The sequence below is a fragment of the Lemur catta genome, chromosome 24 (assembly GCF_020740605.2).
Source record: "Lemur catta isolate mLemCat1 chromosome 24, mLemCat1.pri, whole genome shotgun sequence".
Lineage (NCBI taxonomy): Eukaryota > Metazoa > Chordata > Mammalia > Primates > Lemuridae > Lemur > Lemur catta.
The window spans coordinates 12,370,228-12,514,406 of NC_059151.1; the positions used below are offsets into that span (position 1 = coordinate 12,370,228).

Genomic DNA, 144,179 nt, shown 5'->3' on the forward strand with positions numbered 1-144,179 from the left:
GTATACATATACCACATTTTATTAATCCACTCATGAATTAATGCGTCCATATCTTTGTGATTGTAAATTGTGCTGCAATAAACATTCGGGTGCAAGTGTCTTTTTGATAAATTGCCTTTTTTTCCTTTGGGTAAATACCCAGTAGTGGGATTGCTGGATTGAACGGTACGTCTACTTTTAGTTCTTTGAGGAATCTCCACACTATTTTCCATAGAGGTTATAGTAGCTTGTGTCCCACCAGCAGTGTATAAGTGTTCCTTTCTAGGACCAGAACCAGGGCTCAAATCTTGCAAACACAGAGGACGCAGAAGTGAGGAGACTCAGGTCTGGCCTAACTTGGCCATTAGCTCCCAGTGTAACTCTAAAAAAGGCATTTTAAAGTTTCTGGGTGTCTTTTTCCATTTATATAAAATGAATTTGACAAAATGAATGTTTTTAAGTTCCTTTCCAGTTCTGAAATTGTCTTGTGTATCATTTCACAAAGTACTAAACCCAGAGCAAACAAGTTTATTATGTGAAAGAGTTTGTGATGGTTCAGTAATTCAGTACATTAAAAAAAAAAAATTAGTTCAAAGCCTCACTTTCCGGAGCTTTAGCTTTTCAGCTTTCAGGGAAGAGCAAATAACGATTCAAATGGGTATAGTCCCATAATGGCTTTGCTCCATCCAGCTGTGGCTAGAATCTACCGAAACAATTAAAATCGTCAGTTTCAATCTTCCTTTGGCAAAACAAAGGAGTTCTGTTCTGCTGATAGAAATTGTATTCTTCTGTATAAAAGCCATGAGCCAAATAAAGAAATTTGTGAATATTATTGTCAGATTCAAAAAGGGAAGATTCATGATTTTTTAATAAGGGTACACGTTGGAACTTCTAATCTGTTACTCCCATATAGCACTGCTGGGCGATTTCCAGTGATCTATTGTCAGGAAGAATTTACAAGGCAGGATTTAGCTGTGTGTGGTGGTTCTTACCCATAATCCCAGTGCTTTTGGAGGCTAAGGTGGGAGGATGGCTTGAGGCCAGTAGTTCAAGACCAGCCTGGGCAACACAGAGAAACCCCATCTCAAAAATGTATAAATAAATAAATTATCCAAGCGTAGTGGTGCACACCTGTAGTTCCAGCCACTCAGGAGGCTGAGGCAGGAGGATCACTTGAGTCCAGGAGTCCAGGGCTGCAGAGAGCTAAGCTAATGCCACTGCACTCTTTCCTAGCCAACAAAGCAAGATTCTTTCTCAAAAAAAAAAAAAAAAAAGATGGTATTTAGTTAATTACTGATTTTAAGGACTAGCAACCTAGGAACCCACAATGCTTAGAAAAAATGAGAAACATTTTAGGTGTTTTAAAGAAGAAAAAAATAGTTATAAAAGAGTGGAATTATTGAGTAATTAAGAATGAGGTTATAAACCTCACTGTTCCTTAAGGATACATTTTCTAAGGAAATAATTAGAAACCTAGTAAAAGTCATGTCATGATGATGCTGAGAGTAGGTTTATATGCACACGTAAGAGGAATATATTGGATGCAGCCTAATTTCTTTTTTTTTTATTTCAGCATATTATGGGGGTACAAACGTTTAGGTTATATATATTGCCCATGTCCCCCACGCCCCCCCCAGTCAGAGCTTCAAGCGTGTCCACTCCCCAGATGGTGCACATCACACTCATTATAGTTTCTAATAATGTTAAATAAAATAAGGAATAAAACGTCTCATAAAAGCAGTTAAATGAATTATTCAGTCTCTAAAATTAAATAATATGCAGCCATTAAGCTGAATTATAATTATTATACAACAACATGGAAAACTGGTTGTAATATATGAACTGATAAACTCTAGGTACAGAATATGTACTACAAATATTACTCAACACTTAATGTTGAGTAATACATTAGAAAGAAACTATACAATAGTCAATGGTTATAGTAAAATAGATTATGGGTGAGTTTCCCTTTACTTCCCTAAGTTTCCATAATGTTACTTTATATCTTAGTGAAATATACTATGAAGTACATATTTCATACTTGGAACAAAAGTTCAAGGCACAAACTTTTCAGCAATACTGCCTATGTTCAAAACTGGTACCACCTCTTACTACCTGGGTGAAGTAGCGTAAGTCATTAGTTTCTCCTCAGTTTCCTCATTTATGAAATGGGAGTAATTTTAGCAACTACCTTAGAGGTTATGAAGATTTAATGAATTAATGCATATAAAAATCACTTAGATCAGAGGATATGAGATACAGTTAGCATTATATGTGTTTGGTAATTATTGTTTAAAATAATCTTATTTCATCTATAATATCCTTCCTGTTGATAGAAGCACTATAACTATTTTTTTTCATTAAATAAAGAGAATATAAAAGTTCTTTCCATATCACTTGGTGATACATTACATCAATTCCTCATGATTCAGGAAAGATGATTGGTAGGCTTACATATTTTATACATAATTCCACAAAACTATTCTACTGTATGTAAGTGGCCTTTTTCATGATTATGAATTCATTTGATTACTGGAAACCTTTGATTATTATCCAGTGGTTTGACACATTTAATTTTGACAATTTTGGCCCATGTTTCTCTGAAATTATTTATCTTCCAACTTCTTATGATGGGTTCCCAGCTCATTTATTTAAGGCTATACATTTTCTCTATGTAGTGCTTGGGTTGCACCTATAAATTTTGATATGAGGCATTTCCAGTTTATACCAAGAAGCAGATCTGAGTGGAGCAAAGGGTGGGCTGTAGTGGATGCGGTGGTGTGCTCCCTAGATTCCCCTTCTAGAAGACACGATTTATTCCCCAGCTGCTGAGAGTCCTCCTGGCAGAAAGTCAGGTCCCATTCGGGTACTGCCTTGGCTGCAGACAGCTGCCTCCCTCATGGTTACGTTTCCTTCCTTGGGCACTGTCTGTGCAGTGCTTCATTGTCGTGGGCTAGAAATTCCTGACCTTCTCTCCTCAACTTGGGGCAATGCTTAAGGGTCAGCTTCAAAACTCCCCATAGGTTTCTGTTCAGATTTCATCACAGCTAGACTTCTCCTTCTGCTCAATCTCTTTCCTTTTCCTTTTACAGATACTGATCCTAAGAGTACTCTCTAAAAATTGCATCTTTGTGTCGGTCTTCTTCTCAGGGATTAAACTATGAGAGAAGGCTTTCTGGAGGAATTAATATTCCACCTGAGAACTAAAGTCGGGTATACAGTAAGTGCCCACAGTTGGCATTGGTGGAAGGCAGAGGGTGTGTGCATGTGCTAGAGTGGGGCATGGTGGGGAAGTAAAGCAGTATAAGAGATCTAGAAAAGCAAACTTTGGCTAGATCACAAAAGGTCTCATCTCTACTTTGAGAAGTTTTGGGCTTTAGATCCTATTAGTAAAACTACAGCTGTAGATGCTGGGGGTTGCACTTTGATCCGAAGAGCTAGCTAGAACACTTCGCCACATAGAATTCAGGAATCAAAGGGGAGACAAGTTTCATTCAAAGAGTAAAGCCACTATCATTTCCTGAAGTGTGACAGCACTTACCCAACAACAAATGTTTGCAGATAGAAATGATCACTAAGTGATTATGGCGTTTCCAACTACCCAGTTCCTCATTAGGAGTCCATTTCGCTGTTGACTTACCCAGCAGGATTCTGGAAAATGTTTTCACTCTACTGGGACCATGCAACCTCCCACTCTTACGGCTTTCAGGCAAATGGCACCCAAAGGGAAGTTCTGCACATTGTCGGTTTTCAGATATGCAACCCGATCACGGCTGCGGTTTATTAAAGGCATAAATCTGCACTTGTGCTGAATATGTACAAAGGAAATTTGATGTGTACATCTTTATAACATAAAGCAGTTACTCTAGTTTCCAAGGGAAACCTACTTACTGTCTCATTAAATGATCAATGCCACAGTAATAGTTTCCAATAGGTGATATCAGTGACAGCTCTGAGTTTTCTGTTTTAAATGCAGTAAGTGATACAATGTAATGAAATCCAAGCTTATAATGATTTCTTCAATTGCCAATAATTCATCAGATATGGAAACATGCTAGTTTCATTATTACAAAATCCGCAGTTAAAAATTAAGCTTTTTGGTTAGAAAAGAAGTCTCTGTAAGTATTAAAAGAATCAAAGTGTAGGTGGGAAAAGGAGAATGAATGGGAGGAAGAGGGGAAAGTGAAGGAATTTAACTACCTGTACTTGATTTAAGAGAAAAGTGATGTTTTTCTAAAGACTTGAGCAAGCATTTCCAAGCTCTGCCACCAACAGAAACGTCAGCAGAGTCACCTTGATAATGCATTCCGCTGAACGTAGCAAATCCTGTTGGGTCATACAATACCTCAAAAGCAGTATTGCAACTCCTGAGTGAAACAGTTCACTTTACCAGTTCAATGTATGCAGGAGTGAAAAACAAACAAACAAACAAACAAACAAAAACCTTATATAGAGAGTTTCATGAAAAGAATTGGTAGGCAAAGTAATATTTTGTGGTCTATACTGGGCTCAGAGTAGCTGCTACAACAATGAAAAACACCACAGCACAATTTCATAGCTCAACACAAGGGACGTTATTTCTCACTGATGTAGTAATCCAATAAGGACCGGTCCTATGTTCCCACCTACCAGTAAGGGAGGATAGGGACACAATCTATGTCTGTGAAGCCACTTCCCAAGGTCATCTCTATACTTTGGCAATTTTGGTGAGCAGTTAACTCTCTCTTCCAAACAAGCCTTTGCTCTCTTTGGAAAATTGCAAAAGACCTCCTCTTTGATTTACTTTTCTGATAATGTCTGCATTAGGAAAGCCACATCTGAATCTGTAGCAAATCTTCTGCATCTAGAAATAAAAACCATTGTATTTAGTTCAATTTTACACACAAAAATATTATTGAGGATCCAATACTGTTGAGGTGCTATGCTGGATTCCATGAATAATGATAGTGAGGCATTGTTAGGGTCCTTAGGGAAGTCACACAGATATATCTTAGTGAAACCCAATTTCAACACAATGTAGTACGTGCTTGTCTCTTTTAAGAGTGCTAGAATTTTGTTCTTCCTCTATTTTAATAAGGCATCATCCATCCATTAGAAGATTAATTGCCACAAACTCAAATGCAATTGTATTGACATTTAAATTAATTTGTGTCATGTGTCGAAAAATGAAACAAACTTTATAAAATTTTAGTAAATCTCTAAAATGTAACTATATAGAAAAATTGACAACAACATTGTTTGATCTTAAAGGAAATTCTTTTCGACTCTTTCTGAGGTGGAAGAACAGCATCAGGCAGTCAGATTAGCCAATGTCATTTTTATTCCATAACATAACACACCCATTCTTTTATTAACCAACTAATCATTGATACTTTGTTGTAATGAATTTCATTGTACATCATTATTGATACTTTGTTGTAGTTCAAGAAATTTTGCTGGGCACCTAGGAGTTTGACATGTCAAATAGAATCACAACTGCAGACACGTAATAAGCAGTTCATCTCGATTATCTCATTACTGTCTGTTTTTCCATGGCCTCCGCAGCCCAGATGAACTGCTACCAACTCTACTCTCAGACTTTTTGAAAAAGGATCACATGCATTTTAGATCTTCATCTGCAACTAGACATTTTAATGGAAAGAAACTAGACTCAAAGGGCCTAGGACTGCCATGTGTGACCTGAAATATGCATTCAACCATTCAGTGACTCAGTTGCCTCATGTGTGACTTCAGAATTTCAGATTAATGAAGTTTCAAGGTCTTATGTATCCTGTTTGGTGAGCCTATCATTCTAATGCATTTCTGTATAATTCTGTTGTCTGTGCAGGGAATTCCAAAGTAAAGAAAGTCCAGTGGATACAGGATACTTCAACGATAGTCCTTTTGCTATTTAGATGTAAACTTGAGTACATGAGAATAATACACTATTTGGCAATTAGTTTTGTTTGTGTAACTTCTGTTTATTCTTCTTTGCTGTATCTTGCTTCTTATTCCCATAAATGCAAATTATCAGTGACCCGAAATTTATTCCGTGAGCTACATGGTTAAAAATTTGCACAGTTATCATGTTTGGCAAACTTCTCCTGAGAAAGATAATGCATGAAAAATAAATAGGCTTGGTTTTAGGAATGCTTCCAATTTTGGATCCTTGGCAGGGTTGGACTTCTACTGGAAAATAAAATTAGCTAAAGCTGCAGCTCAAAATCTTTTGAAAGATAAAGCTATGGGGCTTACTCTAATGTATTCAAGGTGTCTGTGTACTTGGAGTACAGTTAGTAATAAGCTCCTTGGAAAATATGATGAAGACTTTGGCAGATTATCAAAGTTCTACAAAACTCAACTTCGTGCACATCCAAGACTACCATTTCCAAAATAAATGAGAGGATTTCAGGTTTACCATTTCATTTGGAATGTTAAGTCCGGGAGCGTGGGAGGCATTTTTCATAATCACAGGGAAGGGGACAATAAGCTCGCCTCCCACACTCCGTGTGTATCCGCATGCTGCTTCGTCTCAGCATCTGAAATTCAAAGTAGCTTCCTCCAAAGCAAGAGGCCACCCAGAAAGCTGAAATGAAAGGAAGATGTGGAGGAATCTGTGGTGAAATCTTGTCACAGTCCCTGAAAGCCCCTTTTCCTGTATTTTTAAAAATGTTGGGTAGTTCTACCCGCCAAACTCAACCTTCAGGAGTTCTGGAGAAGCACTGTGTTCTCCTCAGTGACTGGGATTTGAAAGCGACTGGAAAGATTTCTTTGCTATTCTAAAATACAGAAAAACCAATGACAATATTTCAGATCATGGAAATCTCCTTTATCATCCTGCTATACCTAAAGTTCATCGAAAACAGTTTAATTTTCCCAGCTGAATAAATAAACTCCCTTTCTGTTCAGGCATTGCATAACTTCCAGCAGTTGTTTTGAACGAAGAAGGTGAAGTGAAGGTTATTTTAGAATTGCTCGTGACACTTTTTCAAACCACACATTCTCTGCGCTCAGCAGGCCCTGCTCTCTCCCCAAGATTCTAGCACATTCCTGCCTGGGGGTTTGCGGGCACAGCGTGTGTAGAACCTGCCACTGTGATCAATGGCTACTTCTAAGAGTGGGTTGAATCTCCTGGATATTGGGGTGGCTCCACTGTCTTGGAGCAATATATTGCACGCACCAGGGCCCCTGGATCTTAGGGGATTCATGAAGTTGCTAATGCAGGCCTGCAGGCAACGTTCATTACTTTTTAAAGCAACCTTATGGAACCTGTATTTCTGCTGACAGTGAAGGTGCCAAAACCTGGCTAAAACCTGGTCTCTTATCTTCAGGCTAAAATTATACCAACTCTTCGTGAGATGCTAACTACTGCAAGCCATTTGGAAGCTCTGATGAGCAGTTGCATACTCCTTAATGAATAGAAATGGAAAAATAAACTTCTATTTAGTTAAGTCTGGTTATTTTTGGTAGATGAAACATTTCAAAACATGAGACAGAAGAAAAATAATGAAAAGTTCACTTGGCAGCTAAACGTTTGGAAACCACTGATCTAAAATGAGGTAGAACTTAGTGCAGGGGAAATATTTGTTGATTTCCCTTTAATCAATAACTTCTTGATTAAATGTAACACATGTACGTATATAAGTGCACAGATATGTACATTGTTCTAAAATAGATAGAACTGAAGAAAGAACAACAAATTTATTAAGGATAGAGTTCTATGTATATTAGCAGCTGTAATCATTTATTAATTTTAATTATAAACTTTTAAAATTATTCATCTTTTATTTATCTTCAGTAAGTCTGAATCCCACACCCTTGTACTTCCTGGGATGGGTGCTGTGGGTGGTGAGATTGTGGGAGGTTCAACTTCAGAATGCATTTTCACAAAATTCATTTCACCAGCAAGTTCTGGATCTTATATAAGATATGAATGCTTGTCCTTAAAAATATATCTGCAAATACAATGCTCATTAATATAGTTCTTGCTACTTTTTTGTATGATGGATTATAAATTAAATTCTCAGCACTGGGTCTCTCTCTTTCCATTATAGAATTAGCAAAAATTTCCACCAACGAACAATTATGAGGAAAGTTGCGAAGGCAAGAAAACCACAGAGCAGAGGGAGGAGGACTGGGAAGGTACTGGCTGTTACCTTTTGGGGAGCAGAAAGTTATTTGCCCTTTTCTGTCTTCCTCCTCATTCCAATTAGAACTGGAGGAGAAGACAAAAGATGAGGAACTTTCATAAATGACAGTAAGGGACACAAGCACAAGAAGGTGACATATCGTCAAGATGAATGAGGATCTGCGTCTGTTGGTTTGATCCAAGGTATCCGTCAGAAACCGATCAAAGATGCTGACTTGCTGACCTTCCCTCATGGAAGAGGGGTGGCTTCTGATTCTGAAACTCCAGTGTATTCTGGAAGAATTCTGCCCTTTGAAACGATTGCCAACAGGCTCTTGAGATTCCAGGTCTTCCTTTTAAGTAGCTTGAACAGAGAGCAAAAATACATTATCCACATCAACCTCAGTTGACACTCTCGGGGGGACACTGAACCGCATGGTTTTCACTGTTTAGTTAGTGGCCATGTGGCCCCTTAAGCAAATTTTACCGAAAGGAGGTTGGGCAGAGAAAGAGAGAAAAGCAAAGAAGAATGCCAAGCGTTTGCACTGTGAAATAACATTGTATGGATTGGTCTTTTTGGGATTGCTTCCTTCTCTCTGCCTGTCTCCATTGTAAAGCAGGAGCAATAACTGGAAACTGGAGAGCAGTCGGCACGTGTATAATACCATCACTCTCGACGGGCGCGGTGGCTCGCGCCTTTAATCCCAGCACTATGGGAGGCTGAGGTGGGCGGATTGTTTGAGCTCAGGAGTTCGAGACCAGCCTGAGCAAGAGTGAGAGACCCCATCTCTACTAAAAATAGAAAGAAATTATCTGGACAGCTAAAAATATATATAGAAAAAATTAGCCGGGCATGGTGGCGCATGCCTGTAGTCCCAGCTACTCGGGAGGCTGAGGCAGGAGGATCGCTTGAGCCCAGGAGTTTGAGGTTGCTGTGAGCTAGGCTGACGCCACGGCACTCACTCTAGCCTTGGCGACAGAGTGAGACTCTGTCTCAAAAAAAAAAAGAAAGAAAATTAAAAAAAATACCATCACTCTCATCAGTGTATATTCTACCCCGACAGCAAAGGAGAGGGGACATCTCGGGGCAGTGGCTTGAGGACCCACATGATATAGATCCTCTACTCCATGGTCCGTTTACTCAGAGGGCAGGTGACAATGTCAGGAGGAGGGTTTCCAGGCTCGTGCATGCTCTGACAGTCTAACTCACAGCCAGTGGCCCAAGAAGCAGCTGTAGACAAAAATCAGAGCTCAGTGCCCCTCTGCCAGCAATTCCAAGGTTCTGTTCACCGTGCTTTGAACTTAGTGATTTTGTTTTTCCTTTATTTCCTTCCTCCTCATCACGAGATGATTAGCACAGGACAGCCACTCAGCCGTTGTGAGCAGGTTGGAAACATGATACATCTGCAATAGTCGCGTCGGGGCGAGGGGAGGCCATGCAAATGCCCCACTTGAACCTCCTGGGTGCAGGGGGGAGAGGGGACAGGGAATCCCACTGCTGCCATCTGAACCCACCGCTGCGTTTGCACAGAGCCCTGTTCTGGTGTAAAGTCGCCCATTCCTGTGAGGGGTGGGACTCTCTGATGGGTGACTTAGGCTCGCAGGCTTGAGGCCGGGCTGGAGCTTTAGGGCTGGGCTGCAGTGAGCCTCTTCCTACCACCCTTCCCTCCTCGCCCCTCTCCTCCCCCGGGGCAGACGTGCCTGGCACTCTGAGGGCTTCTCCTCCCTCCCCGGCTGCTTCCTTGTCGCCCCTCTGAGGGTGTCTCTGGTCCATCCCTTGCAGGCCTGGCACTGTCTTGGCATCTGCTCCTCGGGGGACCTGCGCTAACACAAGAAGATAGATTTCTCCCACGGCTTAGAGCTCGGAATCTGAATGCAAATAACCCCTTATGGGGAAACCAAGGGATAGGAGGCCAATATCCATGTGATATTCCAGACTGCGCTTGGCCATCCTCTCTTTTGCTCAACGTCTCTTCCTCTACCCACCTCTCAAGCAGAGGTTGGCCAACATTTTCTGAAAAGGGCAAGATAGCAAGTGTTTTCCATTTTAAGGGCAATATTGTCTTTGCCACAACTAATCAACTCTGCTCTTGCGGTGCAAAAGCACCCACAGGCAATGCATAAGTAAATGGACGTGGCTGTGTTCCGATTAAACTGTATCTGACAAACAGGTGGCAGGTGTATTTGGCCCACAGGCCACAGTTTGCAAACCCCTGGTCTTTAAAGTGCATGTTGGAGATTTCTTTTCGAGGACATTCATTTATTTAGGCTCCGGGAAACTGAGTAGATCGGTTAAGCTGAAAAGAACAGGAGGCTTTGTGTTCTGCTCTGGCATCTCCTGCTTCAGACCTGCCTCTCCTCCCTGGGGTCTCGTGAGCGCCCCCCAGGCCCACTCCCTACCTCTCTTCCATCTCACTCACGAATGGCCAAGCACCCCGCTTTCCAGTCTGAAAAACGAAGCTTCATTTTTCTTGTTGCTGGAAATCTTAAAAACTGAAATAGCACAAGAGGATGCCTGCATCTTACAAAAGCTTCTAGCAACCACAATAGGGGTCACCATGGCAACTCACATTTTTTTTTTTTTTTTGGATTACAGCATTTTGGAGTGGGAACTGATGAGAGAAAAAAAATGTTGCATGCAGCCAACTGAGGTTTTGACTTTAGCTAGAAAAATACTCTGAAGTTTTCCCAGGGGTGTAGGGGGCTGAGAAAAAGGAAGCAGAGCTGAGAAGGGTCCTGTGGCCCAAAACACACCCAGGGGCAGGAGGTGAGTTGATCAAGGACCAAGTAGTCTGTAGCTGCAGGTGAAATGGGAAGGTTCTGCTTCGTGATTCTAGTTAACTGGTGGTGAAGATGGGTGTTTTGTAGTCAGCATTTTATATGCCATACTGTTGCTTTCTTTCTGTCCTTACTTGTCTGTCACGCTTGGATTGCCCCATTCTCCAAGAGAGGATTTAGAAAAGGGTGCTGGGCCTGTTTGGACTGCCTTTGGCACTTGTTGTTCCACTCACAGAGTGGAAGAGAATGGTTCCAATTCTTGGCCAACGCCACACGATGATGGCAATAGCAACCTTGGCCCTACCTCTTGCAAGCTCTGTGACTCAGAATGGATTTCCAAGGCTTCCCTTTGTCGGCACTTGTCTCTGATCCCTTTGTCCTCCCCTTGCTCTTTGTTCTCTTCCTTCCGGGACCAAGGCAGAGGCAAGTCTGCACAGTAAGTAACAGGTGACGAAATAAAGGTGTAAATTAAGCAGAGCCCCTTAAAAACAGTGACAATGCGCAACGCCGTCAAAGAAGCACCATAGTTGTGAGGGTTAATCACCAAGTTAATGACAACACAGCATATATTAACATAAATCATTAATGGTGCTAATAACAGTCATGAAGTGGCACACTAAAAATGATCCCAATAATTACTAAAATATTTAATAGCATCATCTCATTTGACCGTAACAATAGCCTAGGTAGTTGCCATTATAGAGGAGCAGATTTAGGCTCAGAGTTTAATTCTGATTAAATGATTCTATCAAGGTCTTAAAGCAGATAATTTGTAAAGTTAAAGTTGCTGGCTGGTCTTCTGGGCTCTAAAAACCTGGACACAGGGATTAGGCACGAGGGTTCCGGAACCAGATGATCTAGGTTGGATTTTCGATCCTGCCTCTTGTGTGGTGTAAGTGACTAAACCTCTGTGGGTCTACCCCACAGTCGTTGGGAGGATTAAATGAGCAGGATTTGGAAAATGTTTAGAACCATACTTGACATCAATACGACATCAGTGTTTGTAAAAGAAAGAAATATATTGCATTGCTTCTAAGTAGTTGAATAAATTAGCTGACCCTAGGAAATCTACCCGGTCTCTCTAAGCTTCATTTTCTGTTTATCTGCAAAATGGAGAAAATAATAGTATCCACCTCCTACATGCTTATGAGGCTGAACTGGAGTGAACGTAAAGACTTTAATGTTGGACCTGGGATTTATTAAGGGCTCAATTTCCATTAGCTATTGTGGTTGTTTTTGTTGCAACTATGTTATGTTATGTGGAACAAAAATCTGTGCAAATCAGATCAACATTGAAACATAAACACCTGTGAATGGCTAACATAGGTAATATACACGATGTTTTAAAGTTCTTAGGAGAATACACGTTATTTAAATATAAATCTGGCTGGCTGAAAGATAATTTCAACAATATTTTGAGGACATTTCTTCTTATAGAGATATATTTTGTCCAGGCACTAGGCAACTTAATAGGAAGTTCACTGAAAAGACACCGGACTCAAAGGAGACCAATATATAAAATATTAAAGCCTTCCTTGTGTGTTGGAATTTCGATGCACCAATAGGACCGCAGGCTTTCAAAGCTGCTAAGTTAAGTCTGAATTCTTGCAACACAAAGCACCTCTGCATGTGAGGGGAATTTGTGAGCATCCTGGATGGCTTTCTAAAAAAGACCCGGAGGAAATTTCTGCAACTTGCAAGCAAAGTAGCGAGTGTTGTCTTCAAGCTGCCACTACGATCACATCAACCCACAGCCATTCTAACCTGGGAAGAAGAGTGTCGTGGTCTGAAGGAGGGGTGAGTGAGATGGAAGAGAGGAGGGGAGTGGGCCTGGGGGGCGCTCACGAGACCCCAGGGAGGAGAGGCAGGTCTGAAGCAGGAGATGCCAGAGCAGAACCCAAAGCCTCCTGTTCTTTTCAGCTTAACCGATCTACTCAGTTTCCCGGAGCCTAAATAAATGAATGTCCTCGAAAAGAAATCTCCAACATGCCCTTTAAAGACCAGGGGTTTGCAAACTGTGGCCTGTGGGCCAAATATACCTGCCACCTGTTTGTCAGGTACAGTTTTATCAGAACACAGCCACAAAACTTTGTTGTTCACATGGGTTGGTGTCGAATTCTCTCAAAGAACCCTGGTTTGCTGGACTGAAGAAAACAGGGGGGGCTTCTTTGCTTGCCCTGAGTTCCCACCCGTCTCAGCCCCCAGTTTCTCACTCAAGAGGATGGTACACAGAAGAGAAGAAAATGTCATTCTTGGTACTCTGAGGCTTTTTATTTCTTTGTGAGCAAACCTGGGGCATTTATATTTCCCCAAAAGTCATATATTTTGTGAAAATTTTTACATTTATTAGTATGCATTATATAATTTTTTCTTTTCTAATTAAAAAATATACCTTATATACTTATTACAGACCTTTTCTCATTTCTTGTTTTGTTTGTCTTCTCCCCCTTTTTTCTTCCCTACTTTTTGCTGCCTCCATAAAGAATTTTAATTCCTTTGTTGTGCTGGTTCCCTTGGAATCTTCAAAACACCCTCCCTAGCATGCTACCATTGCCTCCTAACCTGTGCTGTGCTGCTCGTGGGGGTTTTCTGTGTCGTCGAGGTCACACTCTTCAAGGAGAGTCCTGATTCTCATGGTAAGTCGGTTTTCGACCTCTGCCCTTTTCTGAGACCAGCTCTGTCCTGCCCTGCAGCTGGACTCATAGGCTGTCTTTTTTTTTTTTTTAAGACAGAGTCTTGCTTTGTTGCCCAGGCTAGAGTGAGTGCCATGGCATCAGCCTCACTCACAGCAACCTCAAATTCCTGGGCTTAAGCGATCCTCCTGCCTCAGCCTCCCAAGTAGCTGGGACTACAGGCATATGCCATCATGCCCAGCTAATTTTTTTTCTCTCTATATATATTTTAGTTGGCCAGATAATTTCTTTCTATTTTTTAGTAGAGATAGGGTCTCGCTTTTGCTCAGGCTGGTCTCGAACTCCTGACCTCTAGCGATCCACCCACCTCGGCCTCCCAGAGTGCTAGGATTATAGGCATGAGCCACCCCGCCCAGCCCCATAGGCTGTCTTTAACTAGCTTATTGTTTATTCTTCCTCGCAGGAAATAGATCTACACCTGGTGTTTGTAAACAAATATAGCATAGGATGGCCTTTGATCACATCTGCCGTCTACTTGAATGTCTGTCCTATTCGTTCAGTCTTCTCCTAGGCATGGCAAGAGAGCAAATTATTGCATATAGTTTCTATTTCAGTTTCTGGAGTTTGACAGGCTTTTACCTAATACAACCCAATTGAGGTTCACACATGACACCCCGCCTTCTCGAGCTCTGCCACCTCAACTTTCTTCTGTTACAATTTGCAATAGATGAAAAAGAATAATACTCAGAATATGCTGGTCCGAGGACTATTTTTATGCATGCACTTAAGAACTGTTCCTACTTTCTGACTGGTTGTTTTCTGGGCATGACCATCTCTGTGTGGCTATAGAAAGACAGGTGTGGTACCCTGGGGCAAGTGGGCAAGGAATGTCACCTCATTTGCCTCAAAAAGTTGGATCTATCCAGCAGCAAAACTCACCTGAAATGTTTTAGTTGGTTCATATCCTCTCTCTGAGTGGGACAAGCAGGGAGAAAGAAAAATGATATTTTCCTTTCCATTATCTTGCTTTTGTCTGCAATAACAGGTTTGTTCTCTTTGTGGAGGCAAAATATGTGTGGGACAGTGATTGTGTCTTGCAGTCCCGTTTTATCATTTTAATTCTAGATTTAGGCAATTGTATGAATCTTCCCCTTTTTCTATGTGGGCAGTAACTATGCTTGTCTTGCCATTTTACTTCTGACACAGTATTGGTGCTAGGATTATTCTAGATGCTCAATAAATAATTTATTTAATAAATGTATAAATACCACAATTGTTACATTAGTGATGCATTAGGAAAACCTGAATCAAGAACGATTTTCTGACAAAATTTTTTATTAGGTTTCCCTGTTACGGTTGGTTTCATTAAATCTTTTTTTTTTTTTTTTTTTTTTGAGACAGAGTCTCACTTTGTTGCCTGGGCTAGAGTGAGTGCCGTGGCGTCAGCCTCGCTCACAGCAACCTCAAACTCCTGGGCTCAAGCGATCCTCCTGCCTCAGCCTCCCGAGTAGCTGGGAGTACAGGCATGCGCCACCATGCCCGGCTAATTTTTTCTATATATATATTTTAGTTGGCCAGATAATTTCTTTCTATTTTTAGTAGAGACAAGCTCTCACTCAGCCTGGTCTCGAACTCCTGACCTCGAGTGATCCACCTACCTCAGCCTCCCAGAGGGCTAGGATTACAGGCGTGAGCCACCACGCCCAGCCGGTTTCATTAAATCTTAGTGCCAATTTTATTTCCCTCTCACCTAGTGATATCTCAATAACAAAGGCTAATGACTTGATTTGGAAACTTTGATATGTGAAAAATTGTATTAAGATCAATCATTCATTCCACAAACATACATCGAGAGCCTATTTATGGCTGGCCCTGTGCCATGGTAGAATTCTTTCCAGCCCTTTGGGGGGTAGAGGTTTGGGGTGGCTATACATTAAAAACTAATGACAAGGTATTGTGAGATATCAGAGAGTTATGTAAGGTGTGAAATGAGATACAGAGAGAGTGACACTTGAGTCCTGTTACGAGCCTTCAGAGAAAATCATTAAGGCTACGAGTTATAGAGGATGGAGCTACAAGGGGAGGAGTGTTTCCAAGGAAGGGAGTAATAGCCAGAATTTGGAGTAGTCAGGGCATCGCATGGAGTTAATTGTGGCTGGAAGATAACTGGAAGGGCTTTGACAATGCAGTTACATATGGTTTGCTGAGAATAAATGTCCCCGAGCATGCGGATGGTGCTGGATCCAGAAGCGTGGTTGACCAGAAGCCAGAGTGACAATGACTGGGGATGGTTTGTGCATGTGGGTGCTGAGAAGAATGTGTGGACGAAGGTTGTGTAACTGGATAAAACCTCTTTCGAGAAAATGGGATTAAAACTGCATTGCATAGTTTAGAAGAGAAAGTGCCGAGAGCATTGTTGTGTTCTTATAGGAAGAGGTGTGTGTGTGTGTGTGCGTGTGTGTGTGTGTGTGTGTGTGATCATAAACATACATGAGTTAGAGCTGAGCTGTGTCGCTGCTTCGATCACTCAGCATTTGCTTCCTACCCCTTGGAGTCGTGGCTTAAAGCAGTGGCTCAAATCCAAGAGAGGAAAAGTACAGATGAAATCAAAGTAGAAGCTAAGAATGTTCAGAGAATGGAACAAAATGAACTGCCAGTGAGGTTGTGGGGAAAACATTGTCACAGATTTTCAAGGACTCTGAGCTGGTGTCAGAGGCGGGATGAACTGAGGGAGTGGATGGACTTAAACAGTAATTAACTATGGAGTTGGAAACCTGCTATGCAGCAAAGGATTTAGAGGAAGAGTCGGTTTGGGCCAGGTGGATCTGAGAGGACTGTGATGTTAATGACTCTCTGAAAATCGTAAAGACCCTCACTCTTATTAAAAATGCCCGACTAATCTCCAGAAACTTTTGTATATACCTTATCATGACTGTGCCAAACCTCTGACATTTTATTCATAATCAAATTCTACCCCACCAATGTTGGATTTATTTCTTTGCACGTCTACTGTGCACTTTGGCATAACCTAGGTTTTCTAAAGTTTTATTTCTTTATGCTTTCGTGTAGAAGTGACAAGCATTTGCATGACCTCTACAACAATTTAAATGGTGATAACATTTATATATATAAATACATATATCTCCATCCTCAGATTTTTTTTATATAGGTAGATACACACACATATATCTTCATCCTCAAGGTAATTTAAAAATAACTTCTGTATAAATTGAGAAGCTATAATATACCCAAGAAGGTTCTTGAGATTTTATTTATATAGGTGTTCAGGTGTCCTGTGGGTGGAAATTTGCGACATCTTGCTATGTTACCATGTCTTGCAAATTACTGCCTAACCCAAAGCAGGTATTTATAGGGCTGAGATGACTCTCTCGAGGATGATAAGAACAGATCATTATTTCATTTAGTAGTGTTAAAAGGAAAAACTTAGACAAATGAAATTTAATAGAGTTTAATTCAACAAAGAGTGGTTTGTGAATGAGGCAGTCCCTCAAACCAGAAGAGGTTTAGGGTGAGTCCGGTGCTGCTGCCTGGTCAGAGAAAATTTATGGGCAGAAGAAAGAAAGTGGTGTGCAGAAAATGGAAGTAAGGTGTAGAAACGTCCGAATTGATTACAGCCTGCTGATGTCTTGTTTGAACACAGTTTAAAGGGTTGGGGGCCTTTGAGTGGCCGAAACTCAGTGACTGGTGCAAGAGTAGGTTCCAGTCCATCCACACATCCAGTGAGGTTACAGTTCACTGCGGAGAAACCTTTAGGCCGAGCTTAAACTACGTAAAGAGGCAGCCGTAGGATAAGCTTAATTTAACAGTAGGTATCTGCCACTGGGCGTGGTGGAAAGGATCAAGGGATGATTAGGAGTGTGACACTGTGATGATACACAGATTGTGTCCCTGATGTCATTTACACCCACAGCAACACAACCACCACGAGAAGGCCACTGCTGAAAAGTGTCCTACACATTTGCGGGGGTGGGGGGTGGGGGGTGGGGGGGGTGAGCCATTATGCTTTTTTCTAACAAGCGTTTAAGTTTGTTTTAAAATTTAAGCACAATTAAAAAGGAAACAAATAAAAATAACAATGAGGTAAATGCCCTATTCCTTTTTGTTCCCAGGCATATTAATTTAATTAATTATCTACTGATTTAATTCGGAGTATTCTGATAATTTTGGCAAAGTGGGACTCCACACTGTTTAATAACAGAACTCATACAAGCTCATCTGCAGAGACAAACTTTAGCAGCACAAATTCAAAGAGGCACCCGTTGTGTGAGTCTTTATATAAGAGAGAGAGGGTAACATATTTTGCAATGTTTTTAATTAGGATTTTGCAGAGGGCACGTCTGTTTTGTTCCAAATGGAGTTTTACGTATCTGGTGTTTATAAAAGTTGCAGATATAACATTAAGGTATCACTCAGAGAAGAAATTTCTGCATGGAAATGAGACGGGTTCAGGAGTATTACTTCCTGGTGATATTTTTCAATGGAGGAATTAACTTTAGAGATTCCAGGGGAATGGCTAATTAAAGGAATTCTGTCAATTTTACCATTTTTTTATGGTAATTGTCTCAGTCCAGATACTAATAATATTTAAATGGAACCATTTTAATAACACCTCCCCCACATGCAAACACACACACACACATACGTTAGACTAGAGCCCCTTAATAGCATGGATTTTTATCTCATTTTTGCTTCTTTGGAACTTACTTTTGGGTGCTAAATGTTTGTTGAATGAATATGTAATAGGACAAAAAAATTATTGAATTTTGAAATTTCCTTCTCTGTTAATAGAAGATAAAGGTTTTGGCTTTTCTTTTCTTTTCTCTTCTTTTCTTTTCTTTTTTCTTTCTCTTCTTTCAGCTTCTTTGGACTTTTTTGCCTTTGTTAGTCTGAGTGGTTCTTTGAGATTTCATAATAAGGAATTAGGATAAGAAGAAGGAAAAAGGGAAGAGAAGCCATGAGATAGGGCCCAATGAGGAATTTTTCAGACAACCTGTGGAGGAGATTTGAGAAAGGTAGGTATAGTGCATGAATAAAATGGATGAGACAAAAAAGGGAGATTTCAGAACGCGTAGCTGTGGTCAGGAAATCCCTTCATGTGATGAAATATTGAATTAAAAAAGCAGGGATATGCAAAATATAATTTGGTATGACTTTTTGATTGCCTATCTGTGTAACAAAATTGTGCAACTGTCATTTGTTTATTTTTGTTCAGTATGACATGATTCCTGGCAAAAAGAGTCACGGATTAAACAGAAATACAGATGATTGAATACAAATACATAAATGCAATGGAACAGAAATGATTGAATACAGAATATGTAACTGAGTGAATGAATAAACAAAGGTGTGAGTAAGAGTGTGGCCAACATTGTCATCCAAATGGAGGGTATTTCATGTATTCATGGAATTTACTGCAGTTATCCATAGGTAATCAGAAAATTCTTTAGTATTTGATTCAGAAGAGGCATTTTTGATTTTAAAAATTTCAAGATCAGGTGATAATTATTTCAAAATAGTAAAGGTGCTTCAATAGAACTGTATCCTGATAAGCTTACTAGAATAAATTTATATGTGATTACATGTCAAAGCACTAAATAAATGGATTGATTTGATGAGATTACTTCCTGTTTTCCAATTAAATTGTATTTGCAAACATCATGATTTCAATTTTAATATAGTTTTGGTGTGGAGCTCTGTGTGTGTGTGTGTGTGTGCGCTTTTTTGTTTTGGATGATGTTCAGCTAATCTGTTTAGATGCCTTTAATTCACTTCCTAGTTAGATAGTAAAACTGTTGGTAACCTAGTGAAGAATGATTGGGTTTTTGTTTGCTCTAGCAGATGCATCCAATTACCTAGTAACTATTTAAATATATGTAGATCAGGGACTTCAGGACATAGTCTTGATTTTCATATCACCCATGGGTTTTTTTTTTTCTGTCATAAGTGTATTTCTGTTCACTGTGATGTGAGCAATTTTATTAGAAAAGACCCTCTAGGAAGCATTAATAGTATAAGAGAGAGAGAATAATGATGTCGTTTGGATCATAAGCATTTCCTGTTTATGGATTTTCAGCATGATAAGGGATTGGTATGAACTGAAAATAATCTCACCTTATCTTCATATTCTTGATAATTTTCTCACTATTGATACCACACAGAAATACCTGCTGGGTCTATATCCAAGCTATTAGATTTAAAAACTTAGTTGTATTTTTTTAGAAGAAAAATGGAGAGTGGAAATATCAAATAGGACAACTGATTTATAATATAAGACAGTTTTTTTCCTTTATAAAGAAGGAATTAATTGGAGAGTTTGAGGAATTAACTGGATAGTTTTTGAGGAATGAATTGGATAGTCTGTCAAATATTTGAGTTTATCACTAGGATGGGTTTTGAACTATTCAGTATTTTAAAGTATTGCTCTGTTTCCTTCCCTACAGCCCTTTTCTGTTGTGGGTATTGGAGTCACTAAATCCCGGGATTGGGGTCGCTAGAATCCCTAGAACTCTGCTGTACTATATAGTAGCTATTGAACATGGCAGCTCGTTCCAACTGAAATGGGCTGCCAGTATAAAATGTGTGCCCGATTTCAAAACAAGTTTCACAAGAAAAGTATCTCTTTCATAGTTTTAAAAAATATTTTGATATTTATATACATGTTTAAATAGTAGCATTTTTAATATATTTGGTTTAAATAAATTTCATATCTTTCTAGTTTTTGATGTTGCTACTACATAATTTAAAATTATACATGTGGCTCATATTTATTTTTATTGAATAAGAGTGCTTTAGACTATAGAAAAATTGTCATTGGATTCTGGAGTCTAGTGACATAACTTTCTTAGATATCAGTGGACCTTCGAGGCTTAATAACTTTACTAGCCCCCAAAAATCTGATAACATGTGTTTCCAAATATATACCTATTAAATTCTTTCCCTCCTCTCAAGAAGCTAAGGTGCCGATAAGAGAATTTGCTTTTAAATCTATGGTGACTGAATGATTTGTTGGTGACATGACGGAGATTTTTGATAATCCAGCAGTTAAGATTACATTCCAGGCAAAGATAGAAGGCTATCTGATCATTTAAGCATAAGAAAAGTCAAAATTTCACCCTCTCTAATGGAAATGGCTTTGAACTACAAGTCAGAGACCTGGGGTAGAGCCCTTTCTTGGCCACTTACAAACTGTCTACATGTTTCCTACTAATCAATTATCTTTCTGGGAGCCAACGATGTGTTACCATATCTATAATAAGGAGGGAAATTAATAATAGCAACCCAACCTATCCACAGTTATTGTGGCAAATGGAATCATAATTTCATAGTTGTAACTCATAATTGTCAGTGTTTAATAATTTATTTTGTAAAGCCTTATGTATATAAAGTGATCTGATTTTATTACCTTTCAATCAATATGCAGACAGTAAGATTGCATAGATGTTAGTTTTATTATGTTTTTCAAAAGGCAAGATACATATGCAGTATTTATATAGCAGAGGTATTGCCAAGACCAAGCAAACTGAGGTTTACTTTTGCCCTCTGCTCCTAAATACTAGCTAGAGATAACATTAACCATCCCTGTTTTCAGTTCTTCCGGGACTCATCACTACAATTCTAAATAATAAATGTGTACCTTATTCTGTAACAGCTTTAGACAATGACTAATAACCCCCTGCTACAAATGAAAAAGAATTTAGCTCATTAACATTACTCCACCTTTTCCCTCCTCTTGCCTCCCAAGCCATATAACCTATATTACTATTTAATGCTTGTATTGCTTATCTTTTTAATTTTAAATAATATAATTAAACCTATCTTTCTCTTTTTCATTAACTCAGGCAGTATCTTATGGCTTCTCTTTCTGTAAAATAAAGGCATTCGAGTCCCTACGGTGTTTTGCACCTCTCCTCCTTCCCTCTATCTCGTAACTTCTTTGGACTACACCATTATTTTATATCCTCAAAGTTTATAATATTTTGCATTCAACTTTAAATTTTGTCCACAGGTTTTTCCAAAACTGAGAAACTGTAAACACTTCTTACATTATTATGATTAAGGTATTCACTGCAGATCCTAGTAGCAAGATTCGCTTTTTCATAGGGGTCCTTGGACAGCTCTCATAAGGCTTCTTGCTTGTGGACTGGACAGGTCACCCCATGGTGTGGCCAGCATCACGTTATTCTCTGCCAATGCACACTGTGTGACTGAGATGACAATGACGGTGCAAGATGCACTTAAGTTATCATAGCTGGCTCTTGCGGGAGAATTTGTGCCTGTATGAAACTTGGGAATGTCTTGCAGAGAAGAGGGGAAAGCTACCTTTCAATGCCAGGGAAGTACAGATTGTAATTGGTTGGGTTTTTACTGCTGTCCATCATTTTAGGATTCAAAAAAATTGGGCAGGTTACCTCAAGTGACAGATTTAGTGCTCTGTCAACTTTGACTGTGGATGAATCAATCTTTTTAATCTACGCCTCTTTTTTTTTTTTTTTGAGACAGAGTCTCACTTTGTTGCCCGGGCTAGAGTGAGTGCCGTGGCGTCAGCCTAGCTCACAGCAACCTCAAACTCCTGGGCTCCAGCGATCCTCCTGCCTCAGCCTCCCAAGAAGCTGGGACTACAGGCATGCGCCACCATGCCCGGCTAATTTTTTCTATACATATTTTTAGTTGTCCAGACAATTTTCATCTCTATTTTTAGTAGAGATGGGGTCTTGCTCAGGCTGGTCTCGAACTCCTGACCTCGAGTGATCCACCCGCCTCAGCCTCCTAGAGTGCTAGGATTACAAGCGTGAGCCACAGCGCCCGGCCAATCTACGCCTCTTAAGATAAGGCCAGGGCCGGGCGCAGTGGCTCACGCTTGTAATCCTAGCACTGTGGGAGGCCGAGGCGGGAGGATCGCCCAAGGTCAGGAGTTCAAGACCAGCCTGAGCAAGAGTGAGACCCTGTCTCTACTAAAAATATAAAGAAATGATTTGGACAGCTAAAAATATGTATAGAAAAAAAAAATTAGCCGGGCATGGTGGCACATGCCTGTAGTCCCAGTTACTCGGGAGGCTGAGGCAGGAGGATCGCTTGAACCCAGGAGTTTGAGGTTGCTGTGAGCTAGGCTGATGCCACGGCACTCACTCTAGCCCAGGCAACAAAGCAAGACTCTGTCTCAAAAAATAAAAAAATAAAAAAATAAGATAGGGGCAGAGCGGGTGAGTTACAGAAAATCTCAGGCCTTTGAAACAAATAAGGAGAAAGACTAGGCTGACTGAAGTCTGAGAATCCAGTGTAAGCAATAATTGATTATTAAATAATATTAGGTAGCAAATGAAGAGATTTTTCCTTTTTTTCTTTTTATTTATTTATATGTATATTTTTTGTTTTAAAATATTATGGGAGCTAAATGATGGGCACACATAGAAATCTTTAAACTGATGTTTGTACCTTAAGGGTGTGAACCTTTTACTTCCTTAGTAAAATATTAATACCTTGTTAACTAAATGGAGTCTTCCCTGATCTTTGGCTAAAAACTATCTCTTAAAATAGACCTAGAGAAGGAAATATTAGTGTAATCCTGTGTCATTAAATCACGCCACTTAAGGATGCTATTTTAAGTGTCAATATTGCGTGTTTTCTTTTGGAAGTGTTCTTGATGCTATGTTTTTTCTTCCTTTATACATTAAAAGAGGAAAATAAAAAAAAGATCTGTTGCATTTTTCTTCTGTTTCTTGGTTCCATAAGGTACTACCAAGCTGAAATAACATTCAGAGTTTTTTCAATGCCTATAGGAAAAGAGCCCAAACTTTTCCAAGACGTGACTTCCATTTATACTCCAATCTTATGTACCTAATTACGAGTCCGTATTAGCTCTCTGCCACATTTAATTTTCTTTTTGTTTTGAAGTTATTATTTTTCATGCTTGGTTTATATGCTAGCCATGTACTAAATGATTCGCATGCATTAGTTTACTTGATCTTCTCAAAACTTTAATACTGCCATTTTAGAGTTGAGAGGACAACTGAACCTAGACATGAGCTCATGTCTAACTGACTCAGAGGTCATCACTTGTCCCACTGCTATGCAGTGTACTGTATGTAGACTGAAGGATAAGCAATGCCATGTGACTTTTAGTTTGCCATTTAATCACTTCATTTCACTTGCTCGTATTAGCAGAAAGTCAAAAAAATCCTCCTCTTTAAGCTATATGAATTATCTTCTATACTAGACAATAAGCTTTTGGAAGGAATGATCAATTATGACGTCTTTTTGTAACTCCTGTGCATAAAACAATGCCTTGGACTGGTAGGAGGTGATAAAACTTTATTGATGATGATGAGGATGATGTGATGATGGAAAGTAATAACCATTAGCATTTGGTATTAATAGATTATTTCAATTTCTGTTTCCTTCCCACGCACATTTTTTAAAACCTCGACCTTTGAGATCCTCCCACACTTCTCTATCCAGATAGGTTGACTTCAATTCCATTCTTCAAACTCTGAGCCTCCGTGGAGTGGGAAGCTGAGCTCTCAGAACTTGAGCGTCACTGTTCTTCTTTTCAAATACAAATTGCTGTCAATCTTAAGGAGGAGGCCACATCAGAAAAACAGGACAGAGCTGAGACTGAGCACATATTTCCAAGATGCCAAAGTGAAGTTCAATACCTTTCTGATCCATAATTCTTAGAAAATAGAGGTATTAATTGAAACCTGCCTCTTGTAGCATGCACACCACAAACAGTGGCCCTGGACTCAGCAGACAGGTGGGCTTCACTGCAAAGCCAGAGAAAATCTCATTGGTGCCTCCTCCCAATCCATGAGATCACCTAAGCTGTTGGAGGTAATTACAAGACGTTGCAATGGGAGCAGCAATGCAGTGGCTCACAGTTTTTGTTTTAAGTGCTCTCATTTGCTTTCATTTTAGTTCCAAGCAAAATGCTGTAAATTCTGCACAGGGCTTACATGTATAATTTAAATGCACAGAGCATTGTCAGCAGAAGTTTTCTGCTAATACATTGCCAGCACACCAAAGAAGTTCTGTCTTTTATTATGCACACACACACATACACACGTATTTGTGAGCAAGGGAGTGTGAGGATATCCACAAACACCTGGTACTTGAGAAGACCAATCAAGACCTGACCCCTAAATTTGGATACATTAGGTGAGGATTTATACTTAAAAACATTGCAAACCTTATCTTGTATTCAGTGTGCTTATATTGAAGTGGCTCAGACTGAGATTTGGCCAACAACGCGAACATATCCTAGAAATCAAATGCATAATTTAAGAAATGGTTTTCTCAAAGTACTCATCCTGATTGTTTTCCTTCTCGGTATCAAAATGTGCCCTTAAACACCAGTGATATTCAAAATATCTAATCAAGGGGGTGGCATTGACTTATCAGGACAGGTGCTGTCGCTTTTGCCTGCTGGATCCTGGAGAACGTGACGATCTCAGGGGAGGGACCAGGAGGGCATCTGGGGAGGGAGTGGGCTCAGGACAGCAGTTACGGGTCAATCACTGTTGATACATTTCTATGTAGAATGATTTCAAGATTTCAATGGTTTATCAGACAAATGTCAATCTTGCAAAAAGCTCATTAATATTAACAGATGGTACTAGAATCATGATGCTTAGAAATTTAGATGGCTCTAATCTAGTGATAGAATAAAAGGGATTAGAAATCTTCCCAGCTATTGGAAAGAAGTCTCAGGCTTGCTAATTAACCTTGAATAGAAGCATGAATATTTCTAGCCCTTCTAGTCACTGGGAAGACCAAAGAGAGAAAATGTTAATATTTTATGTGTCCCCAATACTTTATAATCTCATTTAGTTATCTCAAGAACCCTGTCAGAAAGTGAATTCGTTTGCCGGGGCTGCCATTCCATAGTACCACAGACTGAGCGGCTCAGACGGCAGAAATTTATTTTCTTGAAATCCAAGATCAAGGTGGCAGCAGGGTTGGTTTTATTCTGAGGCCTCTCTGCTTGGATTGTAGATGGCCACTTCCTATCTGTGCGTGTGTGTGTGTGTGTGTGTGTGTGTGTGTGTGTGTGTGTGTGTTCTACTCTCCTCTTCTTCCGACACAAAGATACAAGTTATATTGGATTAAGACTCACTCTAATGACCTCACTTACCCTTAATTATCTCTTTAAATATCCTATTTCCAAATACAGTCATATTCTGAGGTACTGGGAGTTAGGACTTCAACGTATGAATTTTAGGAAGATACAATTTAGCCCAGAACAGAAAGTTAGTAATATGCTCTCTTGCCTTTTAAGTTTCTAAACATGTTTTTAAAGTGAATTTTATCGATATATATTTTATATGCAAAGATACACCCACTTTATGTGTATAGCTTGAGTTTTGGTAAATATATACATCCCGATAACCAACACCGTAATTGAACTACAGAACATTGTATCATACCAAATAGTTCCCCTGTGCTGCTTTCCTGGAAATTCCCCTCCATCCTGGGCTCCAGGCAGCATGATCTGATTTCCAGTATTTCATATGATGGGGTCATGAAGTACACACGCCATTGTATCTGCTTTCTTTTCTGCAGCATAATGCATAATGTTTTTGAGATGTGTCCATTTTATTGGCTGTTCCAGGAGTTCCATTCTATTGCACTACTCTGCAATAAAATATAGAATACATTCTATAGATTCTAGAATATAGAATATATTCTATTGTATAACTAAACCACAGTTTGTTTATCTATTGTTTACAGCTTTGGCTATTTTGACTAGAGCTACGATGAACATTTGGTTAAAGGTCTTTTGTATAGCCAGGACATACATTTTCATTTCTCTTAGGTAAACACATAAAAGCAGAAATGCTGCACCATATGAGAAATATACGTTTAACTTTTAAAGAAACTGCTAAATTGTTTTCCAAATGGTTGTATGAGTTTACATGCCCATTAGCAATGTATGAGAATTCTGGTTCTTCCATGTTCCCACCAACACTGGCATTACTGGCCTTTATAATTTTAGTCACGCCTGTGGATATGTCATGGTATCTCACTGTGGTTTTACATTTGCATTTTCCTGATGACTAAATGATATTGACTGTCTTTGTATGTGCTTATTGGCAAGTCTTCTTTTGTAAGTTATCAGTTCAAATATTTTCCCTGTTTTTTAGTGGATTGATTTCACATTTTTAAGTTTTGTGAGTTCCTTACATATTCTAAATCTGTGCTATTTGTCAGACATATATGAAGTAGATAATTTCTTCTGCTTTTTTTAGCTTCCATTTTCAGTTTATTAATGCTCATTTGAAGAACAGCAATTTTTAGTTCTGATAAAATTCAATTTATCATTTTGTCTTTAGTTTTGGTCTTTTTGTGTCTAATCTAGGTAACATTTTTTGATTCTAAAGAAGGTAAATGTTATAGAATAGGGTTCAGTGTTTAGGTTTATGACACATTTTGACTTATTTTTGTGCGTGGTGTGAGGTAAGTGCTGAGTTTCATTTTTTCTGTATGTAGGTGTCCTGTTGTACCAGAGCCAATTGTTGAAAAGAATGTTTATTCCCCTTGAATTATTGTGGCACCTTTGTCAAAAATCAATTGATCATAAATGTATGTGTGTATGGGAGGAAAAGTATATACTTACTTATTTCTGGAATTTCTATTTTGTTCCATTGATTGAATTCTATTCTTAAGTCAATACTACACTGTCATGATTATTGTAGCTTTATATTGTCTTTAAATCTAGTAGTGAGAGTTTTCAGACTTTATGCTTTAAAAAATGTTTTAGCTATTCTAAGTACATTGCATTTCTATATAAACTTTAGAACCATCATCAATTTCTATAAAAAGGAAAACTTGGATTTGGATTGGAATTGTGATGAATTATAGATCAACTTAAGTACAAGTGACATCTTAATAATATTGAGTCTTATTAAAAATCCTTGATCTAGAGTATTTTAATTACTCTCAGAAGTTTCACAGTTTTAAGTGTACAATAATTGCACATATTTTGTAAAATTTATCCCTAAATATTTTTTATTTGTTGATATTAGGCAGTATTTTTTTATTTTCAATTTCTATTTTTTTTGTTACTAGCAAAAAGATGCCAGTTGATTTTGTGTATCAATCTTGTATCCTAGAACTATAATACACTTATTAATTCCAGTAGTTTTTTAAATAGATGTAACAGGATTTATGCATGATCCTTTCATCTTCCTTTCCAATCTATATATTTTTTCTTGCATTATTGCATTGGCTAGAACCCTTCCCCTGCCCCCAGAGCAATGTTGAATAGAAGAGGTAAGAATGAATGTGCTTACTTTGATTCTAAATTTAGGAGAAAGTATTTAGATTTTTATCATTTATGTAAGAGTTTCCTGTAGGTTTTTCATAAATGTTCCTTATCAGGCTGAGGAAGTTCCCTTTTAACCTTAGTTTGATGAGAGATTTTATCATAAATAAATATTGAATTTCATCAAATGATTTTTCTACATTTGTGTAGGTAACCATATGGTTTTTCTCCTTTATTCTGTTAATATTTTGAATTGCAATGATTGATTTTCAAATATCAAGACAACCTTGGATTCCTGGAATAAATCTCACATATTATTTTTTTAATTTGCTGGATTTGATTTGCTAATATTTCGTCAATAGTTTTGGTGTTTATGTTCATGAGGGCTGTTAGCCTATAGGTTTTCCTTTTTGTAATGCCTTAGCTGTTTTGTTTTTTTTTTAAATCAAGGTAGTAACAATCTCATGGAATTAGTTGTGAAGTATTCATCCTTTTTATCATTTCTGATTGGGTCTATTGTTATTGACTAATTTTTCTCATGGTTATGGTTCATAATTTACTTATGCAGGGGTATGTACATAATTTTATATAATTGGATGATGTATATTTAGAATTTTTTATTGTTGAGTTGTTGTTATGCTGTAATTTGATATATTTATAAAAGATTGTTAGACTTTGTTCTGGAAGCCTATTAAATATTTTGTGGATTAACTTAATTCATTCCAGGCTACTGTTAAGCTGTGTTAACACTTACCTGGAGTCATCTTTACACTAGAAGTGTTTTTGCACTACGACTAAGGTATGACCATTCTGGGGTCATTAAACAAAGTGAGCAATGAGGATTCTGGGATATGGTCAACCAGAGAATGCTTCTCTGCTCTCTATGAGATCTAGACATTTCAGCATACAGCTACCCAGTTGCTTTTTCCCAGTTGTTCTTTGCCTGATCTCACGGAGTTTCATCCTAAGTGTGTTCACAGCATCCTGTCCAATCATCAACAGACACGAAGCTACCTGTGCAGATTGTTTTGAGGTCTTTTGCTGTGTGGCTCCCTTCTCTCTGGTTCTGTGCTCCATAGATTACAGCCACTTTAGTCCTCTGGCTCCAATCCGTGTCTCCTCGACTCAGTGTAACTATCAGCTCTAGTTAGGGATCCTCTGCCATGCAGCTGGTCTGGAATGTGCCAAAGTCAGGGCAGTCACAGGGCTCACCATTTCTGTTCTTCTCTGCTCATCGGTCCCAGTCCAGCTCTTCCTGTTATCCACTGTCTGAAATAGTTGTTCATTTTTAAATTGTTTATAGTGAGATTAGCCTGGTCCTTGCTTTTACTTATGACCAGGAGCATATTGCTTTCATCCCTTTTTATACATAAGCAAGCTGAGGCTTAGAAATACTAAGCAATATAGTGATGAAGGACAAGGATTTGGACATAGCTTGAAATTCAAATATTTTCTGTTTACTAGTTTGTAGAACCTTTGACAAGTTACTTAACTTTCTATCTTGATCTCCACATTTTTAGAATGGAGATGTTGCTGCTGCTGCCAATGTATTTAGGAATTTTAGGAATTGTCTCTTCTTATTATTTTTGTGATAACTTTTTTGTTAGACAGTGTCTCACTCTGTCACCCTAGCTAGAGTGCCGTGGGGTCATCAGAGCTTATTGCAACCTCAAACTCCTGGGCTCAAGTGATCCTCCTGCCTCAGCCTCCCAAGCAGCTGGGACCTACTCCCAGCACACGCCACCACAGCTGGCTAATTTTTTCTAGTTTTTTTCAGAAACAAGGTCTAACTCTTGCTCAGGCTGGTCTTGAACTCCTAACCTCAAGTGACCCTCCGTCCTTGGCCTCCCAATGTGCTGGAATTGCAGGCGTGAGCCACTGAGCCCGTCCTCATTGTGACAATTAACTGAAATGAAGACTGAAGTTTTCTGCACAGTGCCTGGCACAGAGTGAGTGTTGGATACAGTATTCGCTAACTAACGCTATTGCCCATGATCACTTTGGTAGATTTTCTTTTCTTTTTTTAAAGAAAACGTGATTTTAAATATTCAATCTTCTTATTTATTTCTAAATGTCAGAATTCTTAATCAGACTTGAAAACACTTTTGAGCAAGTCTTTGGAAACTTTCAAATTATTCTTGGTGACCTTGACTTTGGTAAAATTTCTGACTTCAAGTTCAGAAATGTGATATTGATGGCAAGATGAATGTTTGTCCGTTATCTATCAAAATAGTTTTCTCTTTAAAAAAATATCCAGAACAGAAAACAGGTATATTCAGGCCCAAAGGACAAATCCTCTGGAAATAGGGACAACATATACTCATTTAGTGGAACACGAAGAGTCTTGTTTGTGCTTATGGGGAAATTTTAAGGACAATGTCTGTGGATAACCCATCACAAATTCTCATTTCAGCGTAGGTTTAATTAACCACAATGATGGATATCTTAAATACTAGGCAGCAATTAGCAGTTTCAGAGTCTTGAAATTAGAGTCACTCAAAATACAAGCGTTAAAGGACATACCCAGTTTTCTTTTCAGAACCCCATAAAATCTTAAATGACCACAAGTAGAGCTCAACAGAGAAAAAAATCAGGCAAAGTCAGACACGTTCACTGTTGAAGGTTTGACTACGTCCTAGGTTGATCTTCACAAATTTAAATACGGCAGGTAGACAAGAAACACAGATTTGCCAACCATATGCAGTTGAATATTTCAGCTCAGCAAGGAGGATTCAGAAGTCTTTCTCTGCAGGCTGATCACAGCCTGTGTCAGCAACAACATCCACATATTCTCAGGTGACAACACTGCCAGTTAATTAGCTCCTGTTTATGTTTTGACTATTGATAGACTGAAATTATATTCGTATTGCCGTGGAGAGCAAACACATAGAAAGTCTTGACTTTGATCTAAACACACGCTTTCCTTTGTTGCAGTGACATTTGAACTGTGTAACAGAATAAAAAGCTTATCATAAGCCAGGCATAAAAAGTAGATCATTCAAATCAGATAATTAAAAAACATCTGATGAATGATAATTTTGACTTGAAAACAAAATATCCCATCTCAACGGAAGTTTAAGTGGGTTCATAAAAATGCAGACACTACCTTTGAGACTGATGCTACAACATGCCAGGATCGCTCTGTCAATTTCAGTCCTCTTATCCCTTGGACCTTCTTAAAGATTTAATGATACAGTTGTTAGATGAATGCGTATTCTTTGTGTACAATTCTTGAGCTAGAACAAATTTGATTCTTTTACGACCATAAAAAAGCTTTTCCTCTTTTGGATTCTTACACGGTCTCTTCTGACAATGCTCATGAAAGGCAGAGAAAATGGTTTTCCTGGGATTCAGAATAACATGTCACTTGTAGTCATTTAAATTGCAGAAGAGTCTGTTTCTTTGCAATATGTTCTGTGCATCGTGGCTCTGCTGTGGAGCTCGGGGAAGCATTCTAGGGATGTGGGGATAGGGTCCCCCTGGAGGCAAGTGCTTCCTGCTTGGCATGTGCCAATCACTGTCACCGGTTTGAAGACTTCCAGCCTGGAATTGATCATGAGGACAGCAGCCCTAACGGGAAGGCTTATGTAGTAGACATTCCTACCTCTTCTCTCTGCTCTTCCTTTTCCTTTATTTTTTCCTCTTCCCCATCTTTCTTGAAGAGACACCAGTCAGAAATTTAGATATGCTTATGCTTTCTTGATGTCCTTGATTATAAATAGTCCAAACATCAGGAAGCTAAAATCAAGATGATTATATAACCCCTAAAGCTGGAAGTTGTCAAACACATTACAACGAAAGAAATTTTAAAAGGCAGTTTTAAATATACCATTCCCTCTCCACCGTACTGCCCTTGGATGACTATGATAATTTAGCACTGAAATCAGCTCGGAAAATAATAAAAGTTAAAGAGCTGCCACTGGCGACTGGTTAGTTCCAAAGCTTTCCACAGCCAACTTGACATTCGATCCCACATGTCAAGGATGTGGTCAAGGTTGCTCCGTTAGCTTTCAACAGCAGAATTTGCTCCTGATGGAGTGGCAGCTATAATCATATGGTATTGTTAGGAAAGTGATACTCTGAAGAATAATATCATAATTATGTATTTATGAAGTGTTAGTTGTCTACAAACCAGAGATTTGGCAATGATTGCTGGAAAAGAAATTAAAAAAATCCACAGACATAGTATCAACCAAATGGACTAATGAAAAATCTTGATCCTATTATCTTAATGAATGCAGTACAAAGTGTCATAAATGCCCTTCCAACCTTGTCACATACTGTGAATGACAAACGGAAAGACCAAATAAATGGTGAATTGCCGTCCCTCTAACAGGCTCTGATATGTGAATACTTTTGTCTTTTTCTCACTTATGACAGATGCCTTTTATTAGTGAGATCTCATATTCTAATAATCAATCCGAAAAATAGTCACAATTATGGGAAGACAATACCATTGCCATTTTCATGGTCATGTCATGATATCTTTAGTGCTGAGAACAGTAATTATTTATTAAAAGTAACACAGGAACACAGGAATAAAATACCTATATATATATATATACACAAAGTGGCATGGTCTGATTTCTACCTAACACTTAATAATATACTTGCAAATTTTCCCTGCATTTACATAGTGGAAAACAATAAATACAGACATTAGTTATATAAGAACACCGAGAAAGTAGGAAAATCTTCATGGATAAAAATTGTCAGCCCTGGAAACTTTACACTCCAGGGAAGGGCGTGCCTTCAGAGAGCCCACCTGCCTGGGCTGTCGGGTTCCCTGCTTCCAAATGCCCCTCCTAAAAATCGCTTTCCTAGGGATGTTTCTAGAAAATGAAGTAATGTGCATTTTAAGTCTCAAAAGACAAGGGAGGCCCAGGATTCTTTTTGATTCTGTCAAAGTATTGCATGTCAGCTGGACATCACGTTATTGGGACAGGGACCGGCGCAGACTGGCAGCGAGACTGGGAGTCAGGAAGGATCCGCAGGACTTTGTCCCCTTCCAGCCTTGGAACAGAGAAGCTGAAGATGAAGCCTGTGAACAACAACAACAAAGTTCAGATTCCAAGAAGGTGAAGAGGAAACAGAGACGCTAGAGGATTCCATTTCTTGATAAGAAATGTAAGTGACTAGTTGAATTTTTTCCACCCAGTAGAGCCATTTCAATGTCTGACAAGCGCTTCAAACTCAACACTTCCGCAAAGAGAACCCTTTATTGCGTCCCAACCTGCTTCCCCTCGCTCCCTAGTCCCAGTCTCTGCCATCCCCCCCATGACGTGTCGGGGCACCCAGGCTGGAAGTGTGGGTGTCATCCACAGTTCTGTCCTTCCTCATCCCCACCACCCACATCCAATCAATCACCACTTCTTGAGACTTTGATCTTGCAGACATTTGTCTGCTACACTCAGCCTCTTCATCTCCATCTTTACTGCCGCTGAAGACCTAAGTTAAGCCCTGGGGACTCTGTGGTCTATTGCAATAGACCCTGACTTCTCTGCTTCCTGCCTTGCAATTTTTGAATTAGTCTTCCATGTGAAACCCACGTGATGTACATCAAGCACCAATCTCATCAAACTCCTCTTCTGATCAAAGTCCTTAACTGTAGCCCATCACTAATAGGATACAGTTCAAGATCTGTTGCTGGAGGTGACAATGTGAATAATTAAGAAATTTATGGGCAACTTTCAAACTTTGTGGCCATGGATTCATCAGGTAGAAGAATGGTAGGCAACTTTCCATTTCTTCTCCACGGGAAGGACAGCCAGGCTTTTGGTTTAGTATTTTGGGTTTCTCTTGTTTGCAGTACAGAGACAACTTCCTGTCTTGGTCCAGAAAAGGATTCTGTGCTACAAGTGGGCAAGGGGCACTAGCTTGGCCTGGCAGGGGTTAGATGGCAGCATGCTCTTGATGGCAGTGCCAGTGGTTTGCCAGAGCCTGGGAAGAGGATGATGTGGGTGTGTGGCGGGTGACGTGGTACTAGTGGTGGAAACCTGTACCCTGCTCTTTCATGGCAGAGTTGGTAGAGGCAGGTCCTTTGATGGACAGCCATACTATTGCCTTACATGGGGGGAAGTTGGACACTGCGCCCAAGGCCTGGGGACAGCAGCCCCAGAGTCCATGTCAAGTCTTAGGTACGGAGAGGACTGCAGGGTGAGGGATCTCTGACTTCTTTCCAGAGCATCCGTGGCTGACAGATGGCCCAGCACATGGCAGAGCATGTTGTACCAGAAGGAGCACCATGACTATTGGGGTGACTGCAGACCAGGCCTCTCCCTCAAATATTGGACCACTTTGTTGGGTGTGTTTTATATCCAAGGTCAGGGGATAGTTCCTCAAAATGATAAATGACTTCCTAATGACAGTAATGAAAGAGGAAAGTTAGTGACTCCCTCTAAGCCTTGACAAGCCCTTTATGGTTTATTTAAACAAGGCCTCCCGTGACCTAGTCCCCTCAGTCTCGCTTCCCAGCCCTCCTGCCATTGAACTAGACTCTCAAGAGTGCTTCCCCAGCTGAATATAGTGAAGGACCAGGTTGGTTTCTAGAAATATCTAATCAGCTGCAAACTGATATGTTTTTTTAAAAACATAGTGACATTAGGGGAATGTTGCGGCAATATCAGATTGCTATAACAAGTTTTAAAGTTTTTTATGATTTTTTTCATATACCATGCGGTTTCACAATCTTTTGCCTTTGCATGAGCTGTTCGTTGTGCCTAGAAAATCTTTCCTCTCTTCACTTGGGCCACTTTTTTCCTTGTTCTGCAGGTCTCAGCTCAAATACCGCCTGTAAGAAATGTGCCATGAATCTTCAGCGTCCCCTGTCTGTCTTTACACACCACTGTCTTATTTATCACGCCCCTCTTTTGGCCGGGCCCCATCCCCAGCAAGGAGGAAGGTCTCAGTCCCTTTTTGTTCAACTGAACCACACTCCTCGGTAGGAGAGTTTCCAAGTGAAGTCAAAAGTTTGCAGCATGGTTCGACTAGGTAAGCATCCAAATTTGTGTGAATAGGATAATGCTCACGATTAATATTGTCTTAATCTTTTTCTCAAAGAGAAGCAACCTATTAGGAACAAACTGGAAATTCACCACACTGATATCTTCTCAAGAAATGGATCTTGCTTCATTAATGCTTTTTTCCCATTAGTTGACAGTCTCTGTATGTCTGTACCAATATTAGTCTTTTCTTTTTCTTCCTTTCTTTCTTTCTTTCTTTCTTTCTTTCTTTCTTTCTTTCTTTCTTTCTTTCTTTCTTTCTTTCTTTCTTTCTTTCTTTCTTTCTTTCTTTCTTTCTTTCTTTCTTTCTTTCTTTTTCTTTCTTCCTTTCTTCCTTTCTCTTTCTTTCTTTCTTTCTTTCTTTCTTTCTTTCTTTCTTTCTTTCTCTCTCTCTCTCTCTCTTTCTCTCTCTCTCTCTCTCTTTCTTTCTCTTTCTTTCTTTCTTTCTTTCTTTCTTTCTTTCTTTCTTTCTTTCTTTCTTTCTTTCTTTCTTTCTTTCTTTCTTTCTTTCTTTCTTTCTTTTTCACCATATAATCTCTCTAAGATTCAGTGTATTGGCTTCAATTATGATACAGGATCTAATAGTAAATACATCCCTCATAACCTAAAATTTTGTAAAGTTGTGATTCTTATAATGAATAAATGATTATTGTACGATAAAATTTCATACTAGGTTTCTTTGACAATACTGACAACCCTTTTTAAACAAAGAATCATGATGGCCTTAGGAGAAAAGATCATTTTGTTCTGGCTTTATAGATGTGAAAGCCAGTGCAAAGCATTATTGAGAAATTCACTCAGGGCCACAGAGCAGGATCAGAAAATGCAGTTGGCCCTCTGTCTCCGTGGGTTAAGCATCTGCAGATTCAGCCAACTGTGAATTGAAAATATTCCAGAAAAAAAAACAACAATAAAAAAATAACAATACAACAATGAAAAGTAATGCAAATAAAAATACAGCATAACAACTATTTGTATGGAATTTACATTGAATTAGGCAACTTAAGGAATCTAGAGAATATTTAAAGTACGTGGGAGGATGCGTGTAGGTTATATGCAAACCCTACACCATTTGGTGTAAGGGCCCTGGGCATCCACAGACTTTGGTATCTGCGAGGGTTCTGGAACCACCCCCGCCACCCCCTGCAGATACCAAAGGACAACTATAAACCTCCTTTACTCATGAGGTTTTCCTTTTAGCCCCTGTTGTCTCATTTTAAAACAAAAGAAAAATAATTGAAAAACATGCTAAGCTCCTCTGGAAGTTCACAAGATGCTCTTGGGTTACCGGAGTGCCATTTAGAAAAGTACAGACATACACGGAATTGCACCTGGGAGGAAAATAGAAATGTCTGACATTCCACATTGCTGAGGGTCTGCAGGATGTGATTTCAGACAAGCTACTAGACCTTCCAGTGCTTCAGTTCCTCGCTGGTCTGAAGCTCCCTTCACTTGTCAGCCTCCCAGGTGTCTTGCAACAGAAGGGAGATGAGATCTCTTGGTGAGGGGGCCGGCAGGTAGCGGCAGTTGCCACAGTCCAGAGTTGGTCATAGAACAGTCGAATTGCTATCTGTTCCATTCCAAAATTGGTTTTTTCCCATTTAACTTTATGTCTTGGACATGTTTGCATGCTATTAAAACGTATTCTGAGAATTACTCTTACTAGTTGTATAATGTCATTGGACAGAGCATCATTTATTTTATAATTTCCATATCATTGGACATTTCAGCTGTTCCTAAATGTTTGTTACCATTCTTGTACATGATTTCATGTTCCCACCAGATAAAGCTTTGTGGAGAGCAAGGATCCTAACTTGTAAGTATTTTGAAATTCCTACCTGCCCGGCCAATTTACATTAAATAGAATACTCTGCACAAAATAGATGATAAACATATGAAGCAGAAAACATTAAATATATCTAGAATCTCATTTTGAGATGGAAATTTTTAACATAGGTGATTATTTCTATATTACTGTTTGCTGTTGCATGCAGACTCAAAGACTTCTTCCCCCAAACTTCTAGGTCTGATAAATAGATTCCTATTTATCCTGAATCTCTAAGTTGATGTCTAACTTCTAGTTGACAATCTATAAAGTAATTACTGACTGGCTTTTAAATTCAAAGTACAGTGATACAAACATGTTAAAGGAAAAAAGTAAGACAAGTAGTAGAATTGACAGATGTCAAACTTGTTTTTTCCCATTACTTTCTGATTTTTACTCTTCAGAACGTTGTTATGTAATTCCAGAATTACACAGAAGAGCAACAAAAGTTATTTTACCTCTGAAAATCAAAAGACATGCAATCAGAGGCTAGGAATATTTTTTAAAGTACAGAAATGGAAAGGAATGGGAGTTGGAGGATACTTTCTTCTATTAAGCTGGTTTGGGTCAGCAATATGATTTGTCTCCTACCCACCTTTTCCTTCCTTCCTTCCTTCCTTCCTCTCTCCCTCCCTCCCTTCCTTCCTTCCTTTTTTCTCCAACTGAACAGAAGACTGTCCTTCTCTAAGTTGGACAATTATTTACTAATATTTGAGCATTTTGGTAATCTAGAAAATGACCATTTTCTAGCCACTGGGTTGCAAAGCAAACTTAGCTAGTGTGGAAGGAAGCTTTCCATGTACCAGCTAGGGCTGGACTGCACCTCTATGCTCATCTTCCCAGGCTTTGCACCTGGAAATGTCCATTGCAAAGGGATGGACAGACTACCAGATTCCTCTTGTTTAATCCACCCCCGATTGCCGGCTAGAAAGGGATGAAATTCTCTCCCTGATGTGTAGGTCAGGATGGTGCTCTTGTATCTCTGTCTTCTGCTACTGGCCAAAGAAGCACAGCAGACATCTTTTATCTAACAAGCAATTGCTGAGTGTCTGTGCCAGCCCTGTATCAGCAGCTGGGCAGTGAACATAGCCCATGGACATGGCAATGATATTCTCACCCTGGACACTTTACCCAGGTGACCACCATAGTGCTCAGGCCAATTCTGGGCATGTACGTCATTTATTAATTTGTTTTGCTTTTTTATTGTCAGTTGCCAAAGGGTAGATTCTTCTGCAGGTTCTATAATGCATCAAACACCAATTGTGAGAGCACTTAATCAATGCTTCTTATAAAAATTAAATTAAAGTCAGAAGAACATTTCCTCACTGAGTTCTTTCCAGTGTTGAGCTGGGAGGGTTCATTCTGGAGCAGTCCTGACTTTGGCATGAGCCATTTGACGATAATAAGAAATGAACCCGAATTGCACCGACTCCTGGTCAAGACATGGAACATACTTTTGAGCAGTTTCCATTTTTTATTGATTAGCAATTATTGTAAGTGAGATGGATCATTTGTATCTGGTCTCACTGAGACACCTGGAGGGTTCTGTCACCGGCTGATTGTGCAGCAAGGACATGCCTGTGTGATCACTGAGTGTAAGGAAGCCTGGCTGAGACTGCATCTTAGGTCCCCTTGTTGGAGGTGCTTTGTCTGGAAGTCCACGGTTCCCAGATCCAGAAAGAAAGTGCATCCTGGTATGGTCCTTACAGAGGGAGGGCAATTGGACCTCCCACCCAGCTTCTCTGCAACCCTTTCCTTGAGCTAGCCTTTGGCTGCCATACACATCCTTAACGCAGCTTCTATATTGTATCCTTTTCCTACAATAAATTGCAACATTTGCAAGCATTGTCCCTTGCACCCCGTGAGTCTTTGTTAGTGTGTGTATACTGACCCAGGTAAAGGCAGATTGCATTTACAAGGAGCTATTATCAACAGGCAGAAGGAGTGATTTGTGTCATTCCTTAGATAGGCGAGGCAATCGGACAAATCTACAACCACCACGAGATTCATTTTTTTCTGGCAACTCTTTTCAGAGTTTGTTTTTAGACAAATAGACAATGCTGGTTTCTCTGACACACAAGCCATTAACTTTGTAGCTTATAAAAGCCTTGAAAAATAATCTAAGCTGCAGCGATCTAACAAAACAGATATTAATGAGAATCTCAGTGAATGAAATAAGGAAACTTACATATTCATTGCCTAGGTGTGGGGAGGATTCATCGAGCTGTCAGTTCTTGGTTTTTCCGTGTGCAGAGTGCTCACCTAAGAACAGAAGATATGTTTTTATCTACAAGCTCAGAGAGTGACTAAGGATGAAAATCAAGTTTCCTGGCTTGTTTTTTTTTTTTTTTTTTCAAAAGTTCACTTCTCCTGCAAGAATGTCATTAGAGCCACAATTTGCCTCTTGGTATTGCCTGGAAATTATTCACCAAGATTTATGGGCTTTTTTTCAGGCATCGCCTGTTTTCACTCTAAAGGAGCAATGCTAACTCACTCCCTGGGTGCAGGGGTGCGTCGGGAGATGATAATGACAGAGAAACCCCAGGGAATGAGTTATCGATTTGTGCTTGTTGCATGAGCTGGCTTTACTAAGCAAACCCATATCATACATTTAAAGTGCCATTTTATCAGGAAGACATTGTAGGGTCCTTCTGTTTAAATAATTCAATGAGAGTTGTGTGAAAATGAATTTAGAGGCCCAGCACGAACACTTTGGTGACATCCAGAGCAGCACAGGTAATATGACTCAAAATTGCAGTGTTATTCCAGCACCTAATAGAAAGATAAATATTAACCTAGACGATGGCAAGCTGATTGGCCCCAGGCATTTTTTACAAGCCACTGGATTCGTGACCAGCACATTTCATGTTACTTGTGTCCTGCAGGTAGAATCAAGTATGCACATCAGTTACACTGTATAAAAGCAATAGAGGTCAAAATCTCCAGCTTCTAGAATAAATGTCATTGTTCTGCTCCAGCTTTTATCTGGCAGTGGTTAGGAACCCTATCCTCTGGGGACTCTGGATGTCACCTGTTACTTGCACAGTCACGGAATACATAGTGCCAATAATACATAGTGCCAGAGATCTACGGGGGCAGTGAACTCAGAACTGCCCATCAGGAGCTCTTAGATCCTGTGCTCTGAGAAATGCCAGGGACAGTGTGACAGCGCCCACAGCCCCTGCCCCACGGCACCGTTTGTGCAATATTGTTTATCATGCAAAAGGCACAGCACCAGCCTGGACCCCATGGCTATGAAGCACAGGAATGAGAAGTAAACAAAATAAACATTTATTGAACCCCTGCTATCTGCCTGAAGGCATGTAAAGCAAATCGTGTGAAAATCTTTACAATTCTTAATATCCCTTTTCAAGGTCTATCTCATTGAAAATAGAAAATGTGAGAAATCCTTAATAATAATGTGATTTTAATAACAGTTATCATAATCATATCTATGGCAAAAGCAAACAAATCACACACCTGGGGGGAAAAATAAAAACAACTGGAAGGAGATCTACCAAATGCCAGTAGTGGTTGTATTAAATTATTTTCCACTCTCTATGGTTTTCTATTTTTCATTACACTCGTGGGGTCAAATATTAAAATGGTTGTTTAAGCCATGAAGAAATAGTACATGGCGGCGATACACGTTGACTTGCCAAATTAACAATATGTTAAGAGGAGGGAAAGACCATTCGCAGCTGGACAGTGTAGGGTGGGAACACGGAGAATGGCCCAGTGTTGAAGGGTGGAGGAGACGGAAGATGAATCTGGGTACGGTTTTACACATGTGGGAATGTTTTGCTCATTTTTACCCTTTTGTTCATTTTTTTGTTAATGAACTTTTACATGTAAAAATAAATAAGCAAGAAAGGTGACTATGCATTTAATGAGTAATTACCATAATATACTAATTAGTATTAGTACGCTAACCATATATGAATAATGTGTGATTCCCATAGGACGGGGAGTGAGAGTTACAAGGGAAGGAAGGGCTGTCTCCTCCAAAAGAGCTCGAGCTCATGGAGGAAGACGGGAAGGTACGAATGAAGTCTGGGGAACATGCACTGTTAGGAGCTGGAGAAGGCTGGCACACCAGGGAAGGCCTTGCAGACATGCTAAGGGGATTGAACTTAACCTTTATTGGAGTTTTCCAAGCAAAGGAATATTGTAATGAACTCAGATCTGCTATGACCTTCTCTAAATGGTTCAAAATCAACTAATGCTTTGAAACTAAGCTCTACGATGGAATGTTTTCTTTCTGCTTTGGAATCCTGTATTCTCTAACTAACTTTATTAATTTAATCCTGTATTCTCTAACTTTGAGAATCCTGTATTCTCAAAGTTTTCTTTGTAATACTTATAGCCTTACATATTAAAAGTGAGATAATGTCTATTAGCTTTCTGATATGTGACATAAGTGGGAATTACATTTAAAATGAATCAGATTACGCATATATTTTTCAGTCAATCATGGTGATGTTTAATTTGACAAGATTTCTTACTAAAGCTGAGCTTTGTATGTCCTTATAAAGAACTCCTTGATCTGACACATTTCTTTCTGAAATCATCTTCTTATACCCAAGTGGGCGTTTTCTTTTACATTAAACCTCCAAAATGTGTCTGAGCTACACTTTCAGCAGAAGACTTTGCTTGAGGGAGAACATATTTAAAGGACGCAGAGAGTGTGGATGGGGCGAACGTCCACCGCACTAGGTACCTAACAAGAGGAGAAGGATTTGGGATGAGGAACTGTCTTCTCAGGAGAAATGACCAGAACTCTAACCATGGTTCATCAAGTCTCTAGAAACTCAGGAAATTTGGCATCCACTCCCATTTTCCCTGAAGGTGTGTTGCTGCAGAGATCTGTTTCCTTGGAAATATTATGTATTGGCTTCAATGATACAATTTATTTTGAAATAAAAGCCCAGAGTTCCTCTACTGAAGTAATGACAACTTCAAAGAATTTTTATGGCCACATTTCATTGTGTTACCCACTTAGGCACATCAACTAATGCTATTCTTAGGTCTTGAAACAAATAAGATATTAATATAACAATTATTAATTTTGAGTAATGGACAGTCTGACATCTGTTCTATCAAACTCCTTTCTGTATTTTTAAAATTTCTAAAAAGTTTTAATGGGTGATAGTAGAAACATTGGGCTAAACTTGTGAACTTATATTAAACTTAATCATTTCAGGTTTTGTTCTAGTTATATTTTAGGAAAGATGTCAGTATTCGGCAAATATAAGTGAAAATAGGTTGAATAATATAACTTCTCTGGAGTGAGGTAAGTGTAGTTTTGTAAAGAAAACATATTTGAATGAGTTTGGAAAGGTGGTGGGAAGAGATTTGTCGGCCAGTGTTTTAGGAGCCATCACTTCCCGTTAATAACAGACTTTAATAAAAATTGTGGTAGTGAAGGAGCATTTGGAGATCATTATGTTTTACAGTATAAATTCTGGGTATTGAAATCTCTGAATCACCAATTTCAGTCTTGCCCTGTCACCAAATATTTTCCACGGTAACCATCTGGGTTGACCTTTGAAAAGTTATTTTGTTAAAAACAATATGACTCCTAAATTAAAGTTGGTAGAAATAAAAGTACCAGAGAATACATCTTATTATTTCCATGATAACAGATGGGATCTCCTTCTGAGACCTGTGGCCTGACAAGTTACGAAGAAAAGGAAGCTTGGAAGGTCACGGGTTTACTTGACCATCCCTCTGTGGTCCGTTCCACTCACCACTGCCGTCACCGTGAGAGTGGGAGACGGCCTATGTAGGATTTTCTCTGGGCCTTACAGAAGGGTCAGCTATTAAATTTGCAACCAAAAAACACAAGAGTCTCTGTTTTTTTTCCCCTCCCAGAGGCCGTGATTCTGGTGTCAGTTGTCATCACCCTGGTGGCCCTGGGTGGTGGAACTGCAGGTGGCCCTGAGGCCAGCACCCCCCTCACTAGGGGAGCCAGGAGCTCCCAGGCAGTGGCTACTCCCAGGTGCTGGCTGCCACCCGACCCGCAGCTTGGGGAGCCTAGGAGACCGCAGAGCGCTTGGTTAAAGTCCTAAAAAAAAATTAATCTCAAGGAAGTAGTGAACAGAATGGTGGCTACTAGAGATTGGTCAGGGTGGTGGGAAGGGGTAATGAAGAGATGTTGGCGAAGGGGTAATTCTGTTTAATAGAAGGAAGAAGCTCTGATGTTCAGTGGTGCAATGGGGCAACTATAGTTGACGATAGTTTACTGTATTTCAGAATAGCCAGAAGTTTTCAAATGCTCCCAACATAAAGCAAAGGTGAATGTTTCAGGTGAATCTTGTCCCAGTTACCCTGATTTGATCACTGTATGTTGTGTGCTTGCTTCAAGATGTAACATGTAATCCGTGAATATGTGCAATTATTATGTATCAATAAAAAAAAGTCCTAAGGGAGTGAGGGAGGATGCGTGGAGTTACTGGGATGCCTGCTTGCAGGTCACGGGCAGGGGCTGAAAACCTTTCTTGATAAATGGTACAAGCCATGCTCAGGGTCTCTCATGAGCCTGTTTGAGACTGGTTCACATTTACCTGCTTGGCTAATTTCCGGCCTTTTGCTCTGACCTAATAGAACAGGCTTGGTTGCTGAGTCAAGGCCGGTGGGTAGCAGGAGGAAGCTGGGAGTGGCTTTTGACTGTTCTGTGAATAAATTTTGCTCCTTCACCATTTCGGAGGGTCACCCCTGAGAGAGAGCATGGGGTGGGGACAGAGGAAATGCATGCAGCAAGGAGTGGAAGAGGCACGAGGATGAAGGATGTCTCTCCTAAGAGAAGATGGCTTACATGATGGGTCTGGGCTTAGGGTACCCTGACTCTTCAGCTCTTCCGTTTGCCTGTTGTAGTTTGTTTTAGTTTGAATTTCCTCCATGAACTTGGGGCCACATTAAACTTCTAATATCTTGCTCTTGATTTGGGACACTATTTATAGCTTTCTGTTTTACAAAATTGTTTTTAGCTACCAGAAATACCTAAAATGTAGTTTATCATTCTGCAGCTCTCACTTTATATAACACGTATATTCTTGGACTATTTTGCATAAATAAAACTTGGAGGATTGAACATTGTGAATGTATTACTGTAACTTGGTATTTAAATTAGAGCCGCATAGATTATTTTGTAAAACTGATACTTTTAATTGATCTGTTTTGTGATATCAATCTTTTAAATATCTAGTCTACTCCAAACAAGAAAATATCTGTGTTTTTTTATTTTGAAAAGCTATTTAGCATCTCATTTTTCATTGTTCTTGATACAAATACAATGCTACAAATCATATGTATATTTTGAAAGACTTTAACATTTCAAATCAAATAAATATGCCCTAAGAAATTGGATAAAGAAATACAAATTTTACCAACAGGATATTGTTGGGAGGCTCAATTAAAGTTATATGAAATGATATGAAACATGATTTATATTTTGACTCATAAATATATCCTGGTTCCAGTTGACCATACACAGCCATTACTCAAAATGAAACAAATTAACTGCAGTAATAATAATAGTAATAAACTCATTAACAAACTGAGTGCTTTTTCCGCCACTCTTGCGAACAAGAAATGTCTTCAGCCACCACCGATTCATCAGAACACATCTACATATCTGTAGAAAAACTACCTCTAAAGGCCAGATAGTACAATAATCTTATCGGAAATGGTATTTCTGAGGCTCATAAGAAAATTTTGCATTTGTTGAGAGTCGCTAATTGACTGTTTCTAAAGAAGTTATGCTTTTTGGTTATGTTTCACATGAACAAATCCAAGGCTATAGTTAGATTTTGCAATAACCACTTTTATCCAACTGTCCGGAAACTTACCAGACTCGTGAGAAATTGTCTTAACAGTGAGGAGCTTCACACTCTCCTTGTCGGACTGAGGTCTGTTTGAAACAGAAAACATTAAGTTAGCACCACAGTCATCGGCATTCTATGCTTGTGAAAGAAAGTAAATGTGCCACAAACAGCATGAAGAAGATACACATGCATGTATTTTATATGCATATATTTTATAGTTTTGTGTGTTTCTATGGTAAGAGCTTTGTCTCTTCATATACAAATACACATACATTTTTTAGCACTTTTCATTTTTTTCTGGAATCAAGCCCCAAAATCCCTGTCACTCTGTTACAGTGGCGATCACCAGATAAATTAAACATTAATATATGTTATGTGAAACACTTGTCACAGGGTCCACGTTGCACATGTCTCCAATTAGATTTGTGAAGGGGAGGATACAGAAATATTTCCAAACCTTCTGGGCTGACGCTGAGTTCTGGAGACAGTCCTTTGCATGAAGTCCCGAGATACTGCAGTACAGTGACTCAACTGTCTACTTTAACCAAGAGTTCCCACCTGTCCCAGATAGTCACAAACCCTAACTCTTTCCCTGAGAGATCTCAAAAGCCTCCACTTCTAGTTCAGATGGGTAGGTAATCCAAGGATATTATTTCTAAAGTTTACAACCCGATGAGACACAAAAACCCTGATATAAAAGCAGGCTACACATTCAGGTCAACAAACAAAACTTAAGCACAGGATTTATTTTTGGCATGGAAGCAATTCATCGTGTCTCTTTGTCGCACCTGGTGTGTGACAGTTGCCTGGCTTGCTGACAACTTCTTTGTTTTAATCAAGTCAAAGTAACATAACCACAACAACATACTGTTAGGTCAATGCCACTCAGAACCAGCTCAAGGTATACACATAATTTTTCCCTGTGATAAACATACCAAAAATTTCACTGGGAAAACTATTTTAAAACTCTAGGTATGTTTTCCATAGTATTTTCCCTCCTGGTTATACTCATTCTTCTACTTTTCCATTTAATGTTTGTATTTCCCATTTTACCATTTTAGTTTAGCTTAGACAATCTCTTTCAGTTGTTGGGATTTCTCTGTTAAATAGTGACAGCTTTGAAAAATAGTTAGCCAAAGCCAATATATAGTACTCTCCACACGAATTTCTTTAGGAATAAAGAAAAATGGTATAAGTAGAGGATCAATAATTTTCCCCATGGAATCAGTAGGGTCAGAGTTTCCAGAAAAAAAAAATGCTGTGGGCTTACGTACTGATCATTTCCGTTTTCCGGCGTGCCTAGAAGAGAGAGTTGTTATTATTAGAGTTGTAAGGAGCTTGGCTGCCAAAAACCTGAGACCCCTACTGTTTTCTGTGCAGAGATGTTTCTAAAGCCAATTTTAAATTGTTTCATTCCCCCCAGAGACCATTTTCTCAGCTGGGGTTAATACTCATCCTGACATTCATGGGACAGTCCTGATTGGATCAACTCCACCAAACTGGGTTCTAGACTAATTTTGATTTTACAGTTTCATGTCACTGTGTGAAACTACTATTATTGCCCACCCCACGGACATCAGAGAAAGTCAGTTCGTTTCAAGATCTCTGAAAAAAAAAATCCTCTTCCAAGTATTGAATTCCATTTTTTATACCAAAGAACTGAGTTTCCTACTTTTCCTTTATACATTGCTTTTGCTTGGGAGAGAAAGTCACTATTTGTGGTGAGGTACAAGGTAGACACTGTTTCTAGTGGCACCTTAAACTCACTGATTCAGCCTCCCACAGAAGCCCTGCACAATGTCACTCGGGCCACTCGCTGTAACTGATCTTCCAGACTCTTGGCCACGTGGCTTCGCAAATGTCTGGTAGGAAACACCTTTGGATTTAGAGCGAGAGCTCAGTCGCTCATTCTGCACAAGGACGTGGCCTCTCCGGAGGGGATGTTGGTGGTTAAACCTTGCACCAGTCGTGGCCGATTAGGCCAACTGTTTAATGCCATCGTTTAAGGTCCCCCTTGTTTTGCTCCCGATTTTGCTGTGGTTTGATTCCATTGCTGTTGCTCAGCTCCTGTTGTTTGGATTTTCTTCCGTATCTCATCGAGCTCTCGTCATTGAACACGGCTTTTGAACATAATTCTCCTGGCTTTGACCATCCTTGTTTTATGAAGACCTGGACTTCCACTGCTATTGTGCCAGCTTTTATTTCTGTCGCCTGGACTAAGATGTCCCACCATAACTCTTGATTCCTAGGATTTAATCCATGGCACCATATGCCGCTCACCAACGAGACTGAACCTCCTCTTCTCTCATTTTTGATTCCTATAAGTGCCATATATAGTATCAGCCATGATACTCATAGCCCTGTTTCAAAATGAATTGGTATTTTTTGTGTGCTTGTTTTAATACCTTTTCCTTCATGACGGGGACATTAACAGATGCATGCATGCCAGCAGACTGCTTTCTGGATACATACAATTCTTATTTGGTTGCAGTTAAGCCTGCTGCTAACCTTGCCCAGGTAAGCCGAATTTCACACTAAAATCTTTGACTTGAGTTGTCTTCCAGAGAGCACAGTGAGTTTACTGATTTTCTGAACTTAATGAAGTCTCACCCACATACTTGAGGAATGATTAACTGTGGTTGTTTAATGGTGCTAATTTAACGATACCAATGTTGTAAATTCTATTAACAGATTCTGCAAATTCAAGCTAACAGTAACCAAATAGATTTGGTTAATTGTACAATTGCCAAACTTGGTTTTAAAGTACTATATACCTTCAGAAGAACTCTCCAGAGTGGTAGGAATTTTATACATCCGAGAGTCCTCTTTAATGGAAAATGTCAACTTTTCAATTAATGTTCTTTCAAATCTTTCCTATGCAACGCAATGTTTCAGCACAGGATATTTTTACAAATGGATTTCGTGCACTAATTTTTACCTGTCCTATATATCAACACCCACAAGCTTCAAGTTGAATGGCTAATTTCCCATAAAAGACAGGATTGGTAGTTTAGACACTTGGTGAAATTAAACTGATTTATAAAAATGCTATTTCCCCTCTGAAAACTGGTAAGGAAAGATATTTCAGACATTATGAAGAAGTTGATTCACTCGCTCCCAAAGGAAAAGACATTGATCTGTTTTCTTCTTATTTTCCACCAAGAGCTAAAATAAACACTGCTGTCTTGGTCTGCTAACTTTTCCTCGTACAGCCGCCATCATGCGTCAAACTGTCCGTGCCATACACGGCAAGTGGCTGGCCTTGGGGACAACATTCATTAGTGTCCTAGGGGCACGCCGTCCATGGGGAAACAGAATGACGCAGCTTATACACCTTATAAAAATAATTGCTTTTTACCTTTTAACAGTTTATGAAACTTAGGTAGAGTTTTGTTAGTGAAATATTTAGAATCACAGTGGGGAAAGGGAAGATTCTACTTTACTCAACATTAAAAAATTTAACTCGTCAAGTGTATGATAAAGGTCTGCTATATATCGGGTACAATGCAACGTGAACAATGTACAGTTTGTGACTTAGAGGCACTGCCTGACTGTCAGGGGAGGCAGACACACAAAGAAGTAACCATACTATAATATGATCAATGGTGTCATCAAATTTTGTAGAATTAAAATTAAAGGAACAATGTGTTGTGTTTGAAGAAGCGGGCTATTATAAAAATATGCAGTCAATTGGTGTTTGAGCTGGATCTTAATGGATAAGTTGGAGATTAGGTATGTTATAAAGGCCAAGAGGTGGGCTGGACGTTGCAGGAGAAGGAATGGTGTGGACGAGGGTGTGGAGATACGACACTACACAACACCACCAGGGCCGGGGGCTGGAGTGCAAGGAGAGATTGGAGTTAAGATAACATAGGAGCAGCTGGGCCGTGGAAGCTGAAGGGGGATTCAGGTGCAGCGTTGGGTAAAAAGATATTCAAAGCTCCTGGAATAGAAAAAAGACTGAAAGAAATATGAATACAGTAGAGAAACTAGTTAATAATAATTTATCAATATCGGTTCATTCATTGTGACAAATATACCAACCTAACATAACGTATCAAGAGTAAGGGAAAACTAGATGTGGGGTGTATGTGAACTCCCTGTACCATCTTTTTTTCTGCAACTCTTCTGTAAATCTAAATCTAGTTTAAAATAGAAAACTTATTTCAAAAAAGAATAAAAATAGACCACCATCATGGGAGACACCTTCCTCGGAAGGAAGCTGTGCCTCCCGGGAGGGAAGTGGGTCACAGAACATCTCTTGAGATTATGGGCCCTGAACCGAATTCTCAGCACGCCCCCCGTTTATTCTCTGTTACATGGAAACGAAATAAATCTTCACTTATGATGGATGAGCCATGCCATTTTACGCCCTTTACACTATCATATTTCCCCAACCACCCACAACACTTGTGCTATTTTATTAAAAATAATGTTCCCATGTTTGACAATATCTACTAATAGTAGTTAAGCCCTACTCTTTGCGTTCACCTGAATTCGGTGCATTACTCTGTCCCTCTGTTTCTGTGATCAGGAAATACAGCGTTTTATTTTTTTCTGTAATCTGCTCTCCGTTTAAGAGTTTAAAGTCAAGTTGAAACTGAGCATATGTTCATTTTCCTTTCAGGAAAACAAAACAAAACATTGTTACCTACCTGGGTCTTTCTTCCAGCACATTCGGTACAAAGCCACCAGAGCAAATACTGAAAGTGTTATTACAATCAAAGCAATAACCACCGGCAAAATAATACCTGAAAAGTATTGGAGACATTGTCAATTAGAGTGGCTATTGAATTTCACACAGATCGTTTACTAAGTCAGCAAAGCATGCACACTTGCTTTCTTCTTTAAACATCATTCTGTTAAAAACGTTGTATTTCAGGCAGAGATTTATCTGACTCCTGGGTTTTGCTCTAGCTGTCATTTCTGACGTATCCACTTGATGTCAGTCTTGTAACCTTTCTGAAACAAAATTCCACACCTAAGAGAGAGAGTTCCTCCATCTTCCTGGAGACCAGAAGAGTGAGAAGATTGGAGACTGGAGGGCAGAAGGCGTCCTCTAGATTGTAATTAAACCCACACTCACACTTTATGTTCCTTAGTCCTTTATAATGAAGTTACTGGAAAAAAAAATATATAGCCCATTTGGGACTGCTAGTCTTAATGCTGGCTTTCTAAAAAACTCACAAATATCTCTCTGTGATGATATCTTAAATCCAGGAAAGGCATAAAAGAACGTGGATCTTGCAGTGGATATGATTCTTAAAAATGAACATGGTTTAGGCGAGGGTGTGTGTGTGTGTGTGTGTGTGTTTTGGGGAGTGATGTTGCTACACTAACTTAGCGTGTTTTATTAAGAGGAGGTTTTTTGCTGGTTTTTCTAGCATCTGCCTTCTGTTCTGACAGTCATTTCCCAGGTTAAAACTGCAGGGATGAAAGCAAGCAAGCTGCCCTAAGAACACAGCCAGAGGAAGTTAAAGTTACCATCTAGTTACATAGTCTCATCTGCTTGCATAGATACTCCTTATTTATTTACAAGGTTGGGGGGATGAGAATAGTTCTCCAGTTTACTTGTAGGGTCGTTTATACTTCCACTGTCAGGGTTAAATGCTTGTTTTAAGAAAGTTCTGCTGATTTCATAATAGATCTTGAGTGAGGTCATTATTCTCTCCCAAAACGAATATGCCATGATTCAGCAGGTCAATAATTTCTATGCTGACTTATTTAACAGAATGGCTTTTTACCTAAACCAAAGGTAGTCCTTTATGATTCCAGCTCCATATATATTCATCTTATTCTTAATTGCTAAGGAAATTATTGAATATTCTGTGTTCGGTCTTAGCATACATATGTTATATGACACATATATGTTTTAGCTAAATGGAACATTTCTTAAAGACTTGTTTTTTTAATGTTAAGCTAAAGTTGTATCAAGGCAAAAAATTCATTTTTTAGTATAATTTACTTTATTGATTATTTTTCATTCAAAAATATTTAGTTGACAAATAAAGATGGAATCTAGTCAAGGTATACAACATGATAATTTGGGAAAAATTCATTTTTATGGGGATCGGTGCCTGTGAGCTCTGGCTTATCTGAAACCAGTCCTGTCTAGTCACGCTTGGCCCTTGGTGGTAGTTGCTAAGCACTAAGATAAGAAAAAAAATCACCAAGGTATCCTTTTTTCCTGTGGTCATTAAGACCAGACTTACTTGTAGAAAATTCCCAAAGCAGGCAGCAGTTGAATAGGATTATAATGGGATTGCACATTCAGGGAAATGGAGAAAAGGCTGTCCAGAATCTAATCCTTCCCTTTACTGATCACATTCAAACATTTTGCGTGTCTGCGGCCATGTATGAAGGTACGTCTGTTACTTACTGGAATAAGAGGGGCTGGTGGATGCAGAGCTTGCATTTTTTCCGTCCTCAGTGCCTATTATTTTAAGAAAGAAAACAACAAGTCACCTTAATGTATGCCAATTTCATAATCTTCGTTCTACTCTTATCTAAGGAAGCACCTCTGATTTCTAGGTATGATACTGCACGTACAAAAAAATGCTATCTCATTCTGAGAGAGCTTTGTTTTGTGAACCAAAAGTGGCAGAGCTCTCTTGGTGAGGAAAGGGCAAGGAGAGCAAGTTCCCACTGAGGCCCACAGAAATCGTACCTTGAGACTGCAAGATGTTTTCTGTAACTACAGTGGATACTGAGAGTAATATGCTGGTTCCAGAAGGCGATGTATCTGGTTGTGGAGTGTTACCTGTAGAGAATTCATAAATCCAGAGTCAGATCGTGGTATTAACTATTCATATGATTAATAGATTTCTTTGCAGATTCAAGCAGTTTGCATTTCTGAAGATCTGTGAAAACTATTTATTGTTGAAAAATAGGATACATGCAATTGTAACACTAAACCATAAATTCATCTATTCCTCCTGGAAAAAAATGATTAAATTTGATTTCATCAAGTTTGATCTATGGAATTTAATCAAAACCTAAGTATTAGTATTGCATCCTCAGGAACTGGCCAAGAAAAGTTGAGTAAGTCTTTTAGCCTGTGCTACAACCTGTATAACCTACTGCATGATATTCTTGTGGGATGCAGTCTAACCAAAAGCGTTATTTAAATTTCAGATATTATAGCTTTTGATGATAGTGATTTTTTCCATCACACATTGTTAAAATAAGCAGGACTGAAGGCAACTTCAGATTTTATAATATTTCTCAGTGGTTAAAGAGAAAAGATTGCAACTGAGGCTTTGGTTAGAGGATTGGGGAAAAAAAATCAAAGAACACTCCTTCATTTTCATCCCCAAAGCCCAGCAGCTGTTTATACCGTGTGCCTTATCTGGAATAATTACTACTCGGTTACATTTCTACTACTGTCCATGCTTTTGTCTTCCAAGGAAAACGTTAATTAGAAATGAACGGTTAGTCTTGTTTAGTTCACATTTTTCATCTTCAATCAGAAGGACAGAAACAAAAATTATAAATAAAAATTTATTATCCCAAACCCACACATCTCAATAAGCTTAAAGAAAACAGAAATAATGAAACATTTTATAAATTTACGGCATTTATTCTTGTGAATTTGAGATAAAATATAATTTGCATCTCAAAAATATTTGGAAAATTAATTCCCTTTCTCTTATGGTCTGAAGTGCTCTATTTTGATCACACCTATTTCCTTCTCGCTCCCCTGAACTGCAAGTTCCTGGAGTGTAAAGTCCTCACTTCCCACCGCAGCTGACGTGGGGTGCTGGCCGCAGGGGCGTGGGGTCCACCGTAGGTGGCTCGGTGGCTGAACCAGGAGGTACCTCGCGACGATGCCCCCTTAGCAGTCCCCACGTACAATCGCACCAGGGAAATTGGCATTTCTGTGACTGCCTGGGCTCTTTCCTGCCTCGCCACCCACGTGCCAGCACACAGTGCACGCTCATGCGGCTTTGACATCTGTGGGTGAAGAATAATGTTTAGCGTCTGTGCCGTGCTTGCCACGCAAGAGAGCTGTGGGAGGAAGCTCGATATATGCCCATAAGAACAAAGAAAAATGTCAGGCTAGTGCACTGAGCAGGCAGAAAAAAGAATCTTAAATGAAAGAGTGGGAACTAGCTGAAAGCTTGGTATTTTAGCTGCTTTTTCCAGCATCAAGTGATGGAGTAAGGATGGGTGCTCTTCCAGTGGTCTTGGTGGAGCACAAGATGGCTAATTGAATAACCTACGGTATTAATCCTGGGATTTCCCAAGAGCTAGTGTTCAAGACTCCATGTCCTACTTTATTACCTTCTTAGAGACGGGCTAAGTGGCAGCCTCAGGACTGAGTATAATGTGTCTGGCTCAGATGAAACTCCAAGCTTCCCTACTTAAAACACCTTGAGTGTTCAGGGCCAGTGGTTATTGCTAATGATCCATAGGTAGGCAAGAGACTCAACCCTTCTTGATGGAAGGATTTAGCAGCTCCTTGTAACAGACACTTTCAAATTTTGGTTTTGTTTTTCTTTAAACTGGAACCCTCAGTTGAATCATTTCTGAATACAGCATACACACACACACACACACACACACACACACACACACACACAATTTACCCCTATTATGTGTATTGCCTTCTGATGTTTCTTTTCTATTCTCTTTCATTTCATTTTGTAAAATACTGGTCTAAATCCACAGTTTGGGAAACTCTGTCCTTTAGCAACATCATATTGTTGAAATTATTGTGCTTGTCTGAAGTCACAAATTGTGAGCCTGACGCTGTTCTTTCTGTGACTAAGACGGAGAGATCCATCATGTGCTCAAGAGTTGATCTCCACGGGTTTTGTTAGACTGTGTGATCCTAAATTACTACCAAATAGCCTTGGCAGAGGAGGGGCAAGGGCAGCATTGGAGTAGTTAAGAGCAGGATTCTGAAGACAGAGAACCTGGGTTCCAGTCCCACCCCAGCTCTCACTCCTCATGGAATCTTGGGAAAGTCACTTAACATCTTCGTGCCTGAGTTTCCACGTATGTAAGTGGAGAGTACAAGAGTTCAACATCATAGTGTTGCTGTGGAAATTAAATGAGTAAAAATAGATTACACTGCTTAAAAGAGTACTTGCTATAATATGTATACATTATATTATATAATATATACAATTATATATTATAATAATATCCTATTATCATAGTGTGATTATACCCCTACAGCGTTCCAACCAAAATAAGTTTGTCTAATTTTCTCAAAAATTCTAAGTGTAAAGATTCACATGAAATTGACTCTTGAGACACCTCTGTATTTTCAGGTACTTCTTTGCTCTAGGCAGGACCTAGAGAAACCAGAGTGGAATATGGTGCTGTTCGATGACACAGCTTTGCTCTTGGCCCCTGACTTTGGTGATTGCGATGACTATTAAATTGCAGATATGTTGTTTCACGATTTAAGTCCAGTTTGCAAAATTCAGGTCAGAACTTAGAGCAAGCTGTTTGAGGCAGAGACCCTCAGAGCCAAGCCTGTTGTAATCATGTGTGTTCAGATTTTCCTCACTGCTGTCTGACATGGTACATATTTGGCCCCTGCTGTAAACCAATTGCTTAATACATCCTTGGCACTTTTAAAGGCAGAGATGTTATTGGCATCCCGGGGCAGCTGCGGTTGCCATGCTAATTCATGTCACCGAGCTCCAGCTACAGACAGCGCGAGTGACCAAGCGTACCCGCCTGCTCTCTGAACTGCATCACTGTGTCACGCTGAAGCCACGCCTGTCTGGGCTGCTCTCAGCCCATGGGTGGCCCTGGCGGGAATTGTCCAGCTGTTCTCCCAGGGCCCTCTCCATTTTCTCTCCCGGGCATTTTCCCTAATAAAATCTTTGTACCTTTAATTGCATCTTGAACTCAGCTTCTCTGAAGATCCAGACTAATGCAGCCTCCACTGGCATCTATTTAAAAGATCATTTCCTACGGGGGGGGGGGGGCAGAAATGAATGCTCAGGAATTTTAAACTGGAATCAGAAGACTCAGGCACTGGGGCTTAATGGAAGCACGTTTTGCCTTTTAAAAACTTTTATTTTTCCCTTCTTTGGGGAACCCAACTCTTCCTGTGGGGACCGTCCTTCCCCACTTCGTGTGGTCATAGAACACGCCCCTTCTTACTCCAATCTCAGGCTCACGATGTGAGCAAAGTTCTCTCGTAAGAATCTGAGTGCAGTGATCTGAGTTATTCCCAGAGTGAATTTCTGAAGGTGCTATTGATGAATGAACTAAGTCTCTCTCTCTCTCTATGTGTATGTGTGTCTGTGTGTGTGTGTGTGCACACGCACGTGCCCATCTTTATTTGACTTAAATTAATCAGAGCCAAATTCTGATGTTTGCAGCAAAATAAATCTTGAACATTTTATTATTTATTGTTTTTTTCTTTTGGTTAATGCGGTATGGTACTTTGGGGTGCCAGTCCTTTTCCACAAGGATTTGGAGACAAATTTGGTCAAGAATGTGGCCATGTATTCAGACAGAATAAAACTTGAGCCCTACATCTGTAGACTACTTATATGTTTTTATATATATTTTTTACTTATACGTATGGGTGTATGCATATACATGTATGTGTATATATGTGTATATGTCATATATATTTCTTAACCTCTATAAGTTTTGGTTTATTCCCACAACTAAAATAAGAATTAAAAAAGTACATGCCTCAAAAAAATCATTGTAAAATTCAAAGTCATACATGCAACATACTCTTGCAAGCTCTGAAATGTAGTTAGCTATTTATTAATTCATTTAATGATTCCATTAATATTTTTCTGAGCTAGATTTTGTGCTAGATGTTTGAAGTTGAGTTATTAGTAAGTGTACTTTTTGTTCTGGGAAAAAAAAATACTTTACCAAACCAAGGAATGACTACCAGCGTCACAGTCTCCTACTGCTTGAAGCAGTGTGATCGTTGGGTGTTAATAGAATGGCATGTCAATTTCATTGCGAGTGCCACCCTAATGTATTGGCTGCGCCTGTGTGGATTGCTGGGTTCAGAAGCATCATGAAGCCGTATCTGAGAAAAACGTGACATGGCCAATCTGCAGAGGTTGCTATGGGACAGTGTGGCTGAGGCGCAGCATCACGGCATCATGCATTTGCCATCCCTGACTTGTCCAAATGTTTTTATTTTGCATGTGACAAAACCGAGCCTCAGAGAGGCTTATAAGGCTCTTTCAAGATCTTGCAGCAATTTAGTGATTGAGCCATAAACTAACACCTGAATCTCCCAATGGCTATTCCAGTGTTTCTTCCATTCTCTCCGTTTCTTCTCTAAGCTGTGAAAAAGCATAACGATTGTTCCTTTCAAGTCATTTGCAAAAGCATTGGCTACCTGCAAAGTACAATTTAAAATATGTACAAAGCTCTCCCAGGCCACACAATGCTCCAAAACACCCTCTACTGATCTTGCAAGGCCTGTCTCCCTTCCCATTCCACCCTGACGAAATTCTCGCCATTCGATGTGTCGTTTGGACTACACAATGTTGTTGGTGGCATTCTCTCTAAGGAAATCTCTTCGATAGTTCTCTCTCCAGACTTTCCAGAACACTATTGATTTTAATTTTTTCCATCAACATATGTCCGATGTATATCCAAGTTGTTTTTAGAAAATATAGTTATGAGTCCCAGAAAGATTTCATGTTAACCAAGTGTTATCATGTAAAGCCACACAACACACAGGCAAAGCTGAGTTCATAAGAGCAGACAACTAAAATTTGAAAATTAGAAAGAAGGAATTGAGAGGAAAACATACGAGACACATAGATATTAATGGGAAATAAGTGTGGGAGGCACTAGAGGATAAAACATTCTAGTGTGAGAAAGAAAACAAAACTGTGTGTTTTATTTTTATTTCCCTTGTGTTACCTATACTTCTTTTTGGTATGTAGGCGTATGTTAATACCGTGTACATGCCTGAGGAGCTAAACTCTGTTAAATTGAACAATTATTGTTTTACATGTTCTATAAATACTTGGACTTGTTCTCTAATTGCAATTTGATGGATTCTTTTCCCATATTTAAAACGAAAACTTCAGCCTTTGATACAATCATTCATTTCTCCTTAACATGTTTCCTTCATGTGGCTTCCAAGAAAGCACAGCCCATTGACTTTTCTATGGCTCATTCTTCTTGGTCTCCTTGGTTGGTTTCTCCTCTTCTCTCTAAATGACTACCTTGGAGTGTCCCAAGGCTTAGTCCTTGGTCCTCATCTCTAACTACATTCATTTAATTGGTGCTTTCATTCAATTTCAAGGTTTACCTACACCAATGTCAGTGACTATACTTCCATCCCAGAGCTCTCTCCTAAATTCCAGATCCATAAATCCAGATGCCTACTTAGCAAATAATAAACATTTTAAACTCCACATGTCAACACTTGAACTTCCTCTTCACCTGAGTCTTGTCATCCTAGCTGGGGGCAACCATGCCTTCCAACCACTCAGGCCAAAAACCTATTTTAGACTCATCTCTTTCTATTCTATCCCACATGCAATCATCAGCCATATATATTGGTTCCACCTCCAAAAAAGATCCAGAATTTGGAGATTTCATGCCACGGACTCTTTGATCACCCTGATCCGAGCCACCATCATCTCTCTCATGGATAATTTGCAAAAGGTACCCTTGCTCTGGCCCAAGGTGCTGGGGTGTGGCTGTGGTGGTGACCCTGGGGACAAGGGCATAGCACTGGCACAGCTTGGGGGAAGCAGGGGTACTGCTGAGTCTTGGGCCCCAGAGAGCAGATCAGAGCTGCAATTTGGGACCTAGAATTAACATGGCTCAGCAGATGAAGTACCACACAGCGATGATTCTGGACCCTGGGATGGTCCAGAGGTCACAAGCATAGTCCAGGCTCTGTGAGGCTGGGTACAGCAGCAGCAGTGACCCAAGAATGGCAAAATGCCGCTGTGTCTTAGCCCCTGTGGGGAGGGGAACAGCACAGCGATGACTCCAGCCCCCGGAGAGGTGGGTGTCTCAGCAGTTCAGGCTGCAGGGGACTAGTCACTAGTCCAGTTCTAGGTAGGTGGGGCACTGTGTCTGTTTGGCCAGGGGGGCAGGGTGGCACAGCTCAAGCAAGGTGCTGATTCTTTGGGCTGCATAGTACTCAGAAAACATGGCTACGTGGGTCAGTGGAGCCTCTGGATCCCTGGGGACAGGGCGCTGCATCAGCTGTGACACTGGGGAAGAGGTGCGACTGCTCTGGTGTGCCAGAGGCTCAGAGCCCCTGGGGACTGGCTGCTGCCTTACCCATAGGGCCAGGGTGGGGAATTGACTGCTCCCATGTGTCCAAGGTCTGTGATCTCCAGGGGTCAGAGGTGCTGCCTCATCTGAGCCATTAGGGGGTGGGTGTGACTGCTCTGGTGTGTAAGAGGCCTGAGGTCCCGGGGCAGGGGCATCACTTCCACTCAGCCTCAGGGGAGGGTGCACTAACCACTGAAATGGGGGTGACAGAGCAGCTTTCCAGAAGCTTAGCCCTGTGAGGCAGGGGCTAGCAAAGCTTGGCTGGGGGATGATGTGCTACTAGGTGGGCATCTTGCAGTGGTAGCAAAACCTTGGAAAGAGAGGGCTGCTATGGCTACTTGCTCCTGGAGTAGGATGCACTTTAGCATTGACTCTGGTTCCAAGATTGTGCAGCACAGTAGCAGCAGAATCCACTGGTGGTGGCGGTTGGGGCAAAATGGAGCACAGGTTCAGCTCCTTCTCTGGAGGACTCTGGGGAGCTCCCTCAGCTGGCCTCGAGCCTGTGAGGACGGCAGGAGTCTCTGGTGGCCAAGATTGCACGTGTCTGCAGCAGTGACAGGGGCTGCCGCAGTCCCCTTGCTGACATTTCCCTGCAGGGAGAAGGCCCTTCTGGGTCTGAGCTGATCCCAACTGGGGGAGGGAGTGGCAGAGGCCGGGTGCTTGCCACCCTTCCCTGTGCAGCATCCCAGGGCCTGTGCTCTGCAGGATTCTGCTGCTTCTTGCCTGTGCTCCAGAGCTCTCCTTTAGTTATTTTGGTCCAAATGTAAATTGTTTACTCATTGTTTTGAGATTTTGTGTGTGGGGAGGAAAGAACACTAGGAGCTTCCGGTTGGCCATCTCGCTGACGTCACTCAACAGGACTCTATTTTTAGAATGTTAAAATATCATATCTGTGTATAATTGCTCATAATTCACGTTTTATATAGAGTTGCCTTACTTATGTCTAATCCCCAAAACAGGTCCTAGATAAAATAATCATCAATTTCTTGACCTTTAATAATAATAGTTTTTCAAGTATTAATAGTTGTAACTTTTCAAGGAAATTAAAGCTAGATGCATAATATGAAAGCAAATATCACATGTAAGAACTATGTATGATTTATTCAAAGGTTAAATACATATTTGCTCATATTTATAGAAAGGAAACAGTACTAGTAATTCTGTGGGCTGTAATTCTAGGTCAAGTTGTACCTTAAACAGAAATACTAATTGTTTTTCAATAATATGCCTATCCTTGATCCTATGAATAAATATTTCACAAATTTGGTACTTTAACATCTTTGATGACAATATATATGGCTGAAAAAGTCTTTAATCTGAAAAATCAAATTATTAGGGTTGTCAAAAGAAGTATAAAAAATACCCTGTGAATAACTTTGTTAATTCATCTTTTGGGAGATAGAGAATCCGGGTTCACTCTTTAGCCACAATACACATCTGAAGTCTGAATGTAAAACAATGAAACTGACTTTTCTTGCAGTTTATGGGACCAGTCTCATCTTTCTAGTCCATCATTCAAATAAATTGTCTATAATCTGTTTTAGGAAACCTAGTTTATATAATTCAAAAAATTAAAATAGCCTAAAGGAGCTTTCTATTACCTTAAAATCAATTATAGTTATACCTGGCGTTTTGTAAGCACAGTTCCTTTAAACAAAATGAAAGCTACTTTGGTCCCTCCTTAAAAGGAACTGACAATTTGGCAGCTTCCCATTCTCCTCCACCTTTGACTTCTCCTCGACAGTCAACCCACAAAGCAGAGAGGAAGGATGCCTCCCAGAACGGCGTCAGCCCTCTCTGTCTGGCCGCACCGTTTTTATGTTTTGTTTTGCTTTGTTTTTCCTAGTGCATGCCCATACTTTGAACGTAGAAATAATAAAAAAATATGGTGATGAGTTGTAATAAAGGGAATTAATATAAAAATAACTTCTTTATCAAAGAGATATATTATGTAGAAGATACTTAAAAGTTAAAGGCATAATAATTTGTTTCAACACCCTCAAACACAGGTGTAGACTAAGGTAGACTAAGATGATTATTTAGGACATTTGCTGTGAAAACGTTATTAGAGACACTCATAATTTTTATTTTTTTTCAATTTTTTTTAAAGTGTCATGATCCTCTAGGTTTATTTCACATTTTATGTATATAAAAGATGACCAGGATTGAAAATCTATGAGATTTGTCATTTGTGTATGTACCAGGTAAGATATAGGAAGATAAAAATCCCCCACATAATTATGATTTCAGGACAACAGAGAGACAACATTACCATTTTCCCCTGCCCAATGATCTTCTTCAATTCCTGTTGCTCCATCATCCAAAATTCATTCAATTTAAAACTAAGCAATGGTGAAACATGAGCACTTCTTAGAATGATAATGCTTTAGGTTGTTAACTGTGCTTTATAACATCATCTTTGTGGATGCCAGGGCCAGACTTTGTTAGAAACGACAGAGAAGTCACTCTGTACCTCTGGGAGAGGGCACGCCGACAACAAAAACAAACCAAGAACAGTGAGTTCCGGCCAGGGGACAATTTCACAGCTTTTGTACATTCCCTAGAGCTGGCTCCACTCACCTCGGTCACAGGGCATTCAGGCTTATCCTTGTATGTTCTCCTGGTCTGTGTGTTTTTTTTTAAATCCAAGGTCTCCTAAACATTTCAGTTGCCATGTAATATTTTCGCTTGTACTATTTCATTCTGCCCTCAAACTGACTGGTCTACTTTGTTTGGTTCTTGGTATTTTACCCATAAAGATAGAGGAAAAAAAATTAACTTACCTGTTATTTTTGTTGTTTTGATTGTACTCTGATTCTCAGCTTTAGAGGAAAGAAAAGAAAAAAAATTATAAAAATTAAATGTTGAATATCAAATCTACTCTCATGATTGTTTCAGGTGGGAAATGGATATGGATCTTAGCTCATTTCTGATTCATTTTTTCTCAAATCATAAAATCATGACACTTCATGATTGGAAGAACCTTTGGAGTAGGGGTCAGTCAATTTTTTCCTAAAGGGCTAAGTAGTTTAGGCTTTGTGGACTGTAAGTCTCTGTTGCAACTACTCCACTTTGCCTTTTAGCGTGAATGCAGCCATACATGATACCTAGAGAATGGGAATGGCTGTGTCTCAATAAAGCTTTATTTGGAAAACCAGTAACGGGGCTAGATTTGGCCTGCAGTTCCTAGTTGGCTGAGTTCTGCTTGAGAGTGTCTGGTACCAGCTCACATCTTGAATACCCCAAGATGACCCAGAGAACAATCAATCCTTTATTAGGTGCTTCATAAATGAGGCTGTCATGTGTTGAAATCCTACTAGGACATGATGCATCTCATGAACTGGGGAAGGTACAGGAAGGTTCTAGCAGATGCTTTTGAAACTTAGGGAATTCCTTTATGGTAAATACAGTCTAGGAGAGCTTTCTACAGGCAAAGTAACTCGAGAGAATTTTATAATCAAAGATCACTTGAGTATACGCAGTATGAACAGGATTTGTCACATGAAAAACATAGCAAATAATTTTGAAACAAACAGAAGCCCAATAATGGCATTTAAAAAAAATCCATTTGTTTCCTTTGAATAGTCACTTTACTGTCTATATCAGCATCTTAAATTTAACATGCCCCAAACAGAACTCTTGGCTGGTATCCTTAGACCTGCCTCTTCGCTACCCTTCTTGGATCAATGCATGACATCGTTGTCTTCCAGTTGCACAAGGCAAAAAGCTAATGGCCTTTCTTGAGTCAACTTGTCCTGCTCAGCGCTCTGATTCCAGCGGCTGCCAACAGGATGTCGCAGAGTAGGTTCCATGGAAACATATAGAATGAACCAATGAGAATAGAAAATAATAACGATAACAAATAAGACTAATTCTACTAACCTGAATTCAATTTTTATGGAAAAATGGATACTCTTTAAAAAATTTGTTAGTTGGGTAATGATAGCTACCATTTTTAAAGCAATTCTTATGATCAGTCTCACATACTATTGGTGGATGTCTATAAGGGAGATATTATTACTCTCATTTTGCAAATCTGCAAACATTAGCTCAGAGAAATAAAATTGCTTTCTTAAGAGTGGAACCAGAATGGTGATTAAGTTCTGTTGGTTCTATATTCCATCTTCTTTCACTAAAATGGATGGCTTTTCCTTCTACTAAATTGCTCCAAATGGAAAGTTCATGTAAGTAATTCTTACTTTTGATAACTAGTTAAAATATTTTTGAACAAGGCATAAAGCTGCATTTGGAAGATGCAGTTGAAATATTTATTAGGTGTTGGAGGATTAGGGCACAAGGGAAATCAAGCCCTTTGTTCCTCTAACTATTAGGTCATAAACTTTCTTGTTGATAGACTTGATTGAGTGAAAAATTGTAAACTTGTATCATATGAAATCTTAGGACTATCCTTTAGTTGCATTTTTTTCCAGCCTTCAAAAATGTGTAATAATTTTAGAGGAACATAATGTATAAAAGAAATATAATTATGCAGTAAGACATAGATGGACCTTAAAAAAACATAACATACATCAATTTAAAATCCTTATATTAAGCGTCCTAAGAAGTCTAGACTTTTATATATATGAATGAATAAATTGTTATTCTGAGGACAAAATTCTGCAAATCTCAAATATTTAATCAAGACTGGAATATATATATAATATTTATACACTTATATGTATTTTATATACAGACTTATATATTATATATATACTTATATATATTTTTATATCTATATATGCTTATATATGTTTTTTCTATATATATATAAAAATTTCCCCCCTGAAATCAGAATCATATTTTGGAGAGAATAAAGTATTTTCATAGGAATATAACTTTCATATTTAGTCTCAGTTCTGTGGATATAAAAGTTTGATAGAGATGAATGCTTTGGAATATGGTTAAAGTTGTGAGAATTAATGGTAAGTGAAGACATTTGCAATTATTCCTGGTTTTTATTTATAGCTTTCAGGAAACACATGTGTTTTGAGCAAAGGCCAAGCTCTGTTTACAGGAAAATGAGGAAAGTCAAATAGCAAATGAGTGTAGTGTGCTTCTGTGAACCATTCTCAAATTTAGATGTTCAGTAAAGACCAAAACCTTAGTCAGGGAGGTTGACAATCTGTTGAGTTTGATTCTGTAATATGAAACTGAAGTCTTATGAAATGCAAATGAACTTTGAAATGCTTATCACATTAATACAGAGCTAAACTTTACCTGAACATTTAGCTTTTAAATCAGAAAGCTCAAAGAGCAATACAATAAATAACTTTGGTAAATAGTCTTATCTTACAAAGAATATTGTGTTTCCAACTAATAACTGTATTTACACATAATGGTATAACTAACAGGCACAGGGGAAAGAACATATATAGCTATTCCCTTATAAAATTCTGCTGATTTGCTGTAGAATAATTTGTGGCCAATTCACGTTTTCCTTATCATTTTTCCATATGGCATTGCCTGAGTGATTGGACATGAGATTATTTCTGGCTTGTCTAACCCATGACTTGTGACTGAGACTTTACTATCCTGACAATTCCTCATGTATCTGCCTACATGCAATGATATAAATTAGTAAATTAGCATTAATATACAAGAAAAGTTAAGATAAAGTGTCCAAATAAGTATAATAGACAAATAGTGCAATTGAGGCTGGGGGGGAATTAGCTGAGAGATTCTATAAGTTAGTACTGGATAGTGGCATTAAATAAGATTGAAACATTCATTGAGAAAGTTATTTCTTTTTCAGTTTTCTTGCAGTTGACTTAGTTATTTCAATGAGAAACTTTTAAATTTTCAATTTGATGCACATATGTGGTTAATATGTAGCATGTGCTAATCTTTATTTACTTTTTAAATGAGAATGAGCATATCTTAAATTCAGACCGTTGGGCAAACAACAAATCTAGCTAGAATTTTGTTTTGTTTACAATATAGCAATTTTTGTAGCTACTGTTGTTTATTTAGTCCAAGCAAAATTGGTTTTTCATTTATGGTCATTTCCTTTTCAAACAAATTTAAGAATATAAAGTGCATCGATTTAAAGAAAAATACTAAATAAATGATAGTACAGATAGTATACATCTCTGGCAACACTCATGCAATTGTCAGAAATAGTGAGGAAAAATCTGTAGAGGTCCTTGATGGATGTGGAGAATTTAAATCAGCAATTGGAAGAAGGAAGTGGGAAAAGAAGACATAAGGATTATACAAATGAGGGGGCCAGGATAAAAAAAAACACACAATCAAGAATAAATCTGGAATGGTCTACAATAGTAAGAGGACCTCCCTGGTTAGAATCACAGGGTTATTTATATTCACTGAGTCAATATCTTTTCTTATATTTAGGGAACAACTGATGCACCCAATTGCAAGCTAGTTTTCTAATTCCTTCAGATGCTTTATGTAAAATTGTCACAAGAACAGCATGGAATAGTGAAGCATTTATGGGGTTTAGGGCAGGAAAAGCAGGGTTTAAATTTCATCTTTTTAATTTAACCTTGGCAAGCCATTTGGTCTCTCTGAGCCTGTTTCCTTATTTGTCAAACTGTTATCATAAATACCAACTTTGCCTGGCTTTTGCAAGGATCACTGTTAGTAAAATAAGAGCTGCAATTTATTGTTTATTTTCCGGACACCATTTTAAGCTTTATGTGTTTTCTTCCTTTTCATCTCCACAACAATCCTGTGTCATCTTATTATTTAACAGATGAAGAAACTGAGGCACAGGGAAGTTAACTTGCTGATCAAAACACACACAAGAAATAAATGGTGTGCTATTTTTTTGAACCTAAGCAATCTGCCTTCAGAATGGCTATTCATAAGCGATAAGCTAATTTCCTCCCAGCAGGACTGGAGCGACCAGTTTTTACTTTATGAAGGGTGTGGTGCCTTGGAGAACAAAAGCTCAAGTATAAGCCACTCTCATGCTCAGCCAGCAGCACATGTAAAATGTCTACTTGGTTATTGTAAAATTATCTACGCTTTTTCTATAAAAATAAACTCCACATTCAACTCGGATAAATTATGCAAAAAGGAAATATATTTGATCATCTATTTTTCATCTATAAACCTTAACTCCTACTTAATAACCTCCTGGTTGCTTGTAAATGTTATTTATTTCCACTTAACAAAAGCCAGATTTTCTCTCCAGATTTCAAAGGCTGACTATTGTATATTCTCCTTCGGTAGCAGCAGCTCGGGCTTGGCAAATCCATCAGGGACGTTTCTACCCAAGTACTTGCTTAGTAGAGTTGTGTATTGGAGTTACGCCCATCTTAATTCACCAACTATCTGTAATCTCCTTCCACATTCTTTCCTAAACCAAGTCAGAATTCACTAAAGGAAGAGCAATCGCCCCTCCCTCCCCGCTAATCTCTTCCAGCGTGCAAGGTGGCGACTTTCCAACACCTTATAGGCACCAGAACGACTAGATCACCAACAAGAAATGCTTTGCTTTCTGCCCTCTATCTCTTCCTTTTTCCTTTCTCTTCCTTCCTCAGAAACCAACAAGATATGCATAGGAAATGAAACAAGAAGAGTCAAAGAGGATGCTGCAGTTTCAAGCCATTAGCAAAAAATAGAAATCAGGAAGAGATTTGTAGTTTCACAAGGGAGTCCGACACCCTGTCTCTCCACAGTGTAGCTATTGGAGAGCAGGGGCTCCAATGTTTCCTTTGAATCACCCCCCAGTGCCCAGCAAGGCAGCCCTGCATGTAGACCATGATAAATGCACGGATGATGAAATCCAGGTGTCGCAGGGGCTACTACGGGGACCTGGTCTACCGTGAGTTAAATGGTGACATCTCCTCCCATCCCCTAAAAGATACGTGGACCTGGAACCTGGGATTTCATTTGGTAAAAGAGTCTTTGCACGTGTAACTAAGCTAAGGATCTTGAGATGAGATCATTCCAGATTACAGTAGGCTCTAAATGCAGTGGGGAGTGTCTTTATGAAAAGAGGAGAAATCCGGGCGCGGTGGCTCACGCCTGTCATCCTAGCACTCTGAAAGGCTGAGGTGGGAGGAATTTGAGGCCAGCCTGAGCAAGAGTGAGACCCCCATCTCTGCTAAAAATAAAAAAAATTAGGTGGGCTTGGTGGCATGCACCTGTAGTCCCAGCTACTCAGGACGCTGAGGCAAGAGGATGGCTTGAGCCCAGGAGTTTGAGGTTGTAGTGAGCTATGATGATGCCGCTATACTCTTGGGGGTTGGGGTGACAAGAGTGAGACTCTTTCTCAAAAAAAAGAAAAAAGGAAAGAAGAGGAGAAGACACAGATGGAATAGGAGACACAGAGGAGAGGACCATATGAAAATATGAAGCCACAGAGAGAAAAAGGTAGCGTGAAGATGGGGGCAGAGATTAAAGTGCTGCATCTACAAGTGAAGAAATGCCAGGAATTACCAGCAGTCACTGGAAGCTAGGAGAAGGCGTGGGGTGGGTTCTCCCAGAGCCTCCAGAATCAACCCCGCCCACACCTTGGTCTCAGCCAACTGGCCACCAGAGCTGCGAGACAAGCAATTTCTGTTGTTGAAGCCACTCAGTTGGCGCTACTTGAATACAGCAGCCCTGGAAAACTAGTAGGTCATTAAATATGAAATGTCTGATTTCAAATCAAAAATTTAGTTTATTATATCTCAAACAAGAAACAACGCAATTAAGCAAAGTGTGTGCCTAAACTATCCACACAGTTTTCTGTTCCTTTTTTTATTGCCTTCTTTGGGATTAATTATTTTTTGAGATGCTGTTTCATCTCCATTATTGATTTTACAACAGTATACTTAGGACTTTCTGCTGTTGCTGTTACATATTTTACTTCTACATACATTTTTAAACACTCAATACACTTTTGTCAATTTTTTAAACAATCAGTTATCTTCTGAAGAGGCTAAAAATGAGATCAAAGTCTTCTACATGTCCTCACGTGTTTACGATTTCTAATGCTCGTCATACCTTTATTTAGATTCAGATTTCCATCTGCGTCATGTTTTTCTCTTCCTGAATGTCTCTACTGGTAATGAATTTTCTTAGCTTCTACATGTCTGAAAAATATTTATAGAATTCAAGGGTGACGAGTTCTCCCCTTTCCGCACTAAAGGTGTTGCCTCCTTGTTTCCTGACATGTTTTGTTCCCGATGAGATTCTCCTGCCATTTCTGCCTTTGTTCTTCTCGACTTAGTGAGTCATTTCTTTTTCAACAGCTTCTTTCAAGATTTTCCCTTTATTTCTGGTTTTCCGTAATTGGATTATGATGTATTTTCTTCCTGTTTCTTCACCTTGGTGCTCGTTGAGTTTCCTGATTCTATGTGATAATTTTATCACATTTGCAAAACTTTTCTTCAAATAATTTTCTATCCATCCTCACTTCTTCTACAACTTCAATTACATGTTTGTGAGGCCCTTGGATATTGTCCCACAGCTTACTGATGTTTCATTCTTATTTTTTCAGACTTTCTTCTCTTCGTTTCATTTTTTTCTAGTTTCTATTGCTATGTCTTCATGTTCAAAAACAAAAAAAAACCAAAATTTTAATTGTGTTGATTTACTCTATGTTTGCTTTCTAATTCATTAATTTCTACTTGTATTTTATTTTTTATTTTTTCTACATTCTTTGGGGTTTATCATTCTTTTATTTTTCTGACTTCTTAAGATGGTTGCTCAAATAATTAAGTTTGAATGGTTCTTTTTCTTCCCTAACGTATAGATTTTAGAGCTCTAAATTTGATTGTAAGAGTGGCTTTAACTATATAGTAAGTTTTGATGTGTCATAGTTTCATTATCATTCAATTCAAACTATTTGCTTATTGTCATTGTGATCACTTCTTTGACTCATAGATTTTAAAAGTTTATAAGCATATGATAATCTTTTAGTAGTTATTTTTTGTTTTTTGATGTCTAGATTAATTCCTCTGTGATCAGGAGACATACGCTGCATGATTTAAGCCATTTAAAATGTGTAGAGAGACTGGCTCATCACATAGGCTATGATCTATGAAAGAATCCTTATTTACTTGAAAATAATTTGCTTTCTTCAGCTGAGGTGCAGTGTTCCACATATGTTTATTAAATTAAGTTTGTTAATTGTGCTGATTTACTCTGTATCATTTCTGACCTTTTGTCGGCTACTGAGAGAGGTGTATTAAAATGTGCACTAGAATTGTGGATTTGTCTTTTTCATTAAATTTTTTCTTTATACATTTTCAGGCTACATTATCACATATGTAAACATTTTAACTTGTTTTATTTTAAACTAAGTTAAATATTTTAGTACTAAGAAATGACCTTATTTATCCCCATTTTATTTTTTGCCTTAAATTCTAATTTTTCTGATATTGATGTATGTTTACCATTTCTATTTGATTAAAGTTTTCAGGGTACATCTTCTTTTCGTCCTTTTAAATTCAACTATTGCGTGTCTTTTGTAAGCAGCATATAGTTGGATTGTTGCTCTGTGTGTGTGCGTTTGTGTTTCAGTCTAACAATTATTTTTTTTTATTTGAAACATCTAGACCATTGATATTTAATTCATTATAGTTACTTATATATATGATTGTGTTTTATTGACCATTTTATTGCGTCTCTGCCTTTCAGCTAAGATCAAATGTAGTATTTACCATCTTCTTCCTTGTTTTCTATTTGTCTGCTGTATGTTACTGTTTAAATAACTATTTTTAGCTTCATTTTGAATTGATTAAATAGTTTTTACATTATTTTACTATTTCTATTCATTCTGGATATTTCCTTCTGATCTATTTCCAGCATAATGATTCTCTTTCACCTGTCTCTAAGCTATTGTTAAGCGTACCCATTGAGTTCTTAAATTTTACTTATTAAGTTTTAACTCTAAAATGTTCATTGTGTTCTCTTTTCTGTCATTTTCTCTCCTTTAGTGAAATCATCAATCTCTTCTTTTATTTCCTTTGAATACATGATGAATAGCTAATAAATTTTAAAATTTATATATATATATAGTATATTTGTTTCAATTATCGTCCTTTGGTTTTTAATCAAATGGTCTTGTTTCCCATACTATCTGGTTAATTTTTATTTAGTGCAAACTCGGTACTTAAAAATATAGTAGAAATAATTTGAGGGCTAGAATGATGTTATCTTGTAACTAAGAGTTATGTTTTTTCTGGATGCCCTGGGCCCACTAGGGGTCCTAGCTCGTCCTAACTCAGGAATCTGGGAATTGAAATGATTTATATTTGACCTTCAGTGTCTGAGGGCACTGCAGTTTATTTCTGGTTCACCTTTACTTAGCCATTTGAGATTCCCACCATTAAAGAGAGGTTTCTAAGAGCCACTTCTCCTTCATAAGTCCTGAACTCCATTTTTTCAGTCTTTCTAACCTTGAGAGGAGGTCAGTCAAAATCTCCCTTCAATTTCCAGCTTCTTATCAGCCTATTTGGGAATCAGCAGATGACTCTAGAGAAAAAAGCTGCCTCTAATGCCAGGCCAAGCTCTATCTGTGAATTTCTTTCTTCTCCCAGGAACTTGATTCCATAATCTATATTATCTTATTAAATCTTAGTGTTTTCAACATTTATATATATATGTATTTATAGTTTTTCCCAACTTTTAATAATGTTCTGAATAGGAGGTATAACACTACTGGAAGTAGACTCAGAATTGATTTTTTAAAATTCACTATCTGGCTACTGTTTTAAAAATTGTGGTTGAAAAGAGAAAACACAAAATTTACCATCTTAACGATTTTTAAGTGCCCAGCACAGTAGTGTTAACTATATGCACATTATTGAACATTTTCATCTTGCAGAACTGAAGCTTTATATTCATTGAACAATTCCCTGTTTCTCCTTCCATCCAGACTGTGCCAACCATCATTCTGTTTCCTGTTTCTAAGAGTTTGACTCTTTTAGATAGCTCAGAGAAGTAGAGTCTTGCAGTATTTGTGCTTTTTAGTACCTGGCTTATTTCACTTAGCATAATGTCCAAAAGGTTCATCCATGCTGTAGCACATGACAGGATTTTTTTAAAGAATGAATATTTCACTGTGTGTTTATACTACATTTTAAAAATCCATTTATCTGTTTATGGAAATTTAGGTGCTTCCTCCTCTTGGCTATTGTGGATAATACTGAAATGAACATGAGTATACCAATATCTTTTCAAGATCCTGTTTTCAATTCTTTTATATATATACCCATAAGTGGGGCTGCTGGATCATAAGATAATTTTATTTTTAGTTTTTTGTGGAATCTCCATAGTGTTTTCCATGGGGGCTGCAACATTTATATTCCCACCAACGAAACACATGGGTTCCAATTTCTTCATGTCCTACCCAACACTTTTTATTTATTTACTTATTTTTGATAGTAGCCATCCTAATGGGTGTGAGGTGGTATATTATTGTGGGTTTGATTTGCATTTCCCTGATGATTTGTGACGTTAAGCACCTTTTCTTATGTTTGCTGTCCATTTGTATACCTTCGTCAGAACAATGTCTATACGAGCCCTTTGCCCAAGTTTTAACCAGGTTGTTTTTCTGCTGTTGAGTTATAGGCATTCTTTATATATTCTAGACATTAACCAAGGGGCAGATATATGGTTTGCAAATATTTCCTTCATTCTGTAGGTTGCCTTTTCCATCTTTTGATTGTTTCCTTTGCTACATAGAAGTTTTTAAGTTGTGTATTTTCACTTGTCCATTTTTGCTTTTATTGCCCGTTGTTTTGGTATCATTCCCAAGAAATTAGTGCCAAATACAATGTCATGAAGCTTTTCTCCTACCTTTTCTTCAAGGAGTTTTACAGTTTCAAGTCTTACATTTAGGTCTTTAGTCCATTTTGATTTAATTTTTGTGTATGGTATACTGTAAGGGCCTCATTTTATTCTTTTGGATGTGGATATCCAGTTTTCTCAACACATTTTTTTTCTGTTTTTTTTTCTATTTTATTTTATTTTTATTTATTTATTTATTTATTTATTTATTGATACATAATAATTGTACATATTCATGAAGTACATGTTATATTTCAGTACAAGTATATAACATACAATGATCACACCTTTTTTTAAATTCTTTATTTCAGAGTATTACAGGTGTACAAACACTTTGGTTATGTAAACTGGCATCTACTACCTAGTCTTCCCTTCATTCCTCTCACTCCAACCATAGATGCCTCTTTATTATTCAAACAACTTGAGTCCATCCAAGTATCAGTGCCTGCGCACTTTTTAATTCCTCTTCTCTGAGTTCTCTTCCCCAGATAGCTGTATGTTCCCTCCTTTACTTTGTTTAGTTCTCTTCCCAAAGTCACTTGTTCAGAGAGGGCTTCCTTGAGCTCCCTATGAAAATCGGTGCCATCACTTGCTTTTTCTTTACCCTGTTTTATTATTGTTTAGAATATGTCTGACTATTTGATATTGAATGATCAATATTGAACTTATTTATTGTCTTTTTTTATCCACTAGAAGGTAAATTCCATCACGGCACTGTCTATCTAATATACAACTATTTCTCACAAGCTAGAATACTGCCAGGTACACAGGTGACCCTCTAAAAGATTTTTAGTGAATAAATTAATTTGTAAATTAATCCAGAGGGCCCATATTTTTTAACAATGAAATCAGAGCACTGAATTAATGAGTATTTCTATCTTAAAAATTCTAAGAATTTCAGTAATTTATATCCTATAAAACAGTAGAAACACACATAATTCTAAGAGAATGGGAAAAATTAGAAATGTTTTGAGGATGTGCATCTTTTCTGATCTGCATTTGACCTTTCTGGGGAGTAAAGCAATAAACCTAACACTCCACTCTAAATCAAACCTGTACTTTTTCTAGTCTTGAGATGAAATGTCCATAATGCCTTTGTCTGACATTCCCTATCCAGGGAACCATTGCCCTTATGTTTAAAAGGGAGATGAATCTCCAGCTGTTCAACTTTCCCCTAACAGTAGCTGGTTTTGTTTTCTATCTACCTCTTTGTCCTGACTTGTTTATTCCGAATGTGTGTGTGTGTGTCAAGGGTAGAGAGGGAGTGATGCTGTAGTAAACAGGAATCAAGAGAAGGCCTGGTTTCCTCACTTGGCAAATGGAAATGGGGGCAAACTCATCACATCAAGTGGAATCCATGCTGGGCAGTGAGCATTGTGAAGACAGAGACATACCTGGGGAATAACAGCTGCCTAAGGAATGTGTTTTAAAACTAATATCTAAAAGACTTAGTATAGAGCTGGTTAATCAAATGGCAAATGCAAAAGGCAGCAGCAAATACCCTTATTTTATTATCTTGCTTTCCAGGGCATTTCATTTTTTTTAAGAAGTGGCTTTGATGTATTTTTTAACTACTTGGAAGAAAGCCATTTCAAACTGTGTTTGGAAGCTAAATAAATACAACACTCCCTAGAACTGAGATGCAAAGGGCATTTTACTTCATGCATTAAAGTGAAATTAGGAGTCTTAAGTGACTCATGGTGCTGACCACATGCTTCTATGTAAGTACTAATTTTAATAAATCACGGTCCCTGAATGACATTTTCCTCCTCATCAGCCACTGAATGGGTATTTAGTGCAAAGTACAGATTATTTGAGTTTAATCTTCCAAAAGCTGCTATATACTTTGCAGGTATATATATATAGTTTTATTCTTGTTTATATTATGGGCCATCATATGAGGTAGATAAGTTGTGGTTTGCTAAATGTACCTTATAGATATATATTGCTTCTGAAATAGGTTCTCCTTATCAGAAGCCAAGACACTACTACAAGAAAATGTTCTGCATTTTCCAGTCTAGATGGAGCTATCTATTATCCATTGCCAAAAGTACTGTCAGAACCTCTGGCTACAATGCTGAAGAGAAATGATGAGAATGGAAATCTTTGCTGTGTTCCAGACCTTAAGGGGAAAACATTACCTTTTACTATTAGGTGTGATGTTAGCTGTAGGTTTTCTGTAGATGCCCTTAATCAGGTTGAGGAAGTTCCATTTTATTGCTAGCTCTTTGAGAGTTTTTCATGAGTGGATATAAGATTTTGTCAAATGCTGTTTATGAACGTACTGATTCTACTATTATGGTGTATTATCTTATTTGATTTTTATATGTTAAACCAACCTTGCATTTGGAGAATAAACTCATTTGTTCATATTTTACTCCTTTTTCTGTGTTACTGCATTTGTTTGCTAATATGTTATTAAGGATATTTGCAGCTATGTTCATGAGGGATATTGATCTGTAGTTTTCCTTACTTACTTTTTCTTTTCATTCCTTTCTAGCTTCGGTATCTGAGTAATACCCTCAGAGAATTACTGTGCAGTGTTCCCTCCTCCTCTACTTTCTGAAAGAATTTGGGAAGAATTGGTATTGTTTCTTTTGAAAACATTTTGTAGAATTCACAATTGAAGCCATCTTGGCTTGGAATTTTCTTCATAGAATATTCAAATTTTTATTTCAATTTTTCTAATTGTTATAGATCTTTTCAGACTTCTATATTTTCATGAGTCAATTTTTGCAATGTATTTCTTTCTAAGAATTTTCCCGTTTCATCAAAGATGTCTAATTTGTTGGCTGAGCTGTCCTTTTTGTGCCAGGTAATAACATAGATTACTGCCCAACCTTGAATTAATCTTCCTTGGCACACACCCATTTGTGCGGTAGTGGGACAGAATCTAACTGTAAAAAACAAGGTTGCCAAAGGGTTGTCCTATTTGGTACAGACGAGGAGAGAAAATAAGTGGGGCATGATTCGTTGGAAATTGTGAGCTGAAAAACCTTCTGAGGTTAGTCCTGGCCAACACACTAGTTTAACACATCAGCACCAATTCTCATTACTTACTCATGTGTTGGAAACTTTGTGACGTTGAGACAGCATTTGGAAGTGGAGGATTTGTCACTGTTGCATTTGTGGTGGTGGACTCATTCTTCAAGGCACCATTGGCTGTGGTCCCTAATTCTGTAAGGAGGACAAGCAGCCATCAGGGTACAACAAATCACTGGACAGTCTTATTAATATTCATATTAACATCCAATTACAACTTGAAGATTAATTGCTGAAAGTCTTCTGACCCAGATTTAGAAATATAGCATTTCAATATTTGCCTTTTGGTGATACAGTTAATTACTGTAAAGAAAGTGGAGGGACATTAGACTTTCCTATGTACCTGCTATAGGTAATCTCATTTGATCATTATAATAATCTTACGAATTAAGTCATCATTATGACCATAGTTTTATGTGGACTCAGAGAAATAATTTCCCCTCAATCATATAAATTGTAATAGGAGAGAGCTATGACCTGAATTCAAGCCTTTCTGATGCAAAAGTTAATCACTCAGTTAAACTCTGGGAAGAGGATGGCAAGGAAGTGGTAGTAGTTAAAGATGGCACCACGGTTCTCGTGCAGCCTGGGAGAGAATTTTCAAGCAGGTGGAATAGCCAGGGGAGAAGGGATAACAAGAAATAAACAGAATATACTTTGAATTATGCTTAGTTCATTTTTTTGAAGAAAGAAAAATGAACAGCAAAGAAAACGTAATCTGAGCTTTTCAAAAATAAGATTGCTATGTGATGACTTGAAATAATCTATATTTGCATAAATGTTATAAAAGCAGAATGAAAAGCTCTTCAGTCTTTTTGAAGTCCAGGATGGGGAGCATTGGGCTAGCAAAGGAATGGCAGTCATGCCATTTGGTTCATGCTTGGTGTTAGCTGGAGATGGGGGGAAAGCAGTTTAGTAGATTCCTATCATAGAGTAGGATGGAGCAAGAATTGCTGGTACCTTCCAGAAGTGCCAGTCAGCTTCCATTCTATGGTAACAAGCATCTACTCTGTAATGCAAATTCTTAGTGCAGTTGAGGAGTTCATGCTGGAGAAACTGAGAGTTTGCAACAGACTTCATAGACAGCAGATAACTATGTCTTCCTTCAGGTAAAAAGGCTTAAGGAATTGGGACACAAACAGAAGTGAAATAAATTTAAATGTAGACTACAGTGTTAACCTTGCATATGAGAAAGAATGAGTGGAAATAGCTACAAACTTTAGAGACATCTTGAAGTATTAAATCAAGAGGGAAACACTTGAGGAAAGTAAAGACATGTCTTATTGTAGCAGGAAAGCAGAAATTGATGTTCATGACACCATGGAAGTGGGAAAGTTCACCCAAGGTGCAGAAACTGCACATTTGAGAATGTAGGAACCCATCCAGAGAACAGACCTTGACTCCAACCTTCCCCTTAAATGAGGAAATAATATAGTGTAGCTGCTTTGGAAACCAGCTCCTCATAATGTTAAACGCAGCTCTGATATGATTTAGCAATTTCACGTCAAGTTATATATTTAAGAGAAATGACAAACATGGACACACAAAAACTTGTACACAAATGTTCATAGCAGCATTATTTATAATTATCAAAAAGTAGAAACAACCCAAATGTTCATCAATTAATAAATACATTAACGAAATATAGTATATTCCCACAGTGAAATATTGTTCGGATCGTAAAAAAGAATGCACTACAGATACAGGCAACAGCGTGGATGAACTTGAGAATATTATGCTAAGTGAAAGAAGCCAGATACAAAAGCTCACATATTGTATGATTCCATTTATAAGAAATGTCCAGAATAGGCAAATGTATGAAGACAGAAAGTAGGTTCGTGGTTACCAGAGACAGGGAAAGGGGAAGTGGAGAGTGATTGGTAATGGATTCAGGGTTTCCTTTCGGGGAGATGAAAATATTCTGGAATTAGATATGCGTGTTGGTGGCACAATCTTGTGAATATACTAAAAACCACTGAATTGTATACTTTAAAAGAGTGACAAGTATAGGGTGTGGATTATACATATTTAAAAGATGGTGGCAAAATGAATCATTACTCACCTTCACTTTTAACTCTTATGAATGAAGAAACTGTTGTCACCAGAGACACATTTAATATCTCACTGCTGTTTGCTCCTAGTTTGATAAGATAGATGACATTAGTATTAATTACAATCTCATCTCACTTGTCAAGGAATAAATAAAGGTAAGTCAAATCTGGAGATGGGCTGGAATCCCTCTGCAGAGGTACTGGGTAAGCCTTTGTTTTTCTTTAATTTTTCCATTTTCTAGCTTCTCTTCTCCAAAGAGGAATATAAGTATTGAATGCTTCAGTGGCCTGATTTTAAAAAAACAAAGAAAAAAACAACACATGTTTTTGTATAACAGGCCCCAAAAGCAAATTTACACTGCAGATTGATACCTGATATCTTTTTTTTTTCTTTTTTAAGACAGAGTCTCGCTCTGTTGCCCGGGCTAGAGTGCCGTGGTGTCAGGCTAGCTCACAGCAACCTCAAACTCCTGGGCTCAAGCAATCCTCCTGCCTCAGCCTCCCAAGTAGCTGGGACTACAGGCATGTGCCACCATGCCCGGCTAATTTTTTCTATATGTATTTTTAGCTGTCTATATAATCTCTTTCTATTTTTAGTAGAGACGGGGTCTCGCTCTTTCTCAGGCTGGTCTTGAACTCCTGAGCTCAAACAATCCGCCTGCCTTGGCCTCCCGGAGTGCTAGGATTACAGGCGTGAGCCACCGTGCCCAGCCGATATCTGATATCTTTAAACATGCAAAAAAATTATTGCAAAAACTCGAAACTCTAATGATTTCAAATCATTTTATTTTTCCCTTTGGGAAAAATGACTTCGTCATTAGGACCTAGGAGTATCATGCCTCTTTTTTTTTTTTTTTTCAGAATTACATTTTATTTTGTTGATTTACTTATGGCATTGAAACTTTCAAACAAAAAAAAGGTCACAAAGAAACTTGCAAACTCCTATAATTAATTTGTTCATTCACGAAACATTCTTTGAGTTCTCAGGCCCCATCCCAGACTCTTGAGGGCAATATCCAACTCTTAATCATCTTTTTAATGAGTAATATCAAGAATAATTCCTGGCATACTGTGGGCATTTAATAAGTGTTTCAAATAAGGGGGCACTCACACAAGACATAAGGATAAACAAAGGGAAAAATATCTGCCTTAAGTAGTCAGCATGACTCCAGTTTGATAGCTACTGACTATAAAAGCATTCCCGTCTTTCTTAAAACATTTTGGAATGCCCTTTTGTGATTAGGACACAGGTCCCATATTTACTAGGTGACATATATAAAATCTTGGCTCTTATATGCATGCATAGTGTACTTGGGGAGAAACTATTGGCACTGCACAATTAATCTAATGCTTTAAAACTCTAGTCCAGAGGAGAGTTTTAAAGGGTAAGTTGTCTGAAGCTGTATGCCAGAAGATTCTAAGAAACTATAAGAAGAAGGTACGACCTGTGGAGGATGGCTGGGGACAAACTTCCATGTGAGTGGTGAAGGTTTTGTCTACTACTTAATTCTCTGTTCTCACTACTTCTTAGGGAGGACAGATTATGATAGCAGTGGGAAGTGGCCGTATGATAGCAGTGGGAAGTGGCCGTCACAGGCAGATTCTGGAAATTATATCATAATGTAGAGCGTTGCTAAGCACTTATCACTTTCTAATAATCTGCCAGACTCTTATGTGGCTTTATTTTAAAAGAAGAAACCAACAAAGGAAACCTTATTCCCAAAAGTGAGATTTGAGATTTGTGCATTGCCCACTCCCACGATGCCAACATCTTAAAAGTACAGATGTGACAATATATAAATGAAACATCCCCTCTAGCCAGACAAGGTGTCTTTGCTTCCACTCCATCACCACCCTTGGGATTCTTGGTACCCATAATAGGCTGAATGGAATTTTTAAAATTACCTTATCACTATCTTTCACTGGTATATGTCTCACATACTACTTGAAAATTCAAAACATAGAAATCAATTAGGACACATATAAGGATAATAATGACTATAGAGAAAGTATCAAGCATGTGCAATTTTTTTGGAGGGGGATGAGTTCTTACTCTGTCACTCAGGCTGGTGTACAATCTTTGGGTTTTCAAAGCACTTGACCATTTCTTTATTTCAAAATATTAATTAAGCAGGTACAAATGTTTTTGATATATGGCTTGAGCCTTGACCGTTTTCTTTTATGCCCATTCTGATTGCATGTTTGATGAAGGGAAGAGATACAATAAAGGTGAGCTTAGGACTCAGTATTCAGTCAGAATTTTTCATCCAGTCTTCGCAAAACTGAAGAAGTAAATGGTTGTACATTTTTGGTGTTCCGAAACTTTTATGTGAACCATGATCTTGTGATTGTTAATGATCAGTATATATAATCATTGTAATAATATCTATAAGATAAATGGGACATGTTATTTTTATTTTTTGTTTATTTTATTTTATTTTTTCCAGCTTTAGTGAGGTACAATTGACAATTAAAAATTATATATATTTAATACATTGACTGCCACACTAGAAAAAAAATTTTTCCCTGGTGCCATGGTGTTTTATTAAAACAAAATGATGCTTTCTAATTTGTTATTTTTTATTGTTTTCTGTGCATGAGCTATATGCAATGCAATCCACACTTTTTAATTGTCAATATTAATTGTAAAAATGAGAACATCAACAAGATTTTCACAAACCAATGGCAGGGTTTTGCTTCACGTGACCTCAGGCTCAAAACTAGCCTGAGTTAAATACAACTCACATGGCAGTCAATGTGTTAACGTGTACAAGGTGGTGTTTTGATACATACATACTTTGTGAAATTATCACCACAGTAAAGCTAATTAACATATTCATCACCTCACACAGTTAGTAATTTTATGTTGAGACCAAGGACACTATTTTAGATTATTAATACATGAATATTCACATTCAAATATGAATAAGCTTTCTACATAAAACTTATAGTGAAATTTTCCTTATGTGCTAGATATGTTAAAATTCTTAAGTATAAATGCATATTTATTATTGCAAGAGTAAAAGTTTCAGTAACTAATGATAACTGATTTCTGTTAATTTTATGTGCAAAAGCAATGATTATATACTTTTAAGTAATTATAGAAATAGACTGAAGTTAATATATTAAGAGAATGCTGTGTCTATTTATCTTTAAGGATATTATATCATTTTGAGCCAACAAATATTTATAAAAGATTAAATCATTAGAATATCATAATTCTACTCTTTGTAAAGTTGTTTAGTAAACTAGCATTCATACAATTTTCCAAAATAAGCTTTTAGAACTGTGTTAAATTCTATTTAGACCATAAGTGTTCCACAAAAACATCTAATTTGTAAACATTTCATATTTTATTAGGATAAACTGAAAGCAAAATGTCAACCTTACTACTTCAAAATTCTATGAAAAGAAGAAACCAAAAATTTATACGCAAAGATGTCCCAGGTATATCATTTCCAATTCAAACTTAACAAGGAAGAGAAAGACAATGGATAAAAAGAGAAAGGCTATGGCGAAAAATGAGGTACTCAAACCCATTTTTTCTGACTAATCACACCAGAAAATTTCCAAGAATGCTTTTTAAAAAGTCTGTATGTTATGGTTTTACCTAGTCAGTTTCTACCTAGAGGATCTGCAACCTAGACATCACCATATCTAGAACCCCAAGTGAGACAGATGGCCAAAAACATCTGGTTCCTCTGTTGATCTCAGGTGACATTAAATTGTGTATTTAGTACTAGAAATGTTTAGTATCAGAGCTGAGAAGTTTTTATTCCTGCATTATAATTCAACTCATTAAAAATTGACTACTAAATGCTTTTAAAATTGAGCTGAATAATAGTCACATTTAAAAAATAAAATTTTAGGTTCACTTTTGTATACTAGAAATTCACTTTCTATTTGATAATGACCAAATGTAGATTTTTAACTCTGACCATTTGGCCTTTGCACAAAATGTGCAGCGCATTTGGTGTGTACCTAGGAAAAGATCAAGTCCCATCTCTCTAATTGGGTAAACCTCTGAGCATGAGCCCTGCTCCTGGCAAAGCTTTATCAATTACTTCTGCCACTTCAGTGGCTATCTCGCTGCAAGAAGAATTCTCATCTCAGCTGCACATTTTCCACTTTTCTGATGATAGAATTTCTGCCATTGGCAAGAGGAAGAAAATTTATGTGATTTAGCTGGACACAAGCACTATTAAACCAACTGGTTTTGACCTATAAACAAAGAAAATCCGATTGGGAAGCCTTAAAATGAAGACAAAGAAGCTTCCCCATGTCATTTTTTTTTTTCAGTAAATACTTTCTTTGTGGCTAAGAGAAACATATTAGCCATGAGGAAGAGGGAATAAGGAACTCCTTCCCTACAGACAAATATTTTTTGTTTTTGTTTTTGATATTATCGTGTAATTTAAAATGGTTATTCTGGAATATGGAACGATGTCAAAAACTCCCCCAAATTTAAACCCCTTGGGTCTGAATTTAGGAAGTCAAATACACTGATACATTGCTTAGAACATGAGAACTCGAGACAAACTTTCCACTGTCTTCATTGCTGTGTATTCATTGTATTGCCTTTAGGAGAACAGGCAATATCCAGTATACATAGTTCAACCCACCTACACCCTTAATACACAAATGGTGATGAGGTCAGCCAGAAGAAAAAGGCTTATTGCCTCTGCTTGGCCTACCCACCATGCCGTACTGTCTGTTTCTCATACTGTATGCAAGCAAGCGTAAGATCCTGCCTCCCCACTGCACCTGCCATCCACTGCTCTTTCCCGGCAGGTCGCATTGGAGACCCCAGAATGGACTTCCTTCCTTCCCTCACTTCCCCTCCCACTGACAGATTCCTGGTTACTAGATTTTTAACCCTGAAAACTTATCTAAATACATAATAGATGATAGGTATTATAATAGGTGTTATTATTGACTTGGAGGGCTTTGTAATGGCATTGTAGCTTTGTAATAAATTGTCTATACAGTTTCACAGGCATGTTTAACATGTAGAGATGAAAGGGCATGAAGTCTGGATTCCCTTCAAAATACTTTGACAACTAAATAAAAAGAGAGAGAGAAGAGAAAAAGAAAGAAGGCAGGAAGGAGAAAGAAAAAGAAAAATGAAGCAAATGTGGTAAAATGTAGATAAATGTTGATTTGGGGAAATGGATATATGGAGATTAATGACAGTATTCTCCGCTTTTGGGTACATTTGAACGTTTTTATAATAAAAATTAATGAAAAGGAAAACTTCTCTGGCCTATTACGGTTTTTACAACTGAACGTGAATAATTTAAAACTCATCTGGACAACTTTTGAAAAATACAGACCAGAGTTTAATTTCTGTTAAGTGAGTAATATAAATCAGTGAAAATGTCCATAAAAAGAATATATGTGTATGTGTGTGTGTATATGCATGTATAAGCTCAAGCTTTCTATTTACTGGTTTCAGAGAAGGGTTCTTTGATGTCCTACTACAAGAGCCACTGGTAATTAAAGTTGCTAGAAATGGTTTGGTTTCATCTTAGAATCAAACATTGCAGAAATGCTGGAAAATGATCAGATACCCTTTATCTCTGAGAATCATTGCCCCATTAAACCCCACTAAACTAGCCCTCACTGGTTCTCTGCATGTGTTTGACTTTGGTCTTAGAATGAAAATTAAGGGGATAAAAGAGAGGTAAGAAAAGACATCAGTAGGAAGTTCAGTCATCCATTCATCAGGGTGTGTGATTTTCTGGTCTTTCCATAACCTTAGCTTTCTAACCAGAGTTTCTGCTCATAGGCGATCAACCAACAATTCTGTTTGTCTCTTCCATGCATTACTGTACCTGAATAACATGCCTCATTTTGTGTGTGTCGCAGAATGGGCAATGCAGTATGGATTGCCCTGATAACCTCTTAGATTTTTCATAGAAAGATTCTAATGGCTTTTTAAATGTTTGTGGATAGTAATCCTCTTTAACATCCATCCAGAAAACATGACACAGTTGTTGTCACTCAATCCAGTAACAATAATGGTGACATTGCGACTGAAACCTACCAATTAAATCTATTGTCAGCACAATGCAACCAACAAAATCAGTCTGTTATTAATACCGTTTCACCTTGTCGGCTGTGCTGCTTACGTGGAGAACTGGAATATTTGGAAAGACAGTTTTATGACTTGGAACATGGTAATTTTTTTCTTCTCTAAAAATAAACTTTGTTTATGGAACTGTCACAATAGCATCATTCTCAAACAGGAAATGATCCAGAAGAATACCGTTAGAGAAGCCCGCTGAGATCTCAGGGTTTTCCATGCAACCCAAAATAACACATGAATTTCAAAATAGTGAAATGGTATGGACCTTTATAACAACCACATATAAGATCCCAAATTATTTTCCTGTTACTAAATTATATAAACACTACTAATTTTGTTTGTTAAAATTAACAATATTCTACTAAGAGTTAATCTTACCTTTAGGAGATGTTGATGTGATAACAGTATTTGGTAATGGTGCTGTGCTTGGTGTTGGTGTAAATGTTATTGTTGTAGAATTCGTTGATGGTAACTTAGGAGTAGCAGGTATAACATCTGGAAAAAAGTAAATTATGTTAAAACAATTGCATTAACATTTGCATTTATTTTGCCAGTCAATAGACTGGTATATATAAACAAAGCTCTATCTATCTATTTATCTATCTATCTATCATCTATCTATCTAACCAGCTATCTTTCTAGCTATAGTTCTGCTAATGCAGTCGGTAGAGTGTAGATTTGGAGCTCATTTTCCATTGTAGTGAGTCCATCCTGAGCTCTGGATTCTTTCACTAATTCTACCTGCTTCTCCTCAATGCCGTGAATTTTCAAGATGGCTGGCAGGAGCATTTTATGTTCCAAAACTATACAATTTCTGAGAAAACAAATGAGAAATTGATATGTAAATTTGAAATTTAATAATATTTTTAAGCCAACTAAACTAACCTTGTCAGATGAAATAATTAAATGGGCATTCTCTGGGCAGTGATGTTTTACTAAATATTTTTATAGCACACTGAAGTTATAAAGTAGTAAAATGTCAATATCAGTATATATCTTCTTAATATAAAGCACTCTGTATATGTATACTATATATAAAGTATAAAATATAAAAATATTACACATATATAGATAAATTCCAAAGAAAGATAATAACCTTTAAGAAATTCAACAATTGCAATATGTTTAAATTTTTGTCAATGGAGCTACCACAAATCCACATTGTCAAGTTGTTTATTTTCTCTAAACTGTAACAGTATTTGGGCAACCAAAGGCACACAAATGAAGATAATATATTGTGATCCATATTATATATTTCTTTTTAATAAGAATTCTTAAAACTTCCACTTAAATATATTAGGGAATAGGTCTTCTATAATAGTCAAAGTTGGCAAAATCATCACTTCATTGTTATTTTTCAAAGTGAAGTATGTAGAACTTAACTCTTGGTGTTCTATGAAAAGATTTACTTCACATAAAATTATTGTAATTTATTAGCATTTATATAATCTTTTTAATCCTGTATTTTATTGGTCTCATCTCTGGATATTCACTGTTATGTTAAGGATCAAAATACAGAAAGCATCTACAAAAGATCTGGAAAAAGGATTCATATCTATGGTAGGCATTGTTTTTTCTGTTGTTACTTGGTCAGCATAGAGTATATATAGTATAGTATAGAATAGTTAAGAGGATGGACTTTGAACAATGAAGGCTTATGTTCGAATCCCAGTCAACTTGGGTATGTCCTTATAGTATATATATGTCATTAGTATGACTTCTCAAATTTACATTACACTCAAAATTCTCCTCTTGAATCTGAGAAAAACCAATAATCTGGCATGTCCTTGAAATGCAGTATCTCACACATCATGAAATAGACTGTATTTGCTGTTTAATTTTATAGCCTTGAGGTGTTTGGGAAGTGTTAGCTCTTAGCATTGACTTTGCTAATAGTACACAAAAATTGACTGATGTGTTCAGCATGCAGAGATGTGTTCAGCACACAATGAGATGACAGAAGTGCATTTTCACAGGCTTTATGGAAGTCAAGTCAAAAGCTTTTTTCACCTCTGGAGCTAAACTTCACACCCTTGGTTTTACCTCTTCCAACACCCCAACAATTCAGCAGGGAGCAGGCACGTAGCCTGTGGAAGGTTATCTTTTTTCTACTAGTCATTTTGTTTTAGCTATCTTTCTTTTGGTTCTAGATTCCATAATGTAACACTAATTTCTAAGTTTATCATGAAGTTGAAGAAATTATTCAAAGTATACCACTTAGGCTTGAAAATTCACCTGTAAATAGGTTGAATGATCCTCATCTGTTGACTTCCTAAATAATAACAGTGACTACTTCTGAGCATAATCAACATCTCCAGAGATGTTTTTCTGCCTCCATTCTTCTTGCCTGCCTTCCTTCCTTCCTTCCTTCCCTCCTTTCTTCCTTCCTTCCTCAATATTTGCTGAGGAACTATGGATATGAAAATCATGATTAGATACAGTAAAAGACTCTATGATGTACCACATGGTACCACCCTTGAGTAACTTTCTATCTGGCAGGGAACATGCAGAATAAATATGCACAACAAATAAAAAGGATATTCTGTATGGGTTGTATGCACCCATGTTTTTCAAACTGCAGGTTGTGATACAATGAAAGGGCAATTAAATCTCTTTAGTAGATTGTAGTCAGAGCTTTTTCCAAATAAAAAAGAAAAAGAGACAATATAAGAGTGGTATTGCAAATAACAGGGTAAGTGTTGTTTTATGAAGCTTTGGTATGGGGGTGTGTATAAGTCTAGATGAAATGTGTGCCAATGCAAAATATATTTCTTATTGTGATTCCACTCAAAAATTTGAAAGCTGCTGGGCAAACAATAAACGGAACAAGAGTTTATATGATAAAAGACAACCACCCTTCTGGCCTGAGCAAGGAATATTTCAGGAGAGATTTGACATAGGAACTAGAGAGTAAGCAGAGTGGAAAGGGCATGAGAAAAAGCTCTGGACTGGGGAAATGAGAAGTATTTCAGAGGAATGCAGACAGCTCTATTTAGATGGATTGCAGTGAGCTACGAAAGGACATAGTGGACAATGTCTGGAAAAATGCTGGAGGCCATACTGTAGAGGCCATGAACACCAAGCCCTGGACTTTGCATTTTATTTAATCCACTAGAGAGCCATTGAAAGTGCCCAAATAGGAATTCCACTGAAGGAAAAACCACGGGAAATGGGTGGGGCAGAGAATGAGAAGACACCAGTTGGATGGAGCTGCAAAAACCCCTGTTTTTATATTAATGTCCTCTGCCCACTTGAAGTCATCGTGTGATATCAATGAGTTCACATCTATAAAAGACTTGATACAAACTACAAGTCAGCAAATTTCTAAAGACTGAGATGTGCTGTAAGGCTTTTCATCCTTGCTATCCTTAAGCATATTTGACCAGTGATTTCTCCTGAGTAAAACTTCAATCCATTAGTACTCAATAATACCTCCATTATTAGTTCTTTGGATGGTTTAATAAACAGCGTGTTCTCTTTTGGCAAGGGCTGACAGTTCCTAAGAGTGTTGAGTGTACCATGGGCCAGGTTCAATGTAATCCCTTTCTGTGGGTTATCTAATTTAATCCCGACAAAGACAGTAAGAGGCCCATACTCTTATGATCACCAATTTATGGATGGAAACACTGAAGCTCACAAAGGATAAACAGCTCACCCACATTACACACCGTAAGCGATATAATTGGAATTTTAACTCAGACAGCCTTGACTCCGGAGAATATATTCATTCTTTCTTTCTTTTTTATGTTTTTATTCTTATTTCAGCATATTGTGGGGGTACAAAAGTTTAGGTTACGTATATTGCCCTTGCCTCCCCCCGCCCAAGTCAGAGCTTCAAGTGTGTCCATCCCCTAGACAGTGTGCGTCGCACTCTTTATGTATGTATACACCCATCCCCTCCCCCCCACCCCCCGACATCTGCCCGACACCTGATCAATGTTATTCCTAAATGTGCTCTTAGGTGACGATCAGTGAAACCAATTTGATGGTGAGTACATGTGGTGCTTATTTTTCCATTCTTGGGATACTTCACCTAGTAGAATGGGTTCCAGCTCTATCCAGGAAAATACAAGAGGTGCTATACCACCATCGTTTCTTAGAGCTGAGTAGCACTCCATGACACATCTGGCCACGAGAAGGTGGGGCTATGCAAAGCTACACACCCTGCTGCACCTGCCCTGCGCCTGTGACAGGAAGTGACCACACACACAGAAATGTTTTGCCCTTATGTACCTATAATGAGGAAATAGACAAAATATCTCACTTTTTCCCTTAAAAAATAACAAACATTTAATGTGTCACATATACATGTATGTGTATGTACACATACACACATAAATGTTTTCATATTAGACCCAGAGCTTCAAAGGAAATTTCTCATCGACTAAAACTATTTAGATTTGAAAAATAAAAATAGAGTTTTATTCAGATTGAAAAATTCTGCAACTGCGAACTTTCTCTTATGATGTGGTGGAAAAGAATTATTCCCTCTGACTTCCATGGTGGAAGGTTTTCTTGATCATGATGCAAGTAACCAGCAGATACGCTTTTACTGCAGTAGCTGTAGATTCCTTCCAGGTTTGATTTGATTTCCTAATAAACTATTGAGAGAAATGCCTTATTCTGAAGTATTTTCTCTTCACAGGATATGATGAAATACTGTTTTTTTTTCTCTGTATGTCCAAAGTGATTAAAGATAAATTGAACAAGGCAACCTGAGGCTCATGACTTTGTTTGTGCCAAATCCAATAGTGCTGCTCTTGGGATGTTGTAAGAGAAACAGATGGCATTTTGTCCCGATTCTACCCCATCCCTGGACACCCAGACTCAGAGAGCTCAAGGGTATTGTGATTTACTAGTTTCCTGTACCATGAAAGGTTGAAGCATTATCTGGATATTAACAAAATAACTACTCTAATTATAAAAGTTCTATGATAGATTTGTGCCAAAGTATTTCCATAGATCCTGAAATAGTTCTGTGTTCTCTGAAGTTCAAAATAGAAAATTCCCAACTGTTCCCATATGATACCGTACAGGAGCTTTCGTGTGCACTTGCTTTTCTTGTCTGAGAATTCAGCTCATGGCTGGAAACCAACTAGATTTTCTCCTGTTTTCAAATGATCAAGTCATCTACTCTTTGTAATTACAACGCATGTTTAAAAAGAATCACACATGCTTCATAATTACATTTCTAGGTAACTCACAAAATAGTCAATAAAAGTTAGCATTTTATCCTTCCTCATAATGAGCAGAGCTCTCTCCAATTCTCTCTCCTCTTCTGAGCAGTAGGTCATCTCTCCTCTGCATCTTCTGAGCAGTAGGTCATCAACGTCTAAAATCCAGTAGAAATCCACAGCTAAAGAAGATAGATCTTGCTTCTCCTATCTCAACACAAACACTGAATGACAGTAACTTAGAATTCTAGGATGACTGGAGACCTGCAAAGAACTTTTTTCATGTCCTAATGTAAACACAATCGTTGCATTTTCGAGCTTATATTATAGCATGTATGAGTTTAAGGTAGTTTCTAAAGATCATAGCACCAATTAGCAAAAAAATTCCCTTGATTTCCATTTTACTACTCTTTCCTATATGATATATAAGAATCTGATTTGTTTCTAATTCTACTATTTGGGAGTATTAAATGCACCTGCTCTCTGAACTATCTCTGAGAAAATATTGACTTTGCCAGTTTTATCCATGAGCAAAATTTCATAAGAAAGGTTTAAACTCTTTAAGAAAACAAAAGAGTGATTTCTTCAGAAATATGTAATTACCATAATAGAAACTTCTAATTACCAAATGGTCTTATAAACCCTCAATGTATAATTATTAGGTAATATCTTCATAATCTAGATCAATTAATCTATGGAATTGGTGAGACAATGTTATTTCTCAATAGCTTACAATTTATTATCTCTACAAAATTCGTATTGTCATCACATGTTACCTTCCACCCACTCTCATTCCCTCAAGCCTTTAAAACATTTTTAAAAATTTTATCTTAAAGCAATTGCCAATTTTTCAGCTATGATTTTGCAGATGCTTATTTCCTTATGGATGTCAGTGTACAATAAATCTAGATCTACTTCTTAAGCTTGCGTATAATGGCAATGCATAAATTGGCTTCTTACAAGTGGTGGGAGGATCCTTTTTCATACTAATTTGTCCGTAACTGCTAGCATTATAATTTTTATTGTTTGACTGATAAATATGATACACGTACTTTGTTAGTAAATGACCACTAGTGCAGTCTAATTCAAAAATTTCAATTTTCTCTCACATGTTAAACAGATATTTTAAAATGTTTATATTTAAATACATATTTACATATAAATATAATAAAATATATAGAATGAATAAATGCAAATAAAACAGGGTACTATTTTCCAAATTCCCATCAAAACAATCTTCATTTTATGGCACCAACTTTTTTCTTTTCAATTTCATAACAACACATATTTGCAGAAATGTTGATCCTTCTCTTTTGACATAAGAGAGGTCACTTTGGTTCACTGCCAATCAAATCAAATGCAGCTATTTTTTTTTTCACTTAAAAGAAAGACATTATTATGAAACAATGCAGCCCTCATGATTTCTTCTATTTGCATTGATCCAAAAATTTTATAATATTCCATAGGAAATGTATAAGTAACTCACTAAATAAGTTATTTGCCTTGATAAATACTTATTAAGCATCTATTTCAACAGGTGCTAAGAAAAATTTTAAAATGTGTGTTTTTCCTAGAGGAACTTAGAGTTTTTTTAAAAATACTCAAGCTACGTGTATATATTCACATATATATATGTGAAATGACTACAAGATTATGCTTGTAGTTGTGTTGTATAAAAATGATGTTTTATAGTTAGTGCTATGCATGTCTGATTCTACACAACCTTAAGTGAAACAAAAGTAAGGTCATTTCTATCCATGTGTCTGGGATAATCAGAAAAAATTTCTTGGAAGAGATTGCAAGAGGAATCAGATAATCAAACCCACAAGGGAAAAAAATTCATATGCAAACAGAAAAGGGAAATCAATAGTTCCAAATAAAACAGAGGCCATATAATATAGGCCTGAAAAGCAAAATGGATGATTGTCCACATTTATAAGCATAATATTCTGGGGGAGGAAAACAGGAATGAAAATATCGGAGCTAGTGGCAACTCCTGCAAAAGATTGCAAATGTAAAGTGCATTCTCAATTCAAGCTAAAAAGTGTTGTAGCAAGCATAGAAATTTTGGTAATAAATTTCCTATGTGGAATGACTTTGGGGGATGAGGACCAAGAAAATCTCATCTCTCACAGAGAGAAAAGTATTCAGCGGGGCGGGAGAAGGCCGCACCTGAAGGAGGAATCTCCTCAGGTTGTCGCCGTCTGTGAGGCGGGGTGGCAGTGCCAAGCCCGGCAGGCTCCGCGCGTGGACAGGTGTCCCGGCCACCTGGCCCCTCTGCGGAGAACAGGGAGGCAGCATTCCAGGGGCGAGTTTGTCAAACAGAAAACAACAATATCTGCAAAATGGACCCAAGAATCTACATTCTGGCTGACAAATGGAGGGGGTCATGTTTGAAATTCGGGGGCCATATGGTTATTTTGCTTTCACAGACTGATGATTCTTTCAAGATCATATTCCATAATAAGGAGATATCTTCAGATTGTGGACTTTATTAAAAGGAGACATTTTATATATTGTAGCCAATTTGGGGAATTTCAACTCTTTGAGGCAAAAAATAAAACAGTCAAAGGTTATATTTTCTATTTATGAAGGTGGGAGTGGAAGGGAAAAGGAAGAATCTGGCCATATTCCTAGGCTCTCAGACAACTGCCCCAAGATCCCTTCCCTCCTACAGTTCCCTGACTCCAGAGAAGAACTGTGGTTGTGCAGCTCAAAAGATGCCAGAATCTTCCAAGGAAACAAGATGCTGGGCTCAGCATGCCCTTGTAGGCACCAACAAACTTTGCAAGCAAGTCTCTTGGGTCCATCTCATGACTTGAGAAAGGGGATCAGCTTGGGTGCCTTCTGAGTCCTGGGGGGAGCAGCACTGTGTTGTCCCTTCTCTGAGCCCCCCCATGGGGGAGGCCATAGTAGGGGACAGTGCGCTTCCTATTCTCTCTCCAAATGACACCTTCATTTTCCTCTGAACTTGGAATGTAGCCACTTTAAATCTTGAGTCTGAAACTACAGGCCCTCCTGCGCATTTCTTCAGAAACATGGATCATCCGTCCCACCGGACACTTTTCACTAGCAGATCACATTAATCTAGAACAGTGACTTACACACGGGGAAAAACATGAAGGAAAGTAGAAGAAAAATTCAGACCTGGCAGCTCTGACTCACCTCTCTGGACCTCGGTTTCTTCATCTATGCAAAGGGCCTGCTGGACGATGTCTCTTCAACTATGAAACTAGTGTCTCTAAGATTAAGTTCCAATGTAAATATCCATTATGGTGAATCGTAAAGGATCAGTTGCATTTATGCATACCAAGAGGAGGCTTGTACTTCAGCAGTGACACGTCATTGCTTTATGGAGTTATTATCTTGTTACCTGGGAAAAATATGTGCCCAGAAAAGAACTGTCCATTTTAAGGGTCAAAGCTAACCATATTCATTTGCAATCTGATAGTATTACTTAGACCATATATATTTCCTTTTAGTGTGTTGGTCTACCCAGAACCAGAGAAAATGTTAAAGTTTGAAACAGATATTTTCGAATACTTAGTTTTGGAATTTCCTTTTCAATATAGAAGAGAAAGTATAATAAATTGAAGTTTTGTGTAGATAAATTAATTCCTACATGAATGAACAGAGCCCATATTCAGTACGCTGTCAATTCTCTCTCACAGTGTAGTGTGTGTACCTTCCTATCTATATTTAATTAGTGACAACTAACTATCTATAAATAGCCTCCAGTATTGCATTTGAAGTTAAAAAGTGGTATTTGACTGACTGTGAGATGTCTTACTTCTCATATAATATACTCCTATTTTTGTTTTCTCTAAATGTAAAGAAATGCTATCTTACTGGTTTAAAATAGTCTTTAATTTATATCAGTTGAAAGACCAGTTTTAGGTATAAAGAGGCATAATTTTTGAAAAGCACTTCTTAGAATGTATTCCCATTGCTGAGCAACACATTACTGTACAAGAGTTCCCTTTTCTTCACATCCTTGCCAGCATTTAGCTTTTTTCTTTTTGATAATAGCCATTTTGTCAGGTGTCAGGTGGTATCTCGTTGTGCTGTTAATTTGTATTTTTTAATGTTAGTGAAGTTGAGGATTTTTTCATATGTCTGTTGGACGTTTGTATGTCTTCTTTTGAGAAATGTCTACTCGGGTCCCTTGCCCATTTTTTTTTAACTGGATTATTTATTTTCTTGCCACAGAGTTGTTTGAGTTTCTTGAATATTTTGAATATTAACTTCTTGTCATATCTATGACTTGCAAATATTTTCTCCCAATCACTAGGTTGTTTCCTTTGATGTTCAGAAGCTTTTTATCTTTATATAATCACATTTGTGTGTTTTTGCTTTCATTGCCTGAATTTTTGGGGTCAAATCTAAAAAATGGTTTCCTAAACCACTGATGCATAGTTTTGCCCTTATGTTTTCTTCTAGTAGTTTTATAGTTTCAGGTCTGATGTTTAAGCCTTTTATTCATTTTGGGTTGAGTTTTTTATATGGTGTAAGATAAGGGTCTAATTTCACTCTTTCATATGTGGTTATCCAGTATCATCTACTGAAGATACTGTCTTTTTCCCAATGCGTATACTTGGCACCTTTGTTGAAAATCAATTGCTTGTACGTATGTGGGTTCATTTCTGGGCTCTTTATTCTGTTCCGTTGGTTGATGAGTCTATTTTTTATGCCAATACCATGCTGTTTTAATTACTATAGTTTTGCCATGGAGCTAGCTACACCACATGTTGGAGTTTAACAGTGCTCTGCATGAGCTCAAAGTCCCTCCCTAAACCCTGCCCAGAGAGGGAGATGACCTCTGTGTCAAATTTCAACATAGAGCAGGAGCTAAATCTGCCACACCTGGAAATTGAAATAGTGCTCAGCCCAGCCTTAAAGCCCACTCCCAGGCCCCACACAGGCAGGGAGATAAACCTCAGCTGTGAGTTTCTACTGAGCCAGGCAGCTGGTGCTATCCATCCCAATCAGCAACTCTACCTCACCTTGGGGCTCCTCTTGCAACACTGTTCAACTCTTAAACTTAATGGTGGTTCCACCTGGCTGAAGAATACACCGTGCAGCCCAGCTCCATCTGCGGGATTGCAGTGCCTACCTAGCAGCTCAGCCTGAGTGCAGAGCCCAGCCAGCTGCCACACCGAAAATCAGAGCAAAGCAACAGCCCACCCATCTGGAGAACCCAGAAGCAAACTCCATCTGATGGGTTATTACTGGCAGGCACATCTAAAATCACAGGCTAGACTAAATAGGAAAGGTCTATTCCTGCCAAAAAACCCTGTGAAAGCCAAAAATGGTGCTGTTTTCTGAAAAGCACAGACATCAATGCAAGGACACAAGGATCACAAAGACTTAGGAAATCATGACACCTCTAAAAGAAACTAACAAAACTCCAACGATGGGCCCTAAAGAAAGGGGATCTATGAAATGACCAAAAAAAAAAAAAAAAAAAAGAATTCAGAATAATTCTCTTAAAAAGTTCAGTGAACTGTAAGAATATACAAATTAAAAATGTTAAATAAAATATGAACAATACATGTGTGGCTTAAACAAAATATATGAACAAAATGAGAAGTATGACAAAGAAATAGAAGTAATTTTAAAAACCAAATCGAAATTCTAACAATGAAGAATACAATGATTGAACTGAAAAATGCAATACAAAGCTTTAGCAGCAAGCTCAATCAAGCTGAAGAAAAAAATCAGTGAGCTTGCAGACAGAACATTGAAATTATTCAATCAGAGGAGCAAAAAGGAAAAAGAATGAAAAATAATATTAAAAATCCCACAGGAATTATAGGACTCTATCAAGAGATCTGACATATGCATAACAAAAATTCAAGAGTGAGAAGAAAAAGAAAAAGAGCTGGAAAACCTATTTAAAGAAATAATGGCTGAAGACTTTCCTTATCTGAGGAAAAATGCCAATATCCAGATACAGGAAGTGCAGAGATCTCCAATCAAATTCAATCCAAATAGGAGTGCACCAAGACATACAACAATCAATTACTTAAAATCAAAGACAAAAAACTCTGGGAGCAGCACAGTTGAGATGCAGGTTTTACCTGTTGCAGTTCTGTGGCCCCTGCATTGATTGTTACCATGTTGTACACACTGGACTGCTGGGATCTGCAGTTTTTACCAGGGATCTTTGAATCCATATTCACACTAAATATTGTTTGTATACTGATAAAGTGAGTCACACATATTTGCTACTATTTTGAAATATCTATAGCTTCCGTTGTGATTAATAAGATATAAAATTTAAGAAACTGATAAATATTTAGTAGCATTTTATTTCCGCTTCCTCAATTGGTGGGTACAATCATTATCTTACTAAGAGGGGTAGTTGCACAATTTTTTCCATGTAAATGAGGTATTTATCTGCTAAAAGTTGGCGGACTACTCCCTGTGGATCTTCAATTAGTATATAAATACCAGTCAAGTTTAGTTAATTTTGCTCAAAGCTTCATATAGGACTGAACTAGAATTTGAAATTTTTTCTTACTCATTCCCTGCAAATAGTCAGGGACTGTCTTCAAACACCTGTGACTCATACTTTATAATTCAAAACAAACAAGCAAATACCTACAGAGCAGGGGAATTACAGCCCTTTGGTTTCAGTATATACCAGTTCTAAGTGCTGGGACAAAAGCATGTATTTTTTTCTCTGAAACTGTTCCCCAACAGTTTCTCCACGTTGGAAATGGAAAAACTGCTCTCAGCCACATGCTTAGCAGGAGCCCATCACGTATTTGTCCAAGAACAAAGAAGGATTCATGACTGTCTACTTTGTGATTTTAGAGACTAGCGTTTATGCGGTAGATTTTGAACCATTTCATTAGCATGCCATCAAAGGAGGGGAGGTTAATTAAATTTAACATATTTAAAAATAACTCTGCATGTTGTGGGACAGATGTAGCCTTTGGAAAAAGAAAGAGCCTACACCAAACAGAACAACAGATTTTTGTATTTAGTACTAAGCAACAGACACATTTCCAGAATGTGCTCTCAAAGCCTGGGTGGGAAGTGTCTGCTCTGCTGGTGGGGGGAGAAATCAGGAAATCCATACTTAAAGAGGAGAGCAAGAAGTAAGCAGTATATTTTTGGTTTCCAATCAACTCAAACGTGCCTTATTATTTAAAAGTAATACCCTGTTGTATGATATTGTTCAATTTTAACAAGGAAAATGAAGCACTCCAAAATCCCTTCCCAAATGCCAAGACAAAAACTAAGATGGAAAAGGCACTCATTGAGAACACATGGTCAGGTGTACTCTTGCAAGAGGTAATTTTGGAAATTTTAAAGGATGTCCAGAACTGAGTGTGAGAGCAAGGGCTGGAGAGAACTGAATTGCTCTGCTGGAGAAAATGAAAAAATTTCTTATTTTTTTACCCTGAGGGTGTGAAGGAAGAGAAGAGAGAAAAGGTTGAGAAAGATGGAGCATCTAAAGGACTTTTAAGAACAGGGAAACCAAAACTCCTCCTTTGCATCACTTTGATGTAAACCTTCCTTCCTTCACTAAAATCTGCAAATACCTATGAAGACAATCAGTTATGTGGATTTTTCTGGGCATGCATGAAGGAAAGGGGGACTACATTTTTGTTGTTGCTAATGCAGAGTTCTTAAAAGTGTCATCAGACACCACAAAAAGAACAACATTTGATGGATGCAGGAAGTTGGAAAGAAAGGTGAACGTGAGAACTTAATCTTCCCTCTGCCACATGGGATATGCAGAAATCTGGGCATTGGGCTTTTACCCAGAGCATAGAATAAGTCTTCAATTTGAACAGGTTTTTATATTAAAGGGTGGCAATACCTGCATAATATTTGAGTTACATAAAAGGTTTCTTATTTCATTAAGTGCTTTTTACTAGACCCAGAATCAAATCTGCTGAGTCACAATACTGAGTTTGCCAAGCAAAGGATAACTGTAAATTTATTCTACAGTAAATTATTCCAAGCCATATTGGCTACAAATTGGTTGCTGTACAAATATAGCAGGATAGATAATCAGAACAAATAAGATTCTGCAGCTATGGAATCAGCATTTCAAAGCAGCAGCAATAATTACTTAAATCTGAGATATCACCAGTGTTGAGTAATAAAGTCTTTTCTAAATGTGGAAGCTACCATCAGATCCAAGCTAAGATTTGTAAACTGATTTATTTCTGGTTTTGAGCACAAATTCATGCCAGAACAATTTACTTTCTTGATGGAGAGAGATAAAAATAAGAGAAAACAAATAGATGTAATCTCACATTATTATCCATATATAATGAATTTCTTTTATCCAGGTCTAAGAAATATGGTGCTCTGCACTTTAGATCCATTAAGTAAAATATATTAAGAATAATTAATTTTCAAACAATTTTAATAGATAATATTAACATTTATCTGTGTATATTCAGCTATTAGCGCAGTACTTGACATTAGGCCCTTAATAAATGTTTTTTAAATGCTAACTCTAAGTAAGTTTTTCCTGAATAGCCAGAAACTTCAAAATATTGCAATTATTCTATTATTTTAAATAGAATTTCCACTTGCTAAAAATAGAAGAGTAAAAAATTGTGTTGACTTTATATTAAACATATGATTTACCATTGAAACTTCATGTTGAAAGAAAATTTCTGGCTTTAAATTTGTTTGCAAATCATTATTTCTTACACACAATTACTATTTGTAAACACACCTTTGCACTTTTGTGACCTTAATTGAGTTGAATGCTGGATAAATTTAGGTTATGGTTTTTGTTTTTCCTAATAGAGGGGCTTGTTAAAATATGGGAAGAATTCAAGGGGCATCTTTTGTGTTCTTAGCATTTTCGTCTCTCTAGTGAGGCTCTGTAACATTTGAAAACATTATTCTTTATTTCCTCCCGGGTGATAAAAGTTGAAGTAAAATGTTTTTGATACGTTCAGAAGAGTCATTTACCAGCTACCAAAGTGTCCTCAAAGCTCTTGTCCATTTTAGCATCTTCCTAGCAAGAAAAAAAAAAAGAACTGGCAAAGAGAAATGCCAAACGTGGCATTTCACTTTCGCTATTGTGTCTTTTGATAAATAATTAATTCTAATGCAATCAAATGTATGTCTTTTCTTTTATGGTTAGTGTTTTTGTATATTTTCCTAGAATAAAGTTATAAAGATATTCTCTTGTATTTTCTGCTTAAAGTTTTAAAGATTTACATCCTACATTTAAGTCAACAATTCACATGGAATTGGCTTTGGTATGTAGTGTTACACAGGAATCTAATTTAATTTTTTTACATATATGTATATACAGATACACACAACACATTTTGTTAATTCATTCATGAATTGATGAGCACTGGATTGATGCCAGATCTTTGCAATTGTGAACTGTGTTGCAATAAACATTTGATCGCTGGTGTCTTTTTGATAAAATGATTTCTTTTCCTTCGGATAAATACCCAGTAGTGGGATTGCTGGATCCAATGGTAGGTCTACTTTTAGTTCTTTGAGGAATCTCCATACTATTTTCCACAGAGGTTGTACTAGTTTGCAGTCCCACCAACAGTGCGTAAGTGTTCCTTTCTCTCTGCATCCATGTCAGCATCTATTGTTTTGGAACTTTTTGATAAGAGCCATTCTCACTGGTGATATGTCATTGTGGTTTTGATTTGCACTTCCCTGATGAATAGAGACACTGAGCATTTTTTGAGATGTTTATTCACCATTAGTCTGTCTTCTTTTGAAAAGCTTCTGTTCATGTCTTTTCCTTACTTTTTAATGGGGTTGTTTGATTTTTTCTTGCTGATTTGCTTGAGTTCTTTGTAGATTCTGGTTATTAGCCCTTTATCAGATGTATAGCTTGTGAATATTTTCTCCCATTCTGTAGGTTGTCTATTTGCTCTGTTGATTGTTTCCTTGGCTGTGCAGAAGCTTTTTAATTTAATTCAGTGTTTTTATCAACAATAAACATTGAATTTTTAGAAGAGCTTTTCCTGCCTTCATTGAGATAATCGTATATTTTTCTCCTTATTCTATCTGTGTAGTGAATTATGTTTATTGATTTTTTAGTGTTAAACCAATTTCACTTTGGAAATATAAATCCGAATCGGATACAATGAAGTACCTTTTTTAAAATATTTTGCTGGATTTTTAAAAATCTTTTCTTCATAATGAGATTGTCCTACAGTATTCCTTTCTTTTTTTAATATTCTTATCAAGTTTTGGTTTCAACAATATGCTAACCTTATAACAACATAAGTTGGAAAGTAAAATCTCTATTTTTAGTTTCTGAAAGAGCTTATGTGAAACTAGATTTATTTATTATTTGAATGATTTGTGTAATTTTCTGGTAACACCAACTGGGCTGGGAATTTTCTTTGTGGGAAGATTATCAATTGCTTAGTCTATTTCTTTAATGGTTAAAAGCCTACCAAAGTTTTATATTTCTGTTTGAGTCAGTTTTGATAAGCTATGTTTTCTAGAAATTCATTCTTTTATATACATTTTCATAAGTATTGGCATAATGGTTTTCATGATACCCACTTACTGAACTTAAATTTTAGCAGAATCTCTAGTGATATTTCTTTTTTCATTCTTATTTATGTTTCTTCTTTACTTTCTTTTGATTAGTATTGGCAGAGACTTAGCAATATTATTACATACTGATATTCTTTGTATTACATATTTCTTTTCCATTTAATCCACTTTTGCTCTTACTTTGATTATTTTCTTTAGTTTACTTTATTTGGATTTATTTTGGTCCTCTTTTATTTCTTCCTTTCTAATGTGGACATTTAAGACTACAAATTTCCTTCTAATCACTGGTTTAATTGCATCATACACATTTTTTACAAAATGTTTTATTTATCTTTGTATTCCATATATTTTCTAATTTCATAATTATTTTATGTATAACCTATAGGTTATTTATAAATTAATGTCTTATTTTCTTTTTCAAAAATAAATTTTATTGTGTACATTTAAGGTAGACAACATGATGTTATATGAGATATATATAGATATAGATATATATAAATGGTTACTGTAATGGTGAATGTCTTAATTTCTAAACATACAGAGATTTTATTGTTCTAATTATAATATTCATTATAGTATAATTACATTATAGCATACATAATTACATTAAAATCAGAGAAAATATACATTCATATCTTTAGTTGTATTCAAAGGAAGGGTTGGTGTAAGATATTTAGCAGAGTATACTCTAAATACCAAAGGACACCAAAGGTTTAACCAGGCATCTAGATGTGCTAAATTACAAAAAGATGGGACAAATAACCATATGCAGATTTTCAAGCAAAATATCTAAAACCTATTTCTGTGGACCCTGAAACCCTTTACCAACTCCTTAACATAAAATGATTCACAATATGTGTGTTGGGGATTGGTGGAAGAGAGAGAGATTATTTGAGAAGAGGTTGTCTTTGCAGAATACTGTCTTTTGAGTCCCATTCCCACTTACTCCATCCCCAAGGAGAAAGGCTCATCTTCCCTCTCAATTCAAACCTTCTTTAACATGTGATCCACACAGTTGAAAGGCACAGTGGCCTAGGGTCTAGCTCACACCTGGGAAATCCAGAGAGTGGAAGACTGCTGCCTGGCTGCTCTGTGATAGGACCAAGAGAGTTGTCACTACGCTGAGAATAGGCTTGCCCTGCCAGAGATTGTTAGAGAAAGAGACATGTCTGTTTCCTGTGGACCAAGTGAAGGAGAGAGAGGATGAGAGAGAGTGGGCATAGGATTATCCTGAGTTCTAGTCCTTAGGGCTGCCTGGAGACGGGACATCAAGAAGCTCTGGTTCACAAAGGATGACTGGTGCTTTGGGAGGAGTAACAGTGCACTCGGGAATAGGGATCCATCCTCATGAGCCAAGGAACTGCAGGGGAGAGAGACTCAAAAAACACCTTTGAGGAACCCATGAAAATATACCATGTGGCAGTTGGTTCTACCCATCTGCCAGGTTGTGGGCACAGCTTCTGGTCCCAGGTCAACTAATATCTTTCATTCAACCTCTTTCCCCTCCCTTTCTCTGCTCGTAGCATGGAGGGTCAGAAAAAAAGGAGCTCAAGAGAAAACAGGGAAGCAGAAAAATACGAGAACCTATAGAGAAGCCACTTCGTAGAATCCTATCCTACACTGGCATGACCTATGCGAGAGAAGTTTTCATTATTATTTTGGCTTGTACGTTCAAATTTTGAATTGATAGACTCTGCGAATTTAGTTGTCCACAGAACTGTCCATTTCTTAAGGGTGAGCAAAAAAATCATGGGCTTCCAATAATTTCATCAAGGATGAAAAGTTTATATTCCTCACATCAATATGCAAGAGATAGTGGGAAACAAAAACAAAATAGAATTTTAATCACATTTTATGATTTGTGGTTTCTATTTTCTTTAAGTCATTTTCTAAGTTTTATGCTTTCTTAAGACTAGGAAATGAGACTAGTAATCATTGCTAAGTTAATTATTTATAGTCATATTTTAATAAAAGCATTCTTCTTTATGCAAAATGGAAAAATTTGGTGACTTGGGTAGGTCTTTAAAATTCTGAGATTGAGCTGTCAAGCTTAGTCAACTGTGGAAAATGGCCCCAGAACCCTGTTTTGGTTTTTTTTTTTTTCCTCAATTTCCATTGAGCCACCACAAAAGAGGCGACAGCTTTGCAAATTGCATGCATGATGCTTAGATGAAACCCTACAGCTGCTGTGAAACAGAGGAAAGGATGAACCCAGATGCCCCCAGGCTGGGCAGAGGTAAAGAAGAGCATTAGGTATGGTATAAATGCATATGTTTGAAGGAAAAAGAGCATTTCTCAATTTAAAGGGACACTTATCACTCAGGTCTAACTGCATGATACTATGAGGGGACACAAGGCCCAAAGTTGCCAGAAAAACTGCAAACATTTTCTTTCACTGTTGTTACTGTTTTGTGAATTCGTTTATTTTTAAATATTTGCCTATGCCCTAAAACACACACCCGGTGTGTTACATGTTTGGTGTGGCCACACCACACTCACAGCTGGAGGCCATATGTCAACGGTTGCTCGTTTGTAAATTCTGGGAGAGAGGCTATTAAATTCATCCTGTCCCTTATCCCAATTTATTCATATCGCCAGGGTATGAACCAGTTGACAAACTTCGGTCTGTCATTCCCCAGTACTGGAAGTTTTCCTGCACATCTAGCCCAGATTCAGAACGTCACACCTTCTCCATTTCTTTCCACGCTCACAAATGCTAGTCACTGAATCCCCCAGGCCTCCTCCAACTCCTCTGACTCTTAACAGGTGGCCAGGAACCAGAAACGTTTGTGTTTGCATGATCAAACACATCCTGACTCCACTTGAAACTTGGGAGGGACCACTGTAGCTGTTTCCCTAATCAAACTATTATTAAAGGTGGCTGATTTTCTTGAGTAGCTTACAGGGTGAGGGGCCAGGATCTTTCAGTGCTAATGAAAGCAGGAAGGAGATTAATAGCAGAATTGGAAGCAGTCAATGTGCTCTTGTAATGAGTATGGGCTGAAGGGTATCTCTGTGAGGAGATGATCAAACAAAGCTAGAATTCAAGCCTATGTGCCTAGGGAGATTTCAGTATTTCAACTAACATTTGTCTTAGCCAAATCTTTCCTTGGCCAAATGTACCCTAAATTAGTAAAAGCAAACAATTTTTTAAAAAAATTTAGATGAACTGAACTCACACCAAAATTTTCCCTGAAAGTACTAGACTCCAACACTTTCCTCGAAAGGTAAATACCTCTGCTTCTCTTGTGGGAAAAAGAACTGGCAAGATCTTTAGAGGCAAGAAGAGAGAACTCCACCGGACATTGGCCTCGTAAGAGTGGCCAGTGAACCTCGGGATGGGGAAGCTCTTCCTCCATCCTTAGAGGGTCCAGCGAGTCTCCAATCTCCTGCCCCAGCCCTCCATGACAGGTTCTCTCCTCCCAGCCTCTGTCACCCTCTCAATTTCTTTTAACCACATTTTTACTCTAGATCTTTTTGGATGTCAATGAATTTTTCTCCCTTCTCTCTCGCCAAGTCTTTTTCTCTAACCCCACCCCCAACAAATATCGCCAATTTCCATACAAATGAGACCACGTGGAAAAATGGAAAACATGTATTTTTGTTGATGTGGACCATTAACATGAGAGATGTCTCTCAAGGCAGAGAACTGTCCTTTTGCATGAAAAGCAGACAGTTTCTAATATCTCTATCTGAAAATCTCTGAAGGAAATAAACATTAGGGTCTAGAATGTAGCATCTTGCTCCAGAATGAGCACACCTAGTGACAGTAGGATGAAAGTGAGGCAAGATAACTTCAGGCAAAATATAGTAATTATTACACTGAGATCACAGAATTCAGATCTGGAAGAAAACTTCCGTGTCATTTAGTCAAACCACACTCATTTTATGGATGGGGAAATTGAAGCGTTGAGAGGGTAAAAACTTTGCTGGCCTTAGGCACACAGCAAGCGGGTGGCCCCTGTTAACTAAGACCACCACCTGCTCCTGGCTCAGACGTCAGAGCACCCTCCTCCCCTGCAGTGCTGGCTTGTGACCCCAGACAGGGCTCGCTGAGAAAACTATAAGAGAGGTGCTATGTTGCCAAATATATTCTTCTTTTTTTAAACTCAAGTGTTTTTTCTTTTATGTACTAGTCTGAAAAATAATGTATGTATTGTTGGAATTTTTTATCTTTATTTGACAAGGAACAAATTAATCTCATGTCAATTGCACAAAGAGCATTTTGATTATTTAACAATCTATGAAATTTTCAAAACTTGGGAAGGACTGAATTATCTGACGCCTTCACTTCTGCACAGGATTAGAATGAAGTTGATAACTCAACATAGTGAACTAAGACTGCAGAGTTACAGAAGCAACTTTGTGCTCAATGTGTCTTTACAATTGAATTTCCATAATTTTACATTCTATCGTGTTAGGGGTGGGACTAATGTGATTTAAATGGTTCTGAATTACCTGATGAATTATAGGACATTAAGTTTTCCTTGTGAGCAAGATATAGGAATGATGCCACACTTGCATTCAGATAATCACATCATTCTGGTATGGTCAACAGTGGTTATAATTCAAAGGTAAGCATTTTCTGTTATTTATACAACAATGAGATGACAGGTCAAGTTCATAAAGCAAATCAAGTAAGTTCAGCCAACCAAGATAGTCTCCCAAAATGACACAGCTTCCTCACTACACATGCCAAGGAAAAACAGTATTACCCTCAAGTAACTGAAAAGAAATTTAGAAGTGCCTTAGGTATTTTCAACTCTGCTGACTTTTGATGAAATGCAGTTCTCTACATTTAGAGAACTAGTTACGAAATATCACCTGTGTGTCCAAAGAGAGGTCCTGGGGAAAAACCCAAGATCAATTAGACGTTGTCTTTGCTTCCAAGAGTTGTATATGCAGTTAGGTGGTCACAGCCCCTAATAACAGGTGCTTAAATGATTCTTTCTTCTACTTTGTAAACCTATAGGGTTTTCAACTAAATTGGTATAAAACTTGTACTTAAGAAAGGAGGCTGTCAGAAAACGAAAAGAAGAAAAATAATCAAAAGCTCAATAATTCACATGATTTAATTATTGTAATTCCAATAATGCATTATAATTATTGTTAATAAATCTTTAGTTAATTCTGTGCATTTAAAAAGGGGAGTGTCACTTTTAACAACTGCGTTTGTAGGGAGAAGGATAATGGGGAAGTCTGGTTGAGCACGCGAGTTCTCGCGGTGGCTTTGCAGGGATGGCGGCAGGACTGTCCTCTGCACCCCAGGGACAGAGCCCGAGAGCTCAGCACTTACGTTCTCACACTTGCCAAACACCCCAGGAGGGCGATTTTACAGTTCATACCACAAGAAAGCATTTCTTTTCCCACTTGAGTTAAAAATAAATTCAATGTGCGATACAAATGGTTTTCCGTGTTTTGTGTGTGTGATTTTTATAACTGAGCCATTATTTCCACACATGGCTACTTGGATGTGAGCCACCGTCCAAAATCTGTGACGGTTTCATGGCTAAAAGGGAGATGGTAGAACAGCAGTGGAAGGCCCAGCCAGTGAGGGGGGGATTCTGAAACTTAACGCCTTCCTATTTACTAGTATCTGTTGATTCTGTGAGTTAATGTTAATTTACACAATAATAGCTAATATTTTAATAGTCATTTATGACTTAGTATCTAAAATAGGATTTCTCATTGTTATATAGCATCTATACTATGTCAACATACATCTTTCTTTTCCTTTTTTAAATACAGAAACAGAGGCTAAGAAAGATTTAGTGTCTTGGCCAATTTGAGCAGATTAAATAACTAGACCCAAACTTATTGTCACCTTAAGGTGACTGTCCTTACACGAACATTTCCAACCTCTCAGATTAAGCAGCACTCAATACTTTATGACAGGTAATGATATTTGAGAATGTTCACTACTCTCAGACTAAAAAGTTAGAATTCCCATTAAAACAAACAAAATTTTATTTCTTAATTTGAAGGATGAGTTCCCAGAATAACTTAAATAACTTACTAATCTGAAAGGCATCCTACAGAAGAGACCAATTTGCATGGACTGTATCAAATGATGCCTGCATATTTGTGATTAAAAATATTACCTGGCATTCATCTTTCTAGTATTGTATATCAATTCTATTATTTCATTTTGTGAGAAACAACATTATAATTATTTAAATTTTTGCTGATTTGAGGTTGAAATTAACTTCGAAATAAAATATTTTACCTAAGGTATGGGATACCATAAAATATAGGACTCTAAATTCCCAAGCTCAGCAAAACTCATATAACATTTACCACACGCCGGACACTACATTAAGTGGTTTTGTGCATATTCCCTCACGTGATCCTTCCAATATCCCTACAAGGTAGGGACTAGACTCATCTCCATTCTGCAGCTGAGGAAGCTGGAAGTTGAGTCACTTGCCCAAGTTCATACAGCTCAGAAGTGGCAGAGCCGGAATTTCAACCCAGACAATCCGTCTCTGGAAGGATTATAAACGTGACACTAAGTGATTAATTCACTGACGCTATTTCCTCTTTGCTTCTTTCTTTCTCCTCCTCCAAGTGCATCTCCGCTTCACTGATATTTTAGAGCCAAGTACATGCTTTTTTCAACCGACCTGACAATGGGTAGGTAGGCAAATGCCTACCACTCCCTTCAACCCATCCCCTAAGAATTAATTAAATCCAAGGTATTAAGAAACCATTATTGCTACAAGCACCACATGTACTCACCATTAAATTGGTACTAATTGATCAACACTTACATGCACACATGGAAGTAACATTCATGGGGCATTGGGAAGGATAGGATGGCTAAATTCACACCTAATGGGTATGGTGCACTCGTAGCTCTGACTTGGGTGGTGCAAAAGCAATATATGTAACCAAAGCATTTGTACTCCCATGATATTCTGAAATTTAAAAAAAAATTTAAAAAATGAAAATAAATCATTATTGCTAATTAGAAATTCATTTGTGGCATCATGGTCTTCGTTGTCCCACCTTCAGAGGGCTGAAGGTGCTGTGAGAGGCAGAAGTGGCCTCTAAATTATTCAAGTGGCAAATCCTTGTCCTTATTCTTTTTAGCATGCTCAACTTACTGAAGTGTCACCACATGGAGTAGCACCAAGTTGTAGGGGAAGGTTTTGAAGAGCAACAGCCCTTGGTTTGATTTTAAGCCACACACCACCCTGGTATAACTTCCTACTAACCATTGTGATGGAAGTCACGTGGGTAAAGAGCCTGGCCAATAAATGTTAGCAGATGTTGTCACCATACATCTTTGGGTTAAATGAGCCCATCCCCAATTGTGATCTCCATTCTCTGGTCTCTGACACAAATAACACAGGTTTCAGCCAGAAAATGACTGGTTCCGAAGAATTAAAAAGCAGTCCACATTGCAGATGAGCAGTACGCCGTGAATGAAATCAATGACATCGATATTTTTGACTACTAAGCTCACAGCATCATTCATCACTGAGTCTATGCAAACAGGCAAATAATTGCCTTAGAACAGGACCTGTTTAGAATATTGTTAAGATGATTCAATAAAAGATTGATCTAAGCTTTTTCATTTGTTTGCAGTGAAGAGGAATGAAGGTAGTAAATATTAATTAAGGTGTCAGAGAAACTGAAATTAATCTATACCTAGGTATATACTATCATCCAAACCAAAATGTTCCAATCAAGAAAAATAATAAATCCTGGATTTTCCTGGAAAGCAGAGCCTGGGATAAGGGCTTGTGTGCGGACAGTTTATGAAGGGAATCGGTCTCAGGGAAAGGAGTGTAGGACTAAAACAGCAAAACTGGAGCAGGAATGGAGGAGGAAGACATTTATGTATTCACTGGCTCCCTCCCCCTGTTGGTCAATAGCTGTTTCATAAAATGCTAATGCTCCTGCACTTCTAGCTCAGGCATCTGCCAAGCTCTGAAACACACTGTAAGGTCAGAATAGCACCAGACGGAAAGCAGGATACATGCATTAAAGAGAAGCAAGATGCTATGAGGTTACACCTATGTGTAGCTGGTTGCCACAGCTATGACTGGAGGAAAAACAACCAGAGAAGAGGTAGGGAAAGCGACAATGAGTATATAATACTCACATGGTAACTGCTTCTACTTAGAGACTAGTTATGATGATCTCTACAGAGACATTGTTCTACAAGATGTGAAACCTCTCTTAAGTTTAGAAAACTGGCAGGGCGTGGTGGCTCACACCTGTAATCCTAGCACTCTGGGAGGCCAAGGCGGGAGGATCATTTGAGCTCAGGAGTTCGAGACCAGCCTGAGCAAGAGTGAGACCCTGTCTCTACTAAACATAGAAAGAAATTATATGGACAGCTAAAAATATCTATCAAAAAATTAGCCGGGCATGGTGGCGCATGCCTGTAGTCCCAGCTACTTGGGAGGCTGAGGCAGGAGGATTGCTTGAGCTCAGGAGTTTGAGGTTGCTGTGAGCTAGGCTGACGCCATGGCACTCTAGCCGGGGCAACAGAGTGACACACTGTCTCAAAAAAAAAAAAAAAATTTAGAAAACGATTTATCTTATGGTTGCCCAAAATTTGGGAACCATAGAGTGGCCTTTCTAGACGTCATTGACACTGTGAATGTCTCCCATGCTGATGTTGCTATTGTGTGCAACAGTACAAAGAGGATCTTGCCTGCTGAGAGAGCCTCTTCTAACACCAGCAAGTATTATTGGTCTAACCTGATGGAACTACAATCACCCATAGGAATTCAGTAGCAGGAGCAAGACACTACCCAGGAGTTGAATGTCCCTTACAGCAAATCCCTGCTTTTACATGCAATGTTTAGAAATGCACATTTCAACTTGTTCTTAAAGATAAAGAAGTTGGAAAGTGATTACTAAGAAAAAGAACATAAGTAACTTGGATTAGATAATTATTCACAAGTTAAAATGTTTTTACCTGAACCTTGAAATGTAACTTCACCAATGTAAAAGAGAGGATTGGTAATTGTCTAGAAAATTAAAAGCAAATCAGTAAGAAAAAATCAAACAACGCCATTAAAAAATGGGTAAAAGACACAAACAGAAGCTTTTCAAAAGACAATAGACTAATGGCCAACAAACATGAAAATGCTCAACATCTCTAATCATCAGGGAAATGCAAATCAAAACCACAATGAGATATCACTTAACTCCAGTGAGAATGGCTTATATCCCAAAACAACATATGTTGATGTGGATATGGATAGATAGGAACACTCATACACTGCTGGTGGGACTGCAAACTAGTACAACCTCTGTGGAAAGTAGTATGGAGATTCCTCAAAGAACTAAAAGTAGAACTACCATTTGATCCAGCAATCCCACTACTGGGCATCTACCCAAAGGAACAAAAGACATTCTATAAAAAAGACATCTGCACTAGAATGTTTATAGCAGCACAATTCACAATTGCAAAGATGTGGAAACAACCCCAGTGCCCATCAATTCATGAGTGGGTTAATAAAATGTGGTGTATGTATACCATGGAGTACTACTCAGCCATAAAAAAACAATGGTGAACTAATACCCCTTGTATTAACCTGGATGGAGCTGGAGACCATTTCTAAGTGAAATATCACAAGAGTGGAAAAACAAACACCACATGTACTCACCATTAAAGTGGAACTAATCAATCAACACCTATGTGCACATATAGAAACAACATTCATTGGAAATCAAGCAGGTGGGAGGGGGGAGAAGGGGTAAAATCACACCTAACAGGTGTAATGCACAGCATCTGGAGGATGGGCATGGCACAAAAGCAATTTATGTAATCAAAATGTTTCTACCCCCATAATATTCTGAAATTTAAAAAATGCTTTCTGAAACCCTCCAATGTTTGTCTCTTTTTCTAAATTTTATGATTAATTACAATCTGCAAATTAAAATTACCAGATAATTTGAATGAATTTGAATGAAATGAATTTCCTGAAAACAGGAATTCTAGAACAATCATTTCTTCTAGGTAGGGATCATTAAAAATGAGCAGTGAAGAAAGAATGCTAAATAAATGGGGATTAAATGCTTTTCTCTCTGGATTCATCCCATCTTGGTTTGCTCTTTCTATAACACATCACCCATTTCAGGTGAGAGATATAGCTGGGGATTAAGCCAAATAGAAATACTAAGTAAAATGATCTGCTCTGAAGCAACTCATGTACCTAAAATGACACATAAATTCATGATGTGTGGTATTTATTTAACTTTCTCTTAAATTCTATTTTCGTAAACTTTGCTTTTAAAAAAGCCATTTCATATTTTTGAGAAGTTGGTTGAGAATAAGCGTGGATGTTTCTAAGAAGGCATTACATTAAGTATTTAACAGCACAAAAAGAGGAGTCAGTTCCATTTAGGTATTCTTCCCGATGGTTGTAGTCACAGCATTTTTTCCTTCTAGATTTGTTGGAAATTACTGTTACCTGACGCTAGATTGTCTGTCCATTTCGTCATCTTTTCTCCTGTTCTCATTTGAGAACTGCCTGACTTTTCAGAAGAAACCTTTTGCTTTATATTTGGTGCTCACTTTCATAGCCTGGAATCAAAATAATCCACTTTTTTCTATGTTAGGTTCTGTAATTCATACCGGTTCATAACCTTTTCCTAAGGACACAGTAGTAAACCGGTAAGTGATTGTCGTAGAAATTAAAGATGAAAATAATAAGAAGGCAACTATTTAATTAATTTATGCATCCATTCAGATACCTAAGTCCTTGTTATATGTTTAGAACAGTTGCTGGGCAAACCAACTATAATACAGGCAGCCCCTGGTTTCAAGGTGCTTGTAGTCTGGTAGAGGAAATAAGACCTTCCCGAAAATCATCATGGTAGAATTGGAAAAGAAGTGTCCTAAGAGAGTTAGAAGCATGGGCATCCAGAGGAGAAATATTAATAAATTGCTTCTCTATGTTATTAGTGTTACAGTGGGCAGGACTCAGCAATGTCTGAACTCAAGATTAAAGGACACTCACCCCTCACCATCTTCTCTGGCTCCAGGGCTGTTCCAAGTACCCACTGGACAATTTTAATTTATCAGTGACCATCTCTACTTGAATATCTCATCAGGATTTCATCACCATGTGCAAAATCAAACATCATTTTTCTCCTTGAAGCATCTCCTCCTGGCCTTCCTTACCTCTGTCCAGAAGATATTTCCCCACTTCTAGTATTCAGATAACCCTGTCTCGACATTTCAGTTACCTTCTCCCGCATTGCCAGTGAATATACATCAAACCACACACTTTCTACTTCCTTAAAGCTCTTCCTGACTCTTATTTTTTTTTCACTTTATTGACAGACTCTCAGACTTGAAATGACATTTGAACTAGTTTCTTTAATTTTTCTCTCTCCTGACTAATCCTCTTTAGACTAACATAGTCTAATCTATATTCTGCTGACAGATTAATCTTCCCAATTTATAGCCCCAATCATGTAATCCCCATACTCAAACACACTGATAGACTCAAACTAATTAAGTATATGAGTCAATATTTCTCATCCCGGCATTGGATACCTTGTGAGGCTGTATCTGTAGTCTAATTTCTCAGTACTTAACTATGCCCAACCAGCGGCCCCTTTACACTCCTAGACTAGAAGATACTGATGTTTCAATGTTCCTATTCAAGAAATTTCAGCCATCTGGAACCTTCTGATTTTCAATTTGCAAAGCTTGTCATAATTTCCACTTTTCTATGAGAACTTTTCTGATGTCTTTACACCCTAAACCAAGCTAGTTGTGAATTTTCCATGTTGTTCTTTATTGATCTCTTAAGGCCAACGATATCATCAAACTTATAATTACTTGGCTCATCTTCCTCCTTTCCCACTTGGAGGGTGAGGGCTGAGTTTTACTGATCTATGGAAACTTAACAGTATTTAGCATGGTGTCTGATTATAGTGTGTTCAATTTTTTTTTTCATGGAATTGAATGTTCCATCACTAACATGAATTTCTACAAGCATTTAAATCCTCCTTTAGATGCCAATAAAGAAAGTGGTGTTTGTTCCAGCTTACAAATGCCTAAAACATTTAATCTTTTCTAAATTAATGTAAAGTTCAGAAAGCAAATGGCCCTTGAAGAGTGAGTATATATTATTCCCAGGGCCTCCTTCTTCTTGGAATCCCTCTTATTTCACTTGTCTCAGTCCTGACAGTCAAAAGCTCAAAAGCTCATCCATTGATCGAGACTTAAAAGCCACCGTAGGGTTCTGTTCAGTTTCAAACCCAATTTAGAAAACCTTCGGAAAGAATGACAGCTCCCTTTCAGGAAACTCCCATACATATTTCAATAGAACAGCTTTCCAAATTGAAGATTGTAAAATATTATACCACCCACCAAGTAAAAAAGAGTCACTCACTGACATGGAGAGAGATTCCCTTGATTTTTCACAAAGAGCACAAAAAACTATATTGTATTTATTTAAATCTGAGACTGACAAAAACATCAAGAAAGAGTGAAAAGTAGTCAATTTCTCTAAAAGATTATTATTTAGAAATAAATTACTATGCAAAAAAAAAGCATGTGTCTGACAGCTTGTGAGTTTAAGGCAGATGAAATACCTCCCTCCACACCCTCCGCAAACAACTCTATTGCTGAAATACTCTAATCATTCTGCATTTAGGAACATGTAAAGCTCTGAAATCAATGTGTTTCTGGTACAGGGGTTAGGAAATGCTTCATTTCCTGTGCCCAATCTGCGAAGGAAAACAAAACAGGCAGAGCCAGGTGCAACAGAAATCACACGCAGAGATGGGAAAATCTCATCTCATTCCTTCCACGCCTACTCAGCCGGCCAACCTATGCTCCTGAGGTATAGCTTCCTTTTCTAAGATAAAGGGAGTAGATGTTCGGTTTTTGTTGTTTGTTCGTTTTGGTTTTGTTTTGTTTTTTTAAGATACTGGCCTTAAACCTAGTTAGGTTTTTGTCAGAGGTTGAAGGAGAGAGTCATTATGCAACCATTTGTCCCTGCTCAAATGGGAAATTATCCTACAGTTGATTAGAAAGATGACACTTAACAAGTTGGGCTTATTACCAGTGAGCTAAAGTGGGTTGGTCTTTTCCCACAATGACCACTGCAGAGAAACCTGCATGGTCATCTCTGGGTTGTCCTACACCTTCTATGGCCAGGTTTTGCAGGCTACTTCTACTGACCCTATTCCACCTTACTTTCAAAAGGGCATGTAATCGGTTCAGAGGTTAACAGTGCCAGCAATGTAGCATACTCAGTGATGCTTGCAGACTATAAACAGCCAGAACCCCAACCCAGACTTGCAGACTTTATATGAACCTGACATGTATTTGTGAGCAGTGATTTCTGCGGCGTTGGGATTGCCATCCACCTTCCCCACGCATACTGAAGAGTTACTCACAAGCTAGTGCATTGGTTTCTGTGGCACCTCATAAATATTGTTCATTTTAAAAAACCAGATTCTAATAAAGCTTCTAAGTTAAAATTTCGATCTTGATACCTGCTGCAACTTAACCCCAGAAAACCCAAAGGTGCATGGTAATCAAGTGTGTGTGATACTGAAGTATCTCGGAATTTGTCCTAAATGTACATAGAAATTTCGAGAAATTACTGATAAAATGTTGTTTAAGAAGGGGTGGACTTATTCTTTTCCCACATCATCACTGTCGATTAGAAATTTGTAGGCAGCAAACTTTTGAAAAGAGAATGAGCAAAAGAAAATTGGAACGGAGTGGATTTTTTTCCCCCTACAGTCCCTCAGCAGAATCAATCTTTCCCAAATGTGTTCTTTTATGACAGTTTGTACTTTAGCTTCACACTTATTAAATCTGTCTTGTATTAGAATCACATGCTTATTTCTCCCAACAGCACATTTACCACTGTGGCAAGGACAACATCTTACTCATTTTTATATTCTTTGCACTGCCAGTACAGGGTAGAAGCGTAATAAATATCGAGCAAGTTTAATTGCTTATTTTGAATCACTCAGGAAGGATTAAAAGTCAAATGTAAATCATTTCTCAAAACTGGTCATTAACGTAGTCGGGGCTTATGTAGCTACATACGTATTCTTTATCTGAGTTTCTTAATCTGCAGTCAGGGGGTAGGGTTTTGAATTCCTGAAATGTTATATAAAATGTTGTATGTGTACGTTTAGATAAGTGCATACTTCTACAGCAAAAGTCTATAAGCTTTAATCAAATTATTCTCCCTCTATTTACCCCACCCCTTCAAGACATTAGGATTCACTTCCCTAATGGCAGTTTTACTCAACCTCTCGTCCATGTATCAGAGCTGAAAGTTGGGGCAAATACAGGCTAGCATCTGCAATACAGTATTTCCAATTACATCCTTCCTCCTATTCATGACAATCTTAGCTTTTCTGGGCTCACATCTGAAAAGAATGAATTTTTGAAAGAGTGCATTTTTAACCAGCATTCTAGTCCCAGCTTTTTGTTCTCTAAAACACCCATTGTATATTCCCAGTGCTTCTGTAATCCCATCAGGCTTGCTTCAAGGCTGCTGCACCCCGAACCTTTCCCTTTGGTGGAAGCAAACAGCTCTCCCTGGAGCCTTCTCCACGCGCCCGAGTCAACATCCAAACATTCAACTCAGCCAAGGAATTGCTGCATCGAAGTTTCAGGGCAACGTCCCTGAAAGTAAACTGAGGTTAAGAGCTCTCTACTAGTGATTTCTCATCCGCACCGCCAGAAGAATGAGAGAAAATGGTACCTGTGTCTTTTTCACTGTGGCAAAGACTGGACAGAAGGAGAAGAATGGTGACTCGCAGCAGCTCCATGGTGCCCTGGATGGTCTCAGTGGCTTCTCCGTCCAGCGTCGAGCAGGGACGACTCCCTCCCAGCCCCGCAAGGCCTGGTTAGCAAGTGGAAAAGGTGCACTGACTGTGAACAGCCACTGCCCATTCCTACTTATTTTGGGGGCTCTGATAAAGAACGGGAGGAAATACACACACTCCCTCTGGGAGTTCAGCAGAGAGGAGATTTATTGTTTCAGTCCCTTACAGGAACTCTTTTTTTTTTTTTCTCTCTTCCTTTGGCAGCCACTTATGTTTTTGTTGCTACATTATTTTGTTCTTCTTTAACAGAAAGGTCAGGATGGGTTTTGAACAGAAACAGATCCTTCTTGAGAAGGGATCGGAGAGCCTTCTAACTTTTGTTTTGAAAGTGAGTTTGGGAGTGGTTTATAAAGGGGCCTCATTAAGCAGCTACTCGGTGCAGATGAAGAGGCTGTGACTGCCCGAGGGTGACATTTTAGAGCAAAATTCAAAAGCAATCAACTTTTCTTCTCTCTTTCCGACTTGAAAGCCAGATTAGTGAAGACCACCTTCTGGATATAAGTGCAAACTCTTATTCAATAGATCATGCTCTGCTCTTGCTAATCAGACACTTCTTTGGGATGTCCAGAAAAGTTTTTCAGGATATTTCTAATAGAATTTAGCAAAGACAAATGAGTGTCCACTCCTCATTCCTGGTTTTTATTGATGGATTTGGATGAAGAATAAGGAAAAAATACTTAAAATACCTCCTGGGTGCTGTGCTCCAGGGTATAGATCGGAATGGCGCTGGGGAGGAATGCCAAATTAGAGAGGTTGGGAGCGATGGATTGTTTAGGACTGGAATGCCGACCAGGAAGGATAATCTATATATCAGGAGTCACTTTGTTGTCAAGGGTGATGGATTAAAAATGGTGATAACATTGCCACAACCCTGGACACAAGCCCTGTGTGTGCCAATAACTTTATACTTTGCCTGAAACACAGGCTTTGCATCTAATTCTAGCCAATCATCCTTTCATGTGTCTCTAGGAGTGAGGCCTGCTAGACACCAGGATCGATGGGTCAGTGTAGATTCTTCTGCCCCACCAACACTATTCAAAAATTATACCTTCACCTGTTTACAAGAAGGACATATATTTCATTGCTGCACCGTGCTGAGAAAAACTCACACAAGAGGGGTTAGAGCAAGTTAACTGCTCTGAATACCCAAAGACACTGGCTTGTTTGACCCAAAGTTATACGAAGCATCAGAAGTGCCAAGTTTCTACTTTGTGCATAAGTGAGACTGAATCTCACCCTCTTCTAATTGATTTTCTAAAACAGATAGCCTTTGGGGTTGGACTTTATTCAGCATGTCCTGGAGAATATAAAGATAGCAATATATGTGAATAGATGTCACATGGGCTTTCCAGAAATAAATCAGGGTGTGGATGTGTGAAATCACAGTCGGCAGTCACATCGCCTCACTTCCTGCTCTTCGCTGTGCTCTTATGCTGGGGTTGTTGGCTGCGGGCTCACCACGTATGCGGGGCGTGTTCATTTCTACAGGGATTCAACCGCATTTGGGTTTCTCAGCTCTGACTGCTGTGTGTTTGCGTGAAGTAGACCAGATACATGCTCCAAGAACGCTTGACTACAATAGACTATTAAGGCGACTTAAAAGACAGAGGACCTGTAGATGAAAAAAAAAATAAGAAAGATAAACAAAAACTAAGAAAATGCATCTTAAAAAAAACAAAAGAATAGAAATAAGGAAAAATAGAACTAATAATGGGGGTCAGCTTTGCCTTATTAAATCAGAAGGAAATTTTAAGGTAAAGTAATTAATGAAAACAGTGGTGATTGCCAGAAAAGACAGACAGATCAACAGCATAGAATAAACAGTACAGACACAGAAATTTATCTATCACTATCTACACCTATATGTGTGCACATAAATATATTTGCAGATATGTGTGCTTGCGTGTATACTCGTGTGTGTACAGAGGTTAGATATAGGCAAGTTTAACATATGGAAGACGCGATGAGTAGCATGTACACGCATAGGTTGAGATGGATTTGCTTCCACGACAGCTTTCAGATCATCATTATCCACTTTGGTCTCAGGTTGCCCACGTGGCTCATTTTCAAGATTAAAATCACCAAAAAGGAACTTCTCAAGCCATGGACATACTGTGTGTCATTGGCCACATCCTTCCCAAACACTTCGTTGATATTTCCAGCTATCTGCGCTGCATTGGTTCCACGATGGAACTCCAATTAGAAAATAACACGAATTTTTGACTTACCCAATGGAGTGAAGAAGACATTTTATGCGTGGCAACACAAAGCACATGAAAGACTTGATACATTTGCTTACCTAAAAATTGATTTTTGGCCCACCACACCATAAGATTAAAAGGCAAATAAAAAATTTTGTAAAAATTTTTAAATGGACATGGTATTTTATTTTAAAAATATCTTCTGATCTAGGAAACAATGACTCTACAACTTAAAAATAGGCAAAAGAGAAAAAAGGAAATGGAAGGCCAACAAGATACACAAAATATATTCATCTCATTGGAAACCAAAGAAGTAAGTATTCAAACATTGAGACAATGTATTGTGTCTTTCAAATATAATTAGGTATATTTTCTGACAATACCCATTGTTGATGAATGTTCAAAGAAAGTCACTATCTTATTCTTGGGTTATGACGTTTCTGATGTGTGATTTGGGAACGTACATCAATTCTTAGAGAACTATAATCTTTTAACTTGCAATTATGTGTTTAGGAATTTATTCTAGAAGTGAAGATGTTCATTGAAGTTTCTGTTATTACAAAAATTTGTCAAAATATTAATTATTGAGGAACAAAATGGAATATGATTCTGTCACAAAATACTATTAAAGAATTTCTTGTAGATGTGGAACTATATTTATGATATTTTGTTGCATATATGATGTCTATATGTGAATATACATGTATATATGTATCTATATATACACACACATATACATAGAGAGAGAAAGAAAAAAATAGAAAATGCTAACACTGCTTATCTCCTGATAGTGAAATATGGGTGGTTTGTATCTTATATTTGTATATTTTCCTTAAAAAGGTTATCCAGGGTAAACACATATTGTTTCTGTCTTTTAACCAAAAAAAAAAAAAACTTTTGTTTGACCTGATACTTTTTGTTTAACTTAATATTTGAATGTGTATTTATACATGTACTAATATTATTAAACGTTTTTATTCTAATCTACTTGAATGTTTTCTTGAATGTTTTCATTATTAGGAAGTGTGTAATTTGAAAGCACTTTAATAAAAGAGAATATGTGAAGAGAACTAAAGCACTCTAGCCCTAGAGAGGAAAACCGTGTCTTTGCTTTTGTGTGGTTTTTTTTCACAGTTTGTCTTCTGAATTCCTCCCCTAAAGAAAAGATAAGCTACCCTGAGGTCTTGCAAGAGCAAACTCAGAATTCTTTCCAAGCATATATCAAGGTTTGTCACTGACGTTTTCGACACAGAAGAAACTGTACAATGAAGATTCCAGCACTAATGATTTAGGCTGATTTGTGTGGCACTGAGATTTATTCAGGTGGTGCCATTATTAAGCCCTCAAATTCAACTCCCATTGCATCCCTGCCTTCTTCCTGTCAGCTCTTCACTGTGAATAAAATCATCTAAAATGACACGAAAGCCAAGCGGTGATCTCATGACCTGGCAAAGAGTGTGTGGTCTGAATTCAAATCCTGGCTCTCTCCCTTAGTCCTGTGAGACTTGACTGAGTTATTCGCCCTCTCTATGCCTCGGTTTGCCCATGGAAAAATGGGGTAAACACCCTGTCAACTTTCCAATGTTGTTTAGAGGATTAAATAATATTCCAGAAAATCTTCTAAAAGTGCATATGAAAACAAACAAACAAACCTTCAACTTCTAGAATCTTTAGGCTAAAAAAGAGTTGTTTTTTCTTTTTTTTCCAAACAGAGCCAACTGCAGGCACAGCTTTCTGGTGTTCATAGAAACATATAAACTTGCAATTAGAAATGGGGCGTCTACACTGGTTCCTTCCTCCTAACACAGCCCTCCGTACACGTATGTCGGTGAAAGTGTTACCTTACCAATGGTCCTGGGCTAATCCTCAAGGATTAAGAAATTCCTTCTTGCTCTTGGTCTATATTTCATTCCCAATCTTCTCTAGTTACAGTCTTCCAGCATTTTGACATTTAGCGTGGCCTGTGCCCTTCGGAATGGCCTCTGCCTACTGAGAGTTTAGTTTGGTGCTGCCTTTGGGTGCTGTGTCTCAGATTAGTGTTCTGCTAACCTGTGGAGAGATATCCCAGACGATAATGTTCTACACCCTCCACCGTCAACTCTTGTCAAAACTGGCTCAAATCTATAACCAAGACTTCTGCTGCTTACTGAACGTCCAGTTCCCTGCATTAGGCAGGTCCACGTGACTAGTTCTGCACAGAGTCTTTATGGAGATGTGACATGTGTCACTGCAAGGAACATGCATAGAAGAGCAGATGTGGATTCTTTATGTTTTCTGTTTCTCTTACATGTTGACCTTTGAGGTCATGTATTCCTGAGGGTGCAGGTAAGTCCCTGAGTATGTGGAGCAGATGCCCCAACCTCAACACCAAAGATCTGCTCTAAATTTACATGAGCAACACACAAGCATTTATTGTATTGAGTCACTGAGCTTTCGCGTTTGTTACTGAAGCATAGCACAGCCTCTCCTGATCGGTACAGGATCCTATTAAATTCTCTTGAAAAATCTTAATTTGATGGAATCAAGACTGAATCGGTGACACTTTTCAGACACCATCAGCCTCTGACACTAGATAGTAAACTTCTCCATGGCAGAATTTTGTCTTAGTAATTTATCTCCATAGTTTAGCATAGTGCCTGACAAAAAAAAAATTAAGCTTTCATATCAAATACATTAACTTCTCAGCTCTGCTCCTAACCTTTTGGGAACATCTTATAGTTACTTCTATTCCCCTGTCCCCATCACCTGTTCCACTTTGCCTTTAGCAATAAAACGCAATTGAAGGTTCATCGATCACTCTTTGGCTCTTGACTTCTGTCTCACATCCAGGCTTTGTTCTCAGGTTTCCCACAAGTTCAGATTCCCCCAGCTGTGTCTCGATTCCTCAGTTGGCCTGGCATGCTGAAGGCTTAGCTGGGTTCTAGCCCCGACATAGGCTCACAGTGGTCCAGGAGGTAGGTGCAGAGGAGAGAGGGCCAGCCTGGTCCTTATGGATCATATAGATGTCCTCATTTTACTTAGAGGAGTTAGCATATCATGAGAACATGATGTCTTTCAGAGCAAATGCCATTTCCTCTATGTGACTGAGGACAAGTTAACGAAACTCTCCAATCCTTAGTGTCTCTTCTTTAAAATGGAGGAAAAAAATACTTTTCTTACAGGCTGTCAGAAAAATGCATGAGAATCATACATGTAAATTACCTGACACAGTTGGCATGCTTCACAGTCCAGTCCTGTTTGTTACATGACACTAGAATAGAACTAACTTTTTCTCTGAGTCTTAATTTACCCATCTCTAAGATGGTAATGTCGGTTCTTAGTTCTGAAACTATCAAGTTCATAGTATTATTGCAACAAATGAAGATTATTTGAATAAAAGCATTCCAAAATCTATCAGTGTCTACGTAAAAATAAGATACAGTTTTTTTAAGTTTTCTAAAAATTAAGGAAATGTTTCATAAAGTAACATAAGTAGTTTTAGGAGCAGAGTGTTAATAATTAAGAACACAGCCTGTATCAAATTTCCTACCTTCCCAGAATGCAAAAAATTTTAGCAAAATGCAAATAATTTCTCCATCAAGCTTCTCAAAATAAATTATTTTCATTTCATCACCAAATAGAACTGCTACACATGTTTTCAATTTCATTAAACCAGCACTGGTTTAGTATTTTCCCACCCCATATATATAACTAAACATAAAAATTGCTTGGCTGAACAACAAAGCCGGGACTCCTCCTTTCAAATCCAGCCTTTGGTCAGAGGAAATGACATAGTAATCGCTTTCACAAGCAGAGAGTGTTGCATTTGAGCACATTTCCAACCAGAGAATCCAAATTTCCTATCTTATGAGGTTTCCAATTATGATAATCCTGGACTGGCCTGACACTGTAACACTGGCAGTTTTGCCCATGTTTATCCTCTAATCCTAGCTCAGAATCACCCCACTGAGCTTTTCAAAAACATGTATGTTTAAGCCTCACTGGTGAAATTTCTATTTAGAAGTATAGGCTAAGGAACAGGAATATATATGGGGAAAAGAATCCACTGGTGATTCTCATGGTCACCCTCAGTTAATAATTACTGACTTAGATCATTATTGTAAACAACCCAAGTGCCCATCAATACATGAGTGGGTTAATAAAATGTGGTATATGTATACCACGGAGCTCTACTCAACTACAAAACACAATGGTGATCTAGCACCTCTTGTATTAGCCCATTCTACTAAGTGAAGAATCACAAGAATGGAAAAACAAGCACCACGTGTACTCACCATCAAATTGATACTAACTGATCAACACTTACATGCATATATAGTAGTAACATTCATTGGGTGTCGGGCAGGTGGGAAGGGGAAGAGGGGATGGGTATATTCATACCTAATGGGTGCAGTGTGCACCATCTGGGGGATGGACATGCTTGAAGCTCTGACTCAGGTGGGGCAAAAGCCATATATGTAACCTAAACATTTGTACCCCCATAATATGCTGAAATAAACAAAATGCAAAAAAGATCATTATAAGTTTTTTTTAAAAAAAAATACGTGATTGCTATTATTTAAAAGGTAGCAGCTGCATTTCCTGGTCATCACTGTCAGCATCCACCCAGAAAGCTTTCATTTTAAGATGCTATAAGTGTTACTGACTCCTAGCAAGCCTTCTCAATATCAGTATGTTCAAATTTAAAAAGCAGCAACAATATTTCAGAAACTGACTTTTACAGAATTTTTACCACTTTAAAATATAAGTTCCATTTATGTGAGTCAAACTCATAGCTAATTAAACCTGGCTTCTTCTTTTCAAGTGACAATGAGTCCAGTCTATGGGAAGACATAATTAGTTTTTATGATTTTTGAGCCCTTAAATTCCAAACATTCCATGTGGCCTTTAATAATGGTTCATAAATCCCCTTTTGAATCTCATTATATTTGCATCCTAATTCATTGAACAAGAATAAAATGCCTCTAACTCTTGAAGAAATGGTTATATTCTGAGTGGTTTTAGAAGTTTTTCCACTTTATTTGACTGAGATGTTTTTAATGATGTCATGTTTTATTGCCTGCTGTTCAAACAATCTTCTAATTATGTTTGCTACCCAAGTAGAAATATCCTCTTGGAAAAATAGCATGCTGACCCATCACCTTAGCAGTGATTATGCTCTATTTAAATCAATAAGTTAACATTTGTGTTTCTATATGACCAGTCCCTTCCGAATATGACTAGTTCGTTTTAATTCTCCAGAGCTGATAAATCTGAGTTTCTGGGCTGATTAAACTGAAAGCCAGATCCTGAATCACCACCATGACCCAACAAAGTTGTGGTTCTGTGAAAGCCCTGCCTCAGTATCACAGGATAACATCTCTATTTTTATTGTTGTTGTTGCTCTTGTCACGGCAAGAAAATCCTAGATTTTATTATCTACTGGACTATATGGAACACATTGCTTTCTTTTCTTCATTTTCCCCAAAATAACTATTTTAAACTTCAAGAATGGCTCACTAAGCCTTGATTTCTGAAATTTAATGAAAATGTTCACATTTTTCTTTAATATTGCTTTCCTATTTTTATAAACTCTCATGATTTCCCAATGATGAATTTTTTTTCAGTTTTTTTGTTTCCTTACGTACTATACCATTAAAACCCCGATTTGTTAAATCATTTATTTCTAAAGAATAATGGGTTTTGTTTTATGCTCTTGTTAACATCCACAAATACCTGCAGTGGAAGCTGGCTGCAGGCTGAGGAAGGACAAATACCAGGCACAACATTCTTGCAATCACCATGGCCCTCTGCAATGGGCACATCACTTCTTGCATTACAATCAGGTACTTTATACAGAAATTTCTCCTTGCAACCTTCTCCTTCTACACTTCCAGGATAAGCTCTTAGAAACCCCATTGCTGATACTGATCTTGAACTAAGTAGCTATGAATTTCCAATAACTGATTTGAATTTTTATGATTTGTGCCAAATTTCCACAGGAGGCTAGACACAATTGATCTTAGTGGCTATACCCCCTCACTGGATTACCTGCTTTTGGGAGGACAATTTAAACTACATTGAGAAGAAGAAGTTATGAAAAGACAAAAATTGTAAGGGAGTGATTTAGAAGCCAATCATTAAAGACAACATTTATTCACACCAAGTCCTTATTCCAATACCCAATGTTAACTCTGGAAAAATATTTTAATACAGTGTTTTACAATTTTAAAATGGATTATAACACTAGAAATAAAAAGAAGCAATAAAAAAACACTAGAATGAACTTTTAGATGTGGAAAGATGAGACAGAAAAAATACTAAACGCTTATACAGTAGGATTGCTTAATGTGTTGGACTCTAACCAAATCTAACTCTGATCTGAGCAACAGCCATCAGAAGAGTTCTGGTTTGTCAACTGAGCTTGGAAATACTATAGCATAGTGCTTCCGTGGAGTAGTGGTAAATCACAGACATTAAATCACCAGGAGTGCTTGTTAAAAAATAAAGAGCAGGCTGTGCGTGGTGGCGCATGCCTGTAGTCCCAGCAACTCAGGAGGCTGAGGCAGGAGGATCACTTGAGCCCAAGAGTTTGAGGCTATAATGAGCTATGATCAGGCCATTGCACTTCAGCCTGGGCAACAGACTGAGACCCCATCTCTAAAATAAATAAAGAGCATAAGATTCAAGTCTGGACTAGATAGTCAAAATCTCAGAGTAGGACAAAAAACATGATCATTACCCAGGTAATTCTTATGCATGCTAAAGTTTTGAAGGCACAGCTGTAGTTGTTTTTTTTTTTTTGTTTGTTTGTTTTTAACGTGTATGTTTGTTTTTGTTTGTTTTCCCTGTGGTTCACTGAGAGCGAATTCTATGTGGAACCTGAGAGTTGTCAGTTAGCGACTAAGAGAACCAATTCCTTTTCACTTGGCAAGAATCAACATAGTTTTCCTGGAGATATTTCAGTCCATATTGGACATTTTAGATCTGCTCCAAAATAAGTGGGCCTATTGTTAGCCAAGACTTCCGCCTTGTCCCACATAATCTTTTCTAGCTCATTGGTAAGTGCTGGGATATCAGTGAGGAGCAAAGGAAAGGGAATGGTTCTGTTTACTTAAATGTTGGCTTAGTGAATTTATTTGATAAAGAAAACAAAATACCACTAACTGTAGACTCAGTTATTTTGCTAAGCACAGCTCTGCAGGGCAGCAAAACATGTACTTTGGAGAACTTGTTTGTAGCTAGAACTGAGGCTGGGATGAGTAGTTGTCTTACATTAATAGAATAAAGTTATTTACTTGATGGTCACAAAGATCTGAGGCTTTTGGAGAACAAAGACTACATGTAGAGCAGAAACACAAACATCAGGGAGATATTGTCACTAGGGATGGGAGAAGAACTCATAGCCTACTGAAACTCGTTGGTTTATATTTTTTCAGACATGTTCTTTTTATGGTAGCGATCATTTCATGCACAGAAAACAACATTAAACCCTCCAAAACAGTATGTCCTTTTTGTTGATTTTCTTCATGATGAATATATGAAAAATAGAAGCACCTACTGTAACCAAATATAAATTCATTTTCCCCTTGACCTTTCAGGAGACAAAAGATTTAGAAAATACAATATGAGGCTGAGGACAAACAGCCCTGAAAGAGGTTATGCTGAACCTCCTCTCTGACTGGGGGCCTCCCCCATCTTCATTCTGCAGGAAGGAAAATAGATTGATGGAAGAGACTCACCAGAGACAGATCTGGGCCAGAGACAATGAAATTTACGCTTCAGAGTCTTTCACTTGCCTATGTCCATTCCTTGGTCAGCAATGTTTCATGCAGTCATGTTTTTGTTATAAAATTTGCAAAAGGAAGATGCCTTAATGAAATCAGTTTAGATTGTTGTCTCTTTCTCCCTTGTCTCCCTTTTCCTCCTGGGCAGAACTGGAAATGGATATCATGGGGGTATGGCTAAGGGGAAATTGAGTTGAGGAATTTGGCTAGGATATGGTGGTATATATTAATATTTATGTGGTTTATAGTCACTTCTATGTGTTGTCAAGTTGGACTAGGTGTTCGATGTCCCAGTGGTTTCAAGAACATGCCTAGTGCTCACTGCACTGACAGGCTTTGTGTTGGACATGAAAGGCCAAGGCCAACTGTCTGGTTACGGCACTAGTTTGTTTTATGACTCTTGGTACTAGATTTTGTAGGCTGTGGAAGGAAAATATGTTTGAAATATGTGGAATCGGATGCTAGCTTGTGGAAAATTCTTTTAATCATCAAATGTATCACGTTATAAGCAGAGCATGTGGTTTCTTTTGTTCTGTTAGGAAAACTCTTAATAAATGCCATATATTCAAGTATATAATGCAATGTAATTTTTTTTCATTTTTGATAGGAATCATGAGAAATAGATTTCTTGGGTCGGTATTACAAAAGGCAAGCATGTATGTCACATGTATAGACATCCCAACTATATGTAACCTAATGCAAATTATGCATTAATATACCCTGGCTTGAGAACAATTGCTTCTCTTTCTCTCCTCGCTGTAGAAAATGATTTTACAAAATCTTCGTCATGTGAAACAGCGATCAACTATTACAGAGTCAAAACGTATAGAAATAAGTATTATAAAAGGTATTTTTTGTGATGTGTGGGCCTTTATTTTCTCTCATTCTAAAGGAATAATTGCTTTTATACCTTACCTCTTTTCCTTTAAAATAACCATCACATTTTTACAAGCTTCAGGTTCCACAAAATCTTGTTCCTATTTTTCCTAGGAGAGCTAAATGGACGATATTAAAATATCTAAAATATTCAACTAAAAGTGAGGTGGCTCTGAACAAAAGTCTCCCAAACTGTTCAGGGTGGCACGAAACTGCGCCGAGTCTCTGCCTCTCAGTCTCTTGTTCTCTCTTACACATGCATACAGAGGCTGTCCAGCCTGCTCGTGCTTTAGAGACAGAGCAGACATGCTCCACCTGCAACATTATAATTTACACAGGAGATAAGGGACCTTAAGTGAGAGAATTCTACAGCGGATTTTGTTTTCTTGTCTACACAAAAAGCCAGATGATATTTCCCCTTTATTGACTCTAAGTCAACTTGGAAATCTCACTCTTCCCAAGCCTCCATGTCTCTCTGCTCTGTGTTTCTGAGAACAATCTCCAAATTCCTCCCATATTCCTGAGCAGTTGTCCTTGATTCTTTACTCTACAGATGCTAACTAGAAAAATGACTCAAAACCACTCAGGAAAAAAGTTCAATTCTCTCTGGGAAAACCACAAAAAAGAGAGCCCTTGATCAGATGAATAGATCATATAACTAAATCTACAAGACTAATGACTGGATTTTGTTTTTTTCTGTAGACAGTGTTTAAGACAAAGAGAAATCATTCAGATGGACAATTTTATACTAAGAGAAACATGAGAAGTCCTCATTTAGTCCAATACTCACACTAAAGTCTCAGAAGCCTGGCGGGTCAATGTCAGGCTCCAAACCTTGACCTTGACTCAGCTTTTCTGGTTACACCCCTATGCCCAGTCCAGCACTTGAGAGGATTCCAGTGGACCAGGGGAGTTACAGTTCAGCATCACAAAACAAACTCAGGGATTAAGAGTTAGATACAATTCAGACTTGTGGAGAATTTGGGAGTTCTAAGAAAAACTGGAGTCAAACAAAATGCAACAGTATAAAGATTAAATTGTCATTGATTCAGCCAATATCTGTTGAATAGCCATTATGAGCCCATCACTCATCCAGGGATTAAGTATAAAACAAAGAATAGGGCAGACATAGTACTTGCCCTCAAGATGTTTAATGATGTGAAAACATATCTTAATTATTTTTATTTAATTAACAATGCTTATTTATTTAATTAAAACATAGAAATATATATAAGCTTTAACAATTAAAATTATTATTTAATTATAGTTGTGATAAGATTTACAATAGAAATGTCTATTATTCAATGAAGCTATCTTACAAGGGGGCTCAATTCTAGTAATTGAGAATTCTCCGAGGAATAGATGTGAAATCTAAATCCAAAGGATGAGTGAGTCTTAGATGGGCAAAGGGAGATATTTGGGAAATCGTAAAGGCCCTGAAAAGAAAAATCTCATTGCATTCAAGGCAGATGAAATGGGTCATTGTGGTTACAGAAAAATGAGCAAGAGGGAGATAACACAGTAGGAGATCAGAAAGGGGCCAGGTGGTACAAAATCCTGCCTTGAACTTTATTTTAAGGGCCAAGAGATTTAAGAGAAGTATTCTAGGCAGTAGAAAGAGTTTCAGAAGGTGGGAGAAAGAAACATTGGTTTTCCCCATAATTCTTAGGGGGCGGGGTCAGACAAATGAAACTAACAAGGCTGTTCCCCATCAGAGAAACAGCTGGAGGAAAACTCAGAGCCATGGGATCTTTGCAAGGTGGAAATGCTGGGTCAAGTCTGGGACTGGGGAAAGCAATCAGGTGTAGACTGTTGGTCCTGTGAAGAGGGAAGTGGGGCTGAGGCCAACGAGTGGGTAGGCTGTCTTGGGCTCTAGGCAATTCTCTGTGAAAACACATGTCTCCAGTAAAACTGCAAAAACCAGAATAAGTTTGGTGGGACCAGACTTCTTGTGAAAGGTGCAGAAGACTTTTTCCACCAAGCTACTATGGAGATGAAATCCAAATAGTCTGCAAAGATCCATGAGAGGAAAAGGAGAAAAGCACGTGGAAATAAGGTCAGTAATTACAATAGCTACCATTTAATGACCGCTTTCCGCGTGGCAGGCTGTGCTAAGCCACTGACTTGTATGTATTCATATAATCCTCACAAGAATTGTACATACAGTATCATTATCATTATCATCTCTGTTTATCAGAAACCAAGGCTTTGAGAGGTCACCATTAAGCAATGTGCAGAGGTCACACATATATTAGGTGGAAAAGCCAGATTAGAATCCCAGGCAACCTGACTTTGGATCTCAGCTTTTAACCAATATGATAAATTCAAAGGAATGATAAGGAGGGCATTAGAGTCATCCATATTTTGAAGTTTTCAGTCATATCTAAATCTTCAAAAGGAGATAAGCTCCCAAGAAATATGCCAAATGCATTCATTCATTTGTTTATCCAACGCATATTAATTTAATGCCTATTACATGTTTAATACTCTCCAAGGCACTAGGAACAAAATGGTGAGCACCAGCATAATTTTTCTCATGAAGCTGACAATATTCATGAGAAGATCGGTTGTCTTGTAGCTGAGAGCAGACATTGATTAAGTATGCATGGAAAATGTCATTTTTCAACATCTATTTGCTATTACATGCTATTAGAAAATGTTATTTGAGAATTTGATTTAGTAGAATTTGTGTAAGTGGAAGATTTTTACCGAGTTAAGAAGATACATCAGAGCTTTCCTGGAAAAGTGACAATTAGGTTTCTTTTTTTATTTCAAAATATTATGGGGGTATAAATGTTTTTGGTTACTTGGATCACTTTTGTAATGATTGAGTCAGGGCAATAAGTGTGCCCATCACCCAGATGGTATTCATTGTATCCGTCAGATAGGATTTCACACATTCCCTCATCACCCCCTCCTCAGGATGATTTCCACTGAGTTTTTCTTCCCTCTAGAAAACCCCAAAACTCCACCAAGAAACTACTGGAATTGATAAATAAGTTAAGCAAATTCTCAGGTTACAAAATACACAATCAGTAGCATTCCTATACACCAATAACAGTCAACCTGGGAGTCAAATCAAAGAGTCAATGCTATTGACAAGAGCCACAGATAAAATAAAATACCTAGGAATATACTTAACCAAGGAAGTGAAAGATCTCCACAAAGACAAGTCCAAAACGGTGAAGAAACAATTTGCAGATAACACAAACATATGGAAAAACATGTCATATCTATGAATAGATAGAATCAACATTGTTAAAAGACCATTCTACCTAAAGTGATTTATAGATTCATGCAATCACCATCAAAATACCAATATCATATTTCACAGATCTAGAGAAAATAATTCTACACTTCTTTTGGAACCAGAAAAGAGCCCAAATAGCCAAAACAATCTTACACAATGAAAGCAAATCTGGAGGCATCACATTACCAGAATTCAAAATATACTCTAAGGCTATAGTAATCAAAACACCCTGGTATTTGTACAAAAACAGAGACATAGACCAATGGAACCGAACAAAGAATCCAGATATAAAACCATCTGCGTGCAGCCAACTGATCTTTGATGAAGCAGACAACATACACACTGGGGAAAAGAAGGCCTATTCAATAAATGGTGCTGGAAAATTGGATAGCCACAGGCAGAAGAATGAAACAGGATCCATATCTCTGACCACTCACAAAAATTAATTCAAGATGGACAAAAAACTTAAATGTAAGGTATAAAACCATAAGAATTCTAGAAGAAAATATAGGAAAAACTCTTCTAGCTATCAGCCTAGGCAAAGAGTTTATAAAAAAGACCCTAATGGCAATCATAGAAACAGTAAAAATAAATAAATAGGAATTGATTAAATTAAAAAGCTTCTGTGCAGCTCAGAAAATAATTTTTTTTGGAAGTTTTTTTTATTACTGCTTTAATCTCACTGCTCATTATTGATCTGTCCAGGAGTTCTGTTTTGTCTTGATTGAGTCTTGGGAAGTTGTGTGTTTCCAGGAATTTGTCCATTTCCTCTATGTTTTGAGTTTATGTGCATAAAGATTTTTATAGTATTCACAAATAATATCTTGTATTTCTGTGGTATCAGTTGTAATATCTCCTTTTTCCTTTATGATTGAACTTATTTGGTTCCTCTCTCTTCTATTTCTGCTTAATCTAGCAAGAGGTCTACTAATTTTGTTTATCTTTTTAAAGAAGAAATTTTTGTTTCACTGATATTTTGTATTTTTTTGTTTTGTTTTCCATTTCATTTAGTTCTACTCTGACCTTAGTTATTTCTTTTCTTCTGCTGGCTTTGGTTTTGATTTGCTCTTGTTTTCCTAGTTCCTTGATATGTGTCATTAGATTGTTAATTGGTGATATTTCTGTCTTTTTGATGTTGGTGTTTAAGGCTATGAATGTTCTGTTTAGGACTGCTTGTTGAATCCCATAGATTTTGATAGATTGTGTCTTGTTTGTCATTCAGCTCAAGGAATCTTTTGATTTACATCTTAATTTCATTATTGACCCAATAATCATTCAGCAGCAGGTTGTTTAATTTCCATGACTTTGTGTAAAATTGAGTGTTTCCCTTGGAGTTGATTTCTAGTTTTATTTTACTATGGTCTGAGAAGATACATGGTATGATTTCTATTTTTTCAAATTTGTTGAGACATGTTTTGTGGCCTAAGGTATGCTCAATCGTGGAGAATGTTCCATGTGCTGATGAGATGAATGCACATTTGATAGTTTTTTGGTAAAATGTTTTGTAAATGTCTGTTAGGCCCATTTGTTCTAGAGTCCTGCTTAAGTCCAGTGTTTCTTTATTTATTTTCTGCTTGAATGATCTATCCAGCTCTGTCAGTGGGCTGTTGAAGTCCCTGGCAATTATGATGCTGCTGTTTATATCTCTTTGCTTAGATCTAGAATTTGCTTTAAGAATCTGGGTGCTCCTATGTTAGGTGCATAAATATTTAAGATTGTTGTCTTCTTGTTGAATTGCTCCCTTTACCATTATATAATTGCCACCTTTGTCTTTCTTTACTATTGTAGATTTAAAGTCAATTTTATGTGATATGAGTATGGTTACACATGCTTTCTTTTGGCTTCTGTTTGGATGGAATGTTTTTTCCCGTCTCTTCACCTTGAGTCTGTGAGAGTCCTTGTGAGTTAGATGTGTTTCCTGGAAACAGCAGATCCTTACGTTGTATTTCTTCATCCATTCTGTCAGCCCATGCCTCCACAGTGGGGCATTCAGATGGTTCACGTTGATTGATAGAATTGATATATGGGATGCTGTTCTGGTCATTTGGTTGGGTAGAACTGTATTATACATGGATCAGCACAATAGACACCTACCAGCATAAAACTATACAAAAGCTAAAGCTCAGAGCTCATATAAAACAATAGTACAATATCTCATATAAAACACTGGACGTGCATTTCAGTGAAGGATGTTTAAGTGTGAACTAGGTAAAGGAAGGAGGCATGAGCACTAGTAATTGAGAATGTGGCAAGAGGGAGCACGTAAGCGACAAAGGACAGAAAGGAGGCCAAAGTGTCTGGAAAGTGAGTGCCATGACAGATACATAGGGGAGATAGGATTGCAAAGCACCTCAAGGCGGATGATGGAAGGGTTTGTGAGCTATGTTAAGAATTTAGGCCTTTATTCTAAAATTGTAGGTTCAGATTTTCATTTTGATAACATCATCCTCTCTGCTGTATTGGAAATGGATTTGAGAAAGGCAGGAACAAATATGGTAAGAAGGTTATTGAAAAAGTCCAGGCAGATAATGATGGAAAACTTGAACTAGAATGAAGGGAGTAGATATGAAGAGAAATGAAGGATTGAATTAAAGATTTAGGGAGAGTGAAGTGTCGCTAAGTTTCTCACTTCAAAATTTAAAGAATAGTGGTATCATTCACTGTGATAAAGACCAATAAAAATTCGTAAGGTTTCGGGAGGGAGCTCTTAAGTTTGGTTTTGCAAATGTTGAGTTTTAGGTCCTTTTGAGATGTTCAAGAACAGATGCAAGTAGGCACATGCATTTTATTTGAAAATAAGAAGGAAAGCATGAATTAGAGATGCGAATTTAATGCACCTTATGAATACATCATCATTTAAAGTAATAGCAATGGATACAACTGCCCACGAAGAAAGGGCCTAACGTGCAGTCATCCCTTGGCATTCATCAGGGATTTGTCCCAGGACTTTTCCTAGATACCAAAAATCTACAGATGCTCAAGTCCCTTATGTAAAAAGGCATAATATTTGCATATATCCCATACACATTCTCCCATATACTTTAAATCATCTCTAGATTACTTATAATACCTAATACAATATAAATACTATGTAAATAGTATGCTGTATTTTTTATTTATATTATTTGTATTGTTGTATCATTACTCTTTGTTTGTTTTGGGGGATAATACTTTTGATCTGTGGTTGGTTGAATCCACAGATATGGAGGCCCAAATTGTAATCCCAACACTTAATTGGTGGGTAAATGAAGAGGAGTCTACAGAGACAAAAGGAACTTCCAAAAAGATAAGATTAAAATCTCTTGAAAGAGAAAAGGGAAGAAAATGTCTCAAGAAGTCAAGAGAGCCCCACTATCAAATGTTGCTACCAGGTGAAGTAAGGTGAGACCTTCAGGAATCCTTGTGGATTTAGCGACAGGTTGTGGTGGATACATTCTGTTCTCAACAGGTGATATGAATGGAAGCCAGGCTGGAATGGGTTGATGGATGATTGGAAAATTGGGAACTACCTGAGGAAATGTAGATTGTAAGCATAAGAGAAATTTTTTGAGAAATTTAACTAGGAAGAATAGGAAAAGAAAGAAAAAGATTCCTGGCACATGGAATCCCTAGGGTTGGATTTGGAGTGGGTTAATTATGTTAGGAGTTGGGAAACTAAGAGAAAGACAGGAGTCAAAGACGCTTCTCAAAGTTCTTGAGTGAATGACCATATGAGTGATAGGGTTGTCTATTAAAAAGGGAAAGGTCTATTAAATAGGAGAGGCTTCTTCATGGGGTAGAACATGGATTAAAGTGCGAACATGGTTTGTGTGTGGTATCTATAAAAATACCAAAGAAAAACAGGCTGTCAGCAGTTGGATTGGTGCTTAGATGAAAGGATTGAGTCGAAGATGTCATTCGGGGGGAGGTAGGTCTGGATTATATTAGAGCCATGGAATATATGGGATATCAAAAAAGACCACGTGATGAGAGGAGTGAAGAGAGCCTATAAAATCCAACCCTAAGGATTGCTAACATTGAAAAGAATCACATTAGAAGAGAAAAGCAGGAAAGCAGCAACCAAAAAGATAGGAGGAAAACAAGAAGCCCCTCTTTTGAGACCCAAGGACAGAGACTGCCTAGAGAAGAAAATTTTCAATTTACAACAAATGATTCTGAAAGGTCAAATAAGATGGGGATTGAAACATATTATTAAATTTAAGGCTGCAGAGGTCCTTGATGGCTGTACGGGGAGCCATTTGCATGTAGGATTAGGGTTAGTGTGGAAACCAAATTTTGCAGTTACTGGGATATAAAGAAGAAGAAACAGTGTGTAGACAAACATTTCAAGAAGTTTGTAAAGAGTTGAAGAAGTAGGAGTACATCTGAATGGGCTCTAGGGCTGGACCAGCCGTAAGTAATATGTGACTAATCACATTCCTCTGGCACCACCTGTCTCCTGGATCCTTGGCCCCCGTTGAGTCCAACCAACTCTGTTTCGCCAACACAGGTTCATTGTCTGGGCTCAACTTCCCTGGGAACACCAGACCATCTCTCTTGGCTACTTTTATGCAGCCAAGCTAACCAGCTGCACCCCTGGATTTTTTGGCTTCTCGTGTCATTTCTGAGCTTTGATGAATCATAACCACACTGACAGATTCCAGTTGGAATCTGGCATGCAAAAGTACCAGACCACAAAACTCAAAAGAGCAGAGAACTTAACTCCTTGAGAGCTACACATTCCCCAAGAGGAAACAAGAGCAAGGAGGGAGTTAGGTAAACCAATTCCCTCATCTTACTTTCTTCCCAGGAAAACTAGGGGCACAATTTCTTCTTGCAAATATCAATCAGTTATATAGTATTGCTGTACTTTCTTCCTGGCCTCACTTCTTTTCTTCTTAAATAAGGAATCAGTACTTTAATCTTTGTATCATGCTCTCCAGTTTATAGTACACCTGAGTTAAAATAAGGGTAGGTTCAGGGAAACTTTTTTTTTAAGACAGGAAAAAATCTGAATGTGTTTAATTACTGATGAGAAGGATTTAGTTGGGAGGAAAATGTTGAAGTTGTGGGAGACAAGGAGAATTATCTGGGATAAGTTTTTCAAGTAAGGAGGAAATATAGCTCCCTTGCATGCATGGAAGGTGAAACTAAGCTTTATTGAGTTTTAATTATGTGCCAGGCTTTCTTCACAATGATGGGGATGTATTCTTTTTTTGGTCCTCACACCATTCGTTGAAGTAACTCTTACCATTGTCTTCATGTTGCAAGTGAATAAACTGAGGCACGGAACGACTAAGGAACTTTCCCAAGTCACACAATTTAGGCAGAGGTGACAGTATTATATTTCAAGCATCTATTTCCAGAGGCAATATTCTCATTCAGTGTATTTTCCTGCCTATCTTTCATTAGAAGAGGATAATTTCCTCCATTGTGATATGAAAAGGCAAGAGAGGTTGAAGGCAGTTGCAGATTTGAAGATGTTTGCTGTTCACAGTGGATTCCATCAGCGAAGTGTAAATAGAAAAGGAAGGATGTTTTGGGAATTTGACAACAGTATGGAAAATCAGAAATCATCTCATCCGTAGGCTAGGTTTTTGCGATATCCTCCCACCCATTCATACTCCCACTCTCATCTCTCTCCAATCTATTCTCAACACAGCAGCAGAGTGATCCGTTAAACACAACTCACATCATATTGCTTTGCTCAAATGCACCAGCAACTTCCTATCTCCCTCAGAGCAAGAAGCAAACCATCCTCAAGACCTCAGTGGCACTACATCATTCAGTTCTGTCCCTACCTGTCTCCTCTTTGAGCGTCTCTCTGCCATCCTCCTTGTTCACTCAGCTGCAACCTTCCATGAAAACCCCGGCCATGATCTCTGTACCATTGTGCTGACCACTTCCTCTCCCTGGGCTAGAGGACTTTTTCTCAAGATGACCACGTGGCTAGTTTTTACGAATCTTTCAGGATTTGCTTGAAAGTTGCCTCTCAAAGCTGATTTCCCAGCCACACTAAGATCTCAATTGTCCTACCAATATTTCCTATCTCCTTCCCTTCTTTACTATTGTCCTCTTGGTTCTTATGATTACCTACTTTAAATTTTTGGTCTTAATGTCTGTCTTTCCCACTAAAATTTAATGCTCCTCAAGAGAAGAGCTTTTTATCTATATTTTTCAGTACTATGTTTCTAGCAACTAGCACAATGCCCGGCTCATAGATGTTTAATAAATATTTGTGGAATGAATGAATAGTTGTAGAGAGTGGGAGAGCCAGGTGCTTAGTAAAATGTACTAAAATATCTGTGCAATACAGGACACCAGGTTGAGGGTGGTGACAATGAATAAGTGACTTTCTGCTATAGCTCTCAATTGCTAGGGGTTGGAGTACTTTTCTCACACCAGAATTTGTCCCAGAGATGTTTTATCTCTCTTGTCTTCTACCTTAGACAAAAGCTTGGACCTCTTTTGATGTCTTATGAATCCTGGACATATGAAAATTAATGATAAGCCACTTTGGGGAGCCTTTTAAAAATTCAGATGCGAGTTATTCATTGTTAGCTATATCACAAATATTTTGAATAAAGTAAATTGTTTTCTCATCAACAAAGTGATCTTAAGTTCAGACCTTAAGTTATGCGTCTGGTTTCTCCATTTAGGAAAAGCTTGTATTTGTTGGCAGAGACAATTTGCGGCTTTAGATGCTCCGTCCAGTCAGCGTTTCAGTTTGGAGGGTCACAGACCAGGCTTGGAGTCCTGACGGTAAGTTAGTACATTTCCATAGAACTTTCCACTCCCAAGAAATGGAAAAGACTGAGTCATTAAGTGATAAGAAGCTTCCTAGTGGAGACAAACAAGTCTTCCAGTGCTGCATGGAAAGTTAGATCAAGCCATCGTTGAGAAGACCAAAGACAAAGGATTTGCTAATGAGAACTTAAGGAAGGTACCATGATCCTCAACAGATTAATAACATTTACACAAGAACAGCGTTTTTGGTTTTTCCCCAAAGTTTCCGGGTACAGGAACCCCTGAGGTATTTGCTAAGTGCAGAATCCTCAAGGATCAATATTAACGTATAAGCATCTCTAAGGCTGAGGCCCTAGAATCTTAAATTTATGAAGCACCACAGCTGATTCCATTGTAAGCTGTTAATAAACCAATGAACAAACATTGTTGTAGAACACAGCCCCTAATAAAGAAGAAACGTTGGCCTCTAAGTTAATCAAATTGCTGAAAGTCAGATACCAAAGCTCCCGTGTGTTCCCGAAGCAGGAAACTTTATGTTCTCATTCAGTCTTTTCACTTGCGTTTTAAATCACTGCTTGGTTATTCCTTTTAAATTTTTCTAATTGAATTGAAACAGTAATCAGAAGAGGGAATGCTGCCTGGTAAAGCCAGGCAAGCTGAGGTCTAATAATGAAACTAATAGCTGAGGGTCCGTCGGGGAATCAGGGAGACAAGTATTTCCAACAGCACATGAGGGCCTAGGCAGAAGTGCAGCCTAGGACCTTTTTAGGCAGGAAAAACAGATCTCAATCACTCCAGAGGGCATCACCACACTGCAGACTCATAATGTCCCTGAGTTAATGATGAGAGATTCAATCATTCTTAGCATTCTCTGTTTACGATTTCAGGGAAGTACAATGAGTATTACAAAGACTTTGGTGCACAAAAATAGCATTTAACGTGGAGTAAATTTCAGTTATTTGGAAAATTAACAGAAGTGGAAAAGCTTATTCCACAGACGAATGAGATACGCACATACTTTCCGTGTGCACAGTGGTGAAGGTAACCCCCTTCTGTTAGACCTGGGGCTGGCCCAGCACAGGGAGTGGCCTGGTGGGTGGTGACATCGTTTGTATTTAAGGTGCCGGGAACTGGGGAAGATGAGACTCCACAGGGCAGTGAGCATCAGAGCAGAAAGCCACAGCCTTGTGCCCCGGAGCTTCACAAGTTCAAGTGCTTCCACGGACCAGCAGCTGCAACATCACCCGGGAGCTTGTGAGAAGTTCAGACTCTCAGATCCCACCTGAGACCTCCAGGGTCAGAATCTGTAGTTTTATAAGATTCCCGGGCACATTAAAGTTTGAAATGTGGCACATCAGTAAAGCTGGGATTTCAATGTCAAGGGATGTAGTTGGTGTTGGAAAGCTGAGAGTTCAGAGACTGAGAGTTCAAAAGCAGGTTCAAATCATATAAAAATAGCCAGAAATAACCCAGGGTCATCTATATATCTCTTAAAATGGGGTCAGAGGTGTTCAGGGTCATAGGCAGGACAGATACTTTGCACATTTTTTACATATTAATCTCAAATTTTCTTTAAAGTGTCTTTTACTATAATATAAATATTGAAACACACAAGTTTCAAATCAATGCATTTTAATACCATTTTAATGAGGTAAAATTTACATGTAATAAAATACATAACTATTGAAAAATGTATATAGCCAGACGATTACTACTCTGAGCAAAATATAAAATATATTCATCACCCCAGAAAGCTCCCTCTGTCCTCTCAAATTAATTTCCATCCCCTAGGCACAACTGCTGTTCTAATTTCTATCACTATTGATGGTTTTGCTTTCTCTTGAATTTAATATAAATAGAAGCAAGAATTATATACTCTTTTTTTTTTTTTTTTTTTTTTTTTTGAGACAGAGTCTTGCTCTGTTACCCTGGCTAGAGTGCCATGGTGTCAACCTGGCTCACAGCAACCTCAAACTCCTGGCCTCAAGCAATCCTCCTGCCTCAGCCTCCTGAGTAGCTGGGACTACAGGCACACAACACCACACCTAGCTAATTTTTTCTGTTTTTAGTTGACAAGCTAATTTTTTTCATTTTTAGTAGAGAAAGGGGTCTCATTCTTGCTCAGACTCATCTTGAACCCCTGACCTTAAGCAATCCTCCATCCTCGGCCTCCCAGAGTGCTAGGATTACGGGTGTGAGCCACCACGCTCAGCCAACAATATATACTCCTTTGTGTCTAGATCCTTTTCCTTAACATAATGCTTTTGAGATTCACCTCATATTGTTGCACATAATGATAGTTTTTTGCTTTTTACTGGTGAATAGTATTTCTTGTATGAATATACTATTTGTGCATTCTCCTATTGATGGATGTTTGAGTTTCTAGATTTTTGCTATTATAAATAATGTAAACAGTTTTATATGCCTATTAAAGAGATTAATTTTGTTATCAAAAATAAAATTCCCCAAAATAAAATTTTAGATATTAATGGTTTCAGTTGTGTTTTTCTACCAAACATTTAAGAAAGAAATAATATCAAACTTATACAAACTGTTTGGAAGATATTGAAGGAGGAAACACATCCAAACCTGTTTTATGAGACATGCTTTTATTTTTATGTTTCATTATTATTTTAATCTTATTGATACTTATTTAATGTCCCAGCATATGATTTAATTTGGCAAACAATCTATGTCCGTTTGAAAGTAATGTGTGTTCTGCAGTTTTGGGGTGAAGTATTGTTCTATAAATGTCAATTAGTTCAAGGTAATTGATAGCAAATGTTTTGTCTTGAATTTATTTTGTCTAATATTAATTTAGCCACTCCAGCTTTCGCATGCTTACTGTTTACAGAGTATATCTTTTTTCACATTTTTATTTTCAATATATCTGTATTTTAAATTTAAAATGGATCTCTTGTAGACATACTTTACTCAGGAATATTTATTTATTTATTTATTTATTTATTTATTTATTTATTTATTTATTTATATTTCAGCTCATCATTGGTCTAGGCAAAGAATTTATGAAGAAAACCCCTAAGGCAATCACAGCAACAACAAAAATAAACGAATGGGACCTGATTAAATTAAAAAGCTTCTGCACAGCCAAAGCAACAGTCACGAAAATAGACAGCCTACAGGATGGGAAAAAATTTTCGCATACTACACATCAGATAAAGGTCTGATAACAAGAATCTATTTAGAACTCAGGAAAATCAGCAAGAAAAAATCAAACAACGCTATCAAAAAATGGGTTCAGGAATATTTTTGTCATTTTATGTTTTCTTAAAAATTTTAATAATTCAGCAAAACAAATATTGTTATAAGTGTATAAATGTTATAAATGTTATTAACGGGGAAACTGAGGTGGAAAAACTTTGAAGCTCTAGCCTACTCATACTATGGTCCTCCAGCTTCAGTACCAAACTATTTGAACAAGATAACAAAAATAATTTGGCTTATTAAAAGTTAATTTGGCTTAAAACAATGAATATAACATAGGTTAGTAAAAAATGCTTTATGTTCTATTATCAATCTCACATCTTCAGCTTCAGCTGCAAATACTACTGTAATCACAGCAAAATAACCACTATATCTAACCTCAACTTATCTTCTGAGTTCCAATTTATATTTACAATATCCTTTTGGAAATTCCTGTTTAGATGCCCTGTAGGCATCACAAATAGATAATTCCATCTTTTCCATTTCAACTTGGTTAATTAAATCTGCAAACTTTCACCCACCAAGTCATCCTTTACTTTCTGTTTCTTATTTATTCTTTCTATTTAATTATTCAACAGTTTTTTTTTCTCTCTACTGAAGGAGAGAGAACCCTATTGAACCCATCCCTGCTTCTTCAAAACATCACACCTCACCTTCTTGGCTGTGAAGTATTGCAAGAATGTCTTAATTTGTCTCCTACTTCCAGCCGTTTTCTACCAGAGACCTTCCAGAGTATTCAACCAAATCTATAAATCTTTTTGCAGCTTTGCCAAAAAGATGGAAAAAAAGCTTCATACTCTCTACTGTCTATTGATTGCATGATAAAGGCTCTGTAAATTTGGCAGATAGCAATACATTTTTATTATGGTTTCATGCACTTGACTGTTTCTACTCACTGAGGTTTTTTTCTCCAGTCTCTGCCTAGCCATGACCTTCTATCGATCTTTCTATTCTCTTTGAGTCTCAATACAAATGTCACTTCTTTGTCAAACCTTCCCTAACTCCTAAGCCCCAGACAGAGTTGGTTTCTTGTTCCTCACTAAGCTTTATTCTCTATCCTTACATCATAGATTTTAAAATTTCCTCTTCCATCATTATTTTATCTTGTTTTAACAATTAAAAATTGTGGTATATACTTATAATATTTAATCCAGATACACATTAATAATAACTCTCACCATAATAATAATATAAAACAAAGTTTACTTTTTGTATATGCATTTATGTGAGATGCTGTATATCAACTCGTAGAAGGGCCAAGTGGGTCACACCATGCACTGACTAATTGTACTGTGTCCGCTGAATGCATAACTGCAGATTGAGTGAACCTATGTCCATACTATTCTGAAACAAATAACGTGCCAGAAAGTATCGGTGCACTGAGTATTTCATAGAAATTTGTTTTTATCTCACATACACATTGTAAGTAATTTTTTGATGTCTCCAATTATACTGTGAATTATTTGAGAAAAGAAAGCACCATTTTTATTCATCTCCATCTTTTTTAAGCCTCTTGCACAGGGTCTAGCACATACTAGGCTCTCAGCAATGGTTTCATAAATACAGATTTTAAAAAATCCTATCACTAAGAAGGCCAAGATTAAACAGAAACAAGTAGACCTACCATTTGATCCAGCAATACCATTATTGGGCATCTACCCAAAAGAACAAAAGACATTCTATAACAAAGATATCTGCACCCAAATGTTTATAGCAGCACAATTCACAATTGCGAAGATGTGGAAACAACCCAAGTGCCCATCAATACATGAGTGGATTAATAAAATGTGGTATATGTATACTATGGAGTACTACTCAGCTATAAGAAACAATGGTGATATAGCACCTCTTGTATTTTCCTGGAAAGAGGTGAAACCCATTCTACTAACTGAAGTATCCTAAGAATGGAAAAATAAGCACCACATGTACTCACCATCAAATTGGTTTCACTGATCATCACCTAAGAGCACATTTAGGAATAACATTAATCGGGTGTCGGGCAGATGTGGGTGGGGGAGGGGGATGGGTGTATACATACATAATGAGTGTGATGCGCACCGTCTAGGGGATGGACATGCTTGAAGCTCTGACTCGGGGGTGGGGTGGGAGGCAAGGGAAATATATGTAACCTAAACTTTTGTACCCCTACAATATGCTGAAATAAGAATTAAAAAAAAAGAAGGCCAAGATTGAAAAGACTACATATCATAAAACTTTAAGTGGATAATGAGTTTCTTTTCATAGTTTATTTTTGAGATGGGCCACTGAGTTGAATAGCCATGGTGGCATGAAAGGGCTTGGGAAATAAGACAGATCTATGCACAGAACCTCATTAAATGTTTAATCAAAATTTCATGATCTGTGTAGGGAATTGCGAAGTCTCCCCGAGTAGTCATAAAAATTAATTTGGAAGGGAATTAAAAAGTGGAGATTCACAGTGCTGCATAAGTGGTTTTGTGTCCTGTAAAACTCTCTAAATGTGTTTATGAGCTGAGCATCCTGTCCTGAGCTCACAAAATAGGAAACAAAGCATCAGTCTTGGCATCTCCTGGTATTTGAGATGTTTGGAATTATTAGCTCATACTCTTGGCTGTCTCAAAGGAAACAAAACAGTAGTGTGTGTTTAGGTCAGGCTTTAATTTTCCAGACTGAAAAATTCAATCACTATCTATGCAGACACAAATCTCATCTTCTTTTCCTTTGATCAGGTGGAGCTCATTCTTCTGGACCTGGATGACTGCAACCGGCAGCATGGGAAGGTGCTATTTCAAAAGTATTTCAGGGCTGGGTGTGGTGGCTCACACCTGTAATCCTAGCACTCGGGGAGGCCGAGGCGGGAGGATCGCTCGAGGTCAGGAGTTCGAGACCAGACTGAGCAAGAGCGAGACTCCATCTCCACTAAAAAATAGAAAGAAATTAACCAGACAACTAAAAAAATATATATAGAAAAAGTTAGCCGGGCATGGTGGCACATGCCTATAGTCCCAGCTACTCAGGAGGCTGAGGCAGTAGGATTGCTTGAGCCCAGGAGTTTGAGGTTGCTATGAGCTAGGCTGACGCCACGGCACTCTAGCCTGGGCAACAGAGTGAGACTCTGTCTCAGAAAAAAAAAAAAAAAAAGAAAAGAAAAGAAAAAAAAAGTATTTCAGCATTCACTACACATTTATTCTTCCTTCTGACTATCAGCTTTAGTTCATCATGGAGATGATTTTGTAATTTTCTTTAGCTTGGTTTCCTTCTTTATTAGTAGTGGTTAAAAATAACAAAATGTTAACCAAACCATAAACATATAACACCTGTGACTTCAAGTGTAAAGTAGAATGTATACTATGGGAAACCATAATGAACACTGAAGCCTTACTATTAAAAAAAACCCTGGATAAATGAATGTGAATGTCAAATAAATATTAATATAATATAAAATTTATAGCATTTAAATGTTAAAAAGTTGTCATATTTAAAAGTAGTAGTCACATAGCTGAAATGATTTATTGCACACATTTTTGATAATATAACCAAGATTTCCAAAGAACAATTAAAAAACAATTAGCAAAAGAGACAAGCTTTTCAAAAATGCTTTAAAATGTGATTGTAGTGTGTAATGTGGTGGCCACAAGATTTTCAGCCTTCTCTTCCAACAGAAAAATGTAAAAGAAGACAAAATATATTCTAATGTTTCAATTAGAATTATGTTCCAGGAAGTGCACACTGTCAATTTGAGTTTACATTCCATGCACATTTTTCAATAAAAAAATAGTTATTTCCATGCACCAGTTATTATGTATTAGAGCTTTCTTAGTAGCAGAAAAAGAGATGATCATTCTTTCATGCTTACTAAAGAACACTGGGCATTGGACACACTGGTGATTTAAGTCGAAAGTAATTGATAATAGTTGAGGTTAGCTGAAGTTACGTATAATGAAAAATACAGTCAGTTAAAAGCAATACCCTCAGAACTCACTAAATGTGCAGAAATACAACAGATAGTTTACTATGTTAACATAGGAGAGAAATGCAAAAGACTGCTGGAAACCTGAGACCAAGGTTAATGAGAATTATCTGAATTCTTCAGCAACATCAGGAAGCATGTTCTAGAAATTTTCTGGTATTAAAGACCATGGATGTGAACAACTAGTCCAGCTGGTTTTCCTTTAGAAAGATAAGGTGAAAGATTTTGATGCAAAGTTGCAATGTGCTGGCTAGAGGAAAGCAAGGAGGAATACTCAGAGGACTCAGGAAGCACTCACATCTACAAAGAACTCAAGCAAATCAGCAAAACAAACAAACAAACAAACAAACAAAAAAACCAAACAACCCCATTACAAAGTGGGCAAAAGACATGAACAGAAACTTCTCAAATGAAGATAGACTAATGGCCAACAAACACATGAAAAAATGCTCAATGTCACTAATCATCAGGGAAATGTAAATTAAAACCACAATGAGATATCACTTTACCCCAGTGAGAATAGCTCTTATCAAAAAGTCCCAAAACAACAGATGCTTGAGTGGATACAGAGAAATGGAATACTCCTACACTGCTGGTGGGACTGCAAACTAGTGCAACCTCTATGGAATGTCGTATGGAGATACCTGAAAGAACTAAAAATAGACCTACCATTTGATCTAGCAATCAGCAATCCCGCTACTAGGTATTTATCCAAAGGAAACAAAGACGTTTTATAAAAAAGACACTTGCACTCAAATGTTTATAGCAGCACAATTCATGATCACAAAGATGTGGAAACAACCCAAGTGTCCACCAATACATGAGTGGATTAATAAAATGTGATATATGTATACCAGGAGTACTACTCAGCCATAAAAATGGTGATCTGGTATCTTCTGTAACAACTTGGATGGAACTGGAGACCATTCTTCTAAACGAAGCATCACAAGAATGGAAAAACAAACACCACATGTACTCAGTAATAAATTAGAATGAATTGATCAACACTTATGTGCACATAAGGAAGTGAAACTCAAGGGAAATCAAATAGATGGGGGGTGGGAAGGATAGGAGATGGGTAAATTCACACCTAACGGGTACAAGGAACACTATCTGAGTGAAGGGCACACTTATAACTTTTACTCAAACTGTACAAATCAAATTATGTAACCAATATGTGTATACCCCCATGTTCTGAGATGAAACAAAAGAAATAAAATTTAAAAAATTAGAAAAAAACTGCTCAATCTTTCTTTTCACCTGTCTACTGACTTGATATTGAGGATCTAGTTGCAGGCTACAAAGCCCTAAGGAATGGTGAAGACACTTGACCCAAGTAGCCTGACTTCTTGAATGATTTCAGGAAACAGACGTCTCTGTCCGCTGACACTGGACAATGTAAATAAAATAAACTTTTATTGTGTTTAGTCACTGAAATTTTGAGGTTGTTTGTTACCGCAGTCAGTCTACTCTGACATGTTGCCCGATGGAACACTTTGTTCTTACTAAAAAAAATAAGCTAATCCCTGTTTTAAGCTGAAATTTGAGTTCCAGAAAGATATTATTACACTGATAAAACCAGATCCAGTGATTTCTAAGAGTTATGAAATAGTATTTTAAAAAGTACAACAGAAACACAAACCATAAAAAGTTTTCTTAAAATATTAATAGAATCAATAATCCGCTAAAGTGATTAAGGAAAAGAAAGAAAATTTAACACAATATACAATATCAGGAATCGACACTAGAGGTGTTCTTTACAGAGTCTGCAGATATTAATAAGAACTAAGAGGATTAATGTCTGCTGGTTTCATTGCCCTAATTCTGTATCCGGTTCAATCTTTTTTTAAAAGGATTCTTCAGGTGAAAGCTGAGATGATTTTCTGCCTTTGTCCTGTGCTGACATGTGCACTTAAGGCGACACGTTTCCACTTGACCCTGAATTATCTGGCATCACCTGTACTTCCTCACGTCTTTCCAAACCCTGAGCCTGCAGCCGTGTGGGCCTCCAGGATTGCCAGCACACGTGCCTGCAGCTGTTTCGAGTTCCAGGGGTCTACACCCCAGCCTGAATTTTGTATGATCTCTGGAGCATCGCCACCTCATCACACTGCAGCGACAGGTGCCCTAGTGTGTCGTCAGGTGTCTCTATCCTCTCTGCCTGGGGCTGTGCCAGCCCCATGTGTCTCCACTCCTTGTCCCTTCAGCATGCCTTGCTTATACCGTCTCCTTAGCCTGTGCCTCACCCATGCCCATCTTTGCAGTCTCCAGCCCCTCTGCATGTAGCCTGTGTCTTCCCTCAAGTGTCTCAGTCCCTTGTCCCTGTAGCCCATGTCAGGACTCTTTTTCCCCCACCTTCTAGCCTATGGAACATACCCACCCTCGAGTGTTTTCATCCGTTAGGTCGCAGCAGTCTTTGTGTACCTCTGTGACCTGGACTGGTGGCTGCGTCTGTTCTCAAGTGTCTCCATGCCTTGTGCGTCTTGTCAGACTTTTTTTTGTTGTTGTTATCTGAAACCCCTGTGGCTGTGACACTGCCTTTTTTCATGTAGGGTCTCATGGGTCCCCATCATTTGTTCCTGCCTTGGGAGTCACCCACTGTAACAGAGTCTACTGAAGTGCTGATGACATCTTTGCTGCTTCTAGGTTTCACACACTGTGAATAAAGTGGCTATACAGATGTCCTTGCTGTTTTGCATGTGGGCGTAAGTCTTCCCACCAACTGGGGGGAGTATGTTTGCTGCACCCTATGGTCATTTTATGTTTGGCTTCATAACAATGGGCCAAACTCTTCTGTAAAGTGGCTGTACCATTATGCATTCCAAACAGTAATGAAGGAGGTTTTCTGTAATTCTGTAGCCTTACCAAGGATGGATGTTGCCCATTTTTTGCTTCTTTGTTGTTTAAGTAACCATCCTAATAGATGCATAGGGGGTCTATCTCAGTGTTGTTTTAGTTTGATTTTCCTCAAGGTACAATGCATTACTTTTTTGCCATTATTCGCTAATGTTCAGCATCTCATTATATGCTTTTTTTTTTTTTTTTTTTTTGAGACAGAGTCTCGCTTTGTTGCCCGGGCTAGAGTGAGTGCCGTGGCATCAGCCTAGCTCACAGCAACCTCAAACTCCTGGGCTTAAGCGATCCTCCTGCCTCAGCCTCCCGAGTAGCTGGGACTACAGGCATGCGCCACCATGCCCGGCTCATTTTTTCTATATATATATTTTAGTTGGGCAGATAATTTCTTTCTATTTTTAGTAGAGATGGGGTCTCGCTCTTGCTCAGGCTGGTCTCGAACTCCTGAGCTCAAACGATCCACCCGCCTCGGCCTCCCAGAGTGCTAGGATTACAGCCGCCGCGCCCGACCATGTTATATGCTTATTTTTAATGTGTACATCTACTATAGTGAGGTGTCTGCACAGATATTTATTGAGGTATTTTGGGGGGAATTTATGTTCTTATTGTTGAATTAGAATGTCTTGGTACATTTTACATGCGAGTCCTTCTTCAGATATGTGTTGTGCGAGTACTTTCTTCCAGTCTGGGGCTTATCTTTTCATTCTTTGAACAGTGTCTTTTGAAGAGTGTACCTTTTTAGTTTAATAAAGTTGACATTATTATTTTTTTCAAAAAGAGTTATGAAATTATGAAGAAGAACAGTATTAAAAACAGAGCCCACTAATTCTCAGGATAAAATAACAGGAAGAGCCATTAGTACTATTTGTTTCTGGAGATGTCTGCTCATCAAGGTACAGGCGTTTAACACAATGAACTTAAAATGACAGCAGAAAAAGGTGTAGATGTCTCCCAGGTATTACTGAGACCTGGTAGATTGAGCTCTTGGCTGTGCTATGAAAATGAAATAGAAATCTTTATTTACAGAATTGAACTGTATACAAAGGGTGGAGAAATTGTATGTGCAAGAAGATATTCTTGTCCCTGCTTTTCCTATCTTTGCTCAACAATAGTTGCCAATATCTTAGACGTAAAGGCTCAGTCCTGTTCATCTGACTTCAAATATCAACCTACAGCCTGAGCTAACGCTGC

General features: G+C 38.0%; 1 protein-coding gene across 1 annotated transcript; it reads right to left on the reverse strand.

Annotated features, from left to right (window-relative positions):
- Positions 1–32,261: 32,261 nt before the first annotated feature.
- EMCN (endomucin) lies at positions 32,262–112,431 on the reverse strand. The gene is made up of 12 exons (XM_045536749.1): positions 112,019–112,431; positions 81,985–82,101; positions 75,530–75,604; positions 73,486–73,602; positions 60,462–60,500; positions 51,095–51,187; positions 50,807–50,860; positions 49,083–49,178; positions 45,702–45,726; positions 44,452–44,513; positions 38,790–38,863; positions 32,262–32,816 (listed from the first exon to the last, which is right to left on the reverse strand). The coding sequence occupies exons 1-11, from the start codon at positions 112,083–112,085 to the stop codon at positions 38,829–38,831; spliced, it is 780 nt and encodes a 259-aa protein (XP_045392705.1). The 5' UTR covers positions 112,086–112,431; the 3' UTR covers positions 32,262–32,816; positions 38,790–38,828.
- Between the last annotated feature and the right edge of the window lie 31,748 nt (positions 112,432–144,179).

Bases quoted from the DNA above. Each gene is read 5' to 3' on its own strand.
- EMCN (XM_045536749.1), bottom strand. From the start codon at position 112,085: ATGGAGCTGCTGCGAGTCACCATTCTTCTCCTTCTGTCCAGTCTTTGC. The intron at 75,605-81,984 runs GTAAGATTAACT...TTATCAAACTAG, and splicing joins CACATCAACATCTCCTAAAG to GAGCAAACAGCAGTGAGATA. The intron at 49,179-50,806 runs GTAAGTAACAGA...AATACTTTTCAG, and splicing joins CACCAGCCCCTCTTATTCCA to GTATTATTTTGCCGGTGGTT.